Source organism: Tympanuchus pallidicinctus, unplaced genomic scaffold (genome assembly GCF_026119805.1).
Source record: "Tympanuchus pallidicinctus isolate F22 unplaced genomic scaffold, pur_lepc_1.0 scaffold16, whole genome shotgun sequence".
Taxonomy (NCBI): domain Eukaryota; kingdom Metazoa; phylum Chordata; class Aves; order Galliformes; family Phasianidae; genus Tympanuchus; species Tympanuchus pallidicinctus.
In genome coordinates, this window is record NW_026294679.1 from 27474119 (window position 1) to 27595513 (window position 121395).

A 121395-nucleotide genomic window follows, 5' to 3' on the forward strand; every position below is an offset into this window, starting at 1 on the left:
ATTTGAGAGGTGTTGTTTAAGGGGGAATTCCACCGCTGCCTCAAAACCAGCCATTTGCTGTATCCTGAGCTGACCCTTCCTGAACATATTACATCAAGTCTGAAAAATTTTGCTGCAGGAGAGCAGCAGCCTATTCCTTTCTTAGAAATGGTTTCATCTATTCCTTGCTGTTTGCTTAATAACCTTTTGCTACTTGAACTGCCCTTTCTCCCAGATTGTTTTTTCATTGTTTCCCTGGGGTCTGACTATGAGCTGAGTGTATAAAGGACTTCCAAATGAGAAGAAAAAAACCTCCAGATATTTTAACAGTCCTATTTCAGTAAATAAAAATAACACTGTATTTGATTAGCCAATTGCAATCATTTAAAGAACAGAGTGCCAAATATTTTTTGTAAACCCATGGCTTTTATTAGGAGCAGCATTACTGTTGTAAGAGAATATGATCCTTTTCTGAGCCTCACAGGCTACCTGCATCCTCATATTTATTCAAAGCACTGCTGGATGGGCTTTGTAAGTGTTGTAGGGCTAATCCCTGTGGTTCCTCGATTATGAGCATGTGCAGAGCAGCCGAAGGTACAGTCGCGCATGTAGAGCTAACACACACACAGACTTGCCTTGCAATGCCATGTTTGTGCATGTGTTTCTACAACTGAGAAGGAAACAGGGAGCCTGCCTGCCTTGCTGACTTGTCTGATGTTTTCTTGTTTCTGTTTCAGCATTCAGGATAAATCCTTCAACACCACAGCTTTAGCAGAGTAAGTCAACACTTTAAAGATGTGCCTTATTTTTAAATAAGAGTGGTAGAAAATAATTGTAAGTACTCTGAGAGGTCCCCAGCTTTCTGTCATATATTTTGATTCAGGTTTTTCTTAATCTAAGTATATTATTGAGACTCTGAAAAAAATTGCATAAAACAGCTGCCTTTACATTTTGTGAGACCATTTAGAAGTAAAGTACTTTTCTGGGAGGATATAAATTTGATGTACATCGTAAATGTTTAAATGCATGATTTCAGTGTAGGATAAATCTCCTGTGAATGTATTGCTCATTTCTGGTACTGATGATCTTGACAAACACAAGTGTGTCAGAACGCATGCTCTGTATTTCCTGCATGTGTGAGTAGGAAAAACAATTCTTTAAAAATATTAAAAAAAAAAAAGACAACAAACAAAAAAGCATCATTTAGACAGACCAGGCACCAAATAGATTGTTCCTTTGTAATTATTTCCATAAAATCACTGAAAAGGTTCTCATCTTTATTGTGATCATAAGGATATATGCATTGATTTTGTTGCTGCTATAAAGAGACAACAGAAGAAGGTGAGGACATTAGAAAGTTACAAAGGCAAAGTCTCCAGAGAGGATTACAAATGAAATGATCTTTTTAAATTCCAGTTTAAAACACTTTAATTTAGATATTCTCTGTGTTATTTTGCATGCTTTTGATTGTTTTAAAAGCTTTTAGGGAAGACTCTTTAGCAGTAATGTACTAAGCAGTATCTTAGGAAGGAAGTGATTTGTAGATCTGTTGTATATTAGATGAGTTTTACACTGCTAAAATGCCCATAATTTAAAAAGCCCTGGCTGGACTGCGATCTGTGTGCTTTAGTGTCATGGGGATGCATTCTAAAAGCAGGCCAAGCTGTAATTTAGTTTGAGCTATCATTCAGTACTGTCAAAATCACTAAAGGAAAAGGTAAGAAACATCTGTTGAGGACGTCTAAATAATTTTTCTCTCCTACATTCTTTGTCTTGCTTTATTTGATATTTTACATTACTTGCTCTTTCTGTGTGATTGGGTAAACATGGGAAGATTTAATGAGGGATAATAAATCATCAAATCATTTGGAATTGTTTTCACGTGTCCTTATTATTTAAGTGATGAACTGTGGTATGTAAAATTCATAGAAGAATATCCAAATTTCAGGTACTGTATATATATATATATATATATATATACACATATATATATTTTTTGTCTCCTTTCCTTTGCACTGTCCCCTGACATCCATCTGTGTTTCCCACAGAGATTCCCCTGGCATGGCCTGGTGCTGCCTGCCTCACCCTTGAGGTTTTCTGGGACATGAATGTGATGGTTTTGCTCATTGGAGCTTTGTGTGATCATAAAGACAAGGGCAGAAGGGCTGAGTGTGTGGCATCCCCTGGTAGGGGAAAGGGGTGCAGGCAGTGCTGTGTGGAGCAGAGAGGCAGCAGTGTGGCAGAGCAGGGCTGTTGTCTGAAGGCTGAATCTCTTCATTTAAGCTGTTGTTGGTTTTGTTCCAGGGCCTTTAATTCATAATCTTATCTTACCAAACATAGAAGTAGAAACATGCTTTTAGAAAAAAAAGCAGACAGACAACATCATTCAGAGAACACTGTCCAACTTGGTTTCCAAAGCTGATTTCCCTAGATCCTGTTTAAAGCCTGCCCCAAAGCCTGTTTTTGAGATCTGCTGAGAACACACAATTGTTACAGACTTCAGCACTCACTGTTTGTGCTGTGACCATATCTGAAAATAGATTTCTTCTATTTAGCAGAATAAAGAGAGAGATTGCCATGCAATGGTAGGCATTCCTATTTGACTTTGCTTGTGTTGAAAGCTGGATGGTATAAAACCAGTGAAACAATACTTTCAGGAACGTATCTCCAGAAAAGGCAAGTGCCTGGGGCTGCTGTGTTCTCAGCAAGCCATGCATGCAGGCCAATGGAGAAACTGTTCTTCACAAGAACATCTTAAAGGTCAAGTTTGCTAAAGGAAGCAGTTTTCCAGCTGTACTGAAGTGGTTGCTATTGAAAGGTGAAAATGGAAAAAAAAATTAAAAAGACATTCCCACTAAACCGTGTCTGGAATACGGAGGCACTGCTAGGGAGACAGAGCAAAGTCTGTGTAGATTGGGATCCCAGTCTTTATGTCAGTGGCCAACGTCCTGCCCATTGTAAGCTTCAACCCCTGTAGTTTTATGCCTTGAAGCTGTTCGTGTGTATACTTTATGTTTCAGGATTGAGTAAGATGCTGCTGCAGTTTTTCTGTTGATGACATCTAGTCCACATGGCCACAAGCTTTTAAAAAAATATATCAAACTCTTGCATATCCCTCTAGCTGTTAAAGACAGGTGAAGTTGCACAGTGAGGTTTAGAAATGGAAGGAGAGGAGGGTGAACGTGTGTGTGCTCATATGCGCAAACTGGTGTCAAGAACACATAAACTCCATTTCTTAATGAAACCAAGGTGAAAACACTCTATGCTTTCATGGTGACCATTTTCATTATATCACGAATTCATCTTTTTAAAAGTCCTACTACGGTCTTGGCCTTAAGCAGTGTCTTGTGTGAGTGAGTTTTGTCAGTTAATATTTATCCTTGCTGATAGAAAAAAATCTATTCACCCTTTCAGATGTGGTGCTTCTGAACTTCCCCACAATCTTTTTCATTGCATGATGGCCACTGTCTTGTCTGATTTATTAGCGCTAATCTTTTCTATCTACTGGTATCTTGTGAGTCAAATACATTTTGTCATGCTCAGTTGGAGTATTTGTAACTTGTCTTCATTTATGACTGTACTAGATGCTTACTTAGGCTTTCTGCTTCTCCAGCTCACCCTTATTACAGACAGCTGAGAGCAGGTGATCCCTTGGCATACTTGTCCAAGTTAAGAAGTACTCACACAAATATGCACACATGGACTTAGCTGTGTTCTGTTGCCCACCATCCTTCCAGAGGGAAGGGGATAACTGCACCCACTGCAGGAATATTATGTGATTAGGTGGAACATGCAACTGTAGGTATGTATTCCAGTTGCATGCAGCAAATGCTTTCATCCAAATGCTGATCTATTCAGGAAGTGTGAACACTTGAGTGTCCCTTTAAATAATTTCTGCAGCAGTCAGGCTTTTGACAAAAACAGGCAGAAGACTGGTGGGGAAGAGGAATATATTAAAAATCTTGACATCAAATTGCAATGCAGAGCTATGAAATTATCACTTAATGTGCTCTGTCCTAAGCTGGGCAGCTCTTCTAAAAATTTAATAAGTCAGCAGAAGTACAGCCTGCTTCTCCCATAATGAAGAGATTCTTCTGCCAGCTGACTTCCAGTGATCCAGGCCTACTTAGTGTCTGCACCCTGTGAGTATGAACAGAGGGTGAGGAGAGGGCCCCAACTTCTCCCCAGAAATAATACCTGGGAAGGGTATGTACTTATTTGTTGGGAGTCTGTGCAAATACATGTATATTTATTTGAAGAAAAATTGTTTTTTGGCTTTACAGTTGTTTAATTCTTTAAAGTTAGTGCCCAGTATACTGCTCATCACCAGTATTTTGCATATATATGTAGAAATTCTCTGTTTGATTATGCAGTCCTGTTTGATTATCCTAGTCCTAGTGCTGTTTTTTTACCTAAGGGGATGGAATTGATTATAATTTTTCATGCATTTTAAAAAATTCTGACAGTTTCCTTTTAAAAATTAATGATCATTTTGTAGTTTATGTGGGGATTCCATTCCCTGCTGCTCAGAGCACAAGGAATGACTGCTCTACTGTGGCTAATGTTTTTGTGAGTCTGGGAGAAATTTTCTCTAATTATTATTGTGTTTCATGAAGTATATTTTAAGAAATTCAAACTCAGACTTTCTTGTAATTTTCCCAGTAACTTTTGAATTCTTTGTCATCGTTACTTTCAGCTGGCTGAAAAAAAACGTATGCCAAACTGTGTACAATCAACATTTCAAATCCTTTTCTTCCTCTGAGATTGAGACTTAGAGATTTAGATCTGTGGAGAAGCTGTGGCATTAAAAGAAACCAGCCAAGGTGTGAGAAAATGAAATGTGTTTATGCTTAGTTTGAGCTGCACGGTCATGATTATTGAAAGCTAAATTTCTGCAGTAGCAGAAACTATTTTTCAGCAATTATTTTGTATCCATTTCCAAGGTGTGATGAGGATTCAGATTCTGTTTGTGGAGCTCACGCAGCCAGTTCCAGCCCCAGGTATTCTACTGCAAATTTTGTCTGAAATACACTGGCAACAAGTAAAATCGCCAGAGTGCATTTTTTAAATTGTTAGAAAGAAACCTTTATTACCAAGAGAATGCATAATCTCTAAGGTATTACCTGCTGTAACTATTACTACCTTTGGGAAGTGCATTTTTGTTGTAGATATTTATGTGTAAGCAGTATAAGAATTAAATATTTTTATATAAACAATTATATTATGTTCTATGTTTCTTAACTTAAAATCACAATTAGTTTCATTCAGGTGCAGCTCTGATGCTATTACATTGAATTCTTCTGTACAGCACCAGATACAAAGCAATAATAAGTGGAGCTGTGTAACCGTGCAAGGATATACACATTGAAGAGTTCTTTTGGGGGAAAAAAAATCCTTCAGACTAATTTAATTGAAGTATTCTTGACATATGAGTCTCTCATTTCTGTGCCCGTCTGTTAATTGCTAGATGATGCAACCTTTTGGAAACATTCTTTGAATCAGACAATACCTTAAATTTAGCAACACTTTACATTGTTGGAATGCCCATAGGATATAAAGCAGCCTACCCTGTAACAACTGCCTTGGAGGACACTTGCAGAAAGCGTGGGCAGCAATGGTTTTAAGTCTGTAAACACCCTGCAAGCATCCATCTGGAGGCTGTTGGGTCACAGATGGAAAGTGAGTTTGGCAGCTCAGAGTCCTTAGGTTAAAATGTTGTATTAGCAAGATAACATTTCTTAAAAAAAATAACAAACCCTAAGGGCATTTTAATTCAGTATCCCCTAGAATCCCTTGGTTGTGTTAGGTGCACACCAGGAAAGAGATAGTTTCTCAGTTAACCCTTATTTGACCAGCTAAAGCTAATATCTAGATTCCCCCAACAAACTAAGCAGCAGCTGGGGACTTCAAAGCAGTAGTGCCCATCTGCTCATCCTGCCAGCTGCACAGGCAGTCTTGCATCCCTCAGGGAATACATTAATCTGCCAAAGATTGGGTTGGATGGGTGCAGATAAGGACAGAAAGGTCTTCTTCAGGGCAGGTTTTCACCCTGTAGAGTAGGCAAAGTTCAATGATTTCCAGAATATCCATGAACAACATCTATTTAAACCAGCAGAAGGGGGACTGCAAACTGGTAGCACATGTTAAATATTCCTTCTATCCAAACATCTCCCCTGTTGTTCAGATCCTACTTTGTGTGTAACCTTCCTTGCTTTCTGTAAAAGCTCTCAAAATGTTAGAAAGAAAGTGTCAGAAGGGAAGTGTGTCTGTAGGGAGAAATTACTCTATATACCATCATTTATGTGGGATTATAAATCAGCATGAAGCATTGGAGATGGAGGGGTCTGCTGCATGAACAAATTTCAGGACTTATTTGGGGAGTATGAAATGTAGCACTGAGGGCAAAGAGTGCCTCCAAAACTAGTCTTATTCAAATGGCTCCCTAACCGAACAGGTAACAATATGAATGGCAGTTTAGCTTCTGAATATTCAATAAACAGTAGCCTCTTATAATCATTTTACTAACATATGCAGTGTTTGTTCGGTGTGTAGATAACAGCCTCATAAAATTAAACCACCATGAATAGCTAAGTTCTTGTTGCTGTTCTTCATAATGTTTTGACAGGTGTCTGAAGTCCTGTCTAACGGATTTCATTTTAATTCTCTTACAGAGATGATGATAACAAAGAAAATTATCCAGACAACACAGCTATCCTAGAAGAAAGGTGGCCGCCTTTGCAAGATACTCAGCAGCAGAAGGAGCAGGCTTTGAAGCCTGACATGGGCAACTTAAAGCTAAGAAAACCTAAGCCTGTCTCAAAGTTAGAAAATGGAAAAGGCCACGAGGAAAGTCAGGTAAAGACTGAATTTACTAATGTCTGAGCAAACACTCATTTTGAAATGCAAACTGAGAATGAAAACTGAAATCCATGACGTGATTATGATTCTACGGTAGGCTACTCCAGTTTTCAGGGACCTGGAGTTCTGTGGCACTCCTGTAATGATAGGCAGTTCCTTGGAGGCAGGGAATTGCAGAGAGGTTGCAGGTGTTGTCAGAAGTGAGTAGAGAACATATCTCTAGAAGTACAAATCTCTTCAGATTACCTGTGACTACTTGATTAAATTCTTCCTGTTTTATTTGAATGAGAATCTCTTACAGTAGTATTTTGTCTGCTTGTGGAAAGGTTTGATATGTCTTACTTTCTGTTTTTCTCATGCTTCAATAATACCTTAATTCCAAAAGACTACAGAGTCTACTACTACTGCTCTGCCCATGGGTTTCTTGGGCATGAACTGAGGGGAGGAGAAATGTAATTTTTCTAAAAGCTACAAAAAAAAGAAGAAAACGGGTATAAATGAAGAAGCCTCTGCGGCCAATGGTTCATATACATTGCTGCATTGACTTGAGATTTACCACCCTGCAGCATTTCCTGGTAGTGCCTCTGTTCCCTCCTGGTGTTTCCCAAGTTGTGTCTCATGTGCAGTGTAAAGGATTGAGCTCTCCTCCAGGTTTCACTCTTCAGCAAAAATATTCTCATGACTGGGACCACTGATGTTAACTTTGGCATATTGGCAGCCTGTAGCAGAGACGAGGCTTGTGAGATGTCTATAGTTTATCTCTTCTTTTATGTTTGCTGTATTTGGTTGTTTTTTGTCTCTTCTTGTTTGTGGATGGAAATTTGTAGAGAGCTTTCTGAAGTGCTTTGAACTCTTCACAGACCGGGAGTGATTATGATCCTTTTTTTTTTTTCTTTTCCCAATTTAGAATGAGAACTCATTGTTTAGGATGGCATGCCTTTCATTTGAGATGAGGAATGTCTTTTTGGATCCTGAAACAAAATCAAAAGCCAGTAACATCCTATTGGCATTACCACAGTCTCTTTCAGAACACTGGTATCAGCTCTTTCCCTAATCTTCTTGCATGCTTTTTCTGGAGTTTATCCCCAAGATAAGTAATAAAGTACTAGCTTCTGCATTTTTTTTTAAATTTTGTGGATGTATTGTATTACTAGGAAATATTATGTAGGCTGCAGGTAGGTGAGATATACCTGCTTATTGGCAGATAAACGATTGGAAATTTTGCCCTACGAAGGGCAAATGGAGACAGAGTTGTGAGGAAGTCATAAGAAAGGGCAACATCTGACCCATACATCATCTCTTGCTCTTTCAACTACTTTCAGTCTGTGTCTCCTGTCTGCCCCCTTCCTATGTCATGCCTGCATCTCTCACTCAAAGACAGCTAACACAGCACAGATTTGCTGCTCCATAGTATTTTATGTATCCTAAAGATGTTAAATGAAAATGTTTTCTTTCATGGGAAATTTTTTGTTCATATATTTAGACTGTCATAAAATAGCAGTGCAACTCAGATGTGTAGTCTCAGGAATAAAACACAGTATCAGGCAAATAATTTTCTAGGGCTTAACTTTGGAAAAACAAGATGTTTAACATGCCTGTGAAAAACAAGGCTCCGCTTGCAGAAGTGCTCTGGAAAGTGTTTGTTTTCTGTGTGGAGTTTCTCACTGAGATCCTTGTTGTGTTGTGACCTTCAAAACCCTACTGCAGCCCTTAATTTTAGTCAGTCACATCTGCCTGTCTCCATTTTGAAGCTGAAAGTGATTTCAGCTATTTCAGCTCCTGTTTATGTGTATGTGGACCACCTGGAAAAGTGGACCAAATTGATGCTTTCAGAAACTGTGCAACTGTATATACTTTCTTTCTGTGAAACACCTTGCCTTCAAGACATTCTGAGAGATAAATAACGTACATACAACTAGCTGATATCAAGCTGACAAACAATAATGTTACCAGATGTGTTGTAAATGAAAAGTATGATGCACTGCAAATGGTGGCTAAACTGTTCATCCTCATTTTTCTGGGTTTCTTGATACAGAACGCTTTTTCAATGGACTCCTCTCTTTGCTAGCAGAAGTTTTCTGTGACATCAAAACCAGAATGTGGCAATATTGCAGTGACAGTATCTTTTTAAAAGATGTTGCTCTGATAAGCCAAGAATGTTTTCTGCTCAGAACTATGTGCTGCTATTAGCTGTAGTTTTAGAAAATAGTCTCCTTAAAATCAGAAGAGACTTCTGGTAAATAAGTTTGCTGCATGTGTGGAAAGGATTTAAATCTGTTTGAGTGGAAAACAAGTTGGTGTGTTTCTACTGGAGAGAATCCAGGTGACTTCCATTGTAGAAAGGACACTCAGCAGGAGCAGGCATCTGTGCTCATGTAGGGGAAGATGGCCAGCATGGGGATTTGGGGCTTCACAAGGCTCAGCTGTGTGGAAGTGTGATGTTTGTGCCTGTTTTTTATGACACAAGTGTAATACTGTGTACACGTAGCCTAGATCTTGTTGAATAAAAGGTTACTGAATTTGCTGTGATGATTACTAGGACAAAATCTAATAATAAAAGTTCAATACCAGATGACTTCAGCTGACCAAATATCAACTGATACAAAAATATTAAAGAAAAGCTGTTCCTTGGATACTGTATGCAGTTATTTCTTTGGAGGCTAGAGCTGGGTGTGGGGGGGATCTGTAAACTTTTCGTATTGAAACAGAGGCAGGCTGCTGGAATGTGGTTCTGCCTCAGTATTCCAGCTACTTGAGTTCATCTTTGCTGTTGTTTTCAAGAACTTTTCTTTTTTATCAGTTCTGCAGCACTGACCTATAGAATATCAAATTAAATAGGTATTTTTGTGTTTCAAGATCTAAAGAAGCATGTATTCAGAATAGCCTTAGGAAGGACAAATGGCAAGGAATGGAAAGTACTCTTTCCTAATGCTTTCTCTATCATTCACCTTTGGTGCACAATGATCATAGAACCACCAAGGTTGAAACAGACCTACAAGATCATCTAGTCCAGCCGTCACCAACAGTTCTTACTAAACCACGTCCCTCAACACAAAATCCAAACGTTCCTTGAACACCTCCAGGGTCGGTGACTCTACCACCTCTCCAGGCAGCCCATTCCAGTGCCTGACCACTCTTTCAGAAAAGTAGTATTTCCTAATGTCTAGCCTGAATCTTCTTTGGCACAGCTTGAGGCCATTCCCTCTGGTCCTATCACCAGTTACACAAGAGAAGAGGATGATCCCCAGCTCACTACAACCTCCCTTCAGGTAGTTATAGAGAGCAGTAAGGTCTCCTCTGAGCCTCCTCTTATCCAGACTGAACATTCCCAGCTCCCTCAGCTGTTACTCATAAAGCCTGTGTTCCAGACCCCTCACCAGCTTTGTTGCCCTTCTTTGAACCCGCTCCGGGGCCTCAATGTCTTTCTTGCAGTGAGGGGCCCAAAACTGGACACAGTACTCAAGGTGTGACCTCACCAGAACTGAGTGCAGAGGCATGATCACTTCCCTGCTCTTGCAGGCTGCACTGTTTCTGATACAAGCCTTGATGCCATTGGCCTTCTTGGCCACCCAGGCACGCTGCTGGCTGATGTTCAGCTGAGCATCAATCAATACCCCCAGGTCCATTTCCTCTACATGGTCTTCCAGCCACTCTGCCCCAAGCCTGTAGGGTTGCCTGGGGTTGTTGTGGACAAAGTGCAGAACCTGGCATTTGGTCTTGATTATCTTCATCACACGGGCTTTAGCCCAGCTGTCTTACCTGAGACAGTGCTCTCAGTATATGAGTATATGAAATGTATTTTGTTGAAGCAAATTTACGACTTGAATGCAGCTTTGGTTTTGCATTTTAACTGGACTGAATTTCTTTGACACATTAACTTAAATAGCCTAACGTTAAAAAGATTATTAAGATAAGCTTCCATACTACCCACAGTTCTATTTTTATCAGTTTTAATAGCTGTTGTGGTCAACTTTTGAATCCAAGCAGATATAAACATGAATATTTATGCCCCTGTAGATGCAGTATGGACATAACCTGTGGCTGGACACACATGGTGTATCTTAGAGGTAGCACATGACTGCTGCCTCTCAAGTACCTTACAGTGTGATGGTGACAGCTGCCTCTTCCTGAAAACAGATTTCAATGTTATCAGTATAGATCTCATAGGCCAAGTAGGAGAAATTAATGTTCTCTAATTCAATAAATATCCTGATAATTTATAAGAGGACTTTGGCTAAATTAAATTGTAATAGTATAGTTAAAATATCATCACAAAGAGGAAGTAAAAGGCCAGTGATTGTTTTTTTAATTGATTTTCACCAGATCTTTTTACGAATTCTTTTAGTCCTCCAACTTCAATTTTGAGAGGCAGTTCCTGAATCTTTTTCCTGAGAGAAGAACCCTTAGGCAACTTCCTTACATTATAAAACTTTTAATAAAATTTACAGTTTTTAAAAACTACTTTTATTGAAGTAGTGTACCTCTAAGCAACTTCATTCATAATATTCGAAGATGGAACAGACTACAGAAATAATTAAAAAAAAACAACAATGATGGTTTTTGCAGATGTAGAATGACCTCAGCACTCCAAGTTCCCATGCAAGTGGTCCTACCCCATGTTCAGACCTTCAAGATTCTGACTAAGCTTTAAAAATGAAGCAAAATCAGAAATGTTTTAACAGAAGAAGTGAATGCTTTTCTTTTCTAAGCACTCTGTATTTCAGTTTGGAAACAATTAGAATAAAACATTGACTGATAAAAACTAATGAAGAAAAAAAAGCAAATCTGATTTAATTTTCAAACAACTTCATTAACTTACCCATTGGCAATGCAAGGGAGATATTATAACCCATTTTATAGGTAAGGGAATTAAGACATGCTGAATAACTTGTCATGCCCATATAATTGGTGTTTGGCAATTTGAAGTAAAAGGCATATCTTTCTAATTCCTAGTTCTGGCCTCAGTTTGTTGGAGTTTTTTATTTTTTGTATGGCAAGGTGGCTGATGTGGCTTTTTTTCCTCAGACTTTCACTAAGAGGAAGTAATTTCAATTTAAATGCAAATGTATATTTAAACAAAAAATATTGACTGCTGTGTGTAGCACCTCTTAGCTCATATTCCTACATCTGTTATCTAATACACAACAAATGGTTTACAATGGCTTCTTGTCTGCTTTGGATACAAGAAATCTTTTTCTGAGAATGAAAATGCTGCTTTATTTAAAACCTTTTTGTGTTTTCCAGTTGCTTCCAGATTATTAGCAAAAAACAACAATGATCTACAAATCAGAATCCAGTTTCATGGATCTCTTTCTTTCTTTCTTAAAGCAAAATATTCAGCTACATTCGATCAGCACTGACAGAACATAGAATATTGTTGTTGTTTCCTTCAGGAGCTGGAGAGTTCATTGCCAGGCCTCCCAGAGCGGCAAGGGAAGGCAGGATCCTCAGCTAATGACTGTGCATGGAATGTGGATTTTAGATGCCAGGAAGCTGTTGTGAGATTTCAGCCAAGGTAAGCTTTGGGATAAGAGAATGCATTTCACTTCTAATTAACTGTAGGAAAGGCTAATTCATTTGCTGTCTGCTGTATAAGATATTCAGACTCCTGTCTCCCATTGGCAGTTGTATTCAGTATTTATATGCCAAGAACTGTTTGGAGAAAATGAAAGGGATGAAGATAAGAATGCAAATTTCATCCACCTTTAAATCCCCTATATTGCAAGCTGCATGAACATCCTTGCTTCAGAAATTTCTGTTCCTCTGTGCCAAGTTTCAAAAATATCTCAACTCTTTTATTTTTACTGTTTTTTTCCCAGTGCTGACTTGCCTCACTTTCTCAGAGCTGTTTTCTTGCTGAGAAATGGAAATGTGAAGCAGCATACCTGATTTTGGTATGGGTGTACATTTATGTATAGTTTACATTCCTCTTGTTTCAATGCTGTGAATGTACCCCCTTCAAAGGGGAGACATTCAGTCCAGGTATAAGTCAACTTTTGACCAGAGGCAACTCAGGAGAACATGAAGTAACTCACATCTGGCAGCTACATGTAGTCAAAATTCCATTCCCAAGCCTCCATAGATAAGCAAAAGGCTAGAAATGGGGCTTCAACTCACCTAGCTGATCCAACTTACCAGTAAAGGCTCTGCTAAGAAGCTTAGACTGTGTAAATAAGACTGTGCTCTTCACAGTTATCCTTTTTTTGGGCACTGCTTTATGGATTTCACAAGCACAGTTGCTGTTCAGCCCTGATTTACTGTTTACACAGAGTTTCAAACAGACAAGTTGGAGCTCTGGTCTTTATTTCTGCCTGTATGGGAACTGCTGAGTCACAGCCTGAACCTTTGATTGATCACCTGAGGTGAGAAATGATTCAGCCAGAGGAGCACAAGTGAAGGCAATTCACCTATGCTGCCGGAAGGGGTGGAGCCTGGCTGCATCTCTCTTAGAGCCATTTAAAAGCTGAATGCCAGTAGGGAAGGATCTCTTCTGGAGATCTGCTCTGCTGGAGTTTTGTAAGTGAGCCCAGGTTAAGGGTGAGCTTTCTCTCTATTCTGTTTTTGTTATCATTATCTGCTTTGCCTAACTCTCTTGTTTATTTTGTAATTATAATATCTTAACATTTATTGATTATACACTGCCTAAATGTGCATGATAGCCTTAGTGCTCTGATTGCTTCCACAGCAGCAGTATAACAAGGGACTCTGGCTGGAGTCAGCAGTAGCTCTGTAAAATCACAAGAATGCTCATTGTGTCAGGACAGAGGTGTGGATGTATGGAGCTCGTTGCTTCCAAGATCTGTTTCAAGTCAGGGCTAGGTTATTTGTGACAGTCGTTTTCCAATTATGTTTTGGTGCTTCATGTGAAAGGAGCCAGTTGCCTTCACAACAGCTTTTAGTAGGCAATATTGTAAGTGATACTAACTTATGCTCTTGGAGGAGATTTTAGCAGCATGTCTGCACATTTAATTAGCTTTCATGAACAACTACTTTCACCATCCAATGCTTGCATTTGCCACTGAGACACTACAAGTTCTGCTTCTTGGAAAATGTTTCTAATTAGCCCCAGCTGAAGAAACTTGCCTTGTACTTCTCTGATATTCTTAACTTGTGAAAAAAATCACACCAATTTATTTTAAGGAAGAGAACAGTGAGTTTGGTTATGAACGAGTTAGACCTACATAGCAGCTTTGCTGGTAGGAGCCCTGTGTTTGGATGGGTAATGAAATGTAACACTAGTTAATTTCAATTGATGACAGAAATGTAATGAAAGAAAAGGGGATTTTAAACATAAAAATCAGAGTAGAGCGTGCATGAATATAACAGCAACTATGGCAAAGTTCTCCTGTCCACTTCAAAAGTTCAACCTTAGTTTTTCGGATGTGAAACCATTGCTCACTATGCTGTTTACTCCTGTACAATATCAGGGTAGCTCCTTAGGAAGCCCGTTACTTACAAGTGCTATTTCTGTTAAATAGAGGCACCTGGAATTATTATGCTAAGAGTTGTGAAAATGTAGTGATAGCATCTGAGGTCTGGCCATCTCATACTTTAATTGTAAAGCAAAATGAAGGTGACTTTACTCCCAAATTAGGGACTTTGAGCATGGAGTAAACATGTTAAGTTGTGGTCCTTAGTCTCATGCACACATTGTATTCAATTTAACTATCTTAGCCATCTTTAGAAAAATTTTTCCACTACCTGGATGGAGCAAAGGACTTTGAATTATATGTGCTGCAGTTATTGTTTTCAAGTCTGAGATTCACTCTGGCTGGCGACTCCTCAGAAGAGCCACCAATAGCTTGCCCCAGTTCTTTACCATTAACAAGCTTTGATAGGGCCTTGTCATTGCGTGCCCTTGTCTCAGGTTGTGTAGATCACTGGCTCCTGTGTTGGAATCACAGAACTGGCTTGTGCAATGGACTGTGAAACACAGCTGCCAAGGTACGTCATGCTTTGTTTTCTGCTTTCCCTGTTCTGGAACATGGCAAAGGTTAAGCATTCAGGCTTGGGCACAGCTAGACTTCGACAGAAAGCATCTGCTAGCCTTGCACAACTTGAGTTTCACTGTCTTCTACTCTGATCTTGCTAGGTTAATGGTAAAACTAAAAATCCTTTGTAACACTGCAACTTTGAGGGATCCATAAATCACAGACCAAAAGCTTTCTGCTCTTTTGGAGGAGATGACCGCACTGCTGCAGGGGTGCCATGGAGCAGGCTTCTCTATCACATGTGTGGAGAGGACAGGAAAAGAAGGATTTATTTCTGCCTTGTACTAAGAAGAAAGGTTCACTATTTCTAGTGAGATTTGTTCCTTCTGCTTTAGTTTGATTTCTTCAGATTGATATATCTCTGCAATGAGTCTCACTGCAGCTTGAAATCTAAATACCTCTGAATTGTACAGGATTTGTCTTGAAATCTGTTCTAGTCATGTAAAAATAGGATAATTTTAATTTGTCTCAATGTGGATAAAAAAAACACAGAGATACAAATAAAAACTCTGGGGTACAACTAGGGCTTCCCAACGTTTCCTTGCTCCCTTCCACATGGGAGAGCAAACTCTAGCAGTAGTATCAAAGTTCTCAAGGCAAGTAGCTTCTGAGAGCGCAGTTCAGTGGGGACTCATGTAACTTCCATGTTTTTTGCTGAACAGCTACAACTTTGGGATGTATGGGAAGGAGCAGGGAAGGTGCAGAAGTGCTGATATCCCTGTGCCATAGGACAGAGACACATGGGTGAGGCAGAGCTGGAGAGGCTGCATTCCCATGCAGATAACCAGGCAAGCCAGGAGAGAACCTGGCCAGATCCCTCTGATCTGGCATAAATTCATGGTGACCAGTATGTTTCTGTGTATATTTCTGTATTTGCAAATTAAGATTAGATGATGAAACATCGCTATGCAGGGAAATGACAGATCTCTTCCTATGTTCCTAAAAGCAATTTCTTCAGGAGCCTTGATATTAAAATATTGGTGTTCAAAGTTCCAATTACAGTTCTTATATCATGGAATGGAAAATTCCTGAGTAAGCTCTTCAGCTGTCATATGCCCCTTCCTCTCCCCCCCTCCCTGACACAAAAGGGAAAAAAAAAAAAAAAAAGAAAAATAAAGAAAAAGAGAGGGGATGCAGAAGGGCAAAAATGTCAACACATCACTGTACCCTAAGTAAGGACTATGCCTTGTGAGCATGAGCGGCTCTCATAATGTAAGAAAAGTAGTTGTGGCAGTCAGCCAAAGCCAGCCTTTTCCAAAGTGCTGTAGCTTGAGAAAGAGACTGCTCTACTGAATCTCTGTATATCTGCTTGCTCCAGCATTCAGAGACAGCCCATAGAGCAGCATAGGATGTGTCCAAACACTTTTAGGCCTTTAAAGGTGTTGTTTCTTACATCGTGAATATGCACTCTGTTAATACAAAAGCCTCTTGTAGTTCTGCTTTGCTTTTTAAAGATTCATAGGCAAACTTCTTATGCATTTACTTGCAGCCATGTAGTAAGGTGGTGACTATGTTAGAATTTCATAATGCTTTTTGCTGTTTGTTGGGAGTCTCAGAAAAGATGTTCCTATTTCCCTGATTCTGAGATGTGTTGGTTGTGGGGTAACCTGTTGATAGGCTGAATCAATCTCTCTTATGTGCTAGGGAGACTACCTTTTCTGAGCTGTTCACCTGGCAGGTCATCCTCATAGTGGGCAGGGTAAAACTGATGGCAAAACTGAAGGTGGGGAAAGAGTGTTGGCCCAGGATAGACCAGAAGTGATTCTGGAAAAGATCCATTCCATAGCATGGGATGTGGTTTGCTTTCAAGGAATCATCACTGGTAATATCACTAATGCGATAGTTGGCCCAAGACACCATGTGCATGTGGCACTGTAGTGCATGAATAAATAGGTCTCCTGGGAACAATGGTAGTAGAACTCAGGGTTAGACTGATTTAAATGACTAGATTCCTGTACCTGATCCTAGAGAACTGGGAGGAGCGTAAAGGGTGAGATTTGCAGATTAGAGAATATAATGCTCCTTCCTGCTTTTGATCTGGGAAATGAAAATGAAATTTGCTTGGCTTATGTTTAAATATTTTTCCTAGTTTTTAAATCTACGTAGTTTTATTTGAATTTTATGTGAGTTTAGAAGTAATATCTGTATCATGCATAATTCAGCAATTCACTTGTTCTGGTCTGTTTTTCAAACAGCTCACTGCTCATGCAAATTCATCTGCCCTTGAAGTCTGTTAGGAGCTCTGGTATGATAATTAACTTTTAAAATTTTTTTAATGTCCACAAGCTTCAAATGTAGATGTTATTGGATTCAATCTTTGCATCTGTGCAATAGCAGAATTCTGCCAAAGCCAGAGTTGCCAGACTCCATGAAGAGTGTGAGATAGGGCTTTCTCTATTTCAGTAAGGATGGTATCGCATATATATGAATAGCAGCTGTAGAGGGAAGTGTATTTTCATTATTTTACACAAGGTCAGTAGTATGGAATATGAATCACCTACAGTTATTCATGTTGAGGTTTAAAACAATTTTAGTGTTCTCAGCACAGATGGAAAATTAGGACTTTGTTACTGCTGCTTTTGAAGTTAATGGATATTTTGTGATTGTTTTGTTTTTTTTTTTTTTAAATGACAGTAGGATCCAACCCTTAGTTATTAAATCGTAAGCCCGTGTTGCCTGACAACACTCAGATAAACTGCATTTGCCTAGTGGGGCATTTGGTCTTAGTGAAAACAAAAAAAAGGCACACCCCAGAACTCTGTAGAGTAGGACCAGCTCAGCATATTTACTGCTAGTGTAAATCATTTTCAGACAAAAATGGTTATTTGCTTCAGAGATTTCAGAAAATGTCTGGCATTTCCAAAATCCCACGAATGCAAAACTGGAAACATCTCCCTCTAGTATTTCAGTGAAATAGAATAGAAAAATGCAATGCGTTTGCACCCCTAAAAAAAGTAGGTGAGAACATCAGCTTGAATGAGAGAGGGGGGGAGCTGTGCAGTTTTTAGTCTCTGAAGTGCAAGATTCATGAGTGACATAGCTGTGAGCATAGCATTAAGCAGAATATCCTACAGTGCCTGTAAGAACTGCTTCTTTTGTTAAGGAAGTTATGTATTACTCTGAAAAGAGTCATTCAAATGGGTACCAGAAGAGCACAAAGCTGACATGTCCTTTTATTCTTTGTGTCTAGCACTAGTTCAATGTAATAAATCACTTTTTAAGTATATTTTTTGTAGCCTTGCAGGTTGTTCCTTACATGTTACTAAACCAAACTGTAAATAACATTTCACTCTTTCCAAATAAATTAGTTTAGATCTCTCCATGCTTCTTCATAGTGTTTTTAAAACTCTTCTGCTGTCTCATATTTTCATTTCTGCTGTATAAAAGCTAGAGCTGATGGGCACCAACCTTTTAGGCTATGGCTGCATCTGCCTGGATGTGGCACAGTTCTCATGCTAGCAGCAGTCAGTGGGAAGAGGTTTTCCCCTTGCTGGTCCAGGACCTTCCTTTTCTATTTCCACATGGAGAAGCAGTGGAGAAGCTGAGGGAAAAGCAAAGCTATGGATGCCACTGGGGGCTGCTACATGACATTTAGTACAAAACATGGAAATCTCTCTTGCTCAAAGGATTTCCATCTACTTGTGAGAGTCCCACAGCTCTGTGTGAAATTTGCAAAAGATAATTTTAAGCAGAAAGCTGAAGGTTGAGAGCCTGAAATGCCATCAAGTTTAAATATGGAAAGGCTTATTCTTTATGGCTCTGATAGAGGAAAATCCTTGTTCTTAAAGCATGTGAGACAAATAGTGCTTAGTTTTAAACATTTGAACTCTTTTTGGCTTTGACTGTCATGGCACCAAGAACCGCTGGTGCTGCTGATGGACTCTGTGTAACACAGTGAACTTACAGTTTAACAACATGGTTTCCAGGTTCTCATTCACAGTTTAAATATAGGTTTTGCAGAATTCCGTAAAACCACTGGTATTTTTTTTTGCATGAAGTATAAAATACAGAGGTAAGTTTCATAGAAATGTTATTTTTCTAGCATCTTATAACTTATGTACAAATGTGATGAAGAGTCTAGAACATTTGTTACATAAACAGGAAATCTACTGATGGAAAAGTCTTGTTTTGTTTTGTAGAATTGATCAAAACACATGTGTTTCACAAAATGAAGCAACCGAGCAACTATGCAGCTCAAGTGAGGTAAGTGTGACCAGAAATGGAAATATGATGTTAAAATTTTGAATCAAATGAGTTTTTTTTCTCAGCACCTGGAATAATCGCTTGAGAATTCTAGATTATCTTTTTAATGAATCATTTCAGCCATGTTCTTGAGGACAGGTCCAAAATGTGATGTGAGACTGCTGTAATGGTTTAAAAGTCAGACTTTTACACTAAGTAAACTGCACTACATCTTATTTGTGACCAGAAAAGAATTAAACATTCAATATTAACTAGGCAAAATGCCAAAATCTTGCAAGAAGATCTGATTTTTTTCCTCATATTGCAGCTTAAATCAATTATGTTTCCTTTAAAAATAAGGACGTCTCAAAGGTTGCTACATCCTACATAAATAAACGATGAACAGCACAATGTACTCTGAAGAGTGCTTTTGTTAGAGAGAAGGAGGGAGGGTTGGAGTGAAGAGAGGAAGCATGGAAAGCCATATAACACCTGTGATGCTTGAAACAAGAGCTGTTTTCACAGTGATTATGACAGGAGCACTCCATGAGTAGAACACAAAGAAGCTGTTTCTGAGACCAAGTCAAACAGTAGATAAGCCTGGGATAGGCTGTCACAGTCAAAAGCAAGTTGTGCAGTTACTCAAAGTAGGGAACATTATAAAGCATTTTCACAAGCCAAGGTATCTGTATACTAGCAGATACAAGCTTAATTCTGCAAAAACGTGAATGTGGTGGGATGTAAACGAGGACCAGATGATATTTTAAAGTGTAGCCTAAGAAGACAACATAAGCAGATGGGAGCAGATGTGCTGGGGAAGAACTGGGTGTAAAAGGAAGTCTATTCCTGTCAAAGCATTGAATACCAGCTTTGTTTCTGTAATGTGCCTGAATTTCATTAGGAGAAAACTGCCCTGTGTCCTTTTAAAGGAATTCAGATAAAAAATGCTATAATTATTTCCTCTGCATTCATGTCATTGCTGTGCAGCTCACTGTTGAAAATCCCAATAATAACTAGGAAGGCCCTTTCTGTGACAAGCATTAGGGAGAATCCTGGTCTAGTTAAGGTGCTGGGAGAAATCACTGTTATTGTTTCTTCTGAGAAGTTCCACTGCAAATAGCAAAGAGTTTCTGCAGCTAGAATCATAGAAAATCTGAGTTGGGACCCACAGAGATCATCAAGTCCACTCTTGTCTTCACACAAGATTTAAATATCAAGATTTTAAATTCGTGCAAAGCATCCCTCCAAGGTAAATATTATAGTAAATAAAAAACAATTAAAATAAACCCTAAAAATAGTAAATAAAAATATTAAAACAGATAACTAGTTCAAAAATTAAAATGAGTTGCAAATCATTTGTGTGGAATGAGCCACAGCCACACTGTGGTGCTAACTTTCTTTGTAAAATCTTAGATTGTTGTATATCTCAGGTCTCCTGCAAGCCTAAATGCAGAGGCGATATTACAGAATTCCCTTTTTGGATTACAGAAAGTGCTGTCTCTCCTCACTAATCACCAGTGACATTATACAGACCCAGGGCATATCTTGTTCTATCTTACTGTTGCTTGTTTGTTACCCATGAGGGAAGTTTTGAATGGAAAATGTCATTTGCCTCAAGACACAAGTATTGCCCTAGCAGATACCAAGGATTTATTTATATTTACATAAAATACACCTATCTTGTTTTAACCTGAACCCTCAGATTAAAAGGCAAGGGAGATGCTTTTGTACGTCACTGTTCTGGTGCTGCTTTTAATTTCCTCACTGTGAAGAAATTGAAAGGACTGATATTTACTCTGTTTCTTTTCTGTATGAATCACTCCAAAGGTCATTAAATACTGAAAGCTTGGCTTGTTGTACTTCTCCACCCCAGCCGATGCCATAAATCCAGTAAATCCATCAGCAAACTGGATATAATCGAACAGCTGCCTTCCAGTCTTGAGGCAGGGGCATGCCCGGGGCAGGGTGCAACTATCCTCAGCAGTCAGAAACATGTGCATGGCTGGGCAGCTGTATTTGCACGGAAAGTACCAAGCATAGGCTTTGCTTCTCCCTGAGACCTGGACAGGATCTATGCGAGTGGTAAACACATTCTCCTTCCCTTTCCTCAGTTCCTAAACATGCTATGCTTTTTCCTTTCCCAGGGATCAAAGGAAGCTGATTATAGTAATGCATTTTCAGGGGAAGAAGTGTTTCTAACAGCAATGGCTCTCAATCAGCCATCATATCCATCTGCTCTGTGCTGTGGGCTGATCGTGCACAGCCCTTGGTGCAAAAAGGGAGATTTGTGAGGTGTCGTTAGGCTCACTGCCTCCTGCTGGGCTGTAGCCACTGGACATGCTGACCCACAGCACGTGGCTTTGATGCTGCCCAGCCTCATGCAGGGACCTGCAGCTGGGATCACAGTTAATGATAACGTCAACTGAAAAAAATACATGAGCTATTTCAGAGGTCTTCCATTCCTTGTCAGAGCATTTTGGTAATAGAAAGGGAATATTTGTTCATTCGCTGTCATGTTCTCCAGGTGATAAAGCAGTGCAAGTGTAGATGTGAGGTACGTATCTTTAGGTGTAAGAAGTGATCTGACATCTATATAACTCCTTGCCCCAAGGCCTCAACTCTTGGTTTTCAAAAATCCCTTGGAAAGAGAGATGGCTGGGAGGGGTGGGTTCAGACTACAGTCTGACTTGTTTGTTAAGATGGTTTCTTTACTGCAGGTTGAACTTCTGCTGCCAACAGCTGTCCTCTTGTACTTATTTTTTTCTTTTTTCCAGCAGGCAGGAGCGTGATACCTTCATGACTGCTCTCTTAAAGCAGTAGCAGGAGTTATAAGTAGGAATGAAATGCCACACTGCACATTCTTCTGTTTTCCTTGGACTTGTTTAAAGTTCTTTATTTTTTCCATTATATTTGATTTGCAAAAGTGCAGGATTTCATTTCTTCTTCTAGTGAAACTGGTATAGGTCAAGTTGTCAGTTACTCCAAGAGGATAATGATAATGATGGCTATTCTAATTGCTTCTTTTTCAAACTTACCAAGTACTGCACCTAAGAGGCAGTTGTATGTACATTTTTTTCCAAATAAACATAAGGATCCATTTTAAATATTAATGCCCTCTTATTTACATTAGCATGAATCAAGAATTATGTGACACTAGTGTTAAGCACCAGAATTAACAAAGGAATGAGCATAAAATCAGAAGGATTTGAACTGAGTTAATTAGCCGCTCTAATATGCAATAACAGATTACTTCAGTGATACTGGTCTTTCATGGGAGAATTTACCAAAAGTTATGATAGTACCTTCCATGAACTAACACTTCCCTCTTTCTTTGCATGTTGTAGCTGCTCATATTTGCTTCTAATATGGTCTGTAACACTTCTAAAACAGGCAGGAGCAGAAATGGCCAAGCTGGGCTCCAAAGGCAGGCTCTGGAACATGAGAAGTCTCTAAACAGGATGTACGTGGGCTGGTTTATCTGCAGACTGGGTGTGTTGCTGAATGTGTGCTGTGCAGGACTTTTACTTTCCTCCTTTCTCATCTGAGTTCTGCCAGCAGTTGTCCTGACCCCTGCAAGCTTGAGGATGGGTACGTGACCTGCTGCCCCCTCGCAGAACACCCTCTTGTCCTGTGTGGGCTGCAGGTGTAGATGTGGGGACACATTGCTCTGGTTACAGGGGAAGAGGGCCCAGGATGGTGGAATCTACCTGGCAGCTCTGGCTGTACTTGTGCTTTGGGCAGCTCCCAGAGAGGCAGGGCATGCAGCAGGGGTGTCCCTGCCATTTTAGTAGGACACTCTTGTTGCCTGCGAGCCTACGACATGAGGTAGCTTTCTGTTTGGCCTCTGCTTAAAACTGTCTCTTTTTGTGGGAACACACACATGTTCAGTGGCTTTTCCTGTATAGTGTGCTTTGTCAATACCATAGTGCTCAGCTGTGTTTTAAGAGTGAGATGAGGTTGATGGCATACTCCAGATTCATCATTGCCCTGGTAACATCAAAATGGTATAAGTTAGTTACTCATTTTCTTCCTACATCAAATCTCTGTCAAGAGCACATTCAAGAAATCACAGAAGGTATTTCTATTATTATTACATGATTATTATTATTATTATTATTATTTTAGTATTTGGCAGTGGCTGGAAATTTGCTGTCCACCCACTTTCCACAACTGGGCAAAAAATATCTCAAAGTAACAGAATGCAAACTAGCTAGTGAATTACAGTGCTGAAATTGTTGAAATTGGAACTGTTCAACAAGTACTGCATAATAAGAAACGAATATATTTTCTTGATCTGGCATTTTTTTATTCAAATTCAAAAGTCCATGAAGGTTAGAATTTTTTGTCAGTGGTTCATCTATGTTCTTCTTATCAGGAGACTTAGAGACTGCTTTGAAAACTCTGGAAGGGTGCTTGCCATACACAGTCATTGCAATAAGATCTGTGGTGGGATCAGGACAAGGGGGAATGGTTTCAAACCAAAGGAAGAGAGATTTAGATTAGATGTGAGGGGGAAGTTTTTTACTGAGAGTGGTAAGGTGAAGGAACAGGCTGCCCAGAGAGGTTGTGGATGCCCCACCCCTGGAGGTGTTCAAGGCTGGGTTGGATGGGGCCTGGGCAATCTGATCTAGTATGTGATCTAGTGGCTGGCAACCCTGCCTGTGGCAGGGGGTTGGAAGTTGATAATCGTTGAGGTCCATTCTAACTCGAACCATTCTATGATCAGAGTCCTCCCTGGCCTGTAAATCAAATAGTAACTATTAAACACTGTCCATGTTTTGTGATTCCACAACCACAGTATTTAGCTGAGGTGAAAGGTGGTAGAAAATGAGAATCATAGAATCATAGAATAACAATGTTGGAAATGACATATAAAATCTAGTCCAACCATCTTCTCATTACCATTCTACCACAAGCACTAAACCATATCTCGCAGCTCCTCATCCAGACACCTCATGAACACTGCCAGGAATGGTCACTCCACGACTTCTCTGGGCAGGCCATTCCAGTGCCTGACCACGCTCTGAGAGAAAGTTTTTCTTCATGTCCAAAATGAGGCCATGTCTACTGTCAAGGAACAAAAAACCAGGGCTGAAAGTCTTTCCCGCTGTTCCCTGTCAAGTTCACTTGCTTTTTTTTTTTGTTTGTTTGTTTTAGCCAAAAATACTGCCACCCTTGAACTTATGAAAGTGCTCTATCAAAATTAAATAGTAATGTGCAGATGTATTAAGCTACTCTAACAAATAAATTCATTATTTCATTAAATGAATCAATACATTACTTTCAGATCTTTGACACAGTAGGGAAAGTACCTTTTTAGGATATAAACTCAAGGAATTTCTTTGTATTGTAACTCAGATTTCTTCCAGAAAATGCTCTTTGTAAAGACGTTCTTGTGAGCAATTTAACATTTTATGTATATTATGAATGCATCAGCTGTATGATTATTAAAACATCTGTATGTGTTTTTGTTTTATGCTGCTAGTTCTATTTCCCTTGAGAATGGGAAGCTGAATAATTTGGTATCAGTAGTGACTCACTTCATCCAGCTGAATGGTGATTAGAGCTTTTACAGCATTTGCATCATAGCAAGATGCTTGTATCAGATTGCACAGCTGAGTATTGCATGCAGCATTGAAGATTAAAATGAGAAATGGACCAAACATGACAATGTAGCTGGGAATGATGTTATAGGTAACTAACTTTGTCCCCATTAATTTGTCTGCAGTAAGTGACAATGATTTGCTAATTTTGCCTTTGCAACAGATAGGAAATGATCTGGTTGCCTTGCAGAAGCAGCAGCCACCTACATAAAAGCAATGTTTACATAAGGAAGTATCTCTAAAAAAGCCAGTTAAATAATATCTCTTCCAAGAATCCCATGAGGCAGCATGTTCTCAGTAACTCTTTGTTCACTGCTGTGTACTGCACAATAGGCTGAAGAGGGAGACTTTTTTTTTCATGAATGGTAAATGGGGAGGGACATAATGTCATCAGATCGTGATGTCAGCCCAATGAATGAAATACTTAGTGTACTGCTTCAGGACCAAGAAAAAACGGACACCATCTCAGTTTGGCTTCCTAGAATAAACTGTCTTTTGCTGACGATGTCATCTTTCCCACGTGTCATGAATAATCCATTTAAATTGGGACTTAAATAACCAGAAGTGAAGAAACCCGTGGAATAGTGCATGTTTGTTTTTTTGTACATCCTCAGAGCTGCTAGTGGAACACCCCTTCGCAGGCGCTCTTAATGGGCTCAGTGAGTTGAAGAGCTATCGCTGTATTTTGTTGCTCTCCATCTAGCCAAATGTTCTGCTTTTGTCTGCAGAATTCTTTGTTGAAGCTACAAGCCATCGAAACGGATCTGTGCTCTGCGTTTCTGCCAACCCAGGAGGAAACTCCCCAGCTGCCAGCACCCAAGGATCCAGCCCCTTCATCAGTCCAAACCAGTGTGCAAGCTGATGGGGCCAGTAGTGGAGGTAAGGGATCGTGTCATGATGTGCTCTCATTTGCAATTATAAAGCAGCCTTGTGACTTGCAGTCTGATCTCAGATTTGCAGTCCTCTGGGAAACCGTGCCGAGCTGAAGCAAAGCACCGTTTCCTGATGCAAATGCTAATGTAAAAAGGGGTGACACTTGTTAAAAGAGCAGAAATTAATGGCTATAGCCTTCTGTCCTTCTGCAAGGGAATCTGACTTTTCAAGTAGATTTTTAGAATCCCGATTCTTTTTAGTTTGTCTGTTATTTATTCAAATGAATTTATGTTTTTGTTTCCTGTGCCTGTATTGTGTGAGATCATCTGCCATATCATGTAATTCTATTTTTGTTGTTCTTTTTGTCAGACCAATATCACTTCATTTCTCCTATTATTGATTTTAGTTTAATGCATCAGCAGAGAGATAGTGAAGGTGAGTTTTACAGCATGTGCATTTAAATCATTAAAGATTCTCTATTATTACTCATCTGGGCAAATTGTGGTGTGCTACCTCTCTCTCTTTCCTCAGTATGGAAACCAGTCCTTGCAAATAAATAGCCCTAAGGCTCTGCACTATTTTTGTCAATTCATAGCTTCTAGTCACAGGGTTGATAGTCGTGATGCTCAGGAGAGGAATCACGGTTTGTGAAAAATAGGTCAAAGGCAATATGACTAATCCATCTCACAGACAAGTGACATGAATACACAAACACTTAAACTGTTGACCATATATGGTTCAAATTAAAGCAGATAGGTAAGTAATTGCTGTGCAATTGACATTTCATGTCTGAATAAATTCTGGGTTCAGAATAACTTACTTCTAAAGCTGTTTGCTTAGAATTTTCAGCAAGAAATAACAGCAAGTTAAATACATACAAAGAGGACAAATTATAGCATTAATATGTACTTAAGTTCAATGTTTGTATTGAAAAAAATTAGGGAAATGATAAGTAGAATCCAAATCATTATAAAGCATATACATACACACAAGTATTGGATGATGTAGCATTCCTGCCATGCATTCTAGAGCTCTGTCACTCTGGCAGTTCAAACTTGTGCTTCAGTTAAACTTCACTTATTTAAATGGATTTTAATGGACTCTCCATGCTTTGCTGTGGTTGATTGAATTTTCTTTATTGAGTTCCTATTTTTTATAGATAGGGCTTGTCTTAATTCTGTCTCTTAAATTACTAATGAAATCTGATTCATTCAGTTTAGGTACAGCTGTCACATGAGACTATTGGCTTTTTCAGCTTGAATTTGGATGGAGGTCCAGAGATTTGCACCAGGCTAGAAATAGACTATTTAGGGGATGCACCATATTCACCATGTGTCTAGTTGTTAGCCTTTGCTTAGTGAATCAGGCAATAGAAAAAAATGTACAATGTGGAAATACATTAATATAAATATGCTTGTGTAATGTGTTTTATAAAGTATATGCATACACATTTATATGTGTGGTTAAATGAAGCCCCAGCAGTTTGTTAAAAAGGCAGGCTACTCCTAATGCAAATTTTAAGGGATCAATGGTAAGTTTTGCTGAGACAAGTCAGCAGTTTCCGTTTGGATATGGAAAAAATTGAATTAGAGCTGGCAAAATAAGTCCATAAAGAATTGCAAGGGGATACTAAGCAAGATTTTTTTAATGGGAAATAAAAAAAAGCAGAATGTAAGTTATACTTCTTGGATATGAGTATACATGTGACTTGAGCAGCAAGCCGCTGCATTCAAAGATGTCACAAATGTTGACACACATTGGAACATAACACATCAGTGTATTTGTTTTTAAGTGTAACAGTTGATGTTGTATTATTATTTTACTTATAGTCTAATATAACACAAATATATGTATTAGACAACCTGTATTATATGATTGAAGTCCGCATTATTAAGCTTACTGCCTATTATATATAAAAAAGAATTGGCTTTAAATCCTCTGATGAGCCCTTGCCTGTGGCAAACTGGACTGAATAGATGACACAGAGCAGATGCATGCTAAGGGGCAACATATGAGCTTGGCTAACTGTGGCTGTTTCCCAGTTTGAGTAAAAATAGAGGCTGAAATTAGGTCACACATGTGTACATACTGGGTCAGTAGTTGTGTTACTCATAAAATAAGTGTCATGTTTAGAATCTACACAGCTCTTGAATCAGGAGAATTGCCTTAAAATGTAATTAAAAGTGGAGCTGGCCATGTAAATGATTAAGTAGTCATGACTTACTGATCACTTCTGGACTGTACATAGCAATTCAGTGCATCTGGTGTATGATAAGGTTGGGTCTAAGACCGTTCTTGTGGTCATAGAAAATGTAATAGAGAAGATTAATTGCCAGAAACTAACAGCACTTTTGTTTGCAGAACAGCTTTTATTCCAGTCTTTATCACTGTATTATCTTGTCTGTGTAAATAACTTCGGGTGGCTGGTACAATATTGTATCTATGCTTCACCCAGATGCCTTTCTGGATCTCTCTTTGGGAGGATTTAGATCTCATACTCTGTTTAGAACTTCTGGGAGTTGCTCCCATATCTTTAAGAGGTGAATTTCACTAATGGAGTAGGAAGTAATTAGAGGAAAGATACTAGGTTAGAATTAATAATCACCTACATTGTCTTCACAGAATCACAGAATTGTAGGGGTTGGAAGGGACCTCCAGAGATCATCGAGTCCAACCCCCCTGCCAAAGCAGGATCATCTTACTGCGACAAAATGCTTAACATGATGATAATTGATGGTGCTGTTGAAGGAAACGAACTTATAGACACAGAAGTCACGTGTAACTTTTGCATGACATACTAAACTGTGATTATGCAGTATACAGTTAGACTTTTGTTATCAGCAAAACAAAAACATTCGAATACTCTCCAATGAAATAATATTTTAGGTTATTCTATTACTTTCTGAATCAACAATTGATTTTTGTGATGAATTCCACTTAGAGCCAATGTGTCCCCAACATCATAGTGCAGAAGTGCAGATTCATAGCTCCAGAATTTATTGGGCAGAGGTGAAATAAAATGTATTACAAAGGTTCCATTAAAATCCTGAAGGAGATACCTACTCACTGTGGGAGTATCACGTCCTATGTAAACGGGTGAAAGTGCAAAGAAAGTGAAGGTTAAAGAACTTTCCTAGATCTGCTAGCTTTTATGGGGAAAAATTCATGTACAGTTGTTTGGTTTTATTTCTGTGCACTTTTAGACTTTTATTTAATGAAAGGATTCTGCAAAATACAGTAGATTGCATGTTATATTGCAGACATGATACTGACTAGAAATGGCACACATGCTGCCTGGAAATAGCAAATGATGTACATTCAAAGGCTGTATGTATGCATGGCTTTAGAGGATAAAATAACGTAGCTGATACCAAGTGCTATGTACTATGGAGACTAACACAGAGGAATCTGGGAAAGAACACACATTCTTTGCTTTAACGTGCTTTTTGTTTTTTGGTGGAGAATTTATGGAAATATGGGGTTTCTCCTTCAAAGTAAAATCTGCTTTCAAACACAGCCATCTGATAATGAAAAATATCAACTAAGCCAGATTATCTTCACCCACTGAGGGTGAGGAGCAAGATTCAGTGGTTCTGCCCATTAATAAACTAGGAATACTTAAGGGAAGATGAACACTTGGCATCCCATAAGGTAGGCTCCATAACATGCCCATCATTTTTCATGTTACTCATGAGCACAATCAGTATGATACAGCTTAGCACTTCCTACATTTTCAGAGCAGAATAAATTATTCTGATTTCTAGCTTAATCATTTTTTAAAAAACAAAGTTTATCTCTTGAGGCAGCTAAGGTAGTTTCCATTTACAGTCAAAGAAGTATTAACATAGTACTGTAAGTGTGACTCTTCAAAGGAGCAGTTACTGCACATTAATTTGAGTAACTACTTTGAATGTGATTGCTTGTTATTTTTATTTTCATTGTGTAGTGTTCTTTAGACTCATATGCATGTTATCTCAAAACCTAATGAAATTAGGAAACTACAAACAACATTTGAGGTTCTTAGCATCAGGAAATACGGTGTTTGTGTTCTGCCTTTCCACTGACCAAAGGAAAAAATGCTACATCACAACACAAATTTTGTTCTGTATATTTATCTTCTGCTTTGGGAATGTGGCTCTCAAAAGCAAATGTTTATAAAAGTCTAATTAATGTTTCTCTTCTGGGAAACTGTCCATCTTTATATTATATTCCATAGTTATAAAGATATACATCCGCTTTCTCCTGTAGACCTTAAAGACACTGTATGTTAAGCCAGTGAGTGCCCTCTGTATTTTCTTACCCTCAGTATAATGTTCAGGGTGCATGTGATACTTTGTTGAAATACTTGCTGTGTTTACTTTGAATACTTGCACTTTTAATCCTTCTATACATACAGGTTTCTGTTTATCTAAGTAGCTGTACCTGATGAATGACCTTCAATACACAGTGTTTTGTGCTTTCTTTCTAGAGCCTTTACCAGCCCACAGAGACTGGCAGAATGACATGGACAGCAGCCCACAAGAACATCGCTCCCTAGGAGCCAGTCGATTGCTGTATCACATTACTGATGGAGACAATCCTCTTTTGTCACCACGCTGCTCTATCTTTAGCCAAAGCCAGAGATTTAATTTAGACCCAGAATCTGCCCCTTCTCCACCAAGTGCTCAACCTTTCATGATGTAAGAAAGTGTATTTCAGTGTATCTGTATTTTAAATTCATTTTGAACAATGTGTGATCTTAGACTCTTCTGGTCTCTCGGTTAGTCCTGTGTTACAAATAAGAAAATTTCACGTTGCAGTGTATTTTGGCATGGTTAATTTGAAATATCAGAAATGGGATCTAGCATTTTTTGCTGATAACTCAGTGTAACATTGTTTGAAGTCTTTGTTAATTATAGTTACACAGTGACAGATTTAAAATTTAGTTAAGTAGCTATTCTGTTAAGTGAACGTAAAGTAGAGAGGGTTATTGAGGTACAAAAATTGACTAGATAAGAGTGTCATAAAATATAAGAGCAATATGTGACCTCCAGAAATCAAGACATGAGTTTCAATCAGAAACAACATCAACTGCATGTAAACAATTATCAAGTCTGTGGACTTGTAATTATAAAAAATTAGAAACTCTTTTTTTGAAAAATATTCAGAAATTCAAAAAATTAATTAGGGAAAGAAGTATATAAAACATATTACCATATTGTGTGAGTACCCTCAAGGAAAAACAATTGCTAGCTTTATAAAACTAAACTCTCTCGAACCTGTGAAAGAACCTATGTGTAGATTCTGTTGTGCTAAGAAAGTGTTCCATGTGTTTGAAAAAAAGACACAGAGCATTTTAGCCATTTTTATAGAGCTACTATGCTTTCGGTTTTGCAGACCAAGAAGTTCTTCTAGATGCAACTGCGAAGAGTGCAAGGAACCCCAAACAGTAGCACAACTTACCAAGCATCTTCAGAGTCTCAAGAGAAAAATTAGGAAGTATGAAGAAAAGTTTGAGCAAGAAAAAAAATACCTGGTAAGAAAATCTCTGAGTAGATAAAGGGAAATACTGCAAAAGGCAGGGAGGAATCCCAGCGTGTTTGGAATTATGCACTACAGTAAGACAAATTCTATTTTTGATAAAATGGGAAAATTATCAGTGAAGGAATAGATTTTATCGTCTTTCAGTGTATTTAGTAGTTCTGAGACTAATTTGTGATTTCTTTGTATTACTTTTATTACAAAACAGGCATCTTCTACACGTGTGAGAAGAATGAGTCACTTAAACATAGCTGATAGGCTTACAAACTGAAGTGATTGAGAAGATGAAAAGCCAATTATTTACTTCATGGTTAAGTCATTTGCTTGGAAACTATCATTCTGCCTTCTTTTACAAATATTCCTTTAAACTTCCAAAACACAGAGCTCTATAGAAGCTGATGGAAAAAATAAGAGAAATATTAATTGTGATATGTTGCTGATGGGGAGACACTGCAGACTATGCAGTCTATGCTAGATCATTGCTCATTATCAAGCTAGTTTGTTTAATGTGAATAATGCAGTATAAACACAAAACATCACAATGCTAAGGATGTGCACAGTATGAAACAGAGAAATTTGTGATGTTATGACTGTGCTAAAATTAAAAATTGAGCAAACTGTAATACTACTTTGTGGTCTCATCAGTGACTGCAAACCTGCACATATGTCAGTGAACTGTCCTATCCTATGGTCATTAGGAACTTCTGTGAGTAAAATTTCATTAATAGCCATCATGCTGTGACCAGGAAAGAAATTATTTCAAAGGTTTTATTTTGCAAAACAGTTTTATAATATAAAATAGCTGAACTTCAGTGTTCCAGTGTAAATTATTTTTAATTTGCAATTTCTAAATGTGAAGGAAGAACTGTTGTAACTCTGTTGCATAGGATTTTTTTTTCCTTCTATTAGTTAAACAGTTCAGCTGAAACATTTGAAGTGCTGTTTCCCAAAAGAATTATTGTTGTAAAGGAGGTAAGGCTTATCCCTACAAGGGTAGAGTGCTTCAGTTGACATCCTACAGCCTGCAACAGCTTTCTCCTTAGGAAAGTGACAAACATCAAGCATTTTATCAGTCCTCTTGAAGTAATTGAAATTACTTATGTAGTTAGTCAAAGGTTTTATTTTTTTTTTTAGGATCAGAACCAAAATACTAAGATCCTTGTAGCACTGTGCCACTGTGAGGAGAGATAAACTACAATCAGCTTGTATTGAGATCAAGCCAAATGGTCTGTGTGACACTATATGTGGAAATATGCACGATAACTGGAAATGTGGACATCTTTAGCATTGTATGAGTGCTTCTATCTGTTCAGGCCTTTTTTATTTTTTTTCTGTTTGACTGTTATTTCTCAAATCTCCATTTTTTCCTCCTTCCTTTGTGCTTTATATTCAGCCTTCACATGGTGACAAGACTTCCAATCCTGAAGTTCTAAAATGGATGAACGATTTGGCCAAAGGTCGTAAGCAGCTCAAAGGTACATAATAGTGTGTCATTTCAATTTAGTGCTGAAGCATTTGGAAGCAGCATGAGTGTACCTGGAATATTTTACAAGTAGTTCTCTATTCTTGGTTCTCTGCTTGTTTTTCCCTAGTGCATGGCAATAAGTCTCCTAATGACAATAAAGATAATAGGTGACATGACTTGCCTTGATTCCTGACAGCAAGGATCAAAGTCAGTTTGATACTCGTAACAAGGCAACAAGGGAGGGGTAAAAGACATCATCCGTCCTTCATAAATACCAACGTTCACGTCAAAGGCAATGTCATTTGAAGTATTTTCCGAGTGTCTGTTTGCTGGTCTAATATAACTACAATTAATGTGAAATAATAAACTACAAAAATTTCTTAAAAGTTTTTTAGCTATTGTACTGACTGAGGTTATGCATCTCTAAAGCTTTTATTTATTTGACTGTAGAAAGAGATCTTTTCCTGATATTTGATTTGGTCCTGGGGGTCACATTTTGCCCTGACTGTCCACTCACAGCTCTATGAACATCTGTGGGTATTTCACATGCTTGCCTTCAGGGAGAATGTAACCAGGATTGATTAATTTTTATTTTCTTAAGGCCATTCATAAATTATCTAAAAGTTCTTTTTCATTATAAATGGACTCACACTACTAATTAAATCCTATTGTTGTATTTTATATCTCATTTGGATAGAGAAGGTGTTATTGCGGGAAAGAATTAAAAACTCATCTTTCAGTACATTTCTTTTGGAAAGTTCTCCATTAAATACTAGACCCTGCACAAGGTCTTGCACCAAAAGTTCTAATCTGCTGCACTATAATAATTGCATGTGAGAAGTCTGGATGCTTTTTTCTTATAGTATCACAGGAAATTTGTTTGCAAATATTTCTCACCTATTTACAAGCAAATAATTTACCTTTCAGAGCTGAAACTCAGAATGTCAGAAGAGCAAAACTGTACCTTCAGAGCAGGCCAAAGAAAGGACAGTAGTGAAAGTGCTGGGACCCCCATAGAGACTAGGACACAGGAGGCCACAAGCATGGAACCAGCTCCTTCAGCAGAAGAAACCATGGACAGTGTATTGAGACAATTAAAGGAGAAAAGACAACACCTCAACATTCCTGAGACTATTAAGGTATTTAACAGGTCTGGTTGTCTCTTACAGTACTTCATCATCTGAAGCAGATATTAGTTGCTGGATGGGTATGCATCCTGTGCTCTCAGACACTGCAGGGCATTTTCTCTCTGACTGCACTGGTGCAGTTTTCTGAAGTGATTTTTCTGTGAAGAGTTGTACAGACAATGAGGTGAAGTTTTTTTTTAAGTAGTGCCAAACACTTTTTGCTCAGAGATGGATGCAAAAAATCATATGCCAGATTTGCCTACTTGAGGTTGTGTGCATGCGAAGAGCATCTTTCATTGTATCAAAAATGATGAAAGGAAATGTAATCCTATCTTGAGTTCACAGAAACTTTGCTGTAATCAGGGACCAAGACTTCTCCCCCATTAAACCACCCACACAGTCTCAGTCTCTCAAAGTGCTCCCTGTGGACTGACTAGGAGGCTTTTCTGGGCCATTGGCTGAAACAGTGACTAAGTCAGTCCTCACTGGTGTAAAAAAGTGTGTTTTGATCAGTCTTCCATTGCAGAATTCAAATGCACAGAGGCCATTAATAGCAGACAGGGTGAATTCGGCTTTGGTTCCTGCAAAGGACCCACAAGGTCCTTCCTAAGTAGACAATAAACCTGCAAGTCTGCTTGGTGGATCTCTCCCAAGTGTTTCTGAAGCAGAGAAATTAGGAACATATGCAAAGTTATTTTGACAATAAAGATCCCCTTTCACCTGAGTAATGCTGAAAACATCTGTCCAGCTGATAGCCCTGCATTAATATCATGTGGGCAGCACAACCATTCAGGCTGCTTTGCCCTCTGATGTTGATACCCTTAATTGTATTGTCTCTGCTCTTCTCCATTCTTGTTTACTTTTCTCAATCTAAGAGAAGATTTAATATCCCATGAAATGCACTTATGTAGTTGGGGACTTAATTATTTTTTCAAATAAATATCTATTTTAAAATTCTGTACATCCATGCTACTGGCACATTTTAGGATCTGTATAAAGCTGTTCCACAGAACATACTGTCCATAAAAGAGCTTATTTTATTTTCATTTTGTGTTGCTTTGTTTCATTTTCCTATTTCTGCTGTCAAATGATGTTGCTATGCTTGGTGCTGTATAGCCAAGAAAGATGACAAATTCTGTTCCCAAAGATACCTGAAATCTCAGTGCAGTCAGAAAGGTCCGGATTCTGGCTGCTGTAGGAAAAGGGGGGAGGATGGGGAGAGGGAGAGAGCCTAAGAGAATGGAGAAAGAACAAAACACTGTACTGTACTAGAATATTTTAACACTAAGAAATTATTTAGGATAGATTTCAATAGCACGAAGTACCCAGCAGATTTTTTTATTTTTATTTTTATTTTTTGTTTTGTTTTTAATTAAAATTTTTTAATTTGTTTTCTTTTCTTGATTCTTAGCAACCTGTTACTGTATTAAAATTAGAACAGTGCAAAACTATGCCGTACTTCTGTAGCTGAGATTTTGAGATCTGCTTAGATGGCTGACTTTTTAATTGCTTCTTTTCATAGGTTACTTTTTGAAAACATGTAAGGAAAATGGTTTCACAAGCATAACTCCTTTGTAAGAAAACACAATAGAACAACAAAAGCATGCAGTCCTGTTTGCATTCTTAAGTTGCAACAGTACAAACTACATGATTATAGTTTTAGTTGTAAAAAAAAAAAGTTGTTCTGCAGAGATCAGCTGATACCAAAGCAGATGTCAGTGAGGAAAACCTATCAAGAAGAACTCTTATGAGTACGAGAGTGAGCTGGCTGCAGGTCCCATTCCATTTTTGATTAATTCTGTACAATGGCAGAGCTGTAATCTAAATTTAATGTCTGCACAAATTAATATTTCTCTCTTTTTTTTTTTTTTTTTTTTAACACTCATTTGTACATCTCAAGCTACTTTTCTTCTGAAAGATCCATCCTTTTTTAGTAAAGGAGATTGAAAATATTTATACAAAGCTGCCATGGAACAGAAGCTTGAAAAGGAATAATAGAAAGTCAAATTGAGCTAGTTCAAAATAATTGTCATTGGATCATTATGCTTAACATTAAAATTATTTTCAGTTATGAGTGCAAGCTTTGTGTTACTGTTGTTAATTTGATGTGCAATATTTAATTTTTTGTATAGAATTTAGATTCTCTACCAGAATGTGAACTGGACTAATAGTAGGCTAAAAAGTAGCTAAATGTTTAAATGTTTTTAGGGTTTTTTTTGTTTTGTTTTGAAGATCTAACTGCTTGGGGCAGTGGTAGTGCTTCCATACAAGGTTGTCTTGTTCTCCTCCAAAACAGAGATGAGAAAATGAGTGTCCTTAAAGACGCAAAGTTGAATGTGACCTGTGAAACTGGGTTTAGTAAACATTTTACTGACTGTTGACAACAGGATTCATAGATCACAGATTTTTTTAATTTTTAGCCCAAAGTTATCAAGTCATTTGGAGGGCTATTCTGTTCTTCAAATATACAACAACCATCCTAATAAAATAGCAGATAAAATGTGAGAAAGGTGGAAGGCACTGTTTAGAATCCTAAACCATCCTGCATGTCTAAAGAAGGCAAACTACAAAACCTGAATAAATTATAGGCCTATTTCTGTTTATCTTTTCATTAGCTATGAAGCAGTATTTCTATGTAGTTAGCACTGAATTTCATGCTGCTGTGCACAGCCCATAATCGGAAGATGTTCAAGATGATTCTGGAGTTTGTCTTTTCTCATTTTGAAATTATCAGCCATATTAAGCCCAGCTGAATACAAACCTGTCTTGAGATTGCTAATGAAACGAGCTAATGAAATAAACCCAAATGCTAAACCCTCTTGAGATTGTTTCTCATGTGTAAAATCAATATTAATGATCATTCTCTGTTTCCTGTTAAGCATTCAGCTGCTCAGGCTTAATAGCTTTTGAAGGAATGAATCTTGTATTAATTGCAGAAATAGCAACAAGCAATACAGTTAGCTGTTTTATAATACTCCTAAATTCTAGTTTAGCAGCTTTTCTTTTAATATGAATAACAAATAATTTCAGAGTGATTAACTCATGCAGACCTTTAAGAACAAGAGGTTTTGCTCTGTTTTTTGCATTTGGACAACAATCAAAAAAGTTTACGCTCCTGCAAAGTTAATAAGAAGGAAAGAGCATTACTTCATCAAGATTTGATACATTTTTTAAAGAAATGGCTAATTATTATTTCTCCATTTTGTCAATAAAAAGCCTGGTCACCAATCTCTTGCAGAAAGGTATCCCCCTACCCCTGCTCCATCATTCTCTGCATTACTTCATTGCAGTGGAGGAGCTCTGCTCCAAACCTTCCAGCAGTTAACTCTAATTGTAGAGATTGTCGTGATCTGGCAGACTCTGTGGAAAATTACATTAGCTTCACGTGCTTCTTGCTGTTCCAACCCAGGCAAAAATATGGACATGTTAAGAACAGATTTTCTTGGGAGGAGGGAGGGAAGGAAAAAAAAAAAAAAAGCAGTTAAATAGTGTGCTCTCTGTACAAAACACAAGCATAGTGGTACATCATCACCAACACTGATAAATCACATTGTTGAGAAATCAACATTTCTCTTTCTGTTAACACTGATTTATATTGTGATTTTTGAGCAAAAATAAAACACTTCACTTGGGAAACATCACTGCAGAAGGAATTCAGCATTTGCAGGGGAGGTGGTGTTCAGCGCAGCAGAGCAATGAGTGTGACTGGGGAAGTAGCCTAGGTCTCCTCCCATTGTTAATTAAGAGCTGCATTTTCTGCAGCTCTTCCATTGCAGTTCCACAAATGCACGCTATCCAACTGCAAATTCCTGCTGCTTATTGTTCCCTTTCATTTCAAAAATAGCACTGTTTTCAGTATGTTCATCTTTTGGAGTGTTTTAATCACTGTATCACAATGGTTAGACGTTTAGAGATTTCATTGTCAGTCATTCTACTCTGTTAATGTGTTGTGTTTGCATAGCTGAAACTTCCTGTTTGTCATCTCTCACCAGCCAATGGCAGTCATGGCTGTCAGGTGATGTCCCTGGTGATGGGAAAAAGGGAAATATAACTCCCATTTTCAAAAAGGTAGAAAGGAAGACATAGGAAACTATAGGATGATAAGCCTCATGTCCATGCCTGGGAAGACCATGGAGGAGATCCTCCTGGAAGAGGTGTTACAGCACATGTGTGACAAGAAGGTGATCCAAGATAGCCAGCGTGGCTTCAACAAGGGCAGATTGTGCGTGACCAATCTGGTGGCCTTCTGTGAAGGAGTTATGACATCGGTGACAAAGGAAGGGCAACTGATGTCAAGGTGTTGCACTTGGGTCAGAACAATCCCAAATAATGTGTACAGACTGAGAGAAAAACTCACTGAGAGCAGACCTGTGAAGAAGGACTTGGGGGTTCTGGTGGAAGAAAAGCCACATATGAGCCAGCAGTGTGCTCTTGCACACTGTATTTCTCACCTAAAAACAGTTTTACTCATTATCTTCGTAGGTTTCATCTGCTCTGCAATAAGCCTTGAGCGGGGAAATACACATCTGTGATCCGTGTAAGACTTAAGTCATATAAAGTTGCATTCTGCTCTTGCTAAATCATTGCCAAGACCCATTCAACATTAGTGTGGACAGAAACAGAATTCATTGCTAATGTTTATTTGGAGAGAACAAAGGATTGAACAAATACCTATCTGTATCCTTGTCATGAAATCCTGGTTCACAATCTTATAAATAACTTTTTAAAATTAGAGTATGACAAAAAAAAAAAAAAAAGGCTTTGGAAAACATCAATCTTCAAAAATGTCTGCTATATTTTGAGAGTATTCATGGATGGCCTGTAAGTATACCATAGGAAGATGAGTAAATTGAAGATTATATAAGTTCTGTATCAAATATTTTTGGACTCATTAATTAAACATATTTAGATTAATTTTCTGTAATCAACATTTCAAACTAATCTTCACATATAAATTTTATTGCTTTATGAATTTGTTTTATATTAAAAACAAAAATGGCAAATTTCCTGTGGCCTTGTCTTTTTCCTCATAAATGGAAGTTGCAGATTTTGATGACAAAGATGGAGGATATGCATCCACATTAGACTTGGCTCATGCATACTGTAGCTTTTCATACCACAACGTATGAAAAATTAGAATGTGTATCAGCTGAAAAAGGTTTACAGAGCACCACTGGAGATGAAATTAAAAAAAAAAAATGACCTGTCATCTTTGTTTTTTTTTTTGTTTTTTTTTTAGTCCCTGACTAAAGACTGAGAATAATAGAGCATGCTTTGTAGCTTGTGGTTTACAGAGAATATTTCTTCCAAAGGTAGAGGCAACTCTAAGAGTCTGAGAAAGAAGATGCTAACTGAATAAAGAAAGAGATGGTCAGTGGTGCTAAGGAGCCATAAAGGAATCTTGGATCTGCCAAACAGCTCTGATTTCAGGTCATAAGGAGCTCAGAGTCAGTCAGGAATTTAAAGCAGGGAAATGGAATACAGGCAAGATTCTTACCTTTTGTTGTTCCTAAAAATAGACAAACAGTCTGCAGACTGTCTGCACAGTTAGACTTTGCCTACTTAGATTATCATGCATCTTAAAGAAGCAAATTTTAGTATTTGTATTTAGATTGACAGTTTCCTGCAGGAAAGGGTTGAAGATTCTGTGTGGATCCTGGAACAGCCGGAGGGTAAGGCCAGCAAGGCCCAAGCTGAGTGTCAAGCACAGGCTCCATGCCCATTTCAGAGGTGGCAGAGCCTAGGAAGGATGCAATGTCTTGGGAAGCTCATGTTCATGTTGTTTTAAGACAAGGGGGATAACAACCCGCAGAGACAGTGAGTATGCAAGCAGAGACATTCCAGTGAATTAGCCAACAGTATAGATGCTTCTCTGCTTTCAAAGAGCTGCGAGAGTGCAGAAAAAAGATTTTTCATAATGCTTGTAGAGAAACTGCTGAAGTGTCAAGAATCACTGCTTCAGATGTGTGACGTAGCAACCAGTGACATGCCATGCCATTTAACAAGTATTATTTCATAACAATATCAAAAGTTGAGTATGTTGAGCTGGGATTGCAAGAGAACAATCAGAATCCCAGCATGCAAATTTATGCTTGCCAAGCATGCCAAGGTTTCTTTTATAAATTATTTTTATGTCTTGCAGTACAGTTCCTGTGAAATACCCTTGCAAGCAAAATAAACATCAGGTCATACTTTTCTAATACTTTTCTCAGCTTTATAGGAGAAAATAAGTAAATAAATTCATTTTTAATTTTGGATGATTATATTTTACTATGATTTTTCCGTAGGTAACTAAACAAGAAAAGAGTCTTATGAAACCTCTTTATGACAGATACAGAATTATCAAGAAACTTCTTGCAACTCCATCATTGATCACAACAATTGTAAGTTGGAAAGAATTCACAGCCGTTGTCAAGATAGCATGCTAAATGTCTTTGATTTGTGCCTGCACATCAACTTGGCAGCAGTAAAACTAATGCTATTTGAATAATCTGCTGATTAGTTAAAACAGGGTGTCAATATTTCAGTTAGATGAAATAAACTGTAAAATTCAACTTCCAACAGTACCAGAGGTCAATAATACAAGGTAATGGTTCCTTAGGCAGTTTCCTTAGTGGTTTCAGTCACCAGGCAAGAGATAAAAGGCTGTCATGTGTTTCCTACTACAATTGATGTAAGCTATATAAAATGTCATTTTCATTTTAGTATTTGTATTTAGATTGACGGTTTCCTGCAGGAAAAGGTTGAAGATTCTGTGTGGATCCTGGCACCAGGAACAGCCGGAGGGTGAGGCCAGCAAGGCCCAAGCTTAGTGTCAAGCACAGGCTCCATGCCCATTTCAGAGGTGGCAGAGCCTAGGAAGGATGCAATGTCTTGGGAAGCTCTTGTTCATATTGTTTTAAGACAGGCGCTATCCTGATGTAGATATCTGCTCTATTTATTGCGAAGGCTTGTATTAAACATATGGCACATAAATATTATTTGTACTAATTTAATAATGCATAAAATTCATGTGACAACTGGTCTATCTGTGAGGAGAGATAGTGGAATCTGGCTATTTTGAAGTTGGCTTGGTCGATTAAAAAAATTAGAAACTACTATCTTGATAGATGTTAATAGAGCTTTAGATTTCTTTGAAAATCCCAGTTGAAATCTTTGTACATGTGCTCACAGATATTTAATTTGAAAATTAACTTAAAGGTCTCTTGTGTTAGTTGTGTCTAGTCTTGCTGCATAGAATTTCATGTTTAAGCACTCAATTTAACAGCCCAGCTTTTCTTTTGAGGATGAAGGAACGTGGGGAAGACAGCAATATCCCTCTGTTTTGGTAGTTCACATTTGTAGTTATAAAACATATGTAAAATCTCTACCTATCTACAGTGCATGTTACAGTTATAATTTCCAGGCATAATAAACGCATTAAATAGTAAATAAGAGGAGTACAAGTTCCAGCAGTGCTTGCATAAACACAGAATGTTCTCTAAATCTTCTCAACTTGCAAATGCTTTTGAGTAAACAGAAAATTGATATTTGGAGCTACTCAGAAACAGGCCTGGATTCTGTACTGTTGAGTTATGAACAGTACCCAGTATACCAGCAAGTCCCGTAAGAGTGCTCATGATTGGTTTCAAATAGACCTGGGTAGAATTTGCAACATCTGCAATCTTTTAGTCGATGCATCCAGGAAATTACAGCCTAATTCTTTGTGTTGTCATCTTAATAACTGTTACGTTGTTTTGTAAATGACTAATTTTATCATGCTTTACATTTTACAAGCAGGAAGAAGAAGACTCAGATGAAGACCATTCTCAAAGCAGCCATGAGTTATCATCTGGTCCAATATCTTGCCTCCCTATTGATGAGCACCTGTGTTACTCTCAGGAGGAGAGTGAGCCTGCACATGTCTCACCTCCAAATGAAAAGAAAACTTTAAGACAAACAGCCTTATCTATGTCCAATTTACATGAGGCAACCATGTGAGTTCTGTCTTTTTGTCACAGATATTTTGAAATGCTTTGCATAGGCTTTATAAATGAAGCTTTATAAATGAAGTAAATGCATGATCCATACCTACTAGATAGGAAAAAGAAATATGCGTTACGCGGCCTTGAGAAGGCCATTCAGCGTGTGTAAACTAATTTTATTCCTTGCAGAAGTGTATTTAGTAGTGTCTGGATGCCCTGAAATGTTCACAGTGCCTTCCTGCCCTCCATTAAAAACAAAACATAAGCATCACCAGATTTGTATTTAAAAATTCCAGGTTGCATGAGACAGGAGGTCTCTAGATACACATGGGCTGTTATCAATCATAGCTTATGGGATATTTTTCTTGTGTTTTCACTGATGTATCTGTGATGCAGAAATGAAGCTTACTAGGCACTACCAAAATGGAGAGAAATGTAAAGAAAAAGTCTTTTTCTATGTAACAGAACTATGCATTCAGCTCTGTGTTCAAATGCTGTGATTCATTTCTTCATGTTGTGTTCTTACAAAAAAAATTGTAGGGATATAGCATAACTAAGAAATTTGTTACTCTGATTAAAAAAACCCAAAACCTTATTGTCCAAATAATACCTTCTAAAATATGTCCTTCAAAAAATTAAGAAAAAAAAAGTTGATTCTGGGTACCATTAGCAGTTCCTCTGAATCCCTGTAATATTTAAGAACAGCTGCTTTTCAGTGCAGGGCTTGGCTGTGTGACTTGATTTTGCAGTCAGTCACTGAGCCCTGCCCAAGCAGGACTGAAACCAGTAACAAGCTCTAATCCTGAAGATTTTTCTTACCATGTTGTCCAGTCTCTACCTTTATTAGATGAGCAAGACCTAGCACTAGTAAACAGGAAGGAACATAACTGTTCAATCACATATGCTTCTACAACCGCATATAACTGATATGTTGTCATGCCTTGAGGCACTGAGATGAACACCTGCCATGGCCCACAGCAGGGCCTGACCATTATCCCAAACCATGGTTTTTGCAGTCAGTCAAGGCAGGTGGGGTATCATGGTCTTGTCTCTGTTTTACAGGCCTGTTCTGCTTGAACATCTCCGAGAAACAAGAGCAGACAAGAAAAGGCTTCGCAAAGCTTTAAGAGAGTTTGAAGAACAATTCTATAAGCAGACAGGAAGGTAAATAACCAACTTGACAAATGCCCTTCCCCTTTTCCTCTTTGGGAACCCATGTAGGTGCATTTGTTTCTATGAGAGCAGGTACTCTTACATGGGAAGACCAAAGGAGCTGCAGTCCGGGACACGAAGATAACATGGAGGTGCCTGGTCTCTGTGAAGATGACCAGACCCTCGCTAAGCTCCTCTGGGATGTGGGAATCCCTGATGACCTTCTACATCTGAGATCTTCCCAGAACATGCTTGTAATGGGCATAAACTGTCCAGTGTTTCACCGCAGGATCTTTCCTGAGGCACAGAGAATCTTGCTAATGCTCTTTCTGAAGTTGTCAACCTTCAGGGACTAAACGGAGCAGTTTGACAGTATCTAAAAGGGCAGATATAAAAACTGAAACCATTGTTTTCTTCATTCAGAAATATTAGATACTTTTCACTCTGTATTTATATTCCTCCTATCATTTAACGCACTTGTTTGCTGAAAACTGCAGGGATATGTGCTGGTAGCATTTTTCAAAGTGCTGCCTAATAACTTTTCTGCATATTTCAGAATTAAGTAATTACAATTGCATAGCTAACGATAAAGAAAATTTCCTGATGTATATGAAAAGTTTGTTAACATTTAAAATCCAATTCCTTTCATTTCTATTAGGTTTTTTTTCTTTCCTTTGACATTATCTTTAGTTGCCTACTGTTAGGAAAAAATATATATATTTTTGTGACTCCAACCTCTTTAGTTACTGCAAAATTAATTTTAAAGACTCTTTCTCCTTTAATCCATAAAAGTGATTGTACTTCTGCTTGCTTTTTATAGGAGTCCTCTAAAGGAAGATCGTGTACCTATGGCAGAGGAATACTCAGAATACAAGCACACAAAAGCCAAAATCAGGCTCATAGAAGTTCTCATCAGTAAGCATGATGTTTCCAAAACAATTTGAAATCAGTACAATGCAGTGGTATCATTCTCTAGCAAATCAAACAAACAATAATGGAAAAACAAAGTGGTAGTTTTAGAGGTCTTGGTCAGCTGCACAATTATTTGACATGCTGAGATCTTTTGATGCACTTTACCAATTCTGAAAGCGGGAATGAGGGAGGACAGCAATATATGAGAATATTAAGAATGGGTGAGTGAACTATATATAGAATATATATATATTTTTTCACTTTAAAGCCTTGAAGTGCACTGTGAGAATGTTAGAAATTAAAAGGACACTGAAGTATTGTTGACTCTGTTTGACTTGTTCCTAGGTTTAAAAAGTGTGAGGAAATGTCTCCAGGTTATTAGTACATCTTAGAATGCACTAACGTACCACATGCTTTTATTTTTTTTTTAAACAGAATTAACATGCAGTATAAATAAAACTATAACTATTGTTTCTCAACGTGCTGATTGGTTCACTAGATTAAAAGAAACACAAGCAAGTAAGTTTAAAACAATAAATTCTGTCTTTCAAGACGGAGTTGCCACTTAATTCCAGTACATTCAAGGGAAAAAAATTGACAGGATTTAGAGGAAGGAGGCATGACTGCCAAATGGAATTACTGTATTTCAGAAATAAGAGAAAGATTTGGCAAAACAAAACATTTGAAGTTTACCAGGAAGAGATTTAGCAAACGTACTGGATGCTGTCTTTTTCATTATGGTTCACAGGACTTGGCTTATGGTACGTAAAATTGGGTAAATAGACCAACTATATGCTAATTTTTATTTCCATACTGAATTTCTGCACTTTATTTTGCCTGATGCTATGATGTTTGCTTTTCTGATTACCAAAGCTTGTTTAGAAGCATGCACTTTGTACAATGTCAAGTTATTTATTTCCTGTGTCATACAAATTGCCACATATATATAAAGACTAGAGTATTGCATTATGCTAAGATATTTTGGATAGATAAAGTAAAGTACCTGGCATATAATTGAGTGTCACAGTTATCTGATGAGGAACACTAGACTTCTTGTTTACTATAAAAAAGATTATAAAGAAGATATTTTTCCATTCAAATGATACATCTTTCTTAACTTTCAGAGCACCAGACTTTGTAATATTAAGGAAATTTTCCCTCTATTTGTGATAAGTCGTTGGTGTGAATTGTTACCAGAAGGATTATCAGTGTTTTTGTACTAGAAATGAAAAGCAGGGATTCTGGGAAATACTTAGCCCAGGCATAAAGAAAGGAAGAATGAGAGAAGAAAAACAGGGATGTGCGTAAGTTGAAACGTGTTTTGTGTTTTGGTTTAACTGTCATTTTGTATTGACCATATATTATAAGGAACCTGTTTTATACCTATCTTGGTAAGAAATTTTTCATTTTATAAAGCCTATTATGTGCCAACCACGTTCGTATTTATATTGTATGTGATGATGGGGCATGTTTTTGAAGACGTACACATTTTCAAGTAGCTTGGAGGAAAAAGTATGATGACTATAAAAGGACGTTTTTATTTCTCAGAAGTTTGTTATTTCAGTGTACCAATTTAATAATTTGTAACTCAAATTTTATGAATCAGAATGGTCTCCTTCATAAATCTGTTTTAATTAAAGTCATCTAGAGCAACAGGAACAGATACAGAGCTATTTGAAGTTTACAAACTACATCTTTGATAAGGGAAAATGATTTCATGACATATGTATACAATTGATATTAAAACGTAATCTATATATTCTATATGATTGTATAATATTTTATACAACAGTACAAATAAAATATTTTTCTATTATATTTATTATGTCAAGACACAATTTCTGTTTTCAGTTAGCTAATATAAATAACATAAATAACACTGTCAAACAACACGTTGGAAGTGCTGACATTTCTAGGCTTTGAAATCATGCTGCAATTACAACCTTTCATGCTGTTTGGAGTTATCCCGGTATTTGTTCAGTAGTTAAAATGAATGCATATTTAAACACCATTTATAAGCCGTTATTTTTATTTTGCTAAAGCAGTTTATATAGGATTTTGTTATGTTTGGCAAGAAACAGAAAACAATTTTTGCAGCATCTAAGTATAAATGGTTGCCAGAGAAAAAATAATCCAGGACTTCTAATCATTTAAAGCATTGGAGGAACAGAAGGGAAAGAGAGGGAGAAGAAATACTAAAAAGACTAGTTGGAGAGTTTGGAGACTCATGTTTGCTCTTTGTGACAGCGGCATGTACATGCTTCTGACAAAACCAGCTGACTATGGAAATGGACAACAGAGGTTGGAAGGCTCCTAAGGAACAAGGGAAGTTTTAACGTCCAACACTGATATTGCAGGTCTTGCAGCTGGGATCTTTCTTTGCATTTGCAGTAGACAAGCTCATTAGTTGGTGACCAGTAATTTCTGCAACTGTGCCGAGGGAGAGATCCACAGGATCAGTGTAAATTACTTCCAGAATAACATCCTGGGCATGATGGTAAACCATTACTCCATCTTCTTCATCACAGGTCAGAAATTTATTATCTTTTATATTTAGCTGAGGAAGGCGCTGCTTACAGAATTCATCTCCTGGTGACCCGACAGGGGCAATAACAAGAATGACGTAGTGGTAAGCTGTGTACATGCAGTAGAAGTCTCCAAAGTACAAGTTAGTATTTGGGTTGAAGAGTTTTTCAGCTGCAATCTCAAACCTGTATCTTCCATAAGGTGAATCTTGGGGTGGTTTCCCAGTGTTAAACTCAGTGTTGCAGCTAAAGAAGATGCCTTCCAACTTCCCACTGATCGGAGAGCCATGGCTGCCACTGTTATCCTTAACAGAAGGCTGCATAGCATTCCCATGGTGCTCTCTACAAATGGATGATGGGTATTGTTTATTTAATAACATTACAAGAATGGTAAGTTAGGACTCATTTACTTCATTCTGTTTTGCAACAGTACTGAAGGAACACAAAGGAAAATCATTAGAACTCTGAGAACTCTGGTTATTGTCATGATCCTAGGACCAAGGAAATCAAGTGAAGCCAGATTCGCTCAGGTGGAGTAAATCCTCCTCGAGGAGAAAAAAGCCCTTCTTTTTCACTCTGTCAGCTGAGAGCTGTGGCTCTTAGGTCAGTGCAAAGAATAGCACAAACAAAAAGCCTCCAAAGCACTGATATATCTCTAATTAGCTGATTTTTTCGTAACAATGTAAGAAAACTCCTAATCAACACAGAAATGCCTCCAAGTCTGATTTTGTTGTTATTTCTAACTTTCTCAGAAGCATATCTTTATTTGACTCAGATTTCAAAGACTTTCTCAGCCATTTCAATAATTATTGTCTCAAGCCCTATCTCACAAGACAGTGGTGGTTGGTGGATTTTTTTTGTGGGCGTGGAGAGTGCAAGGGGAGGGGGGTACAGTTGGCATATTACAACTGAAATGAATGCAAAAGGGAAATAAACAATCAGCTTGAATAACCACCATCTCTGCAACCTCAGGAAAAGGCTTGCAGTTTCATTTCTGTGGCAAGATACTGACATCCAGTGGCCAGTTACACTATTTATAGGTCACTCATCCCACGGATCTGAGATGCTTTGTTGTGCTTCCACCTCAAGGAAGCAGCAGCAACGTGATACTTAAAAAAAACACAACAACAAAAAGCAACCTTACACTTAGGGGTTGCTGCTTTAGCATAGTGACAGTTGCTTGTTAGCTATTGCTACTACTTGTGCTACTCTATAAGCTTTTTCAATCTTGTTTAATAGTTATGAAACCACAGAGGCCATTGGAGGGAATGGTGTGACAATCATTTGGTTAGGGTTTACAACACAACGTTCAGAAGGTCTGGCCTAGTATATTTCTGATCAAAGACTGTTGTTGGAATTACAGGTATCCTAGCTTCATACTGACCTAGCAAAAGTCAGCCTCTCTTCTCTAACACACTAATAGGAGGAGAACAAATTCTGTTTCTCCTTGTATTAAACTAGCAATTTTCAAAGCTCTGTGAACACAAAAGGATGTGATACACAAAAGCACTGTGATACACAGCTGAAAGTAAAACTGAATGAGAATCAGAAACAGCACAGGCTGTTTCTCTTTTGTGGTATCTAGTTCAGCATGTCACCAGAGATACAGTAGGTCCTCAAAAAGACCTGAGAATGCAAGCCATTCTTTATCTCCATGGAGTTAACAGTTCTATCACTATGTGCAACAAAGTAATTCCTGGGAGTGGACTTCATACTCTTCAATATATGAGACAATCCTGGAGTCCCCTTCATACTCATGACTACAAATCTGGAACATTTCCAAGGCTGGTGTAGTCTGCGCTTTCAAGGTGGACATAGTGGGTATTTTAGTTCTGTACAGTATGATACACACACATACATACAGCTGGAATCACGTGGCACAAAAGCAGCCCCAGCTCCCTCGTTATACACCAAAGAATCATCATCAGTCCTGAAACAGAGGTTGTCACACTGTTTACCTCTCATCCACATTCTTCTAAGAGCAGATTACCGCTGTGTGGTGGCCGTTCCTGCTCAGCCAATACATGGACTTTGACTCCTTCCATTGAAAAGTCTTTTCTGCTTGTGCATGCAAAAATCAAACTGGGTCTCCATGCAGGAATAAGGAACCTATCTCCACCTATCCCCTGTATTTATTCCAACTGAACAATGGTATTTTGAGATTGTCTAAACATCCCTCCTCCTCGAGTAAGCATGATCTGTAAATTTTGGTCTGGATTTCAGAACCCCATTTACTCCATCTGGGCATAAAAATGTATGCAGAGAGCAAATATGTGAGATAGGTGTTTGTGTACACGTAGGAGTTCATATCTAACTATACATACAATTTCTACTATTACATAGCTCACTCTGAAGCTCTTAATACAAGAGCAGAATTTGGTTTTTAAACGCTTTGCTATGAAAACACAGGGACTTCAGCAAGGGTGGGGACTCTGAATACTTACTTAAGTTTCTGCTCTAAACCACAGACTTTTATTTCCTAATTTAAGTGCCAAGCCAGGCAGGGTGGAAGAAATGAGTTACCTTTTATTTTTTCCTCTGAACAGGCGCATATTTTGCTCCAGCTTTAGCACAGCTACTTCCATTTACAAATTTTCATTACTACTTTAATTTGCCAAACAATTTTGCATATGTTTACATTCTTACCTGATATAATCGAAGTATTCTTTGTGCTGATTCCGATAAAATACAGACAGTTTAAGCATACGGCCTGCAATCACTTCAGCTTTTTCCAAAAGCTGTGTTAAGTGAACTTTTGAATAATCTAAGAAGAAAAGACAATCTGCTAGTATGAGAGAGGAAAAAAACCCATAACGCTCTCCAAAAACTCCATACATAATTGGGAATTGAGCGTCAGCAACATACATCGTGTAGCAGCTATAGATAACTATCAAGTCCAGCACTATTTTCCAGCAGCAGCAAGAGACAAATAGCAGGAGCATGCATGCTTGATCCTCCCTACAAATACCTTGCAAGCTTCTAGTCGCTTCCATTTGGGGATCAACTGTGTTAGAGTGAATATATAACTGGGAAATGCAGAAGAGCTGAGAATTGCCCTAATTTCTGACAGAATTGTTTGATGATCTGTTTGCAAACTAATTAGTAGTCATTTAACTAAAAATAGATTGCTTAGGACCCAGCCTCAGCTGCATCTCAACAAACATAGACTTCACGGAGAGCATGAGTCAGCTCTCAACTTTCATGCAGGCAGACATGTTTGTATTGGGTGGCCCTTATCCAACAGAAGGCACATATAGATCAACAATAGGCTGAAGGTATGTGTACTTGTCCTCAAGACAGGTTAGTGGTGGTGCTTAGGCTCTGGAGAATGCAGAGAAATGGGAGCAGCAGAATGTCTTGAACAATCTGCCTGTTAGCAAGCTGCCACTGTCTTTTCTCCAAAAGGGTTTGTAGCCAGTGAGGGGCACACAAATGACCCTGCTCCACTTTGGTTCACCAGTCTCCTTGCCTAGTTTGGCAGAAGCAATGGTACCAGGTACAGCACTTCAATGCATCTAAGCTATTGTAGAACAGAAGGGCACTGCAGCTTCCTTCTTTCTCTCATTAATACACCAATCCTGAGTGCATGCAGAGGCTAAAAGCAAGCATTCACAGTTTCCAAAGTGTAAATACTACAAGCCCACCAGGCTACGTCATACTGGTAGATGGCAAATCCATTCATGCAGCAAAGCTAGTCTTAATTGAATATGTCCTATGGTGTATGTTTTCTCAGCAACATTACCTGCTGTGCAAAACTCAATGATTTCACTCCACTCAGAAACAACATAATCGCCATCAACTTGCTTCGACGCAGTCTGCACTGCTACTGTGTATTCTGTTCTTGGGCTCAAGAACCAGTGCCCACGGACTGTCATAGGCAAAGGAACAGCTTTGGCCACCAATTTAGTGGGTACATCCTGATGGGAACAAGAAAACAAAACAACACAAGAATTCAGCACAGCAACCAAGCCAACCCACCATGCCTTTGTCGTCTTCCTAACATAACCCCCAGCCCTCATTGGGCTCTTCTGTGTAAATACTAGCTACTTCTCACAGTCCATTAGTGCTGTGAAGTTAACAGGATGGCCTAGGGCAGTGCTCTAAGATCTGCTTAAGTATGCAAGCAGAGCATAAGGACATCTTAAATTAAGAGCTTCTTGTGCTCTCATTGCCAAGCTTTTCTTTCAGTCAGTGTAACCAAACAATTCCTGCCATCGTCAATCAGTCTACCTATATTGCTGCTGTTGGTGTCTTCCAACTTCAACAGAGAAAAATAAAACACTGCAGTATAACTTTGTGCATTCTACGTATTTCAAATTAATCTTACATACAGAGAATGTCAGAGACAAACCAAACATACCAGCTAGATGTTCTGTGTTCACCATTGCACCTCTTGCTTCTCCCTGCATTTCGAATTTCTGTTTTGCTCTGTCAGTGCACAGCATGACAGAGCAAAATAGAAGTATAGTTGCTTGTTGTTGAAACAGTTTCTGTAGCACCAAAGCCTGCAGCTCAGACCACCAAGGGGAAGAACAAATGATGCCTATTCTTGACAATTTGTCAGCCACCACAGAACAGGAAAATGCCTGGCTGCCATATGACAAGTAAACATTTTAGATAACGTATGTAACTTTCCACATAAATGCTAGTCAATAATTGTCCACCTACAAATACTAGTAAAGCAGGTCTTTGAGGAGAAAAAGGATTGCTCATGATCTGTAGAAACAAAACCTGAGAGATTTATTTTTGCTTATTTCCTAGTACAGAAAAAATATTTTTCTTTTATAATTTTTCCTTCAGTTTCTGTACTAAGAAACTGTAAAGCTAGCAGCTTATTATATTACAGGAAGTGAAATGTGATTGGGAAGTGTAAGATTATGTTATTTTGATTTCTTTTTGAGTTAATTCTCAAAATAACTTACATCTTGGAGGAAATTGTAAAGAACTCAGATCTGTAAACTGAAATAAATGTTAAAAAAAATCACAGGGACAAAGAAATAAAAATCCCCCAGTGATTTTTAAAGTTACTACCCTCAAACTACACTGTAAAAGCACCCCACTGGACTGCGTCTACCAATGCTAATGCAGTCGGCAGCTGCTACAGTTACCAGCCATTATTCTTCTTGCTGCCTTTACTTTGGCTGCCATAAAAACCACCTCCACCTGAAGTCTAGTGTCTGTGCCTATAATAAAGTGGTGGTTTAATTTTGTCAGTGTTCGAACAACTTTAAAGCCTTACTACTACCACGCCTCAAAGCCCTGCCTCCCATCTGTGCACCAAGAAGCTCTTCCAACTGCATCAGAAGAAGCCAGAGCTGCAATATTACTTAGAGGGGTTTCTCTCTTGCGTGGCTGGGTGGGGAAAATGCAAGGGGGGCACAGGCAGAAGGGAGGAATTTGCTTTTCGTAACATTGTTATTCCTCTTTTTAATTTGTTATTCATTTTATAAGCAAAACTTAGAAAGTTCTCTGGGCATTCTCCATGTCTTCCTTCCATCTCTTTTCTGTTTGTAGAATCATAGAGTATCCTGCATTAGAAGGAACCCACAAGGACCATGAATGCAACTCCTGATTCCACAGAGGACCACCCAAAATTCAAGCCCTATGTCTGAGAGTGCTGTCCAAATGCCCCTCGAACTTGGACAGCACGATGCTGTGACCACTGCCCTGTGGATCCTGTTCCACAGATCCCTTTCCACAGAGCTGCTCTCCAGCCTCTCTAGCTCCCTCAGTAAGGCCTCTCTACCCTTGAGAGAGTCAACAGCTCCTCCCAATTTAGTGTTATCTGCAAACTTATTTAGTATAACTTCAATTCCTGCATCCAAGTCACTGATGAAAACTGTAAAGAAAATTGGCCCTAAAATGAAGCTCTGTAGACCACCACCAGTGAATGGCCACCAGTGTGATGTAACCTCATTTGCTATAATCCTTTGAGCCTGACCCATCAGCCAATTGCTCACTCACTGCACTATGTATTTGTTTAGCTGTATGCTGGACATTTTTTCCAGGAGGATACTGTGAGAAACGGTATGGAAAATTTGCTGAAATCCAGGAACATTACATCAGCTCACTTTTCTTGAAAAATTACATGGGTAATCTTGTCATAAAAAGAGATTAAATTTGTTAAAGAGGTCTTTCCCCTTGTGTACCTGTGTTGGCTGTGATCAATGATAGCACTGTCTTTCAGGTGTTCTTCAGTGACTTCTAAAGAAAAAAATAATAATCTTTTCCATAATTTTACCAGATGTAAGAATAACAGGCCTGTAATTACCAGGGTCTTCTTTCTTGCCCTTCTTGAAAACTGGGATGTTTGCCAGCTTCCAGCTGACTGAAACTCTCCAGATTCCCAAGTACTGAAAAATAATTGAAAGAGGTCTTGCAATGACATCAGCCAGGTCTTTGAGTAACCTGGGGAGAACCTCACTGTGCGCCATAGACTTTGGCATATCCAGCTGGAGCAACAAATCCTGCACAAGTTTGAGGTTGGCTGGGAGTGTATCATTACTGCAGTCACAGCCCATCCAAGAGTCCCAAGGTCCATCACTGGTGTAGAAGACAAAGGCGAAGAATGCATTAAGCAGCTGTTTTGTCTGCATGCCTATTTGTGAAATGACCAATCTCTCTATTCCTGGCTGAGGCTCCAAAGAAGAGCAATGGAGGTTACATGCCTCCTCAGTGCAGCTCAGTGACAGTCAGGAACCTAGAGTTTCAGATGACTGCTCAACCACCAATTCCTAAATACACAACAATAAAGGTACCTAGGCTACAATAACAACAACCTGCAAGCCCTGAATGACTAAGCAGCAAGGTAAACCACTCACACTACCTCAGTCCTTTTTGGGAACAGAATCCTGTTCTGTAGTTCCTCTTCCATGCCAAAGAAGCAGATTTCAATTTTAAGTCTTCTCCCCTTTCATCTTACCCCCCCTTTGCCAAGGCTGCTCATGTGACACAATGCAGGAATTGAAGACTCCATTCTTGTCCTAGTTTTGCTGTACGTCTCAGCCTCATTCCTCTACTTTTCATGTGAGAATAATCATACTTCAATATTTAAAAAAAAAAGTGAAAACGCATACAAATTGCATTGAGAAAAAGACAAAGTCTTAATAGAATTCTAGAACTTACATACTACTACAGATTTCCTCCTTCCTAACTATGATGTCAGTTGTCATAAATAATAAAACAATATGCACTCTAAACGAGCTGAATATGTATTCACCAATAGAGAAAGCATTGAAAGGATAAAATATCAGTGTAGCTCTCCCAGGTACACACGGTTTGCCAAGGTTGTTGGTGCCTTAGCAAATCTTATCTTCTAGGGATCTTGCTAAGACTTTTTTTTTTTAATTTGCAGATGGTTGAGGCTTTTAATTTCCTCCTCCATTTCATTCCATATTTCTGTAAAACATCTCAGTATTTGAACTATTTTGAGATTGAAGCAATTTTTTCTGGACTTGATAACAACAGACTCAGCAATATATTCAATAACTCTCTGCATTAGTGCTTTGAGGAAAGAGGCCAAATGAATATTTGGGTCACAGTACTGAACACTACAAACTGAGATTGCTGGAAGCCTTCCTAGAAGTGCATTAGAATTTTTGACTCTTCTGTTGAAACAACATGTGTTGCTCTCATCAGTCTGTCACTGATTATGGAGAAGTACAGAATACATGAATTGTTTAAATAATGACTAAGAACTAGTCAGGAATAAAAATGCCTACCTTAAAATAAATTGTATGGATTAAAAAAACTGTTTAAGTTCCAAATGAGATGGAAGAGGTAATATTCAGTTCCCCACGAAACAAATGTGTTTGCATGTACATGCATGTACAGTAGAGGCATTGATGTTCTGAGTAAAAAAAATACTGTCAATCAGATTCACTTAAACTCACCTTGGCCAGATGTCCATTACCTGCTTCTGTAAGGTTAACGATACACCAAGATTCATCTACTTAAAGCCACATATGTCTGCCTTGATTTTTAAATGAAAATTACCTTGTGTTTGAATTTATTGGAATTCTTGTTCTCTTTCTTGTTGAGATCAATGAAGTAATGAGTGATGCGGTCCTTGGATTTAGAATCCATGTCCCAAGAAATCTTGAAGGAATCGCACGTGATGTTACTTATTTTGATGTTGTGTGGGACTGGAAGTTCTTCCATCTCTGCAATCCCACTGTCTTGTGATTTATTCCCTGCATAAAAAATAAGCATGATTTAAGTTATGTTAGTTAGTTAACTTAAAGGTCTTCTTAATATCTGTTTTCTGTGGCCCAATATGATGACAACTCTGAACAGCCTTTCACAAAATTTCATAGTTAGTACTTAGAAGTAAGGCACAGTTACAGAAACCTCAATTTCAATGATTAGAAATATTGAATAAGTACTAATAACACAAAGTGGGCTTCACAGGCTGCTCAGTATCGTAACTACTGTGTGTGCAGTTATGCTCTGAGAATGAAAAATATCTGAAGCCTTCTGGTGCTTCAATAGTTAAGATGCCAGTGTAGTCTACAGTTAACATAATGGCCCTATCCATACTTGTCAGAGAAATAAAGACAAACAGAAATCACTCTCATTCTGAAAGCATTTTTCAAGCACAAAGTAAAACCAATCTCTTCAAGGTATATAGATGGTGCGTGCACATACACACGCATAAAATACTTCCCCTCACAATCAAACAATCAACAAACAAACAATGGTCCTTTTAGTGAGCCATAGTAAAGAGGACATATACACTGGTGTCACTTTCCTGTCTGTTTTCCCTCTATTTATTTGCCCAGTTGATACACATGGCAGTTTCTTTGGGCTTTACAGATTTCAAACTTAAGTCCTCCTTAGTTCCAGGGCAACCTTGTTGCAGAGCACAAAATGAGTACTAAAACACAGAAACGCTAGGGGGATTTGCACTGCATCAGACTTGAGTCAAAGGTGAATGAATAGAAAAGGAGAAGATAACAGAGAAATAAACAGGTAAAAAAAAAAAAGGAAAAAAACAGAGAAGATGTAAGCAGAGGAGTGAAGAATCAAGACAAAATAACCAAATCAAACAAAAACCCGACCAAACAACAAACCAAATCTTTAGATAAGAATAGAAAGAAATAAAGGAGAAAAAGAAGATTAAAGTCTACATAAAACAGAGAGGAAAATTCCCAAATCACATCCAGAAGAGAAAGGCAGAAAGATCATGCAGCTGCACTGCCTGCAAGAGCGGTCAGAAATCCTAGTTATCAGAGAAAGCATCCTGGTCAAGTAAAATATATGGTTTAGTGTTTTTACCTCCATGAGAATTCAGCAGGAAGAAAACAGCATCATTTTCTTTTGTAAGTGTTTTGTATTTGAAAAATGACTGAAATCTCTGCCAGGTACACACTAAAAATGCTACATGTGATTGCTCTTCCAGGAGAAGATGGAGGTGATTCTGCTGAGGTTCTCACACCTCCTGGTGAACTGGTTGAACTCAAGACTCCAGAGCAACAAATAACAAAATAAGGATATGAGCGCATATACAGCCATATATATCCATGATATGTTAATGTGCAACTTCTCTTCTTCAAAGGGAGCTTCTATATTCTATATTGATGGGCTCTGACCATATAAATGGTCACGATAGTTTAAACTTCAGGAGGTAAGCAAAGCAGCACTGATTGCAAACAAAGTAACAAATGAGAAAGGATTACAGAGCATATTAATGATTGTCAAAGAGCAAAAGAACACCTGTAAATGGAAACATCTCATACACACGTTTAGATATTTGTGTTCCTGATTCTTTTACTTCCTCCTTTACTTAAGAAGTGAATAGTTTGAGTACGTGTTTACTGAAAAAAAATCTCCAAATATTTTTAATACATCTGAGAAAACAAAAACACTTGCATTACTAAGTGATAAGCAATCACCTTAAAGATTTTGAAATACAAAGAGTACGAACAGATTATGAAATAAATATCTCTGAATCATCAGCAAGCAGAATTCCAGTTTCCCTTTTATTTAGAATATGAAGTATCTGCAATACTTGCCATGCATGAATATATTTTGATACCTGTTTGTGTAGTTCTGAGTGTCAAAATGCACTGAATTGACACACAGCATTGGAAACTGCTAATGACCGTGCACGCAGGTATTGGATCAGCTTTTCTCACACACAGATGTAATTGACTAACATGTTAACGCATCTGCTCCTCCCCTTTTTCTCTGTTGTGCTTTGAACTGGCTTTCATACTGGAAAGCATGTATGAAAGCATTTTGTCTACTTCAAAATACTTCTTCTTTATATCGGGCTCAAGTAAAGAATAACTCAACACTGGGCAACAGAAAAACTACTAAAATGACAAACAGCAGCTGAACTTCTTAAAAATACACAGCTCACTGCAAAAGTAATGCCACCTAATTTTTTTCCACGAAAGCTACAACAAAAAAAAACAGAATGACAGTATGCGATAGAGCAATTCTCAGCTACAAAGCACTATTTTTCAACACAGTCACCACCATTTGCCCAGATGAGCTAACCAAGACACATTTTCATTTTGTGGTGTGACAGCTGTGCATGCTGTCCACATCCATCCAGAATATGGTTTGCCTTTCATGTTGGTCTGCACAGTTGAAATGCACCACCCACCACCTCGCTGTACTAACATCCACTGTTTTGTCTCCAAAAACACCCAGCAAACATCAGTGGGTGCCAATTTTCAGCATGGAGGAATTCAGTTCCACATCTTTGCTTCATCTGCACTTCCATGTCAGGCACCATTTGTTAGACTGCCCCTCTGCTGTCATCTGTCACACAGTAACAATGTGGAAGGGAATATTGGTGGCAAGGTTCAACCCCTACTTGGCCATACAGCCAATGTAATAAAATAGGAGGCATAACTTTTGGAGCAACCCTCGTAGCATATGTTTGCCCTAAAGCATTCAGAATTCCGGTTGAAAGGAAGTTAGTATGGCTAGGATGCCAAATAGATGGAAAATGACTTAGAACAATCTGCTTGCATGTTAGTTGTCTTGCCTCTTCACTGAGGGTACATTGATCTTCCTTTGTCAAAACATCACAACACATAAAAATCTGAAAATAAAAGTGGCATAGGAAATGTTGTTCTGAATAGCTTCATATCAAATTAAAATAGATCAGCTTCCAGTTAAAATAGCTGCTTTGTTTTGCACATTCCTGTTGGTTAAACATTGGATGCCACTGCAGGTCTCGATAGAAACATAGCTTTCTGGTTTCTGTCAGGCAGAAAATTATGGAAGAGCTAGAAGCCAGACAAACCTGCTTTTCACTGCCAAAAAAACCCTAGGCATATAATATCTGTGTGCTGCAGAGACATCTCAGTTTTAACACACACGCACACACACACACGCAAAATCTTATTTTTATAATAAGCAATAAGCTAAAGGGCTCAGTGATTCTTGACCCTTCTAAAAAAAAGTCAAAGACCACTCATACGTACATAGGTTACACTGGAAGCATAAGATATTCAATTTCTTCAAAGCCAAATAAAAACAAAACTGCAGCTTTACTGAGATCAGCTGGAGAACTGCAAGATCCATGTTTTATGGTCCTATTCAAAGGCTTATCTCTCTCTACCATATCCAGAGTTAAATTACAAGTTAAATTGTCTCATCAATTTTGAAGCAGTCATGATAGTTACTGCTGCAGCTGAGCCAAAATACTGGCAAATGGATAACAAACCGATTTTATTTATATACACACAGACACACTTAATTTAGTATTCTTATTATATCTTCTACTTACATAAATTATCTCTGAATGGGGGAAAAAAAGGCAGAAAATTCCCATTGAACATTTGTGGCTTTCATCTGTCCTTATTGGAGACAAATGATAAGGCTTGGAAATTGCTAAGTCCACGCTAAAAAGATTTGGATTTTTTTTTTATTTTTTTTTATTTTTTTATTTGCCTCATCACTTGAAACAAGCTGTTGAACCATGACATCTGCAGCAGTGGCAAGACAGTCAAGAAAAACTGGGACACAGACACCAAATTGTAGTTAATGAGCGCTCCCAGCCACTGAATTTTTATAATTTTAGAATATTTAAATATTCTTTTTGCTCAGCTCTAAAAATGCAGAACTTTCCAGCAGAGCAAGGGAATACTTGTCTGCTCATTTTTCATTTCACCACCAAATTGTTTGTTATCCATGAAAGAAATCCTGAAAGGACAGAAAACAGAACTTGCAAGTGACTGATAGAGACATAACAGACACCCACCAAGAGGAAAATAAAACTAATACTGCAATTGTAATGAGTGGGATTGCATATACTCAAGTGTGAAGTAAACCCGTGAAATATTCATTCAGCTGCAGTGATGCTCATTAAGTTCAGAAAAATTAAAAGAAAGAAGGGTCAGCTGAACCTCTTTTCTCTCTTCAGTAATTAATTAATGTTTATAAATACCTAAAGGGAGGTGGGAGGCAAATGGATGAGGCCAGGCTCTTCTCAGTGGTGTGCAGCAACAGGACAAGGAGTAGTGGCCTAAAACTTGGAACATAGAAAGTTCCATAACAACAAGTGGAAGAACATCGTTATGGAAACAGTGACGGAGCAATTGAACAGGCTGCCCAGAGGGGTGGGGGAGTCTCCTTCTACAGAGATATTCAAGACCCATCTGGTCACCTGCTTACCTGTCTGACCTATCGTAGGGTACCTGCTCTAGCAGGGGGATTGGATTCAATTATCTCTTGAGGTCCCTTCCAACCCCTACAATTCTGTGATAGCAGATGACAAAATATATCTGTAAAACATCACTGCCTACCTGCAGCTTCAATTTAGACACTAGGGGGAAGTGGCCAACAAAAAAATACAAGAAGGATTTTCATATCGCTCCTTCTTCATGGCACTGAGATTCAGCCATACCAGATATTTACCCAATATCTGGACAAAAATTATTTATGCATTTATTAAAAACAAAACTAAACAAACAAAAAAACACCTAAGTAAACTTTAAAATTAAGCAAGAGGTGTTCAAACCATCACTCGACCAAATCTAAAGCTGTCCTAAGGAGTAGCGGAGAGTTAAACATCTCTCAAGTGATGTAAATGGACTTTACACATCATGGAACTCAAACACACCAGAAGAGCAGCAAACGGAGAAGAAAGAGATAAAACAGCTTTTCCTTGCACTATTTTAAAGACCGTTGGCAGTGTTTCCTGCTAAACAATTTTCCTTCTGTCTCTCAAGCTGCAATGTGCAGCAGTTCAATGATGGTGCAACTTACATTTTTACTTAAAGGCATTATGAATTCCACTCAACATGTAAAAATACACGTGCCTCATTTTTACCACACTGGAAGATCTCCAGTTGTGCAGACAAAAACAAGTCACATGGTTTCAAGTTTCTTTGCACTCATGAGTAAATCTTCATTGTCTTTAGACTTACACTGTGGGAAACATGGTTTTCTGACACTTGAGTAGCAGCCATACAAAAAATCACTATTGTGCTTCTCCTGAGAATGCCAGCACCACTGCCCTGAATCTTTGTCAACACATTCCCAAAAGATCAGTAAAAAACAATAAGGCATTTTAGGCTATCAAGTTGTGCTTTGAAAATTTCATGATGGTCCCTCCATTTAAATAGTTGCTATTAAGAAGTTTCTTTGCCTGAGGATGAAACCCTACATTTAAAATGGTCTAGATTTAAAACAAAACACAACACAAACAACACGATACCTGTTAGTGATGGCTATTTCCAGTTACAAGCCACTCTTTTCCAGCTCTAAGCCACACTGAAACATCCTAAAAGTTCACTAACACATTCCCAGCTGAGGAGATGACAACTAATTACCTGGGGACAGCAGTTTCTTAAAATTTGACTCCACAATCTTTTGCAAAATACATGTGTTCAAAACCACAGTTTAGTTTTCCAACAGAAATTCATATATCTAAGATTTCACACAAACACAGTCTTAACAGTCATGTAATCTGATAATTTCCAAATAATTTAACTGAAGATAATTTAACATTTTGGGGTACTATACAGACAGTAAAGGAAATGTACCCTACATAGCATGCCAAACTACCAAAAAACCACCAACTCCAATATGGATCAACAAGATTGAAAGGATACTACAGAAAAGAAAGCCTAAGTGCAGTGGCAATTGCTCTATTCATCCAAATGACAGCTGTCTGCGCTAAAGCAACTCCAAGCAGCTTCTAAATTGCTGCAATATTTTGTGCTAGGTGAGACAACTGGGAGCTACTGCACTAACTGGGAATGCTAGAAGTACAGGAAAGTCATTGATATTCCACAACCAGCAATGGGAAGAAAGCCAGTGAAACAGCTGTCATACTAGTTCTACACCACCACAGCGTTGGCCCACACTAACCTACGTTCTCTAGGCTTGTTCAAATAGTTTATCTATGCTGCTGTTGCACAGAAGACACCACAGGAGGGGCTGCACTGCACTGTCTTTAAAAAGACACAAACAATAGTAACAGATTTTTCTGTGAGGTATCAGCTCCATACAGGGCTGACAGTTCTTAGGCCATTTAAGTGATACTCTCCAGGAGGGCTATCCTATTTCAGAGTTCAACTTCCTAGTCATAGTCACCATAAGTAGTATTTGTGCATCACTCAGTTTTGCATCTTTTCACGTTAAAAGATGAGCAAATTGATGCAGGCTACTCAATGTCCTTCTCCCACAGAATTCTGGTAAACTAACTCCTAATACAGATTTTTGTATTTATGTAAAAATATTTAAGAATATTTTCTAAGTAAGCATCCTTATTAAACTAATTCCCGACTCTATAAATCCCGTAATAGAGGTAAACGTCTCTGACCCTTCTCCTCATTTTCTCCCCATAGAATCACAGAATGACAGAATTGGAAGGTTGGAAATGACCTGCAAGATCATCTAGTCCAACCACCCTCCCATTCCTATTAATACCACAAGCTACTAAATCATATCTCGTAGCTCCTCAATGTCTGATATACTACTGCTGTGCATTTTCTAGTAAGATAACATGCACTCCTCTGTCCAAAATTTTAAAAAAAGTCTTGAAAATCAAGCATTACTGGTTTATAATTATAATATGTATATTTACTGAGTCATTTCAAAATGTTCACAAACATTTAGATTCTCACTAGTTGGTTTAACTCAAGGCACAATTTAGCTCTTTCCTCTTAATCTACACCACTAACTTCAGCAGAAATACTACATGCACTGCAAAAGGAAAAGAACAATCCCAGACACTGTGAGCACAAGTGAGTTCTTAGTACAGTTGACCGCAGTGCACTTGATGCTATAGAAAACTGTGACAACGTAAAGTTCACTGAATTATCTCCTGAAGTGTTACTTAGCCACTGGCAGAAATTGGAGGCTGAATGAATTTATGAATGCAATACAAATTTTCTTGTTTCTGTATTAGGGAATTTCCTCTCCCTCCTCCCTCCCCCCCCCCCCCCCCCCCCCCCCCCCAAAAAAAAAAAAAAAAAAAAAAGAGAAAAAAGAAAAGAAGTAGAAAACCCTTACAAAGGGCTCAACTCTTCCTCCTATGGAAAACAAATGTATTCCACAAGTGGATCCCATGAGACGTATCAGGAGCAGACCAATATCTCAATCCTGCAACTGACAGCAACAAATGTGCAGTTCTTAGCTCCTACTGAGCAGCGCCTCAACCTCTCCCCAGCCTCATTTCTCACTTACTGCTGTCAGCTAGAAGACTGAAACACTGTTTCCAAGTAGCCTCTCATTGCATGAAGAAGGCTCGCTGATTCAGCTGCTACCTGACAAGAGGTACAGTACAGCAATCGAAAGAGAAGTATTCAACATAGTCTTGAAGGTTTGCCATCCACCTGAATACTAACTCAAATGAAATCCTCATTCGCCCTTGCTGAAATCGCTTGAATATCACATAGTTGAGATCTTGTGCTGATGGGTCTTCAGGAGCTTGCTTTCCTCAAATGTGCAAGCTTTCCACTCACACCAATGGGAACATGTGGTGCAAGCATGACAAAATGGACAACCAGTTCTACTACAGAACTGGTTATAGCACTAGCATTTTCTCAGCAGACACTGAATGCATTCTCAAGTTAAACAGGAAATTAGTATAACTGCAAGAGAAAGTTACTGTAATCAGTAGCAGAAAAAATAAGTAATACTTCTATGGAATAGCAATTTTGGTATAGATTCAAAATTCTCTCAAGTGGGTTTGTTGGGCTATATATAGCTCTTTGAATTTAAAAATTACAAAACCCAATCATTTATTTGATACCTAAAGACAACAGTAGATACAGCACCAAGGAAAAAGCAAGAACAACGTTTGCTCCTGACATAATAAGATAGATTAGGCCTTAAATAAATGTTATGCAAAAGATGGCCCTCCAATTTAAAAAAGCAAGGACTGATGCGCAGAAGATTTGATACACATTTTTTGCAATGATGCTCATGTGCATTACTGATACGATGGGCTAGTGTGGAAACCACTAATATTTTTATTATGCTTAGAAGAAACTATCAACAAAGGCCCACTCTCCTCAGGCTCACTTTCTGTTCAGTAAAGAAAGATGGTTTCCTAAGCTGGACAATCTGAGTACCTACAGTTAGCTCTCTCATTTAACTTTGGCCCAAGGAACCTAGTGCTTTTCACTGAGTAGAGAGGGAGGTCACAGAAGTTATGAGCTAGCTGAAGTTACCTTTTGTGATCATTCCCTAAATTATACTCATTCATTCTCAAGCTTCTCATGATGTAACAGTATTCTCTGATACTTTGCAAGATTCCCATCAAAGAGAAAGAAGACAGAGAACAGGGGAAAAAGTATTACATCGTAGTCGATTTCTGAACTCACTCAGCAAAGAAATACACATCTCAATGAGAAATAGCCCCTGGATACTTTAAAAGGGATACACTTTTCAAGAATTATTTATCTGAATTTGAGCGCCGCATGCTTCAGAGTTGTTCTAATTACTCCACTTTCCCCTCCCCACAAATAATAGGACCAAACATCACATCTGCAAGATCAAAATACGCATGCATTTATATCTTACAGAAATTAAATAATGTACTAAATTACTTAATAGGTTTAATGCAATTAATTTAAATTTAAAAAAAAATAATGCTTTCAATTGCAATCATTAAAATAATTTATCTACTTCCTCTTTTATTATTCCCATAAATAAAATTCAGATAAACCACTTTACAAAAGTAATCCACTGCTGTTATCATTCAATATTTCTGAGTCAGTGACAATTCTCCCTTTGAATTTTGACCCACCCTTATTTTAAGACAACATTTTAGTAACATTTGGTAACATCTTTAGAAGTGCCTACAACTTGGAAGAGTTTTATTCTAAATCAACCGGCTTTAAGCAAAGTCACTTAAGGGCTTCTGAAAACTTTATTGCAAACATCTAACAATTCATGCCTGTGACTGACTGAATTGTGGAAGCCTACAAGTTTCATAAACCCAAAGCCTAGGGTGAAACCTGACTAAATGTCTGATCAATGTGCAATGGTTAGTTCAGCAAGGCTGACCTCATTGCTTCATCGAGAATAAGTTCTTATTGAATATCTTAATGTCTTGGAAGTACTTAGTACATGCACTCAACTCATTTAAAACTCCAGCACTTCAGTCATCCTTGTGGCTGTCCTCTGGACCTGTTCCAACAGCTCTGCATTCCTCCTGCACTGGGGGCCCAGGTTTGGACACGGTACTCCAGATGGGGCCTCACAATGAAAGAGTAGAGGGGCAGGATCACCTCCCTGTCCCTCCTGTCAGCCCTCTTTTGATGCAGCCCAGAATACAGTTGGTCTTCCAAGCAGCAAGGGTACACTGCTGGCTGGTGTCCAGCTTTTTGTCCATCTCCACAGGGCTGGTCTCAGTGAAATCTCTCAGTCTGTAATTATATCTGGGATTGCCTCCACCCAAGTGCAACATCTTGCACTTGGCCTTGTAAAACCTCATTAGATTCTCACGTACATACTTTCTGAGCCAATCCAGGTCCAACTGAAAGCATTCCTACCTCCTACTGTGTCAGTGGCAGCACTCAACTTGGTGTCATCGCAAACTTGCTGAGGGTACACTCAATCCCACTGTCTGTCTCACTGACAAAGATGTTGAAGAGCACTGGTCTCAAGACTCCCTGGGGGTCACCACTCACGACTGGCCTCCACCTGGGCATAGAGCCATTGACAACACCCTGGCTACAACCATCCAAATGATTATCTGCCTAACAGTCCAGTCATCTAGCCAATATACATGACAGCAAGCTTACGGTACATGGGTGATAGCTGGCTCTCCTCAGCACTTGTTGACTGCAAGATACATTTTAAAAACAAATTTTAATTAAAATGTGCATTTCTCAGCTGCCAAAAGAGAAACAGGGCAATCAGAGTTGTAAAGGGCTCTAAACCACCTTCAAGCTTAATTTAAATATCACTTAAAATTAAGATAGTTACTTCACCAGATTCACTAGTTACTTCACCAGATTCACTACTGTAGAAGCAAATCAATTTGTTGAATGCATTTATTCATTCAGCATGTGAGCTCTGTATTGTTAGGAATCTATGAATCCTTATGAAATTCCTTATGACCATACTTAGGCCTGCACACAGGCCTGGAGTGTGGACTATTTTTGGAAGGATGCTATTTCAGTATTACAGCTCGGTATAGTTTGCTAGAAAACAAGGAGTGACAGTTATTTGCACAGTTTCTCCCTCTGTAGATTATTAAAAGGATGGGTTTTGGAGCAGGAAGGGATCCGGAGCTTCTTATAGCATGAGGTTTTTCTCTTCTGATGAGTAAACAAGTACAGCTCTCTCTGAGGCTGCGGAATAGCCTACGTCTCCAAGACTAACAATGAAAGAAAACAGATCTAATAGGTGAAGGCATACTGACTGTATGACCCTGGAAAATTTGCTTGGGGACAGATTCTTATCCAAGTTACACTGCTCTAGGTCACTGGTTTAATTGCTCCAATGCTCTTCATCTAACAGCGTAACCAAGGGCAAAGCACTGCCCTTAATCTTCTACTGCTGTTAATATTAATTGTGTATTAGAGAAACAAGTGGCCTTTTGGACATGATTTCTACTTTCACATTTCACTGAGCAAAACAGCAAAGCAAACAAACACCAATTAGCTGATTTTAACTGATTATTAAGAACCTCACACTCATACATGTTTTACCTTATTCTTATTTGACTGGCAACAACTGGTGCCATTTACTGCAGCTGCATCTTAATTAAAAACTAAAAACGTGTTACATATCTCAAGTTAGGTCATGTGAGTTCAAATCTAGCAAGGAGAGGCAGCCTCATATTCACATGAGTTTTCTTTGACCTGCCAGCTTGTCTGAAAACTGCAGCTGACTTGATTGTATAAGAAATTTCATTTAAAACCCACATTCCTTTCAAGCAAAGCGATGCCTACAGAGAAAGGCAAAACTCACCGCTTGACGGGCAGCAGGAAGAAGTCATGGCTGGGGAACACAATTTTACAAATTATTTTACTTGGGAAAGCAGGGAGCTCAATGTGAGTGGGCTTTTGTGACTCACTGGATACACAGGCAGTCTGCAGCATGAATGAGTATTTCTTTACTTCAAAGCATTGGTAATTGCTGCCTGCCTTTCACATGGATAGATTTGTAAGAAACAGAATCTGACTTTGTTTTACACCAGTTTTTGCATTTTAACTGTGATCTGAACTGTTACATAATCTCAGTAGTTGAGGAAACTTGACTCCAGCTCATCATTTTCCTGCCCTCATGGTATCTGTAATGGACAGCTCATGTAGGTTCTCTGATGCCCAAATGAAGAGGAGAAAATTCAAGCTGAAATCTTGATATAATTGAGTTAAAAGAAATGTACAACAACTCTGAATAATCACATTCAAATCCACTGGAAATCTGCAGACCTCAATAGCACCCAAATTATTATTATTTAAAAACACAGCTTCTCTTATGAAGTCTTCTGTAGTCTTATCACCCATCTATCATATAGTTCTTGGATTGTAACAAGGAATCAATCGTAACTGTGCTAAGACAAAATGAAATTACTTCCTGGAGAGGAATAGCTGCAAAACCTAACGCAAATTCACTAAGCCAACAAAGTCTCCTTGGATATGTTACTCAAAAATGATTCATATTCAGATTTATTTTTCATTTTTGGATTTAGAACATATACAAGCACTGTAAGTAATGTTTTCCAATTCACGTTCCTTACCATGTGAGCTAAATATAAGAAGTGTTCTAAGAGACACTGAAGGATTTAGGTTCACTGTACGGTCTTTCTGCTTTCATCTCAAGCACTGCACACTTGAATTAGCACTGACAGCCTCACCAGACAGCCTAGGTAGTTTGCTGATGCTTTGCTCAAGGAACCAACCCAGAAACCAGCTGAGCATTACAGTATATACAAAAATAGAAGGAAGAGAATCAGTATTTCATTTTTCAGATGTAGGACCTAATTCTGTCTTTCCTGCACTCAAGGAGCAGCTGAGGTCACTTAGTTTGTTCAGCATAGAGGAGACTGAGGGAAGGCTTCACATCAGCCTACAGCTCTCTCATGCAGGGACTGGGGGGAAAGGCTCTGATCTCTTTGGTGACAGCAACAGAACCAGAGAGAATGACATGAAGCTTCATCAGAGCAGGGTCAGGTTGGCTGTTACGAAAAGGTTCTTCCCCAGAAGTTGGTCAGCCCTGCAAGAGGCTTCCAAGGGCAATGGCCAAAGCACCAAGCTGCTGGAGTTCAAGGAGCATTTAGACAGCACTCTCAGACACGGGATATTAGTTTGGGTGGTCCTGTGTGGAGGAGCTGGACATTATGGTCCATGCGGGTCCCTTCCAGTGTAATGTGGGATATTCTAAGATTCTATAATTCTATTAGCTTATTCAATTGGTTGATGTTCCAGAGGATGGGGTAAAGCACTTCAAAGACAGAGGAAAGACTTGCAGTTTCAGGTGCCTCCAGTGCTTCCAGCCAGGAGAGAGCAGAAAATAAGGTCTACTTATGGGCAGAGCTGAGAGAATCCCAATAAACTGTGTATGTATGAAATCCTACTGCTCAAATTTGTCCTTTAGAGAAGGGTAAGGTGGTATATGTGTCACCAAAGAACATGTGACACTGACTAAAATTTCAGTATGTTCCACAAGCAAAGGACAACATTTTAATGTAATGCAATATCTGAGAAGATAGGGGTTTTCAGCTCCTGTGATTAGAGATGTATCTTCAAACTACATTGAAAGTTTAGAGGTTAGTAATTTATCAGAAACATCACCATTCTGAAATCCATGTTTACTACTATCTAAAATATTACATTACCAGCATAACTTCCATCATAAAAGTACATCATATTATCAGATATTCCTTAAAAATAGCAAGGAAACAATCTGCTACATGCTCTGTTCTTCACTTTACCCCTTAGTTTATATAAACTCATGTATAATTTGCTTGAGATTAAAATAACCAGAGACAGAGTATGAATCATTCCACTGATGTTTGTTATATTTACAGTTATGGCTATCCAAGATGGAAAGAGCCTTTAAACATCTTTTCTTCCACCTGATTTCAAACTACATATGTCTTCAGCTACAAGTTCAAGCAAACTACAAAAAAAAAAAAAAAAAAAAAAAAAAAAAAAGATCTTTCTAAAACTTTATTTTCCCTAGCCAAAACTGAAGATAGATGAAATCCAGACAAATTGAAACTAGAAGAGAAAAATTCCATATTAGACACACATCTGTATGTGTAAGAGTGGATATATACAACAGACCTTAGGAAAACACAGCACTTGTAAGGTCTTGATGGCACTGAGTTATGAATCCAAATTTACTTCTACGCAAAGTTTTCTCAAACATAATAGAACAGCTCAGGGAATAAATGCATAAATGTATGGAATACCTTTGGCAGACAATTCTCACAACTGGAGTATATTCACAGACAAAGCATAACATGGGAATTCCTCAGACCATGTTTCTCTGCCTAATGCTGCCAGCTGTGTCTGGCTCATTGAAGAAATAATCTCTAGACACCACTCTGTACTTGGAACTGAGAGGGCAACTCTGATAACAGTTACTTCCCCTCGTTCTGTAGGAACAAAACAGTACCACTGAACTAGTTTTAAGGTTTCCCCTTTTTTGATAGCAGCTAGAACTGCCAAGGCTCAAAGAAATTGTTGTTAGGTTATAAAAACAGTATAGCTAATCATTGCTTTTGAAAACATCCACACAAAACAGCTTACTCATTCAAGCATGCATAAAAAAAGAACATTCTGTGAAAACAAATAAAATAAAATGGATTAATGATTCAACTACAAACACCACTGCAAAAATTGATCAGCTACGAACACTACAATGAATTCTAAACAAACCTTCTGTGCTGAAGGAAACACTTTCAAGGTCAAATAAAGGATTCTTCACCGTATAATGAATATAGCGTGGAAATCACAGGAATTGAGGTTGGAGCAGAGCTTTCTTCTGTTCCAATATCATAAATATTTCATTTGTGCTACTTTGCCATGACACTGGCATGTTTTTATAAACATATCATGGATTGACAGTGTAAATGGTGTTTTTTTTAAACGTTTCTAAATATTTGGAAATAGTACTCTGGTAGGAACACTTCAGACTTCTATCAAGACGCAAGAAAACACAGCAGATAATTCAGATAATCCAGAATTAAAAACAGCTTTCCAAAGTCACATAAAGCACACAAGCCCATGTATGCTGGAGCGTGGCAGACATACCTACAATACAAAACAGACAAAGAACAGCAAGCCCAGACTGCTCAGACTTTAAAAGATTATCTCCTCAACTCTGGTTAAAGACACTGACACTACTTCAGCATTACAAATGAAACTGAAATCTACCTTGTGGGTAGATATAGTTGGGGACATCAAACCTGCTATATAGAGGTCATGAATAGTAAGAGATGGAGAAAATTACAGGGAATGTGTAAAAGAGGAGATCTTTGAGGGGGGGAAAAAGGGGAAAATTAACGTGGCAGAGAATACTCAGTAGGCAAATTCAAGGTCAGGAAGATAAATTTCAGCCAGCCTTTGGAGATGATTTAAAATAATGATGTCTGTCAAAGCAATTCAAAAGTGAATGAAGAAATTCTAGACATCTCTATGTAAGAAACATGATAGTCCCTCTTTTCCCTCCTTTGTGTGAGAAAATAATCTTCTTCCTGGTCAAGAACCCACGACTCTGGAACTAGGAAGCTTATTGGAAATGTCCTGTAAAAGCTGAAGCAGCCCATAGCACACAGTGATGTAGTTATACAGGCATGACTGCAGGGTAACTGAAAATTCAGAGAAGTGAGCTCAGAAGACAGTTTACCAGAGGTGTTAGAACTACCAGATTAATTAGTAGGCTGAGAAGAAAACTGCTACATACAATTTGAGATAGAAGCTGAAACGGACAAAGGAGTTACTAACAGCTTAACTTTTACTCAAGAAAAACAGCTTTTGTATTTGAGATTGTCCAACTTCATAGATGCTGGAGGCAGTAGAATTTCTCTTCCTTAAATGATTCCTCCTGCCATTGCATTTACTAAGAACTTCCAATCTGCAGGGCTGAACATTGGCTTGCAAAGAGGAGACTGACACATGTCAGAGCATGCAAGAAGCTAAGGAATCTAATGGGCTATACCATGGAACCCGGGCCTTCTTCAGGCTACATAAGCACCTTTAGGAATGTTTGGAAAAGAGAGATCACATTTCTGTACTGCAGATGATACTAAAATGACCTGAAAACACAAATCTTGGAGAACAGGCTAAAAGTAATAAAATGTATTCTAATACAGAATAAATAAAATGCATCTGGAAATTATAATTTGAAAGAAGAGAAAACACACGCACAAGGAAAGGACATTTGTGAAACAGTAACGGCTAAAGTGCCCTGGTTATAACAGCAGGTGGAAATTAACTACAAAGAACATAACTTTGAGTTTCAACCTAGCAGTATCAGCTCATAGCACTAGGAGAGGACAGTGCTTCTCTATGTGGATTTGGTATAGTTACACACTAAGAATTTCAGTTGACTTACAGAGAATCTAGAAGAGTTTCAATGAACAATAATTAGCTCAACCAGGGGCACAAATAAAAGAGCAGACAAGATTTGGACAGCTAGTCACATACAGTTTGGTCTTTAACAGATAAAACAGTTAATGATCAACCACACAGACTTGCAAAAAGCACTAAAAGGAGATGAGGAAGGAGGAAGAAGGAAGTAAAATGACTCTAAAAATTAAGGAACAGTAAGGAAGGATGAGAATAACTGCATTTCTTGACACAGGAATGTTGAATAGTCAGTTTCCAGCAATGTCCAACTAATTAGTGGCATCATTGCTTATGACAGAAAACGATAGTACAAAATTCTTGCAATAGTGAGGTGAAGCGAAAGATATAAGCAAATCATTAGTTTTCTTCTCTTACATAACTCTAAATATCATTTATGAGGACTTCCAAATAGCTGCTTGGCCCCATTTAATATTACTCTGTATCCAAACAGTACGGAACCTCATATATGAAAAATTGTGACTCTGGCAAGAATGTCAATGGTAAGTATTTTTCCTTCTAATGCTACGCACAAGATTCTAGTTCCTACCTGAAGCAGCAATATTACTTGTCACAAAATAAAGAGTCACCTTTGATCACTTGATGCTCTATCAGTTAAGAAGAAATTTCATAGGAAAAAAATGTTTATTGGTTGGCTTCTAAATCCTTTAAATTCTAGAAAAATTATGCATTTCCTATTTCGAAAAGTGTGTGTTTAATTCTCCAAACTGCAGCTGGGGAGAGGAACAATAGTTACAGTAATTACGAACAACGACTCCTGAACTCTGTGTCACAACTGAGTGTCACAGTTACAGGCATCTCTCTATTATTATCACTTCATATGAAAACATGGGTTATTTATGTCTATGCTTAGAACTCTCAGAGTTAAAAATAAAATAAAACCCAACAACTAACTATGCAAGTAGCACCATTCGGGACACTAACAATTAACTTAAACTTGGACCTCTCAGCTGCCCTGCATGTGAGAGTCTACCTAGAAATTCAGTTGTTTCCTGTGTCTGAGCCTTACTGGATAGCGTTTCCGAAACAGCTATGATGCTGCTCCATAATGCTAAGAGATGGATTTGAAGAATGGATTCAGAGGCTAAACGGTGCCACTGTATCCCTTCTGTTCAAAAGGAAAACGTGTACATGACCTGGCCAAGAAAAACTTCTCCCATCTACAAACTATAAAAATATGTTGCAGAACACTCTGGTAATCCAGCATAACAATAAACTTCTGAAATAAATACGAAAACATGAGAGATCCTCAAACAATAGGGAAATCCAGAGACGCAAATAGTTTACATAAGACAGAAATGACATTTATCTTGTAAAACACTAATGTAAGATTTTTAGACTAAACAGTTTTGATGGTCTCAAATGTTTGGATGGGAATGAAATTGATTTATTCAACTGAAACTGGCCAAGACACCAATTCCAGCTGTGATCCTGATAGCTGTATACTGTGTTCACATAGTGGAAACGAATACGGGAAAAAACAACTTTAAAAGCACATTAGGAAGACTGTCTAGTTTAAGCCATCAAGAGAGAGAAACATCGGAATGAAACATACTTGAATAACCTTAAATTGGCCCTTTTGTATGTTCAGATTATGACATAGACTTTAATTGCATGATTACATACTATTTTTCTACACAAATTCTGACTCATTCAGCATAATGAATAGTGTGTACTTAATGAACAACTTTTCTTTTATCCGCTATTCACCATTGTTCAGTAGTTCCAGGACTTATTTGCTACACATTATTCAGAGTCTGCTCTGAAGACAAAATTATGAACTTCATTGCGGACTTTTCCAATCACCTCACGGGTTTTCCAGGCTACTGTAGTGCTTGGATACTTAACAAATATTCAGGAGTTTATTTTGAAATCATCTCTTGGAGAGGAGGCAATCATATCACTTCCATTTTACACTGAGAAAACTGAGGCACAAAAAGGTTAAGATAAACAAATACTGACTTTCAGTACCTATTTAAGATGGTTAATATATCCTTTGTTAAAGCATTGAGCACTGTGTTACACATGTTCAAAATCTCACTCACTCACTGAAATTAGCTGCCACTGTGGACTCGCAGTATTCCTGAAAGCCTCATTCCTTGGTATTAGAATCAAGCAAGCAGAAAAGGAGGAACACAAGAAGTAACAATCCCCTTTGAAAATTAGGTAGCTCTTGCTCAGTTTCATGCAGAAAGTCTGGAATAGCTTTCAGGACAGAACTAAAATTGCTTTCTCCATTATTTCTTTCCCTACCTTTCAACATGCCACTCAACTCAACCAGTATCCACTGTATCACATGAAGTATCCTATCACCATGTCAGTTCTGTCTGCAAAGAGGATGACCCATCATGTCTGCAATTTCTTAGGATTTACAGAACATCAGGAAAAAAAAGGAAAAAGAAAGAAGAAAAAACACGTAGAATTCTACCCATAGCTTCAGCTCAGTTCTCATACAAGTAACGTATTGGAACACCTAGGTACACAAGCAGCCATCTCTCTGTATCGCTACCGCTACCATCTCAGCTAAAGGGCTGACCTGCCATGCCAGACTGTCATCCTTCAAACAAACAAACCCAGAAAAGGGGTGTCATGCTTTGCCAGTAGATTTTAGATATCTTTGCTGGCAAATGAACAAGAACTACAAGGTATACTGGGATCATGTCTGGCTTTTGAAGATTGCATGCGCTCATATGTATTGACCTTTGTCTATGAAACCGAAGGACAGCTACTTCTATACTGTTTCTTGAGTTTGTTTGCATCTGCCTCTCTTCACTGTTCAAGAGTCCTGTTTTTCATTCCTAAGGCTGCCAGTGGAATCCTGGCCTCTTCACTGAGCAAGACCCAGTTACATTTACTTACTTCTAACCTTTCCACATTCTCATACCTTGTTTCTTCTTTGCAGACAGGTCTCCAGGTTTACTTTTCACGGGCTCCTATTTCTAATTCCACTCTCTTTTATCAAACCCATCTAATCTAGGTGAACATTCCCTCATCTTTTTTCCCAATTTTATTTCTCTGTGCATCCCATCAGAATTTGGATTGCCTCCCTTGCTTCTTCATTTTCTTTTCCCATTCTTCATTCAAACTCATTCTTCCTACCTCTGTTCTCACATTCAATCTAATCCTCACAAACATCTCCACCTCTTCAGTTTTTCCTGTTCTTCCACCCCTGCCTAGCCACAGCCTGTCTCTACTAGCTCCAAGGCCATGTACCTTCTGGACCAGTTCTTCTCCCCACTCCAAGCCTCAGAAGTTCCAACACAGTTGTTGAAGATTTGTTACTCTGCTCTTCTTTCTGCACATCCATAGGTGCCTTCTTCTTTCCAGCCACCTCTGCCTACTATAAAAGCAGACGACAGTGGCACCGCTTTCCCTCAGGCAGGATGCCAGCAGCTGAAGAGCAGTATCTGTAGGGGGAGCCCTGCACAACCATAACGTGAAGCTTCACGAAATTCAGATATTAAAACCTAAGACTGTTCTACCAAGTATCTGAAAAGGACTGTTTTTTAAAAGGTTTATAATTTTATGCTGTTATATATATTTCCATAGAACCGGCCTGTTCATGACACAAAAATCATGTATCTACTAAAAGCTTAAAGCCTAGGTGGGGATAATACAAAATTTATGAAATTGTCACCAGAATTTTTAACTCAGCTCATTCTTTCTTGGCATAAATTCACAGAAACTTGGCTACAACATCTACATATGGCAAAGGGAAACAACACAAAAGATGAACTCATCAGAGTTACAAGGAACTAAATGTTAGAGTGTGCAGCAGACATATAAAAAGCTGTACCAGTAAACTCACTGAAAATAAGGAATGATAGATATATTCATAGATCACAAAGCATGCTAAAAGTAAGAGCTAATAACCGGCTTTGTAATGTTGCTTTCCCTTTAGGCCAAACCTTACCAGATGTTTTTATTTAAAGATTTCCAAAAGGCATGTGTTTGTTTCCTTTTGTCTGAAATTGTTAAGTTTTCTAAATGGTCTGATTCATTATGAGAAGTGGTGGTGCTTGAAAGAGCATTGAAAAAAAAACAGAAAAAAATACTATAAAGATATGAATCATAATATCATTAATTATTTGCTCCAATTCCTGGATTTCTGGCTCCTGCATTTTCCACCACAGGATGCATAACCCCATTTTCTGAGCACAAAATGTTTCAATATTAATTCCCTCATCTTAAAAATACAAGGCAAAATATTTTGGTCTCTGAGAATCACAGAATCACAGAATTGTAGGGGTTGGAAGGGACCTCCAGAGATCATCGAGTCCAACCCCCTGCCAAAGCAGGTTCCCTACAGCAGGTCGCACAGGTCGGCATCCAGGCAGGTCTTGAACATCTCCAGCTCCACCACCTCCCTGGGCAGCCTGTTCCAGTGCTCCGTCACCTCACTGTAAAGAAGTTCTTGCGCACATTTGTGCAGAACTTCCTATGCTGCAGCTTATGTCAGTTTCCCCTTGTCCTGTCTCCACATACCACTGAAAAGAGACTCCTCACCACTATGGCTCCCACACCTCAGATATTTATAAACCTGGATCAGGTTTCCTCTCAGTCTTCTTTTCTCAAGGCTGAACAGACCCAGTTCACTCAGCCTTTCCTCATAGGAGAGATGCTCCAGGCCCTTCACCATCTTCATGGCCCTCCGCTGGACTCTTTCCAAGAGATCCCTGTCTTTTTTGTACTGGGGAGCCCAGAACTGGACGCAGTACTCCAGATGAGGCCTTACCAGGGCAGAGTAGAGGGGGAGGATCACCTCCCTCGACCTGCTGGCCACGCTCTTTTTAATGAACCCCAGAAACATCCCAGAGAAACAATGCCTGTAATTCTAACTTAAATATGCTGTAGAATTTATAATGGTTGAATTTGTAAGGCTATCATTTTCCTGAATGCCTTCACTGTTATTGCTGGGGAATAAAGGGCATTTTCCAAAGGTTAAAATCTACCTTATTTTTAATTCACTACAGGTAATATATTAATTCTAATTGCAAAACTTTGACTGGCCTTGGTGATACCAACACACTACCTTGAGAGCTAAATCTTTCACAATTAAGACATCCTAAAATAAATTATGATACAAATGCACTAACTAAACTCACGTGCACAGTTTGGGATCTAAATGGGTTGCATATGCATTTCCATGCTTATCTAGAAAGATTAATGGCCAAATCTTTGCTTGCTTCTTTTTATGATCCCATTTAAGCAATCTTTTTGATACATAAGTGCCACCTGTAGGAAGTACTGAAGTATGCTCAAATACAATCTTGTGCCAAGTAAGGCACCAAGTTGCATACTTTGTATGCCCAATAAAGGTTTCTCTTTCAGAAATTCAATCCTGTACTGTAAGAAGCAATGAACCTGTATGATAGTGGCTTACTTGAGGAAGATCAGTTTCTAAAGTCAGAGCTACAGGAATAACACTGCTTTGTAATGCAGTCTATTCAAATGAAAATTCAAATTAAAAATGAAAAACACTACATTGTTTCCAGTTGCTGGTCTGTATAACACTATTCCATAGAAATCAAGCAGTGCTTAACTATGCTATGACAAATTAAATAGTGCCTGCAATGGCTAAAATGGAGTGCTTCACCACAGTTACCTAAGGCAGACAAATACTAAGGAATGCATAACATCTATTTCCATTTCTTTCCAGAATCAATAAAAAGATGCTAACTTGAAAAAGTATTCTAGCAAAACAACAGTCTGGCCTCTACCACACCATATACACCATTCAGTTTCTCTGTGTAGTGTGCTAAGCATGAATGGATGGAAGTGCAAACGCTACCTTAGATCCAACGCTGAGAGAATCCAGTAATTTCCAAAGCCACCATAAAAATAATTATGAAAAAAGAGTTTCCAATTCCATAGCAATTTCTTTGATATTTCAAGAGAAATGGGGAGCTTAAAAAATTAATTGCTTCAAGTATTAAGCAGACCTTCATCAAAGAAGAATTTAAACACAAATAATTTGTTAAAAAAAAAAACAACAGTGATTGAGAAAGCTGGACTGTTGCCATAAACGTCACCTACAACAGTTACATTCCATAAATGTATCACAACAAGGAAATAGTTTCCTCAGTTCAATTATCTCACTCACTGATGAGGTATTTCCATCCCCCAAGATATTTACCAGGTAACACTGTCAAAGCAGATCACATTAAAAAACAAGAAGTTATTTTTGATCACATAGACATACACAGATGAGAAGAACGGCGCGATACAAGGACAGAAACGATACTCTGCCCTCCTACGGAACAATTTTTCATTGTTCTGAACATCAGTTTAGTCTAGTAGGTCGCTGCTACTTGTGCACGAACGACGCGCGTTCAGCGTCGCCGCTGCGATCGCCCTCGGCCGCTGCCGTGGGCGCGGACGGCGGCTCAGCCCCGCACAGCGGCCCGCTCCGTGCCCGCCCCCGACGGCGCCCGCCGCGGCGGTGCTGTCCGCGGTGCTGAACCCTCCGCGGCCCCGCTCCGCGCCCAGAAGCGCCAGCGCCGGCAACAAGTTTCGCCACCGGCGCGCGGCCCTCGGCGGACGCGCCCGCGCGTGCCGGGCTCGGGCACCGCCGTACGGCACAAAACAGCTCGGGGCTCGCGGCCGACAGAACCGCGACGCGGCCGCCGCTCCGCCTCCGGGTGCGGGCTGCGCGCTCCGGCCCCGCGGCCGGTCCCGGCGGGGCGGCACGGGCCGCGCCGTGCCGCAGCTCCCCGCCACTACAGCCGCACTGCCGCACCGGGGGGGCTCCGGGGCGCGGCGACGCGCCCTCCGCTCCCTCCCGCAAGGCGCAGCCTTCCGTCCGCCTTTTGTTCTCGGCGCGGGAGGGCGGCGGGCGGGAGGGCGCGGGGACATCCCCCGGCAGCCGGGCTAACAAAGGGCCGCACGTAGAGGCGATTAACTCGCCTTACGTCCGCCGGGGCAGCCGCGGCGCGCGCCCGGGAATTACCGCGCCGAGCCGCACTCACCGTCCCTCTCGCAGAGCTGGATCGCCTCCAGGCTCAGGTTCTTGATCACCTCCTCGCAGGGGCTCGTGGGGCTGCCCACGGCGTGCGCCAGGCGCGGAGCCTCCATCGCGCCCCTCGCCGCTCCCTGCTGTGGGGCTGGGGCTGGAGCTCGGGCGGTGCAGAGCCGCGGCCGCGCTTCCCGGCGCCGCCCGGCTGGCTGGGCTCGGCGGAGGCGGGCGGCAGCGGATTTGTCGCCGCGGCGGGCTGGGGAGGGGGCAGCAGAGAGGCGCGCTCCTCGCACCCCGGGCGCCGCGTTTAAAGGGGCCGCCGCCGCCGAGGCGCGACGGCAGCTCGGCCGGCTCCCCTCCCCCACGCCCTTACGTAACGCCGGCGGAGCGGCCCCGCGCCTCCCCGCTCGCTCCCCGCCGGCTCCTCGCGGCCCCGCGGCGGGGACCGCTACCGACGGCAGCGGCAGCGCGTCCACCGGGGGCCCCTCGGGAGGGCTCCGCTGCGCTCCCTCAGGCTCCCCGCTGCCGCCTGAGGCTCCCGTCCCGAGGGTGCCTGCAAGCAGGGAGGCACCGGAGTGCGGGGACAAGTGCCCGCGGTCGCTGGCTTCCCGCTGGGAGCTCTCGGGGAGCACATGGCGCCCAGCACGGCGCGGAACTGCAATGCTGTGTGCAGTGCTTTGAGCCTTCGGTTACACAAGGAGCAGGAGAAAGAAATGTTGGCCATTGCTAAACCGAGAAGGATATACGTGTCAGGACAGGGTGCAGGAATTAGTCATTCCTGCCTGCCTGCTCTGCACGCGTTCCTCCTGCACTCAGTGCAGAAATTACCAGAGAGCACCGACACCATCGCTGCCAACACCAACACCATTTCCACCAGCACAACTCCTAACAATGCTATCCCTATCAACAGCACTCCCACTGACCATCCCCACGCCAACCCTGCCCAGCCTTTTGCATGAAGCTCAATTCATTCCTATCAGGGAGAAGCAATTCCATCTCAGCTGCAACAAGAACTGGGCTCGAAAGGAGAAAATTTAGTTGGAGAGCAATGTTAGAAGAACCCCAAACTGCCAGAGCGCTGCACAGCACACATCTATGACGGCCCTGCTCCCTCCCCATAGGCCTTGGTGGAGATGAAGGCCAGGCCCTTGGCAGCACAGCGTGCTTTCCACGAGAGTCAGCTCTGGGATGGAGCACGGCTGGATAGCCTGTGTCCAGAGAAGCCAGTGTAAGCCTGTATCCTGCCTTGCAGTGCACTAAACAGTCCCAGCCCATCAACTGCTGTTTCACAAAGTCACATTTGGTTCCATGCGGCCACTGACAAACTGCAGCCACTGGCAGCACACAGAGTAATGTCCGTGAGTCCCTGCTGTGAACCTGAGCTACTCCTGGTCTGCACCTGCTTGGTGGTTCCAGGAGAAACCCAATGTTTTTTCTGCTCCAAAATGACAGCAAGCTCCACGCATGGCTAAATGATGGTCACAGAGGTGGATTTCTACCCGAATGCGGGATCATCCTGTTCTTGATAAAGGATCCTAGGGACACTAATCTGAGGAAATGAGCTCTGGCATTACTGTGCACAAAGCCACAGCCACGAGCTGCTGTCTGAGAGAAAGGAGTAGAATGGAGCCCTGGCTGGCTCGGCACTTTCAGAGGTCTGTGGTGCGGGATAGGGAGAAGTGTGACACTGAGTGCCCTTCTTGAACTGCCTGCACTTTGCTCCCTCCCTGCACTTTGCTCCTTCCCTGCCTTGCTCACCTTCCATTTGTTCCCCCTCTTTGTCTCTCTCCTGTTTTTTCATCTCAGATGAAAATGTGTACAGGAGTGTCAGGCAGGGGGAAAATGGAGTGAGTGGGAAGGAAACCTGAAGGAAAATGAAAGGAAAGCAGTAACAGACAGGGAAGGAGTGTGAGTCAATGGGGAGGTGGGAAGGGAGAGGAATATATGAATGAACACACAGACAGAATGAGGACAAACGGAGAATACGAGAGAGGAGAAATGGAAGTGGGTGAGACTGCATTCATCAGGTTTAATTCTGGCTCTGACAAGCATTCATTCCCTGCACAGAAGCAAACCCTTCCTACTCAGTGCTGCGAACATTCTTAGCACACCGTCATTCCTCCATAAGGCTGGGTAATTTCTGTTTGATGACTGAAGGTGTGTGTAGTCTCTCGGCACTATGTTTCACGTTCGCTCCTTTCCACAACAATGTCAGATGTTGCAGCAGCTCACAGAGCCGTGTTACTTATTTGCCAAAACACTGCATAAAGCCTTTCTAAACCAGACATCATTGCTGAATATTGAGACAATTTGCTTTTTTAATATTATTATTCTCTCTGCCTCTGTTTTGTACATTCTTCTTTCCCCTACTTTTTATTTTGTGCTACTGAGGTTGAGTTTTTAAGAACTGGTGGATTTTGCATAGGTCTTTGGAAGCAGACAGCCTTAGGAGTGTTTCCATTCCTCCAAGGCCTCTCATTTCTCAGCTGCCTCTTGGCAATAATCACTGGTTGAGCTGCATCTATTCACTTCCCCAGACCACAAGACTGTTTTTTTTCTGAAGAAAAAAACAGTTAATCTACAAACAGTGGCAGACTTCTGTGGAATGGTGCCGCAGAGAAACCTATTCCACAGCTCTGCCCTTCTACAGCACAAAATGAGCCAGACCTGCCTGTGACAGCATTTTGCAGAGTCACTCCTCTGACACGCTTCCTCCAGCCAACAGCTTTTCCCATCACCTGGGCTACACAGAGACACTTCTTATAGCTCAAATTGCTCGCAGACTTCATTCCATTTACTGTACTGGAATCACTCGGTGATACCGTAGATATTTCAGTCTCAAAGCACACGGAACTATGCCTGTGGTCCTCTTACCTGAAAGAGCTATACTCTGGCTGTCTCCTGAATGAGGAATAGTGCTATCTGAGGGACAGGTTGTGTCTGTGCTCAGGGATGACAGAGCCTCAGCTATAATCAAAAAGTTTATTCTGAGATGGATTATCCTTGACGGTGTTTAGCAAAAATGTCACATACCACAAATATGGGTCAACATTATATAATGGGAAGGCTGCCAATGGCAGCAGAATATTAGAGACAACAGCATCATGTGTCTAGAACTGCAAATGCTTACGATTTACCACAGCAGCAACCTTTAGCACATTCAGCAGTAGACAAATAGAGTATTACCAGTTTCTGTAGCTCAACAAGAGTGTATCTATCTGTCATCACAGCAGACTCGTGCAAGCAGAGAGCAGCAGCATTTTCTAACACATTACACTTACCGGGAACACGAACAGTGGCACACACCCTGTGCTTGGCCAGGTGCAACAGCATTGGCACAAAGGTCTCATTGCAGGGCTGCCATGTACAGCAGACAGGCAGAGCCATCCCCTGCAGAAGCACACGGCTTCTTCCCTAGAAGCCACCACCTACTACAAGTTCAATCCTGCCACTATTATTTAGCACCCCATTTGGGGAAAGCTGCCCCAGAGCAGCATGGAGCAGTAAGGCAACAGCATTGTTCTTATTTGAAAACACTTTCACAGTTCACACTAGCAGGATTTTATTCACGAGTTGAAAAAGAAACCTCCTTTCTCAGACTTCAGCAACAGTTCCAGCTATTCCTTCCCATTTGGGAATAAAGAAGACTTATGTCATTGCTCAATGGGCTGTGGAAACAGAAGGCAGAAAGGCTACAGACATGGCTTTCAGAAAAGGAAAACAAGGGAGAAAAAAGGCTGCCTTTTTTTCTATTAATATGTCACCTTTGAGAAAAAAAACATTAAAGGACAGAAATATAGAAAGGTCAAAAATACCATCCAGTATTTTGGATCAGTCCTAAAAGGAACATTGACTAAACTTAGCAATTAACTCCTGAAGTTTCTTGGAGAAAATACTCTATGGTTTCACAGTCATTCTTTGTCTTTAGAGGACACTGCAGTAGAAAGACACATACTTGTAAAGAATTGTGTGCAAGATATTCTTGAAACACCACAGGACTGAAGAAAATCCTCACAGTAATGACAGGGAGACAAAAAAAAAAAAAAAAAAAAAAAAAAAAAAAAAAAAAAAGATTTAAGATCCTCCAGTGAAAGCCACGACTGTGCACAGTTAATGTGCAGTGTGACACAGCTTCCTTTTCTACACTGAGAAAGACATTGATGTATGACAATTTGGCACACTAGGCTCAGAATCTCGCTGGGAATTTCTTTGCTTTTTCTCAGACAGCATAGCAAGGGCCCCCTCAAACACTCAGACAGGGAGGGTGATGGCAACAGACACCCTTTTTTATCTGGGAAAATCCAAGGCAAGCAGCAGAGAGCTCCTGAGCGAGCCTTCCTCCCTCTCCCCCATCTCTGCAGGGTGAGCAGTGCAGCCAGGCACCCTCATGACAGGCTGCAAGCCCTCTTGCAAGGGATCTGCTGCTTTCTTCCCTGATGGTGCTAGAGATGCTGGGAAGCCCTCATAATTTCTGGGAACTCTCCGGTGAGATAAATACAATAGCTCCTACAGCTCCAAATGTCTCTCCTCTCTTAGGAAGGCTTCACTGCATTCAGTTCATGCATTCAGGCTATTCTTGCAAGGCTCTAAAGCATATTACAGAACATCAAAGACAAAATTCTGAGGTAATCTTGTGACTTCTGGTGCCATGAGGCACACTCAGGAACCTAGTTTTTTGTATAGCAGGGATGGAATGGAATATGTATGGGGAAAAGCTAGTCTGCTACGCAGGCAAAAAGCCCATCAATGAGAGAATGAGGCAACTCTGGGGATATGCAAGAGAGGGTCACAAAATTAGCACAAACAGGGCAAACAAAGTTTGACTGTTTTCCCAGTCTCCCAGGACAAGTATCAGACAGTGTCAAATGCACTTAAAAGCAACCAGCTCCAAAACAAACACAAGGAGGTGGCACTTGTTAGACTTGTAGAACTGCTTGCCAAAGGAGAATGTCAGTGCTAAAGTTTATCTCAGTTCAAGGAGAGGCTGAAAAGAAATCCTTTGGAACTACTAAAAGCACAAGTGATTCAAGGTCCCTAAGATGAAAACAATTAGAGGCTGGGGAAGCATTACTGAGGAGTATATATGCATGCTTATCCTGCTCCTCATCTCCTCTCAACATCCGTGTACAACCATTGCAGAAGATGGACTTGCTGAATGTTTAGTCTGACCCAGCACATCAAGGAACTGCCCTGCTACCTGCCCCTTTATTCCTTGTTCCCCACCTCATCCCCATCCATAATAAACACTTCAAAGAATGCCACTCTCCAGCTGTACCATCTGGATTTGCAACTCCCAACCTACTCCGAGCAACGTAAACAGTTAAAAGAAAACATTCCTCTCAGACTAATGGAAAAATACCAAGCAAATTATCATTTTATTAATGATATTTATGGCGCTTTCTGAATTTCAGTTTTCACATCTGCTTTATAAAGCCCAAATAAGCATTTAGAAAAGACAGACTATGTCACAGATAACTGTGATGTGTTTCTGGTTTCATAACATTTATTTATTGCCTAATGAGCACCAAGTACTGTTAATGTTTGGCCATTATCATTTATTTATTTGTTTTTCTTTTAAGTTTAGCCTCACTTTATTAGATCTATAGTATCTAAGGGGAACAACTAGAACTTTTTATATTTCCTCTCTTGTCTTTGCTGCTAATCATGCTCCTAATCAGTATCATTTTCACATTTAATTAGTGATTTATCCTCCAAATGTTGAACCATAACTTGACCTTCAAAGGATACTATTGAGTGCATACCCTTAAAAATGCTGACCTCTATTCAGATTTAATTTCTGTCTGTGGTTCTGTGGCCAGCCTGTAATACCTTTAAATGAATTTTAGCCCAAATTGACTTGGACCAGTATTTCCCTTAAGAAATTCTGCAGTAGAGCATCAAATGTCTTCGTAAAGTTTTGATGCCTGTCTGTACTCTACCAACTTGTCATCATCTTATTAAAAAAATAAAATACATGCAGGAAGGAATTTTCTTATTACGGTTTACTTTACTGTAGCACTGGAACCATGCTCTTAAAACAATAATTTTCACAGTTACTCTTAATTCAATTTTTAAAGACTTGCGTCATACTGACACTTATTTGTCTCCTGATACCTCCTCAATTCCCTGTGATATTTTAACAACTAGCTGTTCCATCACTTCTATAAATACCCAAAGGGACACCTCAACTACATTTGTTCAAGTGATGATATTTCATTATGTACTTCTTAGTTACTTTTTCCTAGCAGTTCACAATTACATAAATGATTTCTTAACCAAGTCATTATTCAAAGTTTAATCACCTTCCCAATAAACTTTATGGCAAAAGTCCAATCAGTTTTACTGGGAATAAGAACTGGCCCCAAAATTTATCTCCCTATTACAAATTAATTACCATTAGTATTTTCTTGGTTAAGTCATTTTGCTGTACTGTACCTCCAGGACTTAAAACAGCCTCTTCACATTATCTTTAACCTCTTGGCAACCATTTCAGTGTATCCTTTGCCTGTTCCTATTTTTCTCATGTGTACTATGTCAGAATGTGAAAGCCTATTTTGGTGGCCATCCAGTTTTCTGTTTCCAGTGCAGTTAATATTTTACTTTTACTTGTTCAAGTAGCCCACAGTGACCAATTCCTTTCTTCAGTATTTCCCATTTTCACTGAAACAAGATACATTTCTGCTGGCTTTCCGCTACAGTATCAAGAAGTCTTTCCCACAGCCCTTCCCCTTTCCAAAAGGGCCTTCTATGATTATTTTGAATGGTCCTGCATATTAGATTTTCCTCATAATACTACACCTCTTCATTGGATGACATAGAAACTCCTTCTACACTCCTTTCATGAAGAAGGTAACACATAAAAGGAATAAAGAAAGTCTAAGTGAGTGATTCTTCAATGTCATCTACCAACCTGGTTTTCTTACACCTACAGAGCTTTAGGCTTGTTTTGCATAGGCACAGAAGATGGTCATTCCAGAATAATCCTGGTGCCTGCCAGTTTTTGTACCATCAAGGCTACTGTGGCTCAGGTGATGTGGCAAGACAGGAAAGACATCGTTGTCTTATTCCCCACTGCTGCTGTGAACAAAAGCTAATTAACTGCTAAGGAAACAGAAGAAAAATTACGCTAAATGAATGAGAAGGGGAACACCCAGATGTTCCCTCTCATTGGCTCAGAGCCTAGATATGTAGTGGGACTAGTCTTATATTTCATTCGCTTGACTCATAGTCACTTACTACTAGCTCTTATACTCTCTTTCAGACCTCTGATTAAGTTCAGCATCCACAATTAGAATTTCACAAAGAAACATATTAAAAACAGCAATTAAGAGCGGTGTTTTACAAGTTTTTGCTCTTATAGGAGTGTATGCCTGCTTCACCAGCCATATCCAGACAGATAAAATAGGGAGAGTACGCAGACAATAAAGCAACCGCAACTTTATAGCACTGTTTTAACATTCACCAGTATTTGAATTAAACCATGTTCTGCTCTGAGCAATATCTTATCACCATTACTTGTGTTCTGAATATACGACAGCCCTAAAGGATGCTATTTATTTTCATCATTGAAGTCTTTACAGGCTTGTTCCAAAACTGTTCAGTGAATGACTCCCTGCTCCTGGTTCTTATACCAGGCCGCATAGCAGGACAGGTGCAAAGACTATTGTTAGCCAAAGGGGTTTCTTTGCCTTAGGATCTTTCCACAGCCAGTGGGGAGAGGTAAACTCCCAGACAGCGTGTCTCCACCAGAGCTCCTTGTAGGTGTGCTCAGCTGCCCCCCCAGAAGTGCTTCCTCTTGATTTTACAGAAAGTGAAAGAGAAAAGCATCCTGAAGCTAAAGCTAGTCTTTGTGAATGCCCCCCCCCCCATAATTCTTATATATTCATAACAGCCACCACTGATAACCTGCAGGATGCACTGTAATGAGAAACGAGAACAGCAAACAAACGTGGCTAAAGCTGTGCCTCCTATGCTAACGTTAGCCTTCCTAAAAGCCTCTCAGCTCCCTGTCCAAAGTTCAGGGGCTTAACATACATCACACACTTGCAGGGACAGTGCTGGCTGCAAAGCAGGGCAAGCAGTCATTTGTCCAAGCACAGCTGGTGCCTGATGGCAGAGATCTGACTGTGGCCCTGTGTGATGGAGCGTGGGTCTGTTTTCTGATTTGTCTGAACACAGCTTATCTGTAACCTGCTGAACTCACATCAGAAGCTTGTCATCTGTAGATCTGTTCTAATTTTCTTTTCTTCTTTCACTAATTGCTAACCTGGTATCTTGCATGAACTCTTCTTACCTAATTTACTACAGTTATTGCTCTGTTTTTCCCTTTTAGTATCAGTATTTTTCATCTTTTTCATCTTATTTCTTTCTTATTTTTCTCCGTTTTTAGGTTAATCGTGTCTAATCTCATCTGTCTCAATGCCAACTTCTAACATTGATTAGCATATCTCCACATAAATTCAGTGTAGCCACTGACAGTACTTTAAAGGTTTGAACACGTGACATTCACCTGCTCATTTCTGAGTGGGGAGGAGAAATGAAGTAGAGAACAAAGAAAAAGTCAAGCAACTGTTTTCAACGTCAAAGATGTTCTTTTTAGTGAAATTAGTTTTACTGGTGTCTTCTCCTTAGTGTGACTAGTAGCTGCTAACAATAAAGCTGTCTCCATGGATTTTATCAGTCCTGTAACATATTCCTCGTCATGCTGTGGAGATACAAATTTGCATATAAGTGATAGGAAAGTTTTAGAATAGCAGATCAACAAAAGTAATTGTATGAGATGGAGCTACAGGTAGGTTTGGAGTTTAATTGCTAGTCACCTAGATCAGTTCCACCATTTTGCTCTGGCAATAGCTGCACCGCTACAGTATACTTTCTTAATTATTATTATTATTTTTTTTTGAATGTTCACTACCCTTTAAAATACATTTTATAGCCATAGCTACATCAAATTAATTTAGAGGTTGCACCAGCCTAATTATACACACCTCTAAAGTGGTACAGCTGAAGTAATACAGAAACCGTAAAAGAAAAACCACTTAGAAAAACCCTTACTTTCTCTATACCACTAAACACCTGCCAGAACCAAATAAGCCCTGGTATGAATATTGAAACTTGTGTGTATTTTGTGAGCAGAGCCAAATGTTTCTTTATAGCCAAAAATCTAGAAACATACTACTATCTGTGTATTTACCTTCATAAAATTGATTCAAGTGAAGTACTCAGAACAGATATATATGGCACAGAGTGACCCAGAAGACGGGTGGAAAACTGATATTCTTCAGCACTGACCAAGAACAACTCACATATGCCTAATAGTGCAATAGTGGCTGAATAATTTGCCACTATGAAGCTAGGAGAGCAACTGAAGCACACATCAAGCTAAATCCAAGGTTAATGAGATTAGTAGATACCAGATCCATAGGCTATCTATAGCCTGATCACTAAGTCCCATGCCCTCAGGAGTTAATAACAGGTCTATTGCAACCACCAAAAATGCATGACTGGCCTCTACCTGAATTGCAAGCAACTCTACTGCTTCCAGCACAGCAGTAGGGATGTCTGACAAAAACGTGACAGCAAATAATCCAGGAAGAAAAACAGTAGGATGTTCCAACATGTTGTCAGTGTTTCTCCTCATGCTTAGGAGGAATAAGGAGTGATTACTGAGACAGGAGACGTACAATGGGAAACCCAGCTATGAAAGAGAGAAGTATCTACCCCTACTTCTCTCACCAGATTGCTCAGAACTGCTTTCTTCACTAAAACATGCAAAGAATGATCTCAAAAAAATAAATTAATTAACTTAAAAAAAAAACGTGGTGAACAGGATAGCTAATGTGAGGGAAAACAAGCTGTCTGGAGCCTGGTTTTATTTCAGTGTGCTGTACTTCAGCATTTGAAACCTTGCCATCTAGAACTTCTGAGAACAGTCATTACCACCAACAACATGAAATAGTAGCCATTTTGAACAAAGGTGCTCACTCTTGAGGCATGGCTGCTGGTTGCAGAACACCAAGATGAGGAGTGCCAGGAATTTCAACATAAAAAAAAAATGGAGCAAGCAGTCGGATTAGATTCCAGTGGTGTTAGGTTTTTCAGCAGTCATTAAATTGACTGCCTGACAGCACAGTCTAAATGGAAATATTACACAACTTTTCTGCAAACTGTGAATTCATCTTTCTGTATCTTACAGAGAAAAACAAGTTCCAAGACAAACATATTCAGATGGAAATCGATCATGCAACCAATTTTAGAGAGAATGTATGGTCTTATTTTCTCAGTTTGGACTTTTCCACCCTCTCTAGCGAGGATGGTCTGAACTCTATTCTGGCAAGCACTCGCTGACCTGAACAGAAAATTGCTTATCTCAAAACAGCTGAGCAGTGCTGCCAGCTGCCTCTCCATCAGCCAGTTCTTTCTGCACTGGGATTGCAATGGTGTGGTTGCAAGGGAGACAACTGAGAGCAGGGCCAGTTCTCCAGCCTGTCTCGTGGTGGTTCCACAGACTATGGGAGAAAAAGTTTGGCTACAATAGTTGGGAACATCTTTCACTGCTTTTAAATTGTTTTCTCCCCTTCCTTACCCCCAGTCAGCCATGCAATCTTATCACTGATTGATCCATGTGAACCCCAAGGCAAAGTTTTCAGCACTGGGCACACTCCTGCTGAGTTTCCTATGAATTATGAGCCAGGGTGTTTAAATAGTACATCAGTTCCCTTCCCTCAGGCTGTCTTCATGAATGCTTATTCATCTTGAAATGATGGTACACGGAGAAGTCATTTAAGCTCTTAAGCTCCCCTGATCTCATGTCACAACTTGAGAGAGAACAACAAAAAAGGGGAGAGGAAGAATGCTCTCAAAACTGAAGAAAAAAAGAAAAGAAACTGAAGTCACAAACATCTTTGCAGTTGCTGCAACTGCCTTTGAATAAAACGATCACTCCCTGCACAAATATAACAGTGCAGTTTGCTGCATCGCTCGTAACAACTTCTGATTCACATTAACATTCATGTGGACAAAATATTGCCATGATGTCCTTCTTGCAGAGCACTTTGGGAAGGTGCCAGGTTGCAGGCCCCTCCGTATGCACATTTTTAGAGACTGTAAAGGAGGAGAAGCAAATATTAAAAAGACCACCAGTCCTCACCCATTGTGGGGCGACTGTGGTCTCTTCCTGACAAGAAGAGACTTTACACAAATCCCTTGCACTGTCCTCCCCTCTAACTAAAGAGCAGACACTGACAAACCTCAAGGGCTGGCTTGGTGTTTGTCTGCAGGCAGGCTGTACTTGCTGTGTCTTATACTTTAGTGCTATAGTTCAGGAGTATAGCATTGCTTCTCTTTCTCTCATGCCCTCTGCCACATGCCAGCAAGCAAACAGGAGCATGGAAGCAGCTGACTGGTTTTAATGCCAAGGTGGACTGTAACAGTCTGTGCTTGCCAGCACTTCGCAAAAGAAAGGAGAAGGCAGTGTTCCTCCCAAGCCTCGTGTGAGGGCAGAGGGAATGAAGGTGAGAGAATACTGCTCTCTGCACTCTTTCCCCTTTTATGGGAGCTAAGCAGAAGTCAGATTTAAGTAAATGTATGAACATTACACCATGGCAAGCTGTCCTCTTCACACAACATAGCAGTTACAACAGTGCTGTCAAAGCCATGCAAAGCTAGCTGTCCATGTTGGGCTCTCACACTGCAGGAAAGCAGGCAAGATAACTGCACATGAGCTTTGGTTCACCCTGACGCTGCTTCTTCCCTTCCCAGGCCGCAGCCTAGTTGCTGAAGCAGACAAGGAAACACCACAGCAGTGCTCCCAAGGCTGCTTTTCCTCCTCCAAAAAGTGAGCTTCAACAGGTGGCACAAGTAACTTTCCATTTTGGAGGTGACGAGCAGTGCAGTAGGGCTCTGTTCTGCAGACATGCGCAGGTCACATGCCCCTCTATGAGGACAGATATCAGCACAGTAAGATACTCTGACTCTTAGAGGCGAGGAGACTCCATTTGAAATGCACCCTGCGATGCCTACCTGTCATCATGCTGCCCTAAATCCAAGTCTGCGGGGGCCTTGAGCCACAGGAGGCTCACAGAAGGAATGGGCCAACATCTGCATCATTCAGAGACAGATTATTGATCATTTAAGGTCAAGTCTCATTCTATTTTCAGATCTGCATAATGACTGTTGATGACATCTGCCCAGGATTGGCAACAAGCATTGATGAGTATTGTAAACAACCAGTTTCCAAATGCACTGCCATGTGCATCCTTTCTGCTTCAGGCAACTGATAAAGATCCATCAATGGTAGTTGCTCTTTAATATAGTAAATGGTTTTGAACATTACAGCCTTAGCTTATGTAATCTCATTACATAAGGACTGTGAAAGCAAACATGCAAAGAGCAGAATGTCCACAGGGAATCTGGACCTCAGCACAGGTATTGCCTTCTTAACACTCTTTTCTGAGTATCGAAAGCTAGTGGTGAAGAGCCAACTGAAATAAAATTCACTGACTTTTAAATAGATACAAGAAAATAGTTGTCTCACCACAGAATCCTGTGAGACTGTTCACTGGCTGATGTTTAGTTATGTACATGTTCGGCACATGAAAAGGCAGATATCCAAGCAAGTAAATTCTAATCCTAAGTAAAACCAAAACAACATCAAACAAAAAGCTCCAAAACATAATGTTTAGAGATTGCAAATGGCTTGTTCCTGGGTTGGAGAAAAGGGAGTCGCTTCTCCTAACCAGCGATCGTGGGCTGACACAGACAGTCTGACACTTTCTGCAGGCTGATTTAGGAACCAATGCCATGTTACTCTTCCTGTTCTCAGACTCCCTGTGTGCTGTGTCAGAGGCTCCTGCTGTAAGCACGTTGCTGGCTGCCTGTTGCTGTGGAAGAGTGCTACATTTCTTCTTTGCTGTTCCTTTCCCATGCTTATAGCAGGAAAAGAGAGGGAAGGACTCGAACTGTTTAAAATCTCAATGGCACAGGGAGGAGAACATGAAGCAAAAGATAAAGAGAAGAGAAAGAAGCAAGAGTAGCAGAATGGATGGGAATCAGGGTCTATTGATAAAATCATAAAGTCATGGAATGGATGGGGTTGAAAGAGAAACCAAAGGTCATCTAGTTCCAAACTCCTGCCATGGGCTGGGTTGCCACTGCTTAGGTCAGGCACTAAATCAGGTTGCCCAGGGCCCCATCCAACCTTGATGCCTCCAGGGTTGAGGCATCCACAGGCTCTCAGGGACCTTGTTCCAGCTCCTCATCACATACTGACAAATTTCCCCAACATCTGATCTTCCCCTTTTTCCCCTTTAAATTCATACTTATTACTGTCAGCTTTGTTTATCTTTCTTTGTGATATCATTTATCATACTGCAAGCTTTGAGAACACAGTGTTCAGATAAACTAGCAAAACACCAACAAGCAAGACCTGAACACGCCAGAGAGATTAAAAATGCCCATGGGCGGAGGCTGTGTGGAACGACGTGAGAACTCAGCAAAACATCTAAGTTAAAAAAAAAAGGTCAAAATCAGGAGGCAGCCTGTCTTGTCTCTACTTCTGTGCACAGGGCGTAGAAGGCTGGCAGATTTACAAACCTCAGTATGATTGTCCCTAGAATTTAGCTTTTCGCTGGTTTTAATTTGAGATTTGAATCAGTTCTGAAGAGAGGTGAGAATATTCTGGGAGAGTATCACCAGTGTTTGCTCAAACTTTTCAATGAATCCAGTTCAGCTATGTCCTTCACATACATTCTAATAAACAAATTCGGATGAGACTCACTGAAACCAAAATCATTATGCAAATTACTCAGTGAATGATTTGGAATAATGCAACAGCAAGGACTAGATCCTTAAAGACAGAAGCAACAAAGGAAATTTCACCTCTGCTTTCCTACATCAGTTATAAGCAAAAGAGTCCATAAGATTCCTTTTCTTTTCAAAAACTTGTAATTCTGACATTTTTGTTAACCATAAAAATACTTTTCATGCTCTATTTTATCAGCTGCTCAAATGAAAAACTCTGCCTAAACACACATTTTATCTAAATCATGTCATCTTTTTTTTCTGGTTGCATTAACCATGCAATCATATGATACATATAATATGATACCATAAAATGTACACATCAGTTGGCGTGCATTTCTTTGGCAAGAATATCAAGGCCAAACTCAAGGAAAAAACAGGTTAAAGCTCTCAGTATTGGCTCTGGTTACAATTAAATGTCACAGATGGAACAAATCCAGACACAGTTTGCACCTATCTTTGCTTCTCAAATAGCTCTGAAGTATAAGGTAGAAAAAATTGCCAAAAAGAGGGAAAGGAAGGAAAAAAAATGAACACCAAAAGTTGGAGAAGATATAGTATATGTTCTTATTTAATGGAGGAAAAACAGTAATGACATATTGATCATGTAGCTAGATTTAGTCAATGAGAAAGAGAGGCTTTCACATATTCAGTACTGAATTACCACATGATCGAGGTGTTACCACAGCAGCTGATGATGTCAACCCCTCCAAGCTCCCTACTTCAGTAACTCAGCACTGCTGCTAAAAGCCACCAGTGCTGCCAGCCTCCTGCTCTGCTGCTCTGCGCCCAGCGCCTGGATCTGTGCTCCTTACTGCTTCTACAGATTCAGCTGTGTTATCCAACTTGAGATAAATTCCTTGAGAGAGTTCTGCCAAGCTGGTAACCAACAGTGTGCAGGTACATACTTGGCTGAAATTTCTAAACTAAACCTTTCTTTTCTGTGGGACAGACATACTAAAAAAAAAAAAAAGTTTTCGAGTGCTTTGCTATCAACTGTCACACTGAGAAACAGAGACATGAGAAACTCCTTCCTGCTCCAAGATGCCTTTTCTATTAATGATTTTCCTGAACTGTCTCTGCAGTTTTTATAACATTCCTACAGCACTCACTCTCCTTCCACTTGCAGCGTACTTTTCCATCACGAGCAGTAAGCTGGCTGTCTGGATCTCTTCATTTGCTGTGACATTTAGGTACTTATGCCTGAGGCTCCAATGTCTTTTGAAAGGTTGCACAGGGTGCCAGTGCTTTGGTTCAGAAGATGAAATGCATCCAGACACCAAATTCTGAATTTTAATTATTTCTTGACCTACACTGACAATTCACACTTTTTTCACCCCACTCACTTCTAGGTGGAAGACATTCAGTTATTCTAATATTTCTTTTGGATACAATATAGCTTAGTTGCAAAAATAACAGAATGTACACAAACAGGAGACCTTATTTATGGCTGCTCTGTTTCAGATGCCTCCAAAAAGAAAGCCTCCAATAAGAACACTTAAGTGTAGCCGAGCTATTTGTGTTGGAGGCAGTGGCTGCAGAGCAGTGTCATTTGGCAGTCACTAGAAAACTGAGCTTTCTTCGTGCTCCTCTGTACATGCCCCAGAAGATATGACTATTTTAAAAGCCAGTATTAACTATGTATTAGAATTCTGAAGTGACAAATTTTCTCTGCTTCTACAAACTTATTGTTATTCCTTTTCACTGAAGTCACGGTTTTCATTCTCCTCCTCTCAATTCTCTTTTGCTAAGTTGTCTTCTTGACTTATTCACCTGATAACAAAGCATAAATACGGAAATATTTCTATTAAATAGCACCTACGTACCTTGTAAGTAAGGAGTAGATGGTAAAGAAAAGCAGAAGGATAATACATCTCTTACAACAGGTCCAATGAGACCAAGATTATCAAGAAGAAAGTTTGCTGACATCAATGCACAGGTTTCAAAAGAAGGATTCCGCTCAATTATCCTCAACAGAATGGCACAGAAGGATTTTCACGGGAAGATGTTCTGAAATAACACCTGTAACTTGATAACACTGTATTTCAATGTTAATTAAAATAATTACTTTTTATCTGTTTTGACACAATCTAAGTGGCTTAAAGGTAATATGCCCTGAAACTGCAAACAAGCAATTTGGTGGTGATCCAGAGGAACACTTTATGTGCAGTAACCCCTCAGTAGGGGAATATCAGAAACTTTATCTAGGCAGAAGAGCCCTCCTTTTAGAGGCATACCAGTGATGCCTGTTTTTACACTTTCCTTCTAAGCTATTCAAATGTCCAATAAAACAACATCACACCAAAACATGCGCTAGGTCAGAAAGGAATACTAGCAAATACCATTGCAATGTACACACTCTAGAGGTTTTTACTTAAGAGTAAATAGTTCCACAGTGCTGCAAGGACAGAACTAGAACTGCTAAAAGGATTAACTATGACCTTCTTGTATTTCATCTCATAAGTAAGCACTCTGTGCAGGACAATAAAACACCAAACAGTGATGGATTGTAAGACCAGAAGCTTAGAGAGCACTCAAACAAGGACGTTCCAGAAGAATCTCTCTTGATTTAGCGCACAAACTTCAGACAAGAAAAGCACCATTTGCATTTTGGCATGTCATTAACTTATTTTGATATTCTGTCAGTGTTCTGTTTCTGAGTATGGAAGCTGCCATCAATTTCTTAAATAATGTGCAGCAAGAGTTGCAGGATTTTTCATTGTGTTTCACTGGTCAACAACAACCACAGTATGATCTTTATACACCTCTTGCTTGTCACAAATCTACTGAGTATAAAATGCCTTCTAATAATCAAAATGAAGCTTCATGGACAGAGAAAAGTGATCATACAACCACAGAAATGGCACACACCAAATTCAGCTGTTTTTTTTTTTTTTTTTTTTTTGAACATGAGAAATGTAGCCCCACTAAAATCAGGCAAACACATGTAAAAATAAAAATGGACACAAATTCAAGTCTTACATATGATCCTGCAGCATAATTTGTATATTCTCTTATTACAGACTTAGATTTGAAAGAAACACTTCTAGAGATGGAAAATTATCACAAATTATTGCAACCTCCATCTCTATGCATGTTTAGCTTGATGGTGAATATATCACAGGCTGGAGGAGCATGCTCTGGGAGGGCAAAGCCTATGTGGGCAGTTTAGATAAAAATGGTGGTTATGGAAGTCATCTTATCTTGTTGCAGAGAAGCACCATACCATGGGAAGCCTCCTTTAGTTGCCTGCTCCTATACAAGCCAACCAACATGTCTGCAAGCAGATACTGCAGAAGGCCTGGCCCTGGGTAGGATGAGAGGCAGGACCTCTGTGATTGTAGGAAGCTCCACCACAGCTCTAAGTATTGCTGCTTGCTGCGTAATGAACACCAGCACTCACTCACTCTAGCTGAGGTTTCATGTCCTCACTGTCTGCACTAATCTATGGCTCTTTCATAATTCCCACAGATAACGCTACGGTATTTTCTGGCATTAAGAAAGGCTTAATGACACCAGGTGTGTTCTGGCTTGACAGATTGCTGTGTATCTGCCTTCGTCTTTTATTTTCTCACAGAAATCTGCTAAATACAGGAGACTGAAAAAAAATTGTGTTTGAGCATTAATTGGAGCAGAATGGCAATTTGTGGATTTGAGGAATACCAAAGGTGCCACTAGAGTGTGTAAGTGGGCAGCTGGCACAGTAGCTTTTGCCAGCATTTGTGTTGATGTGGGAGTAGAGCAATATGGTAGCTGTTATCATTGTAGTCAACAAATCTCTCGTCATATGTGAAGACCTGACTAGCCTTCTGGAAGAAAAAACTGAGTATTCTCTGCATTTGCGGCAGGATTTTATGTGTAATTCCAGCAAATATCAGCAGGACATCAACAGTGCTAGAATATACGGCATACACAAAACTGCTTCCTTGAAATCTCACACACAATGAAATAGTGAAATAATAGTGAAGTAATTCACAAACTGCATTATCCAGAGAAGAGCAGTGTAATGCTCACCACTGCACCGTCTCCCAGCAGACTCAAGGCTTAAGGAAAAAGACACGAGCCTGCTGCTGTTGAGAGCACATAACAATCTTTACTGTGAGATTTAGTCTCTGTGTGCTGTGTGCATGTCCAAGCATGCAAGAGAAGAACTCTGATTTTCAGCATGCTTTTGTTGCTATTAGAATAAGAAGAACATTAAAATTACTGTTCTAAGACTAAGGAAATGGCTTCTTTTTCACAAAAATGTACTATATTATCACAAAATAAGTATATTTTTCAACACCAAGAAATTCTAAAACAAACATAACAAAATTGCCCTACCAAATCCGTAGAGAAACTATACATAAGTGATAGAGAGAAATTTTTTCCATTCTTTGATAACAGTGCTAATCCAGTCTTCAAACCAGTATCCAAAATGAGAACACATAATACCAATCTATCTACAGAACGTTACCCACGTTTGTATTTTTAAGCGTACAAAAACATATCTGTCTTTTACAAAAGAATTTGAGAAAGTAAGGTGGCAAGGGGAGAAATGGCAGCACTAAATGACAGTACTATTTCAAACTAAGAAAACATCACAATGCTTATGTTACTATCATGTAAAAAAATGTATTTTTATGTGTAGGAAATTAAGTTTTATAGATTCCCACCCAAATAACAAGAAGGGCCGTTTATGCTGTGCAACTGAAAAGTTAATGGCTTGTACTTCCCTAATATGATACTCTTGGCAAGACTCATTAAGTAGGCTATTTACATTGGTAGTTGATTGCTATAAGCTTAAAGAAGGAAGGCTCTTTTTCTACTCTACCCTTTAAGCCTAAAAGCTTGAAATTTATATCAGTAGAGAAATACCAAACTGCAACGTTCCCTAACAGCATCAACCAAAACACAAAATTGCACCTTCTAAATGAAAACAAAGATGCTACAACATTGCTCCAGAAAGTGAGGTATCAGCAGACTCCTTTTAGCAGCAGGCAGCCATGGCAGATCACAGTGGGGGCAGATGTCATTTTTCCTGCCACTGCGGGGTCAGCCCACTGCTGGGATCATAGAATCATAGAATGGCCTGGGTTGCAAAGGACCACAACGATCATCTGGTTTCAACCCCCCTGCTATGTGCAGGGTCGCCAACCACCAGACCAGGCTGCCCAGAGCCACATCCAGCCTGGCGCTGAATGCCTAAGGGATGCAGCACCCTGCTGCCTGCTGCCAGAAGGCATTTCTCTTTTTGAGCACAAATGACCTGATGAGTGAAGTCTGATTGGTAGCAAATCCCAGGACAGCAATTCTATCCCATTTTCAGCTCTGTATGTTTTGTGCCTTTGATAAAGACAGGAGAAGGCTTAAATCTTGTCTGTATTGGCCAGCTGTCTCCAGCATGCCCTCTAAATACCAAACAGATCTTCTAAGAAATATCAGCTCGAGAAAGGCACAGATGTGGTACTAAGAATACAGCTGAGTGGGGAACATTGGTGGTAGGTGGATGGTTGGACTAGATGATCTTAGAGGTCTTCTCCAACTTTATTTATTCTATGATTCTATAGTAAGGATAGTCAGAATTTAATATTCCACATAGCGTTCCAGTAAGAATTTAAATTAAAAAAATAAAAATCAGTAAATCTGAGCATGCAGATCAGTGTGTGATCCGTGAAAATGGAAGGTTATATGCAAAAATTTTATGTAGCTTAGAAAGTATTGAGAAATGTACAAAGCCAAGTGCTTGTCATTCTTCATTTTCCAGAGTCCCACCATGCCATTGGGTTTTACAACCATAAAAACAAAACACTTCAGCTGCAGACTGAAATCACCGATTTCCCAAAGTAGGCATCAGCTTAAATAGTCTGACATCCTACACTGTAAAATAGATCATGTTGGAGATGTGTAAATAAATACAACCCCAGTCAGCAAAAAAAAAATACAAAACCAACCACCAAGTAAGAAAAACCTTTATCCTAGAGCATCTGGAATTCACAGGCATTCAAGTCCAAGAGAACAAATTATATCTGAGCTTTATCACATGCTAAAGAGGTCTAACTATCCCTCCAGAAGAAAAAACTATCTGTTCAATTTTCTTCCCAAATCACACTCATGCACTCTCTCTTCAGCTCCAAATAAAATAAAATGTATTTTTTCCACAGAAAGAGCCATAACTTTTTGAACAGATGAGAAGCTTGATGGCCTGAGATGCATCAAATCCTTTACTTAATGATTTCAAGAATAGAAACCAGTTTTGAAAGTAGTTATTAAGATTTTCCCAGCTCCATGGCTCAGAAGATCAGCAATATGGAAGACTACGATTTCATGTTTTTAAACTCGGGAGATAAGGGATCCAGACAAGCTTGCTTAATTTGAGCAGTCCAAAAATTTAAAGAAAAATGCACATCAGATATATCTGTACAATGTAGGCATTCCCACCCAAATCTCTCAGACATTTCATTCAGGATGGCACCAATCCCTTAATTATACAATAATCCTCCTCCTGCTCCTCCCTGCATCATTGTTCTCCCTACTTTCTGCATTTCTGAGCTTTCTGGATCTCACTTTCCTTGCAGGCAGTGGGTCACATTCCTCCAATCCCTCAAGTCCTGGGTTCTTGGCTCTTACCAGCACCTTTCTCTCTTGGTTGTTCAGCTCTGCTGTAGTTCCCTTCCTTCCCTCTTCCCAGTCTCACTCTGCCCCGGGACCACCATACCTCATGCACAGGGAGATGGCTGGATCCCTGCTCAAGGAGCCTCCTTCACTACTGCAGGAGATGCCCACTCGTCAGAGGGATCCGTGCTGCCTTCTGCTGCTACTCCCCAGCTCCCGCTGGTCCCCTCCGTTGGATGCAGAGAAGAGAGATTTGTTAAAGTGGTGTTGGGGCCCCTGTGGGGAATGGCCCTGCCCACTGTGGCCAACAGCCAGACTCCAAAGGCACCGGAAATGAAGGGGCAGTCAGGACCTGGGATGCTGCTGGTGCCATCCCAAAGCCATGCAGATCTGAACTCTTAGCTCAGAAGACAGCCTGCCTCCCCTGGTCCCTTCACAATCAGTACTCGTGGAGACCTCCTGCTAGGTACACACGCTCACTCTGCACCAGGACTAGGGAGGGCAGACGGGGAGGAGGCTGTAACCAGGCTTGCCCTGCCGCAGTTCCCATCACATTCACATTACGGAGATGATCTGGCTGCCTTTGTGGGGCCCCTTGGCAGGAGCCCAGCAGCAGCCTCAGTGCCACTGCTCACTTTGTACTGCTTGAGCATAAACACAGGCTTGTCCACGGCACAGTCAACAGTGCTGGAGGAAATCCACAATTGTCCAGTGTCAAATGGGCTAAGGAAACTGGGCACCTTTCTGTACACCAGCAACTACTGCCCATATCCCAACCCACATCTCTTGTGACAACATGGAAATTTTCTGGCATCAGAGAAGAAAAGAGATCACGATAGGATTGCAAAAAATACTCTCACTCAGAGTTTGATGCTTCAAAATTGCCTTTGATGCTCCACTGACTAGACAATGCTGAGCATTTCTCAGGACCATGCCATTGTGCCTCAGATTTAAATAAATGAGACATAAAACATACAATGCTTAAGTAAGAAAGAGTTACCACTGTCAGGAAAAACACAATTCTAAAACCAGAACACAGCATCTCAACCAATCTTCTCTATACACTAAAAGTATTCAAAAGCAGTAAAAATTATCAACACCCTACTCCTTCCTGTCTAAACTCTCTCTGCAAGGCAGGGTAATCCCAGAAAGAACAGAGTCAAGACCTTTCATCAGCACCAGAGGCTTAATACGCTACCACTAGGCACTATATATGAACTACCAGTGCATTACTCTCCCTTTGTATAAATTTCAAGCCCAAGAGCCCAGAGCTAGACCAGAAAGAAGCCAGCATAGTTGGTACTTTGCAAGCTTTGAGATTTGTAAATCTCAAAAAAAAACCTCTAGATAAACTCTAGAAAAAAACTCCCCTGTATTATCAGAGCTTCACTTGCAATCTCCTCGCCTTCATGGTTCAGCAGCTCTCCCTGCCACAGCTGTCATGCAGGCCCTGTTCTTGTCTTCTGCAAATATGAGTGTCAGACTTCTCTAGAGTCCCACCATGTACAGACTAAGAGTTAATGATGCTCTTACAGTAAGCTCTGGGGAAATTCCAGCAGCTTCAGCAGAGCTGGTGTATGTGCCATAAAACAAAATTGCATTTTTTTCTTTTTATTTATTGCTTGCAGGAGTTGCTTTGCATGCAGTGGGAGCCTGCCCTGAACGCAGAACCTGAAACATAGGGCAGTGTAGGTGTGCAGGCAGCAGCTCCAGCTCCTCTGCTCAGCCCACTCCACTGTGGAGCAGACAGCAGGGTAAAGCACATATCCTATATACACACTGCCAGACTCTGCTTTGCTTGCCTCTAAAACACAATGTGGCATTTCACTAAACAGCCCTCTCTCTACAGGGTCAAAAGGCAGGATGACCCTGTCCAACCTCTTGGCTTGCTGCAGGAATCATTTAGAAGCTGATGTAAGTTATCTTAATTCCACTGTCCTCTATGCATCTTGACAAATTTATACCCACTGAAGAACTACATCTTACACATTACTGCGATCTTGTACAAAGGAATCTAGTAATAAAATCAAAATGCAAATACGGTTATGAAAAGCTGTTATCCTGTCAGATTTCCACAAGACCATAACAGTGTTGGCTACAGACTTACAGAACACAAACAGATTTGTGTTCTCTCTGAAATTAAGATTGCTTCAAGGAAGCCCAATTTTTGTAACATTTATCCTTTCTCAAATCAGCTACTCTTTCCTGTTCTGCATTTGTTTTTTAACAAGGAATTAAATACATATTCTGATCAAAAAATCAACTTCCTTTTGAATTACCCAAGTGTTAAAACCACACTTCTGTGGTGAAGAGATGGTGCTCTGAAGAACAGAGCCATCTACAGAAACCTTTTTGATAATGGCATCCTTCTTTCAAATCCAAGCATTTCCTTGATGTAGAATACAAATTGAGCTCTAGTGTATAAGTCAGCTAGGATTTCAAAGTTGGCCTTTATACTTTGCCATTAATTAATTCCGTCCAAGAAATTCAAACAAAGATACAAACAAAAAAGTTCTCTAAACACGTTACATAAGGCATTCAGAATATTCCAATTCATTCCCCTCCAGGAACACAGCAGAGTCAAAGAATAGTGTACACAGCATGTTTAGACTGTAGAAAAAGCACTAGGAACTGTAAGAATAGTTTAGAACCCATTTATTTAGAGCTCTCCATTATAAGAGCTATTGTAGAGTATTTGCTAATCAATCTACACTTCTGAGTTCTAAACAATTGCAGGCTTAATGAATTGTAATTTCTTTCACTTTCAGAAGTAGGAACAAAGAGTTTTGTATTAAGTGGGAGGAAATGAAATCAGAAGGCAGAAGACCTCTTGCAAAACTTACTGGGGCTTCAGAGCAATTTAAATATTAAATAGAAAGTCAGCTGCTATTATTTTGTATCTTTATTTTGGGGGAAAGACACTCCTCCCTGAGCTGTATAGCCTCGAAGCCAGGTAGAATGAATATTCTCTCTGGTACAATAAGGAGGGCCTCCTAAAGTCTGGCAGGGAAGACTCACAAAACTTAGACCTTTTTGTTTGTTTGTTTGTTTGTTTCATCTCGTTTTGTTGCAACTATTGCAGCGTAACTAAAAGAGAAAGTGAGAACTGGGGCTGGAGGTCAATCATCAGGAGGACAGATCATAGAGGGATCTGTCACACCAAGCCATTAACTATGTTTTCTGAAGTAAGGAGCACAGCATGAGGTAACACCACCGCAGCACCTCTTCAGCCTGAAAGAAAAGCAAGAGCTCTTCTTTTCTCAATGCCTACTTAGTCTAACTTGTCCAGAAACATAAGTGAAGCTTACCCCCTAACAACTTTGACATGAAACTTTCTATTATTCACTCACCACAAAAACAGGGCTGATAGACAGCGGAGAAGGCAGAGCCACAGATGTCATGTCTCACTAAAACCAATGCGAAAAGCAGACTTTGCTGTGCTATTCTGCAAGACATGTCTCCCTTCCTGTCCCTCTAGTGCTGCTATGACAATCCTCTGTAAGACATCACAGAGCAAAGAGCTACCAGCCTATCAGTGAGACAATCCATGCCCATTTATAACTCCTACTCTCATCTCTTTATTGTTTGGAGCCCAATAAGGAGCACAGAGGTTAACTCTACAGTCTATACAAGGACAGAGAAGCATACATCTCTCCATTTTTCATTTGTAATTTCTTTATGTTAAGGCTTATGATTCACTGTATTTGCCATCATGCAAAATTAGATTTTTCTTTTTTTTTTTTGAGACACATTCTAATTAGTGGAATTCTTTTAAATATTCACAGTTTGCCTATGGGCACTGAACCACCAGCACTGATAGGCGTAGATATATTGTCTGGAAATTCAGTACCATGTATTTTTGTACTAAAGCAGGATAAATGAATTCAGGATACATCTAATAGTCACAAGGACTTTGTGAAAGACCACTAAAGCATCAGTGAGTAATGATGGGATGTTGATTTCGATGGAACAGATTAAAAAGGAATTGCACCCAAAACCAGGAGCAAGCAAAAAAGTGTTCATGAAACCATAGCAGCCTTTGATGTTAATATGGATTTCAGAGGAAAGGTGAAATTCCCATTTTCTTAAGGAAACAAAGCCCATCTGATATCACTTAGCATTTCACTGCATAGCCAGGTACGCAAATTTGAAAAGAAGGTGAGCAGTATCATGTGAGTAAACAGTGTGGCTTCATTGTGACTATAGTTTACAGACTGGTGTGGTGACAGATGAGTGCTTGAGCTGCACAGTGTGGGACGACTGCCCATTATGCTAAGGGCTCACTGTAAGGAAGGTTTCCATGACAGCATTCAGTGTATCATTATTATTTGGGAAACAGCATTTAGGTTTGATCTCTGACTTCTACAGATTTTGTTCCCATGAAACATGATATCCAAGTGGAAAACAGACAGGGCTGGCACGCATATTTTACATACGGCCAGAAATGTCTGGAAGTAATATCCCTGTGATAAACCACAGAGCTATTGAATAAATACTCCCATTAAACACCTTTAATTACTCTCTCTACCCTCTGTCCAGTAACCTTGCTCTCTTGGGACTTGCTCTGTTTTTATTCTGTTGAGCAGGTTCAGGCAGCTGGCACTGCCAGCTTGCTATCCACGTTAGAATACAGACATTTCATTGTAAAAAACCTCTGCCTTGAAGCCCAAAAGAGGTTAGGTTCAATCCTGGGCCAAAAAAGTGGCTTTCCATACATGAAAATGTGATAGCTTTTAAGGCGTATAATCTTGTTCCACAGAGCTGAGGATGTGTTTAACACTGAATGAGAGGGGAGCACTAGGAGAGGAAGGGCCTCAAAAGTGCTTCACAATCAGACGTTTATAAAAGTTGTTCCAAGTGAGTTTTAAATCTGTTTTGCATCTCTCCTTCTTCCATGTTTGGATGGGAATTTTTCCAAAGCATCTGAAGGATTTTACACCCCAATTCTTACTGAATATCACCAGTATTCTGCCTCTTAACTCTGATGTCCTGCTTCACAGGCTGCTAGACATAAAACATAGCCTCTGCACACTAGCACTGAGTATCTGTGATTTTTCAAGAACAAGGGCAAAATACAGACCTTATCTGCAGCAGAGGGACACTGGGTGACTTTGTGCTATTTTGGAACTGGGGGCTTCCTAAATTCACCTATGAATCTGATAAAGCAAATGATACTATCACATTATGCATATCTGTCTGTAAGCATGTATGTGCAATTTACATACAATAAAATATCTAACTAGTTGCAATCTGCTTAAGGAGCTTTTCTCTTAATCCATTTGCATTTCAAAGCCAAGCTAAAATTGCAGGGGGAATTTAATTGTATACAAGATCTGAGCTTGGATAAGCAATCCGTATGGATTCTTAATCTTTTGTGGGCAGCCAGTACTTCTTAATCAGCATAAAAAAGAATTCAACAATAACCACTATGAATGGGTTACATTAAAAAAGGGTGTGTTTCCTGGTGCCTGTGGAGGTAGAGCACACCAAATTCCCTTCTGATAAAGGGAAAGGAGATGCACTATTTTCAAAGTGCAACTTCAGTTGACTGCAGTTCTTAGAGGATTATGAGAAAAACATGAAGATGTTGGCAAATGGAAAATATAGGCAGTATTACTCTCAAACTCTATTCCTGGAATAAATTCAGTAGTGTTTTTCTGTACAAACTTTAGTTGGGAGCATTAACTACTGGTGCTCCACTTTTGTGTGTGCTCCTCCATTTCAGGCTCCAAATAACCCCCAGAATATCCCAATGCATTACCATCTGCACAAATGTCTGCCAGTAATCCTGCAGTACTTCAGGAAAGCCATTTGGCTGGGATGTGGCATAAAACCAGCCACTTGCTCACTGTGAAGGCTGTGCACGTTTAGCTTGTAAAAAGCTTTTTTATGTAAAGGACAATGTGATATCCTTTAATAAAATATATTGTGAAATTAGAGCTATGAATGTAATCAACATGAACAAGATGCACTGGCCTACTTTCTTGCAAAAGCAGGTATTGCCTAACAATTAATAAAGAAAGAATCTGCTGACAGACCATGGCTAAGGAAGAGACTAAGGTCCTTGGTGCAGCCCTAGTGGCAAGGGTGCTACGTGCCATAATAACTTGTATATCTCTCTACATTTACAGCAAGAGAGGGATGAGGTAAGGTGCTGACGAAAAACATGCAGGTGTAGGGAGATTGTTGCTAAGTTTATTGTGATAGTTTTCTTTGTCCAATACTAGAGTAAAGCAATACTTTTAATCATCTTCAGTGCAAGGTAATAATCTCAGAGAGTCCTCTTTTTAACATCACTCTAGAAAACACCACCTTGCACAACTGGAAAGATAAGCAAATGGAAACCTGCAATCAAGGATAAAGTAAAACTGACACAAAACAAGTTCTGATGATGAAGCGTTTCCAAAGCAGACAAACCAGATGTATGGCATCTTCAAGCCCAAGTCACAAATAAAAGCAATGAGCGACTGAACAAACTGCAAAGGAAGCCAGAGAGGAACTTGGGCTCTGTGAGGTCCTGGCATCTGATCAATGCCTGAGCTGGAGCAGGCTGCATTATCCAACCTGGCTCTCCTGCACAGGGAAGGCTGCAGAAGACATCAAGCTAGCATCCATAGGCAGCAGAGCAGCACAGGTCAGTAAATCGGAACATGCAAGTTTGCAGAGCATGCAGATACCCTATTTTAAAATCCATGTGCCATAGGAAAGTGAAAATGGATGTTGGGAAGACTTTCCCTTCACCCGAGAATACAATGGCAGTGTAGGCATGGTTACTGTGTACTCTGCATGCTTGCCTTAAATCAAAATCTTAAACTGCAAAGTGCACTGACATTTCTTTGGCTCAGAGGGATAGGATTCCTTATGTGTTTGGGGTTTTTTTCTTCCTTACCATCAGAAAAACACTTGAGCTGTAGAAAATATACTTTAAAATCCCTTCTTTCAAACGCACACCATTTTATAGAAGCTGGCAAAGTCCTGTGGCTCCTTACTTGTTATAGATCTTCTATCTGACTGCCTCATGAGCTAGCCACGTAATAGCTGATGCTTACAATTCACTTATCAGAAGCTATCCTACTTTTTTTTTTTTTTTATCCAAAAAAGAATACCATGCAGCTCTAATCACAGTTGATGTAGATCAATACAAGCCCTTGCTTTCATTTTATTTAAAGGGACGAATGATTTATTGATTTGTATATCAAATTTAGCACACGTATTTTCTGTTTTGTCTGCCGTCAGCATGCTATAACCACAGATCTCCATGTCTAAACATCATTCAGTACAAAACCAGTATAATTCCATGAAAATTATCAAGCAACAATAGTAACAAAGAACACATTTGTTTTATGTTGTCTTCAAGTTTGTACCATGTAAAGGCCTCTTCTTGAACATAATGAAGTAAGGTAATGCTCAGGAAAAAAACATTGAACTGGAATGGCTGTGCTTTTAAATATTATACAACATGGTTGCTTACTGGACATGAGCACAGTGTATTTCTACATACTGAAATCTAATTTAGAATTAAAAGCTAATTTATCCTGTGTCATTGGTCATCAGCTAAAAGACCCAAATAACTAATTAAAAAACAAAGGCCACACTCTCTGCTGCCATGTATCCTTTGCCTAATGTGCCTTTTTCTTGATTATTATTACTTTTTTTTTTTTTACAATGTGGTCTGATTATACATCTGACATGAACTGATGACTACAACGAGCAGTTAGCATTTATCTCACTAGCCATATACAGCCATGCATGTGATAGAGCTTCTCTACAACCCATGCAATAGGACAGGCACCTCACCTAGCCATCTCTGCATTGGGACCCTCTCCCCAGCCATCTCTACCCAGATGACTGACCATGGCTGGGAACTTGAAGTTTAGATAGCCAAATACAGAAGATCTGATTTCAGCTGCAGTGAAAGCTTCTGTTCTTTCCTTAATTCCACAAGTTTGATCCAGCCCTATGGCCTTGTTCCAGCGGTGCATTACAACTGGCATTCCTGCAGCCCATTTCCACGAGATGAGAGCACTCATACAGTCAGGCAGGAGCAAAAGGGACTCACTGAATCATGTCCTCAGTCACAGACTGATGTTCTCTTGTTAAAGCATGTGTAAATCACACGCCACCCTTAACCGGATTAATTAACATAGTATTAAGGACAAAGAGCAAACCTCTGTCTGTAGTATCTATATTCTGAGAGGGGCTTTTAGCACCCTTGACCTTTCCTTTCCCAGCTGAAGTGCAGAAATGTCATTCAGATTTATTTCCACTTGGATGACAGGAAAATGAACATGAAAAACACGTTAATATTGAATGATTGTCCACTATGGAGTTCTCATCACCTGCTAAAAATCCGTCTTTTTTTCCAGGACATGGGGCATATCCATTATGTGCACTCTGTGTATTAGCAGCACTGGGTTTGGGGTCAGAGAGCACCAGTTTTACTTTCGCTAGATGAATAAAAACACAATCCTATGTGAATGACTCACCGGTGTTGTATAAGCTCGTACAAACCTTTGCGTGAAAGATGAAGGCGTTTTAGTTGAGCCTACTTGAATCAGTGCTGTCCTCTCAAGATTGAGGACATTGTACTGAAGAATATAGACCTGAAATGTGACAGGATTTGAGCTACTGTGTTATTGGAAAAAAACTTTCCCAAATCTCGGTTAGTAAAGATTCTTCACTTCAACAAACAGCTCAGCAGGGCTGAGGAAAGGCCTCTGGTCACGATCTCTTATGTAACTTTGTCTCCAGTTCCACAGCTTTTCTGAGGGCAGGTATGGCCATTCTGAACAGATCCTGGTTAAGGAGTAGGTCTAAGCTGTACACCAAGTGCAGTTTATTTAATGCTGACATTTTCAAGTGATTCATTCAACACTAACAGATCAACCCTTTTTTCTTCAATCACTATTTACAGGCTTAAAGAGAAACCTACTATTTTTCTTGCCTCCACTTTTCACCAAACTCAACCTATCAGATCTAAGCATCCTCAGATAAACCTCCCTCAGCACCTCTGCCCAGTGCTCACTGTCAGCTGGATGCACCACCACCCTTCCTCTCTGCTCAGCCACACTGCTGCCAGAGGAGAGATGCACAGGGATGCCCGGCCTGCCAGGCGCACTGCTCAGAGAACTGCGCTCCCTGCCATGCCCACATGTGGCCTGCTGTCACTTGAGGAGCTGTTAGCTGGGAGGGCAGCAAGCAGCCTGCTGCATGGTTTTGCCTCAGGGGGTCTCCTGCATGAGAAGCAGCCCAATTTGCTAAGTTCTGGCATGTTCCCTGGTCACAAGACTGGAAATACATAGGGCCTTTAAAAACTAAGGACTATTATTTCAAGCAATGCTTCTTACTCTCCTATCAACTCAGGAAACTGTATTAGCAGATACCAGCACTGTATTAGCACAGCCAAACAGGAAAATCCCATACAAGTTTATCATCTTACATACATGGCCATACCTAAGAGATAGTACAAGTAAGACATGAGAAGCTTGAGAAAACAGACACATTTCACAGGCTGCTATTCTTTAGCCATTCCCAACAATGTGTTTCTCTGTTGATTTTGCTTCCCTGGGCAACTGTGCTGAGGCTGCAGCACTTCCTTGACACAGCTCAAATGCCAGTTTCTGTTTTGTGGAGCTACACGATTTGATTTGCTTCAGTGGTTCAAAAGTTCAGCAGGGAAGAGCTCCCATGGAGAGGAGAATGCGAGCAGCTCGTGCTAACAAATGGGTGCTTGCCTTGAAAAACAGCACACGTCTGTTTGCATGCATCCAAACCACCAGCTGCAAAAGCATCCCACCATGAGTGAGCCCGGCAGGGGAAGCAGCTCCACAGACCTCCGAGTCATCAGAAGCAATGCAAACGGGAGCCAGAAAAAATGTCTTGCTGCTTAAAAGGGAATTGCAATACAGTGCTTGATGAAGTTTATTGCACCAATTTGAGGAATCAGAAGGGAAAACAGTACCCAGTTCTTTGAGGAGAGCATTCAGATGTTAAATCTGACCTCAGCTCTTTGGTGCTGTTTTGACTGGCTAGAGACACATTGACAAAAGGACACACAAAACCCCTAGCTGAGAAAGGGAAAGAAAGGCTGGTAGCCAAAAGAATCCCAGCTGCTGCCTAAGGACATTATAGTGAAGTCCAAAGGGAATCACCCACGTCCAAATCCACTTTCCAGGCAGAAATTAGGACAAAGGCAGTAGTACTGAGAAGGCTTCAGTGACTGTGCCTTGCTAAGGTTGAGTAAAAGAATTTTCAAAGTAAATGAATAAAATAAAATGCGTTATTCTCTATCACAAAAGGAGCAGTTTGAATCAGAGTTATTCCGCAAGCACTGTATGTTACAAAGAAATACATTCCTCAAAAAGAAAGAGTTCTGCACTAAGAGAAAAGAATGAGACCTGTAGAGTAAGCAGAGATACAAAATTTCCACACCGCCCTACCACATCTATATGGCATCTCTTATCCCGTAGGATTTCAAAAACACTTGTCGTGCTCCACAGCACTAAGACCATTCAGGCACCAGCCTACACAAGCTTCTCTGTGGCTTCCCACCAGCACCTCTCCCTGCCCATGGCTTCCAGGACAAGGTGGAGCAGTACATCTTGGGCCACCACCTCCTCTGTGCGCTACCAAAGAGGCTGCACGACCTGCTGCATTTGAATAGACCTAAAGAAATATTTTAGAGCTGAAGTGACCTGCTGATCACATGCAGCCCTTTGAGTCCTGTGTTTAAAATTTCTGTTTAAGGTTTGTTATTTTTCTCACATGATATGCAACAAGTTGAATGATGAATCCAGACACTTGTAGAGAACAGAGAGATCAAAACATTTTAGATACTGTGGTTAATGACAGCAAAAAAGCAGTTACTTAACTCTGTGGTTTACATAAAGCGCTCTTAATGTTATTTTTTAAAGACACACCAGACCTAGAAATACTCAAGTTGGGTGGTCAGTATTTTTGTTTCAGTCTCATGCAATTCATGGAAAGTAGGATCAGACTGCCACAAAAGTTTAAGCCTACCTTTGGCAGCATTTCTGGCAAGAAATCATTGCTCAGTCTGTAAATGCTGCCACAGTCTACAAGAAGAAAGCTGTGGATGAAAAGTTATCTCAGAGCTGTGTTGGTTTTAACATGAGGCTGTTATGATGAGACAGAGCTAAAAAAAAAAAAAAAAAAAAAAAAAAAAAAAAGTCCAAAACCACTGAAGGCATTTTGGCATTTGTTTCAGACAAAAGAAATCTCCTGCATGTTTCTATTTGTGGTTTATGATGCATCTGCACATCAGGAGTATGTGCACTTTGATTTGTAACGGTTCAGAAACAGGACAGGAAACCTGAGCCAAGGATAAGCTTTGTTTCTGCTTTTTTTTTTTTTTTTTCCCTGATCTGAGATTTGGGCTGAGTATGGCCCTGGAATGCTGGAATTATACTTCTCTGCCCTTATATCAAACAAAGGCACTAAGAAGAAAACCATGTCAGAAGCCACCTTTAGCCACTTCATTCACTTTCAACACTTTCCCCCAGCATTCTACAAAACAAAATGTTTCTAATAGTAACAGCGAAGCTCTTAAGAAACTCAGGAAAGAGAAGCTTAAATATCTATCACCAAAGTGTTGAAGCTGGGAGCTCAGCTGGCGCTGTTGCCTTGCAGCTGGGGAGACATGGGACAGCTGTAAGGGCCGTCAGGGCAGCACTGGAAGCTGAAGGATCCCAGCACATTTGCCAAGGTAGAAGCTCTGGCTCATGTCCTGGGGGAGAAATCCCTGAACTGGCAGCCCCTTACTGCAAAGGTGCGACACGCTGAAAGGCTGAGTGAATTGAGTCTGTTTAGCCTTGAGAAAAGAAGACTGAGAGGGGACCTGATCCAGGTCTATAAGTATCTAAGGTGTGGGGGCAAAGTGGCAAGGCCAGACTGTTTTCAGCAATGTATGGAGACAGGACAAGGGGAAAGGGCCAGAAACTGCAGCATAGGAAGTTCGGCACAAATGTGCACAAGAGCTTCTTTAGGTGAGGGTGACGGAGCACTGGAACAGGCTGCCCAGGGAGGTTGTGAGTCTCCTTCTCTGGAGATGTTCAAGACCCATCTGGGCACCTACCTGTGCGACCTGGTGTAGGGAACTGCTTTGGCATTGGACTCGATGATCTCTGGAGATCCCTTCCAATCCCTATGATTCTGTGTATCTGTGAACCTGATGGACCTGTAGGTTTCCCTGTTCATTGCAGGGAAGTTGGATCAGATGACCTTTAAGGATCTCTGCCAATTCAAAAGATTCCATGATTGTGAGTAAGGTTGCCTTAGGCAAGCACTTCACTGGTAGATCACGAAGCTGACAAACTACTTTTCCATTAATCTGAAATCTTAACTCTACCAAGATGCATTTTGCTGATTCAAGGCATTTTGCTGATTAAAGCAATTAAAAATCTGAAAAAGAGTAATAGGAGAAGAATCACTGCTTGGCATAAGTCACAGTGTGTTCAAAAGCTTTGTAAGTTCAACCAGGCTCAAAACAATGTTCAGCTAGTTTTCTGACATAATTGGGTTTTCCCACTTGCTGGTTGTGAGCATTTTTACTTCTTCAGTTGCACCACAACCACTTGTTTGGATAGCGTGCTGTTTTCCTCCACGCCCATGTTCCAAGATTAAAAAAAAAACAAAAACAAAAAAAACCACTAATAATAAAAAAAAAAAAAAAAACAGGCTGTGTATGAGAAGAGCAAAAGAACTCCACCTCAACCTCTAAATCCTTCATCTTAAGATCTGATGGATGCAAGTGGTGCCTCACGCACACAGGCAGAGATTTTCTGCACGCACAAGCACAGCTATAGCTGTGCGGTTTCTGGAATTCAGATGTGGTTGATGCACTGTAAATACTGCTGAGTTCCTGTCTCTGCCTGCAAAGGGCCAGCTCTCTGCCCTCATTTTCACTATTAGGAAGCTTTTGAAAGGCTCCCTGTTATTTAGTATTTCGAAAGCACACTCTCTCTTCAAGCATAAATTGTTGGCACTGATAAACACCATCAGTTTTTATGCAGTGAATTGATCAGATTATATTGTTTAAAACTACTGTTCCAATATAATCAGAGACTTCTGCATCTTGGATTGAGTTCATCTTGGCCCCATCACAACTGAAATTGTGACCTGAATCACATATAAATATTTGCCCTCTTAGCATTTATTTTTATTTTAATCCATTCTTAGAGTTAGCATTTCATTGCCTTTTTTAGAGAAGTATTCATAAACTGGATTAAGCAGATCACTTCGCTACACAGCTTTGTCATGAATCTCTCCTCTAAAGAGCAAGATATTATTGCCAGATTTTTCTTTCAATCTCTGTAAACATTTACTTTACTGTCCTGTAATTGCTTTAGCACACATTTTTGTGTGTAAGCTCACTATTCTCCATTAATTTTATTAGCAGGAAGATTCTGTGTAATGTTCAAATTCCCTCAAGGGGTAAACTCATCCTTATTTATTTAAATACCCCCATCAGGCTTAGTAAATTTAGTACTGTGCTTTGCAAACAGACTTAACCACCTACTTCTAAAGTGGCCTTTGCAATGAAACACAATAATTTTAGGAACATGCCCTGAGTCTAATCAAAAAAGGTCCATTTCAGACTGTAAATGTGCATCTCTGGCACTGATTGATCCAAGAATAGTGTTTGCATGTCCACTACTTCATCTGGGGACAGATTTTGGCTTCAGATTTGGATGAGATGAATGGCTGGTAAATTAATACATAGGTCACACTGGAAGAAACTCCCATTTACTTCCATGGAAACCACAAGAGGTACAAAGAGCACAACAACACTACCTGAGAGAGAAAATTTGCAGCTACAAGACACTCCTTTTCAACACAGTCACCACCAGTAGCCCTGCATTTTCACCAGCCTGAACAAGAGCCTGCATGTCACCTTTGTGAAAATCTCCACCAGCAGAGGTTACCCACTGTGCTCACATCCACTCCATTCAGCAAGCACCTGAATTTGTGAATGTCTCTGGGTGTCATTTTTTTCCACGTGGAGGAATTCAGTGAACACCTCTGCATCATAAACACTTTCATGTCAGATGCCATTATGTCAGACTGCCATTCTCCTGCCGTCTGTCACACAGCAACAACACTTAAGGCAAACGCCCTTTGCCATATGGCACACATGTGCCAGGGCTGCCCAACGTTCCTCAGTGCATCACACAAAATCGTCTTCAGGGTCTTTGCTTTGAATACTTTTAAAAATATACCTTGTCAGAAGGCACTCTGTTTCTACCAAAGCTTTGGGGAGAGGAAAATGGAATGTATCACAAGCCCATTTGAAGGAAGCTTCAGAAATGTTCTAACTTTATGACACTCTTGTATAGAAAATAAAATCATGTTTCAGCCAGTCCAGTTTGTTATACAGTAACAAGATGCACTGTAGTCCATCATCATAATCAAATGGTGAAGTTTCTAATGTTCTTTTCCCAATATACAAGTGTATACTCTCTAGAAAGATATTAATAGGGCATCAGAAGGGAAATAAGTGGATCTTGTAACTAGAGCTGCTTATTGAAGGCTCCTGAACTGAGCTCAGCCACTACGGTTGGACCAAAGCACTGGAAAAAGGCCAATAGTAAGGAACCGAATACTTCACAGGAGAGCATCATCTCCTTTGATATCTTGTTTCAATAGTGAGTTACCAACACCATTCAATATTCCTTATTTGCTATTGGCACTGCAGCTTTGGCTGATCACCATCCTCTTGCCTTCCTCCTCGACACTGAGGAGCCCATTAAAAACCACTAGGGTATTTATACCCAGTAATCAAGTCACCTCTCAAGCCTTTTCCCAATGAACTAAACAGATTGAGCTCCTTAAGCCTCTCTGTGTTAAGGCACTATCTTCAGCACTCAGATCAGTTTGGGAATTCTTACCACATCACCTTCTCCTAGAAGTACTTAATGCTCTCCTTATTTTCACCAGACAGCTCTCAGATTATTTCCACACCGCAATACCAATTTCTGAAAGGTTACAAAGCAGCATCACCCATTACTCCTCCTTACAGTATGATTCCTTCCTGCCACCTGGGCATTTTTTTTTCATTCTTGAATCCACACCAAGAGCTCCACATGGAGTGCTGCCCTCTTGTCCTGCTGCACCACACAAACAGCAATCCTTGTCCTAAAAGGTGCATCACTCCGAGCTGTGCACCTGGGCAGCAGCTGGGTTAGATCTACCCTTGTCTATCCTTCTTATTTAATATTCTACTAGCACTCATATCATTTTAATATCTTACTTTCAGATTATTAGAAACTGTGCCTATCATGTAGCCCATCCATCACTCACTGAAGAGTGCTGTACAGTTACAATGTTGCAATGCTAAGTGACGGAAGCATACATCTCAGTTGAAAAGCACCTTCACCTCCAAAAGTGAAAGCAGGCTTGCTTGACCACATTGGTTACACTCTTATTCTTCAGTGCTCTCTGTCAAACCTTTTTTTCAGAGGATTCTTCTTGTCTTTCTCTGCAAAATGAGAACTCATCCCTTCTTCTGGACCAGCTGGAAATGTCACCAAGCAAACTCCCTGCTTCTGCAGAATATTCTTGATCTTTTTGTCTCTCCCTTTGTATTTTATAGCTTGTAATGTAAGCTGTTTCTATCTTTTTCTCCACTCTGTATATTCCATACTTCTAATTTATTACTTTGCTTTCTCCTAAAGTGGGATATGCTTTTAGGCAAAATAATATTTGCACTTTGCCAAGGAATTTGAGATTCCTTGGACATTTTAATGTGCATTTGTGAATATATGGATCTGTGTTGTGTATACAGACAATGACACTATATATATACATGCAAATACCATATAGTTATATCAACAAGGAATAAATATAAATATATACATGACTATATACATGTATATAGTCATATTTGCTCTTACTTTTCTCCAGCTCTGACAAAGCAGACCTTGGAAATCAGCCACCACGCACAGCAGCAGCTGGGATTGGTCCTCCTTCCATCACTGATGCAATCAGGCCACAGGATTTTGAGCAAACACCAATTTCTGGCCAACTGACTAACTCCCTCCTTAGAAATTAGGCTTAAAATGCAGCTATCATATAACAAAAGCAAGATATCTTTGAACAGAATATTTGGCTTTACAATTAGAAATGCTGATGATGCTCCACTTTGGGTGCTTTCTTTCATAAACCCTAATTATTTTTCTCCCCATTTTGGAGAGGTACTGATGAAACTGCATGCCATGTTCTCCTGCTTTATTTCTGTCCCACAAAAGGTTCCCTGCCAGCATCTTCTGATGGGCTTTGCAGCAATAATGCATTCAAATAAAAGCTAACCTGTTCTCATTTTTCCATTTAATTAAAAGATAATATTTCAATTAACAGACAGATGCAATATCAGCAAACTAATTAAGATCCACCCCATTACAGGTTCCACATTTTCCCTAAATTTTATCTGAACTGCATGTAGACCAAATGCTTTTGGTAAACTTAGCAAATTAAATGGTTCCAGTTACCTTAGTACGATCTTTTTTGTTTTATATGGCTTCAAATCCTATCTGTAAAATCCTTATGACTTAGAAACACTGCCATAGAAGAAAAACAGTAAGCTGCTTATCATAGTTTGAAAGTCAGATTAGACTACTGCAGAATGTAACAGTTTTTCTGGAGAAAATCCATGCATGCAGCAGCTGGAACTCTGTCTCCTGGCTGTGTAAGCAGTCATCTAAAGCCAAGCTGACACTGGGAGGGCAGAGCTGCTCTTCCAGCACTGCACGGTGCAGCCCCACATGGTGTTGCTGCTGGCCTGCCAGCTGTGCCCAGTAAGCTGGACCTTCATGCAGCTACAGCAACTGGAAGGCTGCTGGGCCACAACCGGCACCCAGGAGCTCTCTTGTGTTATGCCAGCCCTGTGTGCAAAGCTGCATGGTTTGTTTTATGGATGACTAATATACTGTGTGATTATCTCTATTTTTATTCCTTATTCCAAGTGACAGATTATATAAACATGTTGTTACAGCTTTACGTACAGCACAAGAGAACTAAACTTACAAGAAGGCTGAGCTGCAGACTCAAAGGAAACAGTGACAGCAGAGGTGAGCTAATACGGAGAAGGAGGCTCAGAACATAAAGGTAAGATCAGGTGAAAACACACTTTGCCATCGATGGGAGAGGTAACAAGGTGCTGAATACAAGAGAAAGGAGATGTTTAGAGAACTGGTGTGTGGGTTGCTGCCCTGCTGCCTGGTGAGCCCATGGAAAGACTGGGTATGCTTCTGCATTTGGGAGCAGCTCCTTGTGTCAGAGCAAGGTAGTGAGAATGACCTCCGTGTCACAGCTGGGCAGGTAGGAGGGCACATGCCAGCTGCGCTGACATTCCTCACACTGCTTCAGCTGGGAGGTTATTTCAGAACATCTGATATTATCAGAGAGCTCCTATCAGGCTTTCAGACAAGGGCAGATGCAACCAAGCCAACCGAGGGACTTCTGCTATTGGTTAAATTGACAGCATAAAATGGTGAAGAAGTCCAAGAAAGAGTGGAACACCCGTAACAAAAACATTGCAGTGGACAGATGATGAAGAATTCTTATTTTAGCTAACAGTGAACAGGAACCAATATCTGCACTGATGCAGAAAAAGCAGCGAGCAAACACGAGAACAGTGACTGTGACTGCAGACATGCTGAAATCATTAAAAGCCACGACAAGAAAGGTATAGGCATCTTATGCAAGATTTATGAAGCTGCCTGAAGAAGGCTACGCAAACACTGCCAGAGAGAATTAAGCAAGAATTAGAATGATATTGCCTAAAACATATGTAAACAAGGTATAATGGAAAAGAAAGAGGCAATGGGAACACTATGGAAAGTAACCTAGACATCGGGGTCAGAAACCACAGCATCAGCACTTTGTCCTACACCAGCAATCATGAGGAAAGGACACTGAGGAACAAGCACATGCCTACTCCAGTAAATCAAGTTTTCTGCTCAGGTACATCACAGAATGCTGCAGCTAAGAGGCTCTCGTGCATTTTTCACCCTGATGGGCTGTCTGTGCTTTAGCTGGGAAATCAACCAGGAATAGAAAGGTGGAATAAAAATGCGACGTACCTGTGCCAAAGGAACAAACCGGAAAGCCTGAGAAATAGAGTTCAGCAAACTACAAGTGCTCGAGTGCACAGGCATCTGAGCCTCTACTCAGACCCCCAGTTTCAGAAACGTTACTAATGCATTAGCCAGAGAGAATTCATAGTTGAAAGTTATGTTTTTCTTTTAATATACGCCCTGATCAAAAACTGAGATGAAATTTCTCAGGTTTAATTGTCAGCATTCAAAGCATATTTCCTTTTTGAAGTTGAGATCTTAGGTGAAATAGCACTCTCCTCTATGGCTTACAGTCACTCTCTGGAACAACAAGCTACGTGAGTTATTTCCAAGGCGCCTTTGTTATTTTTGACTGACAGAGAAATGTTTCAAATTGAACTGAGCACTTTCAACTGACACGAGGAACTTTAGGCAGGAGGTTTTCAGTCCCCACCTCCTCTGGCCCTCATGCTGTCTGAAGAATTATCACAAACAGGAAAGGCTGATTTCCTTCCACAGGCTGCAGGCATGACAAGCCAGCACTGATGCTATAACAAATGAGCTCCCTCTCACAGACCAGTTCCTGATGGATGGCATAGAAGGACCTTCTGCAAAGGCCTCCTACAGCACCAGCATAGAAAAAGCTGTGCTCGTAGCACAAATGAACTTGTACCACACCCACATGGAGAGAAAACATTTTTCACATTTTGACTGTGTTTTTCACATCTTGACCGTGTCATTACTCTTCTATTACCTAAAGCCCCCTTCAGCAGCTCTCCAGTATTCTGCTGACTGTCTGAGAACAGGACTTGTTCCAGTGTGCCGTGACCTGCCGGCTGTCTGGCAAGTGCTTGCAAAGACTCCAAGGCAAAAAACCAATCTCTTCCCAGTTCAGAATCCACAGGGCTTTAATGAGGTCTTGGGGAGAAGCAGCAGTTATCAGAGATTCATTAAGATGAGGATGTCCTCACACAGCTACTAATTGCTCTAACTTGCTTGTTTGTACTGTTGGTGAAAACTGCAGCTTGCCAAGCAATGCTCTCAGTTTATATAGTCACAGTGCTTTGTGTGTGCCCTGGAACTTGTCTGCTCTGCTCCTGAATGGAAGCACAGAATGGAGTTACTTGCTTTTTTAGCACAACAGAAGAGACTTGTCCTACTGGGATCCGGGAATACCCTTATCTTGCTAAATATGCAGCTACTGAAAGCTGTGCCATTGCAAACCTTCTGAGTAGTAATTATAAAGGTATCACTAATAGTATGTTCCTACACACAGTATTTAACTACTAGACTACACCCTTTTCTAAACTACACAATGACTATTTTGTTGCTATAGGTCTGATTAAAACTGCAATGAAATCCCAGCCTTTTTTGAAGAGATGTGGCAAATCAGTACTTGCTGAAAAAATGCATTATCACAGTGACACTAAAAAGCCTCCAGCACGCACTGCTTTTGATCTTATTAAAAAAAAAAAAATCCTCTTTGAATAATCTGTTCATGCTTTTTGTGCATGCAGTAACTTCTAGTTTACCCAAACATAGCTGTACCCACAACAATCATTAACTACGGCACTTATCAAAGTTCACATCTAATGGTGTTTAAATGAAGGATGAGCAGATCACAGCTGTCAGTACCACTCATTTTGCTTAGAAGTACACTCTGGAATCAAGGTTTTCTTTCAAGCTTAGGAAAATTAGCTCTGAACCTATGCATATACAGACCAACAACAACTTGAGAAACTCCACCGGGCCTCAGTTATTCTGCTAGAAGCGAATGGGCACAATATTAGCAGAGAGGTATGTAAATTAAACCCAGCAAGGTATTTGAGATCTCAGATATTTTTAGAAGAGGCAAATGGCAAGAGCTTCCACCTGCAGCTTTCAGCTATGTGCAGCTGACACCCCACACCATACCTATGAAAATCTACCCCAGTGCTGCCTCCTCCTCACCTGCCTAGGTGCAGCGGATGGGATGTGCACCTGACAGACATGGGGCTGATTGGTTTTATTTTATTCTTAGGGTTGTGGTTTTTTTGGGATGTATAGGGGGAAATTATCATGATTAGCAGCTGGTTAAAAGCTCTACACTATAGAAGGGGCAAACTTGGTCTATAAGGATAACCTTCATTTGATGAGGATATAGTTTGTTGTGTAGTGCATGGCTATGAAAAAGTTCTCTTTCCCAAGCAGAGGGGATCACAACCTTCATGCCTTACTTAAGATAAACGAAAAAGGAAAGTAAAAATTCAGAAGTAAGACTATAAGAATCTCAACTCCATTTCATAAAGATCAGCCTGTCCAGGTTACTGCGCAGAGAGGCCAGGAAAACTGCACATGCAGTTGCACTTGGCACTGGCTACTTGCTGACATACTGTGAGGTGCTGCACTGCTGCAGCCCCAGGCAGCTGTGTCCTAGCTGCAACTTGGGTGCCCACTGTGCTTTAACACCCTCTTCCCACTGGAGAATGTGTTTGGCTTTCAGATAAATCGGCAAAAAATTTGTAGTAGTAGCTGTCAACTACAGTCCTTGCTCTCTATTTTAACTATAGCAGTTTTTATTGAAGGGGCAGAAGTGGCAGGTTATCAGGGAAACAACACTCTTTGGAGAAGCAGTGGTTATTCCTGATGCTCCTTCCCTGATCCCCGAGGCTCTGCCAGCCTTAAGGCAAGCAAGGATTTTCTTTCTCCCTCTGGATTTCTCACTGAGCTGCTGGAAACAGCCGAGGAGACCAAAAGCCACCAACACTTCTGCAAAATCCATCCTCTACTACTCTGTGGAGCTCTCCACAAGGCCCCTCACCCCACGGAGTGCCTGCTGTGGTGCTGCCAGGGTGTCTACCCTCAGCCACCAGCAGAGCCACAGCCCAACAGCAGTCACACTGTGACACGCAGCCAACAACTCCATCCTGCACAGCATCTGTGAGCTCACTTTGAAATGGATGGCAGAAGCAGCTGCACAGCCAAAATGGAGCTGTCGGTCCCGTGGGAAGGTGGCATTGCTCCCAGGTGCAGCCACAGCACACAGCCTTAGGGACATGCTGCAGGGCAGTATTCTGCAATGAGATGTGGCAGCTGCTAAAGGCAGCCGAGCAGCACAGATATTCTCTAAAATGTGCAGGGAAAATCTGTTTGCATTCAAAAACTGAACAGTGACTGCATTTGGAAAAACAGCATGAAACTTCCAAAGCAGAAACAGCATTTCCGTATGCATGCTGTATGGCATGGGGTATTTTCTCGGCACTTGTGCTCAATGATTTCAACAAACATTAGCTCTTACATAATTAGCTGTTCAACTTGAAATGGACACACAGCCTTTACAGACCGAACGAGGATGTCGGCTAGCTCATGGCCATCACCCCGCCCACCCCTGCTGCCAGGCTCTGGGATGGGACCTGGCAGCAGCCCTGCATGCCCACAGGAGCTGGCAGTGGCTCCATATCCTGCAGGACGTGGCACTGTGGAGTGCTGTGTTGCTGCTCACAACGCAGCAAGAGGGCACAGCATGGCACGAACACCCCATAGTGCTGCACAGCTTCTCCAGCCACAGGGCAGGGCTCATGCCTTCAGCACAAGCCTCAGTCAAGGGGCAATTGGTGAGCAAGCAGAGGAACCTACTTCCAGAAAAGCTAAGCTGCAAACCCCAAACCTATTCTTTGCACAAACCTATGTTTGCACAAGGGCCTATAGAATAAAAATGAAACACAAATGCTCCATGCTGTAAGAGAAGACAGCCGCACAAGCAGGCATAAGGGTAGGTCTGTTTCTGGAAAGTGTGCTAACACAGCAGACGTGATGTAAGACTTCATTCAAACCAGTGCTGAGAGGATCAAAATAGAACTGAGGCAAAGAGGAGAAACGTGGCAGGGTGAGTTAAGGGAATTAACACAGCTAAGAAATATGCAGAATAAATTAGCCACAATAGCTAATTTATCTTCGATGAACACATTTATATATAGGCCTAAATGAATGAATCAGAAGAGCAGAATTTAACTCTGCAGGTAAATGTTCTCCAATTTGCATTTACCCTAGTTCTTACTGTGCTGCTCTATCTCCATTTAATTACAAGGAGGATGACAAATCTGTTCCCTCAGTAGCCCTGCAAAAGGAGAGGTCTGTCCAGGCGCCAGCGACAGCCACAGGCTGAGCTGCTCAGGGCACGTCGCTCAGCTTCGCTGCACCTCCTCCATCTGTGATTAAGAGACAGGAGCTCAGCCGAGAGAGAACATGAGCACTGCTGCACTGCTCCTTGCAGGCAGGAGCTGCAGAAGTCCTAGAGACAGAGACAAGCATTTGAAGAACTCTAAGGATAGATGCAAAGTAGTGGAAAGTGAATTTTCCTCTGTGATTCATGCCTTCCAAATTTTTCAACAACTGATATTTCATATTCCCACACTATTAAGGGACACAAGCACAGGCTTGGGTGCTGCAGCAAGGAAGGATTCCTGCTTGAGGCAGTACTTGAGGACACTGAGGTACTCAAGAGTCCACCTGCTATCCTTGCTGGTATCTTCCTGTTCTCTCTCTTCTAAGGAGGAATTCTGACTAATGATGTGCCACATTCTATCAGTGTCTGGCTGACTACGCTGCGTACACAGAGTGCTGTACATGAGCTGCAGGGTGCGATTCTACCTCAGAACAGCCCTTGAGAACAGCGTGTCCTGCAGCCATCATCAGCAGGTATACATCACCTTGTAGGGAGACTATTACCTCTGCACCCACCAGAGGCAGCCTCTGGCCCCAGATGACAGCAAATAAGAATGTCAAAGAGCTGACAGAAGCCCCACAAGGACTTAGACACCTCCTGTAGATCTACAGAGGCAAGAATCACATTTTTCCCCTCCAGTTATTCCCTGTTTCTCAGAAAATTCAGCTTGATTCTTGGACAGGTATCCAACACCCTGTCCCTCTTCCAAAAGACACCTGTGTTTCCCAGCTGAAGAGCACACATGAAGGGTCAGCAACACCAGCTGCCAGGCTGAATAAGGGGTTTGTGAATGCCACAACAAACACGTGAATTCACCACAGCTACATAGTTTATCTACTATGTAGATAACTACATAGTACATTATCTACTGTAGGTAACTGGTACATAGATCTACTATGTACCATTTAGTATCATGTGGTAAATAATTTACTGTCCTCTTCTTAAAGATCCACTAATACAGCACACATGGAAAATTAACACGACTGACAAAAATCTAGCTTGTGAAAGAATTCTTGCATTTCCTGAATATGAATAAGTTATGTCCTGTTCACAGGAACTTACTGTAACTACAATATTCAGCTGTCACAGTATTCAGTATCATTCTGCCTGCACAGTAAATAATTTATCTGTTTATTTCCATAGATGTCGTATGAGCAATCTTGAATGGCAGCTGATTACATGCCTAGTAAGTACAGCCTGAGAAGGGACTTGCAGCAGCCATGTGACAGAGCACTGGCTCCTGCTGCCAGTGCAGAACAGCTGGGAAGCAAACCCACTCCCTATTGATAAACCTTCCTTGGGGGAGCATCCACAAATAGATATGCCCTGTGGCATAACAGGAACATCCTCAAACTTTCAGGCTCTTGGGGCTTCCAAGTCCTAGACACTTTGCCACTGAATGTATAATCCCAAGTGAACAGCAATAATCTCAAACGTGGCTACATTGCTGCACTCCAATAGGAGGCTGAGAGTACAGACTAGTATTTTTAAAGATTATAGCTGCAATTTACAAATTTGCCTGCTAGTCTTCTTCCACCTGACAAAGAACACATTTCTGTGCACTGCTTTTGCTGCATGCCACTGTGCCCAAGGCTCG

General features: G+C 40.1%; 2 protein-coding genes across 9 annotated transcripts; one reads left to right on the top strand and one right to left on the bottom strand.

Annotated features, from left to right (window-relative positions):
- Positions 1-507: 507 nt before the first annotated feature.
- FAM13C (family with sequence similarity 13 member C) lies at positions 508-45002 on the top strand. Of its 6 annotated transcripts, XM_052677235.1 has the most exons (15): positions 508-573; positions 717-755; positions 6651-6834; positions 12231-12352; positions 18968-19031; positions 25342-25492; positions 25856-25921; positions 29955-30165; positions 30863-31001; positions 32400-32481; positions 33399-33610; positions 39886-39981; positions 41375-41574; positions 42625-42726; positions 43535-45002. In XM_052677235.1, the coding sequence occupies exons 3-15, from the start codon at positions 6760-6762 to the stop codon at positions 43656-43658; spliced, it is 1644 nt and encodes a 547-aa protein (XP_052533195.1). In that variant the 5' UTR covers positions 508-573; positions 717-755; positions 6651-6759; the 3' UTR covers positions 43659-45002. The 6 variants fall into 6 exon arrangements, with proteins under 6 accessions (XP_052533195.1, XP_052533192.1, XP_052533193.1 ...); XM_052677232.1 differs by lacking the exon at positions 508-573 and having other exon boundaries at positions 593-755; XM_052677233.1 differs by lacking the exon at positions 508-573 and having other exon boundaries at positions 593-755; positions 41378-41574.
- A 427-nt stretch (positions 45003-45429) lies between these two features.
- PHYHIPL (phytanoyl-CoA 2-hydroxylase interacting protein like) lies at positions 45430-97757 on the bottom strand. Of its 3 annotated transcripts, none has more exons than XM_052677240.1 (5): positions 97627-97757; positions 54147-54343; positions 49894-50068; positions 48798-48915; positions 45430-46493 (listed from the first exon to the last, which is right to left on the bottom strand). In XM_052677240.1, the coding sequence occupies exons 2-5, from the start codon at positions 54309-54311 to the stop codon at positions 45959-45961; spliced, it is 993 nt and encodes a 330-aa protein (XP_052533200.1). In that variant the 5' UTR covers positions 54312-54343; positions 97627-97757; the 3' UTR covers positions 45430-45958. The 3 variants fall into 3 exon arrangements, with proteins under 3 accessions (XP_052533200.1, XP_052533198.1, XP_052533199.1); XM_052677238.1 differs by lacking the exon at positions 97627-97757 and adding an exon at positions 77143-77418; XM_052677239.1 differs by lacking the exon at positions 97627-97757 and adding an exon at positions 76377-76514.
- Positions 97758-121395: the final 23638 nt, after the last annotated feature.

What these genes read in the sequence shown, in the direction of transcription:
- FAM13C (XM_052677232.1), top strand. Translation starts at nt 694, where the DNA reads ATGTTTTCTTGTTTCTGTTTCAGCATTCAGGATAAATCCTTCAACACC. An exon ending in GTTGTGAGATTTCAGCCAAG is followed by an intron (nt 12,353 to 18,967) that starts GTAAGCTTTGGG and finishes TTTGTTTTGTAG; the next exon opens with AATTGATCAAAACACATGTG. An exon ending in CATCATTGATCACAACAATT is followed by an intron (nt 39,982 to 41,374) that starts GTAAGTTGGAAA and finishes ACATTTTACAAG; the next exon opens with CAGGAAGAAGAAGACTCAGA.
- PHYHIPL (XM_052677238.1), bottom strand. Translation starts at nt 77,248, where the DNA reads ATGGAGGCTCCGCGCCTGGCGCACGCCGTGGGCAGCCCCACGAGCCCC. An exon ending in CCAATAAATTCAAACACAAG is followed by an intron (nt 50,069 to 54,146) that starts GTAATTTTCATT and finishes TGTTCCCATCAG; the next exon opens with GATGTACCCACTAAATTGGT. An exon ending in GAATACTTCGATTATATCAG is followed by an intron (nt 46,494 to 48,797) that starts GTAAGAATGTAA and finishes ATCCATTTGTAG; the next exon opens with AGAGCACCATGGGAATGCTA.